General features: G+C 40.7%; 6 protein-coding genes and 1 pseudogene across 6 annotated transcripts in view; 4 read left to right on the plus strand and 3 right to left on the minus strand.

Annotated features, from left to right (window-relative positions):
• Positions 1-34,904: 34,904 nt before the first annotated feature.
• Positions 34,905-92,003, minus strand: LOC115670978 (ankyrin repeat-containing protein BDA1-like; annotated as a pseudogene).
• Positions 41,252-42,666, plus strand: LOC130140697 (uncharacterized). Its single transcript, XM_056320774.1, has 2 exons — positions 41,252-41,482; positions 42,095-42,666. The coding sequence occupies exons 1-2, from the start codon at positions 41,278-41,280 to the stop codon at positions 42,619-42,621; spliced, it is 732 nt and encodes a 243-aa protein (XP_056176749.1). The 5' UTR covers positions 41,252-41,277; the 3' UTR covers positions 42,622-42,666.
• A 25,516-nt stretch (positions 92,004-117,519) lies between the features above and the next one.
• On the minus strand, positions 117,520-118,511 carry LOC115671332 (uncharacterized). Its single transcript, XM_056321060.1, has 2 exons — positions 118,254-118,511; positions 117,520-118,122 (listed from the first exon to the last, which is right to left on the minus strand). Exons 1-2 carry the CDS (start codon positions 118,509-118,511, stop codon positions 117,520-117,522), a joined length of 861 nt encoding a protein of 286 aa, XP_056177035.1.
• Positions 118,512-119,951: 1,440 nt separating this feature from the next.
• LOC115671330 (uncharacterized) lies at positions 119,952-121,313 on the minus strand. Its single transcript, XM_056320796.1, has 5 exons — positions 121,173-121,313; positions 120,861-121,051; positions 120,634-120,710; positions 120,164-120,318; positions 119,952-120,074 (listed from the first exon to the last, which is right to left on the minus strand). Exons 1-4 carry the CDS (start codon positions 121,253-121,255, stop codon positions 120,292-120,294), a joined length of 378 nt encoding a protein of 125 aa, XP_056176771.1. The 5' UTR covers positions 121,256-121,313; the 3' UTR covers positions 119,952-120,074; positions 120,164-120,291.
• Positions 121,314-123,479: 2,166 nt separating this feature from the next.
• On the plus strand, positions 123,480-128,809 carry LOC115671278 (omega-amidase, chloroplastic). The gene is made up of 10 exons (XM_030592801.2): positions 123,480-123,787; positions 123,868-123,984; positions 124,408-124,626; positions 125,113-125,206; positions 125,877-125,951; positions 126,619-126,697; positions 127,165-127,180; positions 128,146-128,226; positions 128,326-128,408; positions 128,537-128,809. The coding sequence occupies exons 1-10, from the start codon at positions 123,518-123,520 to the stop codon at positions 128,610-128,612; spliced, it is 1,110 nt and encodes a 369-aa protein (XP_030448661.1). The 5' UTR covers positions 123,480-123,517; the 3' UTR covers positions 128,613-128,809.
• A 7,610-nt stretch (positions 128,810-136,419) lies between these two features.
• Positions 136,420-137,896, plus strand: LOC115670964 (protein BIG GRAIN 1-like B). Its single transcript, XM_030592389.2, has one exon. It carries the CDS (start codon positions 136,499-136,501, stop codon positions 137,840-137,842), a length of 1,344 nt encoding a protein of 447 aa, XP_030448249.1. The 5' UTR covers positions 136,420-136,498; the 3' UTR covers positions 137,843-137,896.
• Positions 137,897-143,661: 5,765 nt separating this feature from the next.
• Positions 143,662-144,179, plus strand: part of LOC115671114 (serine/threonine-protein kinase VIK-like) — a 2,081-nt gene continuing 1,563 nt past the window's right edge. Inside the window, exons 1-2 of the mRNA XM_056321061.1 lie at positions 143,662-143,880; positions 144,123-144,179. The exon at positions 144,123-144,179 is cut by the window's right edge and continues 324 nt beyond it. Coding sequence (XP_056177036.1) covers positions 143,662-143,880; positions 144,123-144,179 — 276 coding nt within the window. The remainder of the gene's footprint in view (positions 143,881-144,122) is intronic.

The following is a 144,179-nucleotide window of genomic DNA, read 5'->3' on the forward strand; positions in this document are numbered from 1 at the left end:
ACGGTGACGACTTCTTTGATGTCACTCTGCGCACAGCGGTACATTTAAAGGCATTAGGCTTTTCCCTGTTGGGGAAATAAAGTTAAATTTTGAGGCATGATAACACTTTATTTAAGGAATTATTTGCTCCCACGACGTTGCTAATGGTTAATGGTAAAAATCCTTCATGATATAATAAAGTCTCAATGAGAATAATAGATAGCAATTCCGGTATTTCTCTAGGATCTCTCAAAAGAAAACAATTTAAAACTATGACTGTATATCTTTAGAAAGAAAACGAAATTGGAAGAACATGATCATTGTTGAACAGACACGTTGAGTAATTAATAGAAAAAAACAAGAAGTTATATCCGAACAGACACAATTCGGAAATTTTTTGAGGAGCCCTATTTATACCGCGGCTAGGTTTTTTCATTGAAGAAGGGAGATTTTCGTTTTGGAAGAGATTTGTGAGCGGTGAGGTTTTGTCAAGTCGTTTTTCGACTTCGAAAATTATACTTCTCTTTGATTATGGTGGAATCTTGTTTTGCATCGCCCGTGGACGTAGATCACGTTGCGATCGAACCACGTAAATCCTTGTTTTTTATATTTGCTTTGCCGCGTTGATTTCCAACAAGAAGAAACCCGCGGTCTCTTCTTCGACTTCGTTTGTGCGAAAACGAATTTTGATATGTTTGAAAGTCCTTGCCGTAAATTGCACTGAAGGAAGCTCCCTTTCACTTGATCGTCACTTCTCTCGCAATACTCCATTGCGACATGTTCTTCCCTCAAGCCACGACAAGACATTTGTCACACAATCCTTGGACGTGATTGGCTAAGATAAAAGACCCCAATTCTCTACGGTACTTTCGCGGAACAATCAGAGACATGTCGACACCATTCCACTCCGTTTCGCCGAACAATCAGAGCTCATGTTATGGTCTTATATGGGCCTGCACATCAATTCTTCAGCAAGATTATTCAACTTTCTGGATTGTTGTTGGAATTTGTGATTCGATTTCTAGAATAGTGTAGCATGCAGAAATATCTGTAGAATACTAGAGAACTCTGGATGTATACTACGAAAAATCTAATCTTTGGAGGAAGGTGAAGTTTGTGGTTCTAGCTTAGTTTGTGGCGTTTAGGAATTGTGGTGAAAATCTTCCAAGGCATGCAGTGGATGTGCTCTATAAATAGAGCTTGGATTGATCGTGGCGGTGAGCTGGGGAATAGAGCTTGCAAAGCTTTTCATCCCTTAATCTACTCCTCCCCCAACACCATTTGGAAGACCGTTTCCATACACCACTGAAATTATATTTCCTCCTCCCATAGCATTGAGCACACGACTATCCCCTTGTCATCTTGTCCTCCTCTGCCAAATATATCCGCGCACATATACACTTGCACATTCAAATCACAAACTATCGGTGGTATCGAAAGCACGCTCCCAAAATCAACAATTGTGTTGGGGCGAAGCTTGATACGAGCAATAGGGTCGCAAGTTCATTTACGGCTAGTCTTTCCACCAAAATAGTCGCAAATGATTTGGAGCTAGCAAAATAATTTAAGCACAATCAGCAAGCAGCATTTGATTGCCCGTTTCTGTTCAAACACCAACGTGTTTTTATGCATCTCGTGGGTCTGTGCAGAGATTCATTTACTTGGAGGCATGATCAGCAAAAGGAAATGATCATAAATTGGAGAAGGGAAAGCCAAAATAGTCTGAATCAATTTGCCCTACTAAGTTTCTTCCCAGATAGAAAGAGCAAGAAAACCGAGTCATGTGACGAAATTAAGCATGTTACCCGCATCACTTGCTCCACTGCATTCAGAAGGCATTGCAAAGAATTCTTGAGAAAGTTCCGATTCTTCCTCTCATGACCGATGTAAAAATTTAGTTGGCACGTAATCTTTTATTTTGACATTCAATTTTTTAACAACAAAGGTGGCGAGCAATGTACATTAGGAGGACGGAGATCCTCCGCGCCCATTGCTGGGGACGTCGCGGGGCACGTTTGGTTGGGCCACGCCACGATGTGGATTTTGATCCTGTCCATAGTGTCGATGACTACGGTGACGACTTCTTTGATGTCACTCTGCGCACAGCGGTACATTTAAAGGCATTAGGCTTTTCCCTGTTGGGGAAATAAAGTTAAATTTTGAGGCATGATAACACTTTATTTAAGGAATTATTTGCTCCCACGACGTTGCTAATGGTTAATGGTAAAAATCCTTCATGATATAATAAAGTCTCAATGAGAATAATAGATAGCAATTCCGGTATTTTCTAGGATCTCTCAAAAGAAAACAATTTAAAACTATGACTGTATATCTTTAGAAAGAAAACGAAATTGGAAGAACATGATCATTGTTGAACAGACACGTTGAGTAATTAATAGAAAAAAACAAGAAGTTATATCCGAACAGACACAATTCGGAAATTTTTGGGGAGCCCTATTTATACCGCGTAGGTTTTTCATTGAAGAAGGGAGATTTTCGTTTTGGAAGAGATTTGTGAGCGGTGAGGTTTTGTCAAGTCGTTTTTCGACTTCGAAAATTATCTTCTCTTTGATTATGGTGGAATCTTGTTTTGCATCGCCCGTGGACGTAGATCACGTTGCGATCGAACCACGTAAATCCTTGTTTTTATATTTGCTTTGCCGCGTTGATTTCCAACAAGAAGAAACCCGCGGTCTCTTCTTCGACTTCGTTTGTGCGAAAACGAATTTTGATATGTTTGAAAGTCCTTGCCGTAAATTGCACTGAAGGAAGCTCCCTTTCACTTGATCGTCACTTCTCTCGCAATACTCCATTGCGACATGTTCTTCCCTCAAGCCACGACAAGACATTTGTCACACAATCCTTGGACGTGATTGGCTAAGATAAAAGACCCCAATTCTCTACGGTACTTTCGCGGAACAATCAGAGACATGTCGACACCATTCCACTCCGTTTCGCCGAACAATCAGAGCTCATGTTATGGTCTTATATGGGCCTGCACATCAATTCTTCAGCAAGATTATTCAACTTTCTGGATTGTTGTTGGAATTTGTGATTCGATTTCTAGAATAGTGTAGCATGCAGAAATATCTGTAGAATACTAGAGAACTCTGGATGTATACTACGAAAAATCTAATCTTTGGAGGAAGGTGAAGTTTGTGGTTCTAGCTTAGTTTGTGGCGTTTAGGAATTGTGGTGAAAATCTTCCAAGGCATGCAGTGGATGTGCTCTATAAATAGAGCTTGGATTGATCGTGGCGGTGAGCTGGGGAATAGAGCTTGCAAAGCTTTTCATCCCTTAATCTACTCCTCCCCCAACACCATTTGGAAGACCGTTTCCATACACCACTGAAATTATATTTCCTCCTCCCATAGCATTGAGCACACGACTATCCCCTTGTCATCTTGTCCTCCTCTGCCAAATATATCCCGCGCACATATACACTTGCACATTCAAATCACAAACTATCGGTGGTATCGAAAGCACGCTCCCAAAATCAACAATTGTGTTGGGGCGAAGCTTGATACGAGCAATAGGGTCGCAAGTTCATTTACGGCTAGTCTTTCCACCAAAATAGTCGCAAATGATTTGGAGCTAGCAAAATAATTTAAGCACAATCAGCAAGCAGCATTTGATTGCCCGTTTCTGTTCAAACACCAACGTGTTTTTATGCATCTCGTGGGTCTGTGCAGAGATTCATTTACTTGGAGGCATGATCAGCAAAAGGAAATGATCATAAATTGGAGAAGGGAAAGCCAAAATAGTCTGAATCAATTTGCCCTACTAAGTTTCTTCCCAGATAGAAAGAGCAAGAAAACCGAGTCATGTGACGAAATTAAGCATGTTACCCGCATCACTTGCTCCACTGCATTCAGAAGGCATTGCAAAGAATTCTTGAGAAAGTTCCGATTCTTCCTCTCATGACCGATGTAAAAATTTAGTTGGCACGTAATCTTTTATTTTGACATTCAATTTTTTAACAACAAAGGTGGCGAGCAATGTACATTAGGAGGACGGAGATCCTCCGCGCCCATTGCTGGGGACGTCGCGGGGCACGTTTGGTTGGGCCACGCCACGATGTGGATTTTGATCCTGTCCATAGTGTCGATGACTACGGTGACGACTTCTTTGATGTCACTCTGCGCACAGCGGTACATTTAAAGGCATTAGGCTTTTCCCTGTTGGGGAAATAAAGTTAAATTTTGAGGCATGATAACACTTTATTTAAGGAATTATTTGCTCCCACGACGTTGCTAATGGTTAATGGTAAAAATCCTTCATGATATAATAAAGTCTCAATGAGAATAATAGATAGCAATTCCGGTATTTCTCTAGGATCTCTCAAAAGAAAACAATTTAAAACTATGACTGTATATCTTTAGAAAGAAAACGAAATTGGAAGAACATGATCATTGTTGAACAGACACGTTGAGTAATTAATAGAAAAAAACAAGAAGTTATATCCGAACAGACACAATTCGGAAATTTTTTGGGGAGCCCTATTTATACCGCGGCTAGGTTTTTTCATTGAAGAAGGGAGATTTTCGTTTTGGAAGAGATTTGTGAGCGGTGAGGTTTTGTCAAGTCGTTTTTTCGACTTCTGAAAATTATACTCTCTTTGATTATGGTGGAATCTTGTTTTGCATCGCCCGTGGACGTAGATCACGTTGCGATCGAACCACGTAAATCCTTGTTTTTTATATTTGCTTTGCCGCGTTGATTTCCAACAAGAAGAAACCCGCGGTCTCTTCTTCGACTTCGTTTGTGCGAAAACGAATTTTGATATGTTTGAAAGTCCTTGCCGTAAATTGCACTGAAGGAAGCTCCCTTTCACTTGATCGTCACTTCTCTCGCAATACTCCATTGCGACATGTTCTTCCCTCAAGCCACGACAAGACATTTGTCACACAATCCTTGGACGTGATTGGCTAAGATAAAAGACCCCAATTCTCTACGGTACTTTCGCGGAACAATCAGAGACATGTCGACACCATTCCACTCCGTTTCGCCGAACAATCAGAGCTCATGTTATGGTCTTATATGGGCCTGCACATCAATTCTTCAGCAAGATTATTCAACTTTCTGGATTGTTGTTGGAATTTGTGATTCGATTTCTAGAATAGTGTAGCATGCAGAAATATCTGTAGAATACTAGAGAACTCTGGATGTATACTACGAAAAATCTAATCTTTGGAGGAAGGTGAAGTTTGTGGTTCTAGCTTAGTTTGTGGCGTTTAGGAATTGTGGTGAAAATCTTCCAAGGCATGCAGTGGATGTGCTCTATAAATAGAGCTTGGATTGATCGTGGCGGTGAGCTGGGGAATAGAGCTTGCAAAGCTTTTCATCCCTTAATCTACTCCTCCCCCAACACCATTTGGAAGACCGTTTCCATACACCACTGAAATTATATTTCCTCCTCCCATAGCATTGAGCACACGACTATCCCCTTGTCATCTTGTCCTCCTCTGCCAAATATATCCCGCGCACATATACACTTGCACATTCAAATCACAAACTATCGGTGGTATCGAAAGCACGCTCCCAAAATCAACAATTGTGTTGGGGCGAAGCTTGATACGAGCAATAGGGTCGCAAGTTCATTTACGGCTAGTCTTTCCACCAAAATAGTCGCAAATGATTTGGAGCTAGCAAAATAATTTAAGCACAATCAGCAAGCAGCATTTGATTGCCCGTTTCTGTTCAAACACCAACGTGTTTTTATGCATCTCGTGGGTCTGTGCAGAGATTCATTTACTTGGAGGCATGATCAGCAAAAGGAAATGATCATAAATTGGAGAAGGGAAAGCCAAAATAGTCTGAATCAATTTGCCCTACTAAGTTTCTTCCCAGATAGAAAGAGCAAGAAAACCGAGTCATGTGACGAAATTAAGCATGTTACCCGCATCACTTGCTCCACTGCATTCAGAAGGCATTGCAAAGAATTCTTGAGAAAGTTCCGATTCTTCCTCTCATGACCGATGTAAAAATTTAGTTGGCACGTAATCTTTTATTTTGACATTCAATTTTTTAACAACAAAGGTGGCGAGCAATGTACATTAGGAGGACGGAGATCCTCCGCGCCCATTGCTGGGGACGTCGCGGGGCACGTTTGGTTGGGCCACGCCACGATGTGGATTTTGATCCTGTCCATAGTGTCGATGACTACGGTGACGACTTCTTTGATGTCACTCTGCGCACAGCGGTACATTTAAAGGCATTAGGCTTTTCCCTGTTGGGGAAATGAAGTTAAATTTTGAGAAATGATAACACTTTATTTAAGGAATTATTTGCGCTCACGACGTTGCTAATGGTTAATGGCAAAAATCCTTTAGGATACGACAAAGTCTCAATGAAAATAATATATAGCAATTCCGGTATTTCTCTACGATCTCTCAAAAGAAAATAATTTAAAACTATGATTGTATATCTTTAGAAAGAAAACGAAATTGGAAGAATAAGATCATTGTCGAACAGACACGTTCAGTAATTAATAGAAAAAAACAAGAAGTTATATCCGAACAAACACAATCTTCCAAAGATTAAGATGTTATGTGTGAACAGATACAAGCTGTGAGATAACAGCTGGTCGAAGTAATAAAATTCGGAATTAAATAAATAAAAAATAACTATAACTCCTTCATAAATAGTGGTACTGTTTCAATAGGACACTATGGTTAATTTTTTTTAATTATAAATCCGAATTTTAATAAATAAAAAGTAATGATCGTTGATTAGTGCCAAATCTTGTCCATGTGCACACTCACATCCTTTCGATGTGGGACCAAGCACCTCTTAGTTTTTTTTACAATCAAACTATCAATAATCCCCCACTTTTTTTTTTTTTTTTTGGTAACCGAGGTGTTTGGGCTAGCTTGCGTGCACCTCGACTATTCCTCGGGAGAGACGAGCACAGCAACCCACCGCCATGGCCTCCCACTTAAATCACAAGTGCTTAGCTGGGGAATCAAACCTGGCACCAGTGCGCCTAACCACACAATCCCAAGTACACCCTAACCAACTGAGCTACCCATGGGTGGGTCAATCCCCCACTTTATTTGTAAAACAAAAATACAAAAATAATTTTTTTTTAAAATACAGCCAAAATTTCCATGATATTAATTCATGCATAAAGGTCTCTTTTGAGTTAAACCTTTATTTAGTGCAAGTATCTCAAAATTCTATAAAAGTTTCAAGTAGCTATGCTTTAAACTTGCCACTTTAATAATAGAATCGGATATACTGCTATCGCGACCTCCCCGAATCGGTCTCGCCACCTAGGGAGTTTTGGCTAATGGATTACTAAGTTAAGCCTACCTCGGGCTCTCTCAAGCCCATACCAATTTGCGACTTAAGTTCAAGTTATTAACATGCAAATTTATTTTATCTAGTAGTCGTCACTAATTAGTTTTTGGTGGATCGATTAGATACCCAAGTCAAGCATAGGAGAATTGCTTTACTTCTACGAACCAGAGATTCATTGGATTCGAGGACTTGATTACACTAACTAACCAACTAGTGCCCTTTCGACACCTATAATTATCCAATCACCACCTAATGTGTTCATGCAGCAATCTTACCAATAGTGAGCCCCAAAATTCTATCTCTAACCAGGCTAAGGAAACAATAAACAAGGCATCGGGAGTGCACAAACAATAGTCTAACATGCCTATAATTGACTACATACAAGGTTGATTTGAATAACGCAATTCAAACATGCGAACCAATCAACGTGCAATGGAATAATAATCCAAATGAAAATGCACAAACAACGGCCTAGCATTGTCTCTAAGAACAAACATCACCTTATTGTAAAGCCCTAAAAGGCTTGTCCAATTTGAGCACAATTTTTATAAAAGCTTTTCAAATTTTTTTTGTAAGAAAAGCTACCCGAAATCTAATTTCCAAACTTTTTACTAATTTTAGAAAAAAAAATTCCATTTTTAAATTTATTTTTAAAAAATAAAAAAAAATTTAATCAGAAAATAAGGACTCGGGCCGTGCTCTGGGGCCCAGTCCGAAAATGGGCTGCAACTGGTCACACAAAACTGGGCTCATGGACAGAAGCAAAGGTTGGGCCAATAAACAGGGCTTCACTCAATCCAGACCAAAATAAGCCCAAACTCAAACAACCTGAGCAAAGCCCCAACTCTTGTAATAGCTAGGTTTAGCCCAAACCAGCTAAATTAAATCAAGCCCAAATTCACTAACAAGAGTCAAACAAGAGCCCACACCAATTTTCTTTCTCTCTTACACACGCCCAGATGGTCGTCTTCTCCCAACAACCGCCACCACCCAGAAACTTCAACTTCCCTCATTATCAATCTCAGAATAAAACGGATTTAACAATAACGCCCCTCATTATCTTATGTTAAACCAAAGAAAACACATTGCATCACTAAGCACTTTTTAAACACCGAACCTCCACCATTGACTAACCTAGCACACGGCCGTTCGTTGGACACCACCAGTGGATTTTCATTGGTGGTCTCAAAGCATGAAACACAAAACAAAGTAAACAACGGTGTAGAAGAGCATCTGATCATGAAAATGACTCGAGGATTGATTAACGTGATGTAGTCCGCAGTAATTGCACTCGGATGACGACAGGAAACGAAACCACTTACACAGAGTTTTCATGAGCATTTTGTCAAACAAGTTACGTGCGACTGATTGGGAACAAACCCACGACCGCAATCAACATAAGGCAGCACACAACAATGGCCAGGGAAGGCTCGCCGATGCTCGGAAACGATGGCAAGCGAGCGTCGGCGAGTCTCGGCCCTGGTTGGCCGAGACCAAAAAAAAAAAAAAAACAGAGCAAAAAAGACAAGAAAAATAGGGGGGTCGGCGGTGGCGTCCCTACCTGGCTCGGTGGCGGCGAATGGGGGGTGAGCTCGATAGATAGGAGTACGTCTGGCCGCCTCGCACTCCTCCGAGCTGGGATGCTCGGGGAATCGACCTAAAACCGAAAAAAAAAAAAGAAGAAGAAGAAGGAATGAACAAACCGAAACCTACCGTGACTTTGGCTCGAGGAAGGGGAAACGTCGGACGACCGTCTCGTCGACTAAAGCTCCGGCGCGGTGGTCACCGGAGGAACATTCTCAATGTCGGATTCTCACTCTCGGCTCTCTCCTCTAAAAACTCACCGATCTCACTCTCTCCCTCTCTCTCGGCCCCTGTTTCTCCGAAAAACCCCCCTCAGTCTCTCCCTCTCGATCTCTTTTGGTGCATGGCTCCCTCACACTGCCAGCTGCCGTGGCCGGCCTGATCCCGACCCGCGGATCGCGCCGGTCTTTGCCCCCGTGCTCTGTCCCTGTACATCGTTGTTCTCTGCAGCGATGGTGAAGGACAGGGAAGAAGGGGGAGAAAAGAAAAGGGCTAGGCCCGGGGATAAGAAGGAAGAGGCTGGGCCGGACCCAGGCGCAAAGAGAGGAGGGAAAGAAAGAAGGAAAAAAGAAAAAAGAAAAGGGCCCCGGCCCTCCATTTTTTAAATAATTTTTTTCTTTCCCTTTTTTTGTTTTAATGATTTAATAAATTCTATTACTATTAATGCAAATGCTTCTAGCGTCTATATGCTATGCAATTTAATGAAAATTATTTTTGTTTAAGGGTTAAAAATTAATCCATAATTTTCTATGCAATTAAACCTTCAATGACTAGGTAAAATTTAGGTATCAACAACTGCACATATACTAACATCTTGTTTCAATGAGAAGTTCATAATTTACTTAGCACTATTATAGCCTTGTGCTTGTACCTATTTCATGAGCTCTCTAAAAAGGAACCCTAACTTTCGTAAGAAGCGGCAACGCTTCTAAGCTCATATAGGTGAAATATCTATCATGTGTTTCTGTTTTGTATTATACTTCATTAAGACTATAATTCAGCCTACAAAACTTAACAGATGATGCTGACTTTTCATATCTAGGCTAATGTCAGTATTAAACAATCACTTTCCGTGACTTGTTTTTACTTATTAAACCTTATAACTAGTGATTTACCAGTATTAGGTCGAGTAACCATTACTGGTGATTTTAGTCAAAGGGTTTTAGCCCCATTTCTTTTGACGTCATCTTTACCATGTCTCTTGGTAAAGCTTTTGTAAAGGGATCGGCCAAATTCTTACTTGACCTTGTGTGGACAATTGTTATGGTACCATGTTGAATTAATTGTCTTATGTACTCTCGTCTTAGACTAATATATCTAGACTTACTGTTATAAGTGCTACTATAAACTCTTGCCAAAATAGCCTGACTATCACAATGGATAGAAATAAGAGGCATAGGATTAGGCCATAATTTGATATCCAACAACAAATTTTTAATCCATTAAGCCTCATTCTCGGTTGCTACTAAAGCAATGAATTCAAATTTCATCGTTGAGTGGGTTATGCATGTTTATTTCTTGGTCGCCTAAGATACATCAGATCCACCTAATGTGAAAATCCATCCAGAAGTGAAATGTTTATCACCCACACTTATAATCCAACCAGCATCGGTGTATCCTTCTAATAAACCTGTATAATTATTATAGAACAATCTTAAATTTTTAGTTTTCTTAAGATAACCAAAAATTTTGGTAATCGCAGTTCAATGTTCTATACTTGGATTACTATAATATATACTCAACTTACACACCAAAAAAGAGGGGGAAGAACAGCATTGGTGCCAAAAGTTGTGTACAGAGGCCACTTTAGTGCCAAAAGTTCTATTTGGATCACTTTAGTCTTAAATCGGAGGAAAAATGATTATTTTGGTGCCAACGGCGAGAGATTCCAGCCAAAAAAATACGTGGCATTTATATTAAAGAAAATAAGTTGACGTGGCAAATATTTTAAATCGTAGTCCACGTGGAATGGCATGAACGACGTCGTTTTCCATCCTCCGCAAGAAACGACGTCACTTCATTTTCCTACGTGGAATGCGTTTGAAAAACGACGTCGCTGAAGAAGGGGGACTAAAATTAGGGCTCAGATCTTGAGTTCTCACTCGCTCGACATAGCTCCTTCAATCGCGTTCCGTCGCTCGTCCACTGTTGCTCACCCACCGTCGCTCGGCCGTCGTCCACCGCCGTCGGTCTGCCGTCGTCGTATCTGCGCCATTGTTTGCCGGCCCACCGTCGCTTAGCCGCTTCACTCAGGTTTGTCATGTTCTCGCCGTGGGTCAATTGGATGGAGAATTTAGAGTTCCGACAGGAAAATTGGGGCACAGAGGGCAAAATGAGAGCTCGGCTTAGACTGCTTTTATAGGGAGGGAAAAATGGTGGAGACCTCACTTTTGTTTAATCACTTTTGTGGGGAGGGCAAAATTGTGGGGACCGAATGTGACTGAATTGAAAAATAGGGCGTGGAGGGGAAAATGAGGGCTCAGCGCAGAGGGAAACTGGTTGGAGTGCTGGGGACAGTGGTGGGGACCCGACTTTATTTAGTTAGTTAGTGTTTCTGTGGGGACCGAATGGGGTCAAATTGAAAAATGGGTGTTGGGGACATTACGTTATTTAATCAATTGAATAAATCGGCTTCCTTTGTTTCTTTCGATAATTGTTTAATCAATTAAATGTAAAGTTGTTAATTCTGCTATGTGGTCCCAATGAATGACTTTTTATTTTTATTCTTTGGGTGCAGCATTGAAATGGAGGGGAATCATGTAGGCGTCATTGATTGCTATGGTGGAGAGTTTGTTATTGGCGCTGACGACTGGGAATATTGTGGTGGGAACGAAGGTACTATTTACGTCAATGTTGTGAAGCCATCATATATTGATTTTGTGAGGGATTTGTTGTATTTTTTTCGATGCAAAGTGCAAAAATTGCACTATTGTGTTCCTGGGAAGGAATTGAAGGATGGTTTGAGATTTTTTAGTGACGATAATGGTATTAAGGATATCATTTACCATTATCTTCACGGCGATGAAGCTAAGGTCCATGTTGAATATTATAGTGATGATGAGGCTGATGAGGATGATGGAAATGATAGTAATCAGGTTGGGGATGAGTCTACGTTAGATGGAGGGCAACATGAGAGTCAAGTGAAGGAGGAGAGGGAGACAGATTTTGATAGAAATGTGGTTGAAGTCTCAGTTGAAGAATTAGTTGGATTAGAATGGGAAGTCGCTCAATATAGTGTGTCAGAAGATGAAGCTTTGCCAATTGTCAATTTCCTAAGTGATGAAGACGATGATGAACTCCAACAATCAAGACAAAAACAATGGGAATTTTTCAGAAAAAAAACTCCCAGCTTTAGGAGAAAGGCTTGAGTTGGATGGAGTTCCAGCTGGAGATAATGGAAGTGAAGATACAGCAAGTTGTGGCAATGAAACTGCTGGTTCGGAGAATGATAATGAAGAACCTGTTCGTCGAAGGAAAAGTAAGTACAATTGTTATGATCCAAATGTCGATAAACCTATTTTGTGTGTCGGCATGAAATTTGATAATGCAAAACAATTAAAAGAAGCTATTGTGGAGAGTTTTATTGTTGAACAGAGGAGCGTAGAATTCATTAGAAATACGAAAAAATTTGTGAGAGCTAAGTGCTCACAACCCAATTGTCATTGGAAACTGTACGGCGCTGTAAGTAGGAAGGGATCATTTCAGATTGGGTCCTTCCAGGAGGAACATACTTGTTTAATTCATTTTGATAACAAAAGGGTAACAAGTGTGTGGTTGGCGAAACATTTTTTTAATACAATCAAAGCAATGCCCAAGATCAAATGCCCTCAGTTTAAGCAGTTAGTGAAGGAGGAGGTAGGAGTTAATGTGTCGAGGAATCAATGCAAGAGAGCTAAGCTGAGGGTGATAGGTTGGTAAAAGGAAGAATATGCGCAGGTATGGGATTATGCCCGCGAATGCGTGGTTCAAAACCCATTTAGGAGGGTATATGCTGAGGTTGTAGAGAGGCCACTGCCTGATTGTGGGTCTAGGTTTGATAGATTTTATGTTTGTTTTGATGCATGAAAACGGGGCTTTTTGGCTGGTTATAGAAGAGTTATATGTTTGGATGGATGTTTCCTTAAGGGTATATGCAAGGGGGAGTTGTTGGCTGCTATGGGGAGAGATGCCAACAATCAAATGTTTCCGATAGCTTGGGCGGTTATCAAGATTGAGAACAAGGATATTTGGTCCTGGTTCCTCAAGAATTTAATGGTTGACCTTGACATAAACGATGGGGGAGGATGGGCATTCATGAGTGACCAACAGAAGGTAATACCATTGTCAATTAATTCCCTTTTAATATTAATTACTTGAGTATTTTCTGACTTGTATTTGTTGATTTGAATTTTTGGAGGGACTTGTTCCTGCATTGGCTGAGTTGATGCCATATGCTGAGCATAGAATGTACGCGAGGCACATATATGCAAATTGGGCAAAGATCTACAAAGAAGATATGCTGCAGAAGCAGTTTTGGCAGATAGCGAAGAGTACCAACATGGCTGACTTCAGATTAGCCAAACAGGGGTTGTTGCAGTTGACAAAGGAAGGCTTTGATGCACTATTCCAGACAGAAGCTAAGCACTGGTGTCGGGTCTTCTTCGGCGAAGAATTTAAATGTGATATAATTGACAACAACCTCAGTGAAGCTTTAAATGGAAGAATTTTAGAGGCCAGGTGCAAGCCAGTCATCAGCATGCTTGATGATATTCGTGTTATGGTCATGACTAGACTGCACATGCAAAGAGATGAGGCTACCAAGTGGAGCAGAGAATGCGGTCCTAGAATTGTAAAGAAATTGGATGCGAACGTTGCTGCTAGTAGGTTCTGCCATCCAGTTTGGAATGGAGAAAATGGATATGAGATCATTCACAATAATGATAAGTATGTGATCAACCTAGATAGAAGAAAGTGTTCATGCCGAGCCTGAGAACTAAGTGGAATTCCTTGTCCCCATGCTATTTGTGCCATTTTGATGAAACAAGAAAGGCCAGAGGATTACCTACATGATTGGTACAAAAAAAGCTCATACCTTAATTCGTACCAATTCATGATGCAGCCTATCCGAAATAGCAAATTTTGGGAGCCAACAAATCATGAAGGCCCTCTACCTTTGCTACTAAAGAAGCAAATAGGAAGGCTAAAGAAAAAACGAAGAATACAGGAGGGAGAGGCATCAAGTCAGAGGATGAGTAGGACCGGGGTGAAGATGAAATGCTCCTATTGCCACAAGGAAGGGCACAATAAGAAAGGTTGTCAGTTGGAAAGGCAACGTGAACAAGAAGTTGTTGCAAGAGCTAATCGTGGGCCAAGAACAACACCTACTGAAGGGGTTGCTCTTGCGCCTACTGAATGGCCAATAAAAGGCCCTATTGTAGGCTCAAGTGCAGGGACAAGTACAGGCAGGATAGCAACAACAACAACTGAGTCCACTGTCGAACAAACGAGGAAAAAATATCCAGTAAGCTATACATTGTTGTGTTTGTCTTTTATGGGCTGAGTTTAATTTTGTTATGTGTTTCTCAGGTGAGAAGACGACCAACTGCACAAGTTGCATAAGGACAGGGAGCCCCACAGGTTGCTCCCCCAAAAGTTGCATAAATTGCTTCCCCACAAGTTGCTCAAAGTGATGCACCACAGTGAACAAGAGGGGTTCTTGGAAAAAGAATAAGGCAATATGGTTATGGGATTTACACAGATGAACGTACTGGAATGACTATTTTCAATGTAAGATTTGTAGGACTCATGTATTTAATTTATGGTATTTCAATTCATTTGGTTAACAATATAATTATGTTCTTGTAGCCTGGAAGAAGTTCGGAGGTGCTTATCTCTCAAGGTGGGCCAACTCAAGAGTCAAGGGCGCAGCCAAAGAAGAAGAAGAAGACAGCGAGTACAGCTTTAAAACAGCCACCAACAAATAAAGTTGCGCCAGTTCCATCTCAACCAACAGAACCAGTACTAGTTCCTTCTCAACCGACGGATCATGGGACCAATGTTCCTACGAAGAGGTCCCCACACATGACACATGCTACAAAAAAATTATTGATGCTAAGAAGAATGTGACAGAAATGCCAGTTAATGAACCTACATGTCCAGTTCGAAAGAGTGCCCGAATTATGAATCAATTCAAAAGTGCAAAAGGAAAAGGAGCCGGGGGTGTTGTGCATATTGACTAATGGGAGGGTGCTAGACATGGTATCTTCACTGATGGGGATTGCTGCCATTGTTGTTATGTGTTCGCTTTGACATATTAGGTGGGAGGGGATCGTTGACTGATTGGGGGCTGATGTTTTTTATGGACATGTTTATTTTTGTAAAGAACCAAGCAATGTCAATGGCAATAATGTTTTTGTTATTTTCTTGTCTTGCACCTTGTTATGAGGCTAATGTTGTTTTTGGCAGTTGTTGGTTGATTATTGTTGCTGGTTGAAGTTGTGGGTGCTGGATGTATGTGCTGGTTGAAGTTGTGGGTGCTGTATCTTCCTGCACTAGCAATATATAAGTACTGATGTAAGAACAAGATGCACTAGCACAGTACTAGTGCAATTGTGGCTGTTGGTGCATCCTGTTGCACCAATACAGCTCTTGGTGCAACTTTGGGTGTTGGTGTGTCTTCTTCCACCAACACTTGTATGAGCTGGTGCAAGAACAAGATGCACCAGCAACTCAACTGGTGCAACAACATGCACCACGACTGGTGCAAGCCAATGGAAACATAGTTGAAACTGACTTGTTCTTTTTTTTAAACTTGTGCAACACGAGTGATCACTTTTTCATCGCGATTGACACTAAAATGATCACTTTCAGAAAAACTTGACAATGAAACGATCACTATTTACAACTTATGGCACTAAAATAGTTACTCGTGAATTGTCACCACCCCTTAATTTCTTCATGGTTTGCAGTAATGGTTGCAGCAAACCATTACATCTGATGCAAAAACCAAGCAAACCAATATTTACAATACAGAACCAAGCAAAAAAAATTTGAAGTGCTCACAACCAATGAATTCCAACTCCAACCTTCCATTTCCACCATAGATTGGAACAAAACCTTTTGTTCCATACAATTTGTAGCAAACCAGTAATACACTTTACTTACAAATGACCCAATACAAGTAAATATTCCACATCTTCGATTATGGTAGACATACAAACTTCTTCTCATTACTCACTTCAAATTTGAATATACTACACAAGAGAACAACAACACAATCAATGCTCGATAAAAATTTCTTTCAATTTTCAGCCTTGAAACTTCCCTCTTCAAATGGTCGATTAAAGATGTTAAACCCTTCATTTGAGCTTGCATTGAGTCGACATCATCTAACTCGTCCATTAATGTAGGTGGAGGTTGATGTTGTCCTTCCAGTAGCTGCAAGATCACTTCCGTGACTCGACCGAAGAATTTGGCATTAACCCATTTGAAATATTTGCACTTTGAGCCTTCGCCTTCTCTATACCTGCCGCATCCATGGAATCTTCTCCTGGGATTTAACTGAGTCCAAGATGTTCTTCTCGGACTCGGTAACCCACAAAAACAGTAACACTCACCATCTAATTCGCTTGTTTTAATCGAATGTGAGCCGCTGCTGAAGCTTTCGCCCTCCATCTGCAAGCGCGAGCTGATAATTGAAGATTTAAGGTTCTGCTTTTCACGGGTTAGGTATCCTAAATGTGAGCCGCTGCTGAGCTTCCGCCCTCCATTATTCAATTTGGGGATTAGGGTTCTTATTTTGGGAAGAAGAAGCTAAATAAAACGGCGCCGTGTAGGCATGGTGAATAAAATGGTGTCGTTTTATTGTTTGCACGCTGACTGTACTCTCCGGCGAGCCACGTCGGCTTCAAATACTAATAAAAAATTGCCACGTCAGATTTCCGACCAATCAGATCGGAGTTGGCACTTAAAAGATCGTTTTTCAAATTTTTTGGCACTAAAGTGATCCAAATGGAACTTTTGGCACCAAAGTGGCCTCCGTACACAACCTTTGGTACCAATGCTGTTCTTACCCCCCAAAAAAGCAATATTAGATCTAGTACAATTGCATTGCATAAAAGACCCCATAACACTCGCATATTCAAGTTGTGCCGCTGTTCTACTAGTATTATAATTTAATTTAATATTGAAATCTAATGGAGTACTCATTTCTTTGAAACTAAGATGTTTAAATTTATTCAACATTTTTTCAATGTAATCACATTGGTTCAAAGAATAACCCCCACTATGTTTTTTAACTTTAATACCTAAGATAGTATCTGCTTCACCCAATCTTTCATTTTAAACATGGAAGTTAGATACTTCTTAGTCTCAATGATTCCAGTCATATTAGTTCTAAAGATAAGCATATCATCAACTTATAAGCACACTAAAATACCATAGTCTTTAGTGAATTTAGAATATATACATTTATTAGCACTATTGTGTTTGAAACCATTAGACAATATGACTGAATCAAATTTTTCATACCACTGCATAGATGCTTGCTTAAGCCCATAAAGAGATTTAATCAATTTACATACTTACTTTCATTTTCAGGAATAACAAAACCGTTTGGTTGTTCCATGTAAATTTCCTCATTTAAATCTCCATTCAAGAAAGTAGTTTTGACGTCCATTTGATGAACGCAAATATTACAAATGGAAGCTAGAGCAAAAGAATTTGAATATAAGTTATATGTGCTACAGGAGCATACGTATCAAAATAATCTATTCCTTCTTTTTGTCTATACCCCTTGGCCACTAGTCTATCCTTAAAAGCTTGGATAGAACCATCGGAATTATATTTTCTCTTGAAAACCCATTTGCACCCAATAGGTTTAGATCCTTTTGGTAAATCCGTTAATACCCAAGTATTATTGGACATAATTGAGTCCATTTCATTATTTATCGCTTTTTTCCAAAAGGAAGCATCTTTAGAAAACATAGCATCACTAAAACTTTTTGGATATCTTCTAGATTTAATACTAAAGGGTATTTATTTACCACATTATTATCGCTATCTCCTTCAACAAGGAAAACATGAGTAATAAAGTCTGGACCTAAATCTTTCACTTTTCTTGCTCTAGTGCTTCTTCTAGGTTCAGTCATGTCATTAGAATCGTTTGTTTCATTTTCGTGAGAATTTTCTTGAGTTTCTATAGGTTTTGAATTATTATTTTCAATAATTTCAAAACCCATCGAACATTTATTCTCAAAGAATTCTACATCTCTTTATTCTACAATGGCATTGGACTCTAAATCAAGAAGCCTATAAGCTATACTACTTTTAGTATATCTAAGAAAAACACTTTCGATAACTCTAGGACCAAGTTTTGTTCTCTTGGGGTCTAGTACTCGGTAATATGCCAAACACCCCCACACTTTAAGACTATTTCGAGAGGCATCCAATCGAAACTTTGCATCCTTAGGATACTAGGCCAGTTGGGTCACTAGGTGCAAGAAAAGCTTTGCATCTGGTGAGACCCCATGGAATGTCTAGAAAAGGTTCAAGTGATGCCCCTGTGCAAGAGGTGCCGAGAAGTTGGATTTATCTGTAGCATCCAGAGGACCAGACGTTACCCCCCTCTCGATCGGCCCAGACATAATACCACCTCCTCTATAATACCACCTCCTCCATCCAAAGGCCCTGATGCAAAATTGAATGGCCTAATCCCTCATCCATGGGCTGCGAGAACTCCAAGTCGACTCTGCCTCTCCAAATCGACTCTGCCTTTCCCATTGGGAATGAAACACCCCACGACGCGAGTAATACTGTTGCCCATCACTATACTCGCAATGAACCTCACATTTGAGACCTCTGATGTGGAGGGTTCCTATGACTTTGTACCATGAGCAAGTACAGGGAAAAAGAACTCAAGCAAGGTCGAGAAAACTCAACAAACCCAACCACCACACGGTTGTCCAGGTCACTATGCATCATCAAATTTTTTTTTTTTTTTGGTAACCCGGGAACCCCCCGCACGGCCGACAGCTGAGGAGATAAACCCGGGGTGACGCTAGCGCAGGACCCACCACCACGATGTCACGCTTAAGAATCCCTAACGCCAGTGCTGGGATTCGAACTCCTACCCTTCGTGGGGGGAGGGGAGCCCGAAGCCAACGCAGCCGCTGAGGGCGGTGGTTGCATCATCAAATTTTCATGCTCAGAGAAATACATATACCAAAGTTCTGCATTTTTAAAGTTTCGATTTTTCTTTCCTGATAAAGGTCAAGAACTGTTATATGCAGAAATTAAAATCCTATGGTGCAAATGATATATCAGAGACACACCCTTCAATTTACTCTAACCAATTGATTCATCCTCTGTACATACATAAAATCCATCCACAACAAAGATCCTGCCGTAGAGAAGCAAGAACAAAAATACATGCAGACGAATGTCTCAAGAAAAGAAACGTACCCAGGATGTCACCACCAACTAATCATGCATGAAATACTCAATAACTTCAATTCGGTTAGAAACAAGAACCTGCAGAGGAGGGAGCCTTGATGGCCATTTGCTTGCTTGCCACACGACCAATCCGAATTTTATTTAATTCACCTCATCAAACTTGACGATATGGATGAGATTAGCAACATTCAACAACGACGAGCGACTCGGTCCAACTCAACTTGGCAAAGGTCCAACTCCAGGCCAACGATTAAAATCTCGGGCGGTAGGCTTCCGTAGTAACCGAGCCGAGAATCGTAACGAGGCAGTACAGACCACAAGATGCTCGTGAGTGCCATGAATTTCATCTTTCTCCTGTCTTTTTTTTTTTTTGTGTCTCGGCCTCTGTTCAACCGAGAGTTCTCCCACCGCTTGCTGGATATTCTTCTTGGTTTGTGCCTTACTTCTCTAAACCAATGCTCCTGCTAGTACGTGTGTTCTCTCAAATTCAGAATTCTCTTCTTGTTGATCCTTTCAATGGCTTCTGCACTCGGTTCATGATTTTGTTCGACTCTGACTCCATCGTTGCAAAATAATTCCTTAAAATTGTTGGGGAAATTTCAATCAGTGTCGGGAAGAAGAATGGAGTCAGACTTTGAGGCGTAATAACTATCTCTTTAAGGAAATATTTGCCCCGCAACGTTGCCAATGGTTACTGGCAAAAATCCTCCAAGATATAACAAAATCTCAATGAGAATACCAGATAGCAATTCAGGCTTCACGATCTCTCAAAAAGAAACAATTGGAAAAAACAAGAAGTTATATCCGAACAGACACAACATTCCAAAAATTAAGATGTTATGTCTGAACAGATACAAACTATAAGATAACCGCTGGCCGAAGTAATAAAATTCAGAATTAAATAAATAAAAAATGACCGTAACTCTTACGTGAACAATCGCTCCGTTTCAATAGGACACTATGGTTAATTTTTTATAATTATAAATCCGAATTTTTATAAATAAAAAATAATGATCGCTAATTAATGCCAAATCTCGTCCACGTGCGCACTCACATCATTTCGATACGGGACAAGGCACCTCTTACAAACAAACTACCGACATTCCCTTCTAATCTCGAGACCACAAGCAGGCGCCCAGCTACATTGGCCTCTTCGCGGATGCATCCAAGCCCAGCGCAATCGGCTACTGATCTTTTGGTCACGCAGAAGATGCGGATGAAGCCGTGCGCAGGGGAACAAAGTGAGATCTATTTCTGCAAGAATATCAACTAATAAAATGTTGTTCCATGATTGTGAGGAATACCTCCTTCCGTTCGTTTGATGTCCATTCCGAACCGTGTTTCTCCGGGTTCGGGGACTAGTTCTACTGGAAACGACCATTGAGCATGTGTGTTAGTGATCATTTCTCAACCATGCTTTTGTTGATCATGATATTAATTTACCAATAGGATGGTCCTTTGTAGGATAGGTATGAGTTGTGACGTAATATTTGTAAAAAAAATTTGAAGTTGAAAGTGAACTTACAGTCTGCTTCATAAGTCTTATAAATCTAAGAACAATACAAGCTCCTCTCTGTGAGGGCAAACGTATAATACAAGCTTCTTAGCAATGGAAGTGCGATGGGGTTGTATCATTAATCACGAGTCTAGGGTTCTGTATGATAATAAAGGAGACTTCACCCCGTGTGTAAAATTGACTGGCTATAGCCAGTTATTTGTAGTTTACTTTGGTTGTTGGCAATATACGCATCCAAAGGGTAATTTATGAACCGTAAGATAACTTTAACATTGACAAATACTTACGAACGTAAAATAATTTAGCGGCATTGAAATTAGTTTTACGAACACAAGAATATGACTTACCGAACATCATGTTGCATTTCTGATAAAATAAGGTTTGTTACTACGATTAGACTTTGTTAGCGATTTACTAAGAATGAGTATAATTAAGATTGTCAAGGATTAGCACTCACTCAATGTACTAATTACAAGGGAAGTTACTGCTTTAGAGGTGCATTACATCTTGTGGGGGAAATTACTACTTTGAATTACTTCCTATAAGACGTATTATTTGTCTTCAGAGATGCTAATACTTTGAAGGTAAATTACTCATTTTGTCACATGAGAATGCTTACGCTTAGTAATTTCCTTCTTACACAGTATATTACTTCAAACCATCGTTGGTGATATAATACTTGGTAATTGACCTAAAGCTATGGTAAATTGGCTAACTCTAATAATCTGATTGCACTTATTGTTTGTAAAGTTTCATTAAAAATAATGACATTCCTTTACACTTGGCAAGGTGGGGATGTAGTCACTAGTAATTATCTATTGATAATCTAATTTTCTTCAATTAGTTGACTAATTGGCAGTTCATTATCGTTAATTTATTTCAATTGTTAATAGTAACTTCCCTTTATACTTCATAACTCGATGGTGATAGTACTAAGTAATTGTCCTACCATAGTGTAATTTCCCTCAATAGGTCATAAGTTGTCATTCCTGGCCTTAGTAATTACACCTCCAACAATTGTAATTTGCCTTAAATCGTTGTGTTCTCAATTGCACCTATAGTGAGTACTTCCCCTTTTCGCGTAATAACTTAGCTATATAGTTCGTAACAAGAAATTCCTATGGCATTATCTCAAGTTATCGTAAGCTCGAAGGTCTTACTGATTGCAACTTCTCTTGAGAAATAGTAAGTGGCCTAAAACTGTTGTACTTTTTTTCTTTCTCTGTCACGCTCCGAACCCCATCGAGCTCGTGACATCCCTCTTTGGTCGAATTAGTGCGACGTCCCAGGAAACGCCGCTGACCCAAACTTGCACATCAGAGATAAATCACTAGCGAAAACCACAAACACCCAGACAATATTTGACTAGGGGTACAGGAGAGAATATACATCCATTACCGATTCAAACTTATACAATATCCACCATTTACAAACCACATAATATACATACACACCAATCTACTAGAGTTCACACCACCGACAAAAAAAAAGGTTCAGTAGCCTAGGCAAACCCTAACTCCAAAAATGGGATACTTCAAAACCTTCATTTTACCCCTAAACTAGCCCCTACGCCCTCTGGATGGCGTCCACTCCGAGTCCGACTCCCCAGAACCCGAGTCTGAATTCCCTTGAGCCACCTGCTCATCTGAGGACTCAGAGTCCGCCTCGATCTCAATCGGGTTGTTCTCATCACCCAACTCTAGTGGAACCTCAATCCGTTCTTCCTCTTCAGACTCCTCATCTGGCTCTTCCTCAGGCTCATCCTCAGGTTCCTCTTCTAGTTCTAACTCCGGCTCTTCTTCTGGTTTATCTTCGGGTTCTTCTTCCGGTGCTTCTTCAGGCTCTTCTTCGGGGTCTTCTTCTCTGGGTTCCTCCTCTGGTATTACACCTAGATCCACTTCCATAGGATCATACCCTGCTTGTGATTCCTCCGGCTCCGGATTAGGCTCAGTCACTGAAGGTTCGGGTGCTACGGGTACGTGCTGATGTCCTGACTAGGCGAGACTAATATCCAGGCTAGTCATCTCACCATCGAGAGGGGGTATGGCCGACGGATTGCAATCTCCTACTCCGTCAAATGGGACATCAAAACCACGGATGGGGCCAAACTCATCCATCCCATCCTGAAAACACCAGGCGGTATAGGTGTAAGCCTGCCAGAGGGGTTGCCCTATGTCTACCCAAACTACGGTAGTATGCTTGATCCAGGTCATATTCTCGTCTATCGAGTACTCTACCACGTTATGGTTGGTGTGCATCGGGATGCCAAAACGTTAAGGCGGCGGCGGTGGGAGATTCATGGATCGGGCCGGGGTTCTGAAATGGTTTGGTTGAAACAACCATGACACATATCTCAGCAAGTAAACACCCTAAACCCCACCTAGGCTAATACGTACCTCCAGACAAGTCCAAACACAATCACATTCAACGACCACATAACAGGCACACAATTTGCACTTACCTGGGCTTTTGATACGCGCAATCTGCAGGTTATTCTTAAATACACAATTTCGAACTACATGCACATTGCAAATTAATTTCCATGCACGAAACACAAGTCGAACGTATGGCATTTCCAATTCCACATTTCATACACTCGTTCATGCCTCATTACACTATTTTCATTCGACTTGCCAGCGACCCACGTTACAATACACGCCCCAGGTTCACTGTCAATTCACGGTCCACACATGACCGTCTCAATTTCACAATATTTCTTAGCCCGCATTACAGTACACTCCTCAGGCTCAACATCCACCACCTACGGCACAACCCGCGTTAAAGTACACGCCTCAGGTTGGCAGTCTTCCGGTAATACCGGGCATCGTCCCTCGTTAAAGTACAAGCCTCAGGATGGCACAATTCCCCGCGTTACAGTACATGCCTTAGGGACTTTCGTGACCACATGCACGACATATCACATAAATTTCTCACCCATTCACTCGCTCAAACACCATACAAATATGCTCGAATAACACGCTAACATGCCAAATTATCAACCGGTCTAATTCAGCCCGTGCTCGCATCGAATCCCACACATTTCACATGCTCATTTAACACATACACATGGCCAATTTCCAGCCAATTCAATTCAGCCCATACACGCTACATTTCAATCAATCATTTCACAATCCAACGAGCAAACAAGGTTGCCATTAGACCCACAATCACAGCCACAATTATGGCCATAAATTCAATATTTCCATGTCTATTTCCAGCCACGACAATCACCACAAACCATCCAATCCAATTCAATTCGCACGTGTGCAATTAACTCGAGTTTTTGGATTTTAAGCCAAATTTCACCATTCACGGGCGTCGTACTCCTACCGACAACCCCCAAATCAACACGTACTATATCCTACTAACCAATATGCACTAATTCGGCCACAGAATGAACAGTAACTCTGCCACCATAGAAAATCACCATAACGGCACATTTAGGCCCGTTTTTCACGCAATAAGCCACAATAATCACCCGGGATCATTCTGATTACCTAATCAATCAATTCTAACCTCAAAAACTATCACAATTCCATCCAAACCACTCAGCCAAATCAGTTCAACCATTAATCCACGATTAACCCCTAAAACTCGCTAAAATGGCCCCGAACTAACCCGAAAATACCCGTTATCCTAGGCGAGGGTTAGGATATCACTTACTTGTGATTCCTACGAGAAATTGAGGCCTCAACGGTGGCTGGACAGAGAGCGAACAGCAGCGGCAGCGGCGACAAACGGTAAGGGTTATCGGTGACTCGCCGGCGGTCAAGAGCGGCGGCGATTGGCTGCTGGCTTTCTTGGCTGAGCTGGGCTAAGATGGGGCTGGTGAGGGTGTTTCGGTGAGGGGGAAAAACAGAGGAGAGAGAGACGGCGAGGCGGTGGTGCGGCGAGGATGCGGCTTCACGGGTGGACGGTGGTGCTCCGGCTCGGCGGGTGGACGGCAGCGGTGGCTGGCTTGGATGGCTGGCCACACTCACGGTGGGGTGGAGAGGAGTCGGCCAAGAGGGAGAGTGAGCGAGAGAGATGCCGAGAGAGTGAGAGAGAGTGAGGGGAGAGAGAGAAAATGGGAAGAAATAGTCTAAGGGCCAATAATTGGTGTCTAATACCTTGCCAAATGACCATCCTACCCCCCTCTCTATCATCCAATCAACGGCTACGATTTGATCTTATCCTAAGATCGACGGCCAAGATTAATCCTTGCCAAAAATATCCGGGGACAAAATTGAAATTTCATAAAATTTTCAAGGCCAAAATTGTCCAAAAATTTCTATTTCTAAAGTTGATATGAAATGACCAAAATGCCCCTCTCACATTATACTTGGCCTTAACAAAGTCCCAGGGGTAAAATGGTCATTTTTCATTTTTCGCCAGAATTCAAATTTTCTAAAGAATTCGGACAAATCTGAGGCTGACTAAGCCAATAACAACGTCGTCCAATTATCCTGTCGTGACCTTTATAATTTCAAATGTCCAAACTTGGTCTCTAATTAATGATTAAATTTACTTAACGTAACCTGAGCGTATCTCGAATTAACGGGTGGCTTTTGGGGAATTTCGCACATTAGACCCGTGGTCGATACTGAATCAAGTCACGTTTAAGTTCACTCGGGTCGTGACGACCTCGGTTGTCACTTAATCGCGAGGATCGATCGCTAGTTCCAACGGGCACGATCGTTTGGTGTAGGTTTAGGATCATTCGTCAACACATCTCGTGGTCAAGCGGAATCACCCGCGGTCCACTCGTGTGACAGCGGCAAATTGATCCCTAACTATCCTTGGATCAGCCTACATTGGCTCAAAATATCACCTCGATAATTTTTATGGTCGAAAGTCGATTCACGATCGAGTTTCTTTGGTCGTGCGAATTTAAATCCCTAATTGTTAGTATCCCAAGATTGATCAGTTCCGGGCGAGATCTAACTACAAGCACGTCCATAAAATCATCAATTTCATAAATCCCAAGTGGGTCAGATTTTAGAATGTCACAACTCTTCCCCCCTTATAAAAATTTCGTCCTCGAAATTTACAATTCAACCTACTATTCAAACAAGTGGGGGTATTGACGTTGAATTAGCTCTTCGCTTTCCCAAGTCGCGCCTTCTGTCCCATGGTGTTCCCAAACAACTTTGACCATCGGGATCATCTTGTTCCCTAAAACTCGTTCCTTCCGATCTTCGATCCTTATTGGCCTTTCGACATACGACACCCTATCGTCCACCTCTATCTCTTCGTAGTTCAACACATGAGTTGGGTCCGGTTCATATTTTCTCAGCATCGATACGTGGAATACGTTATGCACTTACGACAAATTTGGCGGTAATGCAAGGCGATAAGCTAAATCTCCAATCCTTTCCAAAACCTCAAATGGTCCCACGTACCTCGGACTCAACTTCCCTTTCTTACCAAATCGGGATAATCCTCTCATGGGCGATACCTTAAGGAATACGTGATCCCCTACTTGAAATTCCAAAGGTCTTCGCCTTCTGTCTGCATAACTCTTTTGACGGCTTTGAGCTGTTTTCAGCCTTTCACGAATTATATTAACCGCCTCAACTGACTGTTGAACTAACTCTGGCCTGATTATACTCCTTTCTCTAACTTCATCCCAACACACGGGCGTTCTACATGCTTTGCCATATAGCGCTTCAAATGGCGCCATTACGATGCTCTGCTGGAAACTATTATTGTACACAAATTCTGCTAAGGGCAATTGCTCTTCCCATTTGCCTTGAAAATCCAATACACATGCCCGAAGCATATCCTCTAAAGTCTGAATCGTCCTCTCAAACTAGCCATCCGTTTGTGGATGGTAAGCTGTACTAAACTGCAACTTTGATCCTAATGCCATCTGCAAACTTTTCCAAAAGTTGGCGATAAACCTGGGATCACGATCTGAAGTAATCGTCACTGGCACCCCATGCAAATGAACTATTTGTTGTACGTACAATTCGGCATACCGATCCAATGCAAAATCCTTGCGCACGGCCAAGAAGTGCGCTGACTTCGTTAATCTATCGACAATCACCCAAATGGAATCATGGCTTCTTTGGCTCCTTGGTAATCTCGTTACAAAATCCATAGTAATATGTTCCTATTTCCATTCTAGGATTTCTAAAGGTCGCAACAATCCTCCAGGCTTACAGTGTTACGCTTTTACTTGCTGGCACATCAGACACTTAGCCACATGCTTAGCTATATCTACTTTCATACCATTCCACCAATAGTACTGTCTCAAATTCTGATACATTTTCGTACTACTGGGATGGATACTATAATTACTACGATGCGCTTCCGACAAAATTTCTTCCTTAAGTTCCGCATCGTTATGTACACACAATCGTCCACGGAACTTCAATATCCCGTCTTCGGATATTCGAAAGTTCGGTTTCCTCTTGGTAGCATCCATTTCCAGAATCTTTTGAATTTCTTGATCCGTAGACTGTAAGGACTTAATCTTAGTCTAGATTTCTGGTTCGATTCTCAAAGTGGCAAACAAGCTCGAGACTTGACTTACTTCAAACTTAAACTCCGAGTCTCGCACTCCTTCCAACAAAGTCCATTCCTTGACCATCAAGTGTGCGATGCTTAACTTCCGACTCAATGCATCGGCTACCCGGTTGGCCTTTCCGGGGTGATATAAAATATCACAATCATAATCTTTCAGCAATTCCATCCAACGACGTTGCCTCATATTTAGATTCTTTTGAGAAAACAGATATTTTAAACTTTGATGGTCTGTATATATCTAGAATTTCTCTCCGCATAAATAATGTCGCCAAATCTTAAGGGCGAATATGATCGCGGTTAATTCCAAATCATGCATCGGATAATTCAATTCATGCGGCCTCAACTGCCTTGATGCATAGGCTGCTACTCGCCCATGTTGCATCAGCACACATCCTAATCCTTTCAACGACGAATCACTATATATTTCAAAACCTCCTGATCTTGACGGAATAGTCAATACCGGTGCCGTCGTCAATCTATGCTTTAATTCCTGGAAACTCCTTTCACGCTTGTCAGTCCACTCAAACTTCGTTTCTTTCTTTAACAGACGTGTCAACGACATTGCTATAGCCGAAAATCCTTCCACAAAACGTCTATAGTATCTTGCCAAACCCAAGAAGCTTTGAACCTCAGTTATCGTCATCGGTCTCGGCCACTTTATCACGGCTTCAATCTTTGTCGAATCTACCGAAATTCCATCCCCCGAGATCACATGTCTAAGAAATGCTACTCGACTGAGCCAGAACTCGCACTTACTAAACTTGGCGTATAGTGCGTGTTCCCTTAAGGTCTACAGAACTTTACTCAAATGGAACTCGTGCTCTTCCGAGCTCTTCGAGTACACCAATATATCGTCTATAAAGACTATGACGAATTGATCTAATAACTCCTTAAACACCCGATTCATTAAGTCCATAAAGGCAGCAGGGGCGTTAGTCAGTCCGAACGGCATCACCGAAAATTCATAGTGTCTATATCTCGTCCTGAATGCCGTCTTCGGTATGTCCTTCTTCTTAATCCTCAATTGATGATATCCCGTTCTCAAATCAATTTTGGAAAATACCGAAGCCCCTTGTAACTGATCAAACAAATAATCAATCCTTGGCAGGGGGTATTTATTCTTAATCGTCACTTGATTTAACTGCTGGTAATCGATACATAACCTTACTGACCCATCCTTCTTCCTCACAAATAAGACTGGCGCTCCCCATGGAGACGCACTTGGACGAATAAATCCTTTGTCCAATAACTCTTGCATTTGCACCTTTAACTCTTTTAACTCTGACAACGACATTCTATAAGGTGCCTTCAAGATTGGCTCAGTCCCAGGGGCCAACTCAATTACAAACTGTACTTCTCTTTTAGGTGGCAATCCTGACAATTCCTGAGGAAAAACATCGAGAAAATCACACACCACGGCTATGTCCTCTAGCCTCGGCTCCTTAGCCGTTGAATCAATCACAGTCGTTAGAAATCCTTGACACCCTTCGTTCAACAACTTAGTCATTTCTAGCGACGAAATCCAAGGGATCGAGATTCCTCCTAGGTTTCCCGCAAATTCGAATTTCGGGTGTCCAACCGGATTAAATTGGATCACCCTGCTACTATAATCCATAACAGCCATCTGCTTAACTAACCAATCCATACCCACTATCACATCGAAGTCATACATCGCTAAAACCGCTAGATCAATTCTTTCTTCCCTATCACCAATTACAATCTTATAAGTCGGGCACCCTAATGAAACTAGCACCTTATCATTCAATGGAGTGGTAACACACAACACAACATCAAGCAATTGCGGCTCCATATCAGTCAATTTGACAAATTGTTTTGATTTAAACGAATGTGACGCCCCAGGGTCAAACAAAACATATGCAGTATGATCGCATAGAGAAACTGTACCTGTGACTACCCCTGGCACGTTCTCAATCTCTCTCCTAGCCATGGCATACACCTGTCCTTGGGCCAGTGGCCTATTCTGATTAGCCGACGGGGCAGCTCCAATTTGGTTCCCGTTCCGGGGTGGCGGCAACGCAGGCAACCTATTCTGCCTAATGTTGGGGCAAGACCTTATCTGATGACCAAACCCGCCACATCCGAAACATGCTCCGCCCCCTGTTTGGACAAGGTCCATTTCCATGTCTTTCTCCACATATCCAACATGGACCATTTTGAAAATGATTCGGTTTCCCGATATTCCTTCTAGCAGGAGGGACGAAACATCAATTACTCGCCATCGGCCTCTTCCCGAGGTGGCGATTGTCCCTACCCAGGGCAAATCTTGACCCAGAAGCGGTAGCCCTATCTGCTAAGTCACGTTCGATCGCTTTGGCCCGATCATAAATCTCGTTATAATCCCTCAAATTCAACGAAATCATTTGGCTGCGAAGGGTCGACTTCAAACCGTCTCGGAACCTCCGAGCCCTATCCAACGGATCCTCCACCATCCTTGGGGCGAACTTAGATAATCGAGCAAATTCAGCCTCATACTGATCCACTGTCCTCTGCTCCTGACGAAGCCTCATAAACTCAGCTAATTTCTGTTCCCGGACTCTCTCAGAAAAATATTTATCATTAAAGACTTCCACAAACATCGCCCAAGTCTGGGCAGTACCGGCCGGGAACACGCTTCCTCTGGTGGCTTTCCACCAATCATTTGCATTTTCTTGGAATTGGTACACTGCCAAGGTCGCTTTCTCTTCTTTGGTGCACCTTAGTACATCAAAAGGTTTTTCTAACTCCTCTACCCACAGTGATGCAACCTCAAGGTCCCCCTACCATCAAACTTAGGGGGCTTTAACTTCAAAAATTGCTCAACTAGCTGATGCATATGCCTATTCATATTCACTTGCCTTTGCCCTTGATTCCCATTATTATTATTAGCGGCGGCAACCACAGCGGCCTTAGCAGCTTGGGCAATAGTGGCAACTCATTCCTGAGTCTACTGTCCTATCAGATTACCAATCTCCTCTAGGTTCCTCATGGCCGCATCCATTCTCGGATCTCTTGCAGGTCGGGCTCGTGAACTAGATGGACCCCCTGTTCCTCTACCACTCGAACTCATCCTCACGGTTTCGATCGCTCACCTACCTGTTATAATTCCACTCAGGAATTAGAAACCTAGGTCAACTATACCAGTCTAGTCCTAGGCAGCGAATTAGCACAATAAAACACTCAGCAGGTAAGTAATCATAACAGCACAAGGCCACAATCAATAAGGTCTGTGCACTTACCTCAGATCCAGATGCACCTGCATTCCAATCATTATAACACTCAATTCACTCAGCAATCACAACAAACAATCTGGAAGCACGCGTAGCTCATTCCACACCTATGCCTCGCTAAGGTCTCCCTAGATGACTACCCCAGGGCCTTCGCTCCTTATCACTCCAGACTTCGACCAACTTAGATCGAGCTGTCCTTGCTCTGATACCAATTCAACGCGGGATGTCACGCCTCAAACCCGATTGAGCTCGTGGCATCCCTCTTTGGTCGAATTAGTGCGACGTCCCAGGAAACGCCGCCGACCCACACTTGCACATCAGAGATAAAGCACTAGCGAAAGCCACAAATACCCAAACAATATTTGACTAGGGGTAGAAGGGAGATTATACATCCATTACCGATTCAAACTTATACAATATCCACCACTTACAAACCACATAATATACATGCACACCGATCTACTAGAGTTCACACCACCGACATAAAAAAGGATCAGTAGCCTGGGCAAATCCTAACTCCAAAAATGGGATACTTCAAAACCATCATTCTACCCCTAAACTAGCCCCTATGCCCCCTGGATGGTGTCCACTCCGAGTCCGACTCCCCAGAACCCGAGTCTGAATTCCCTTGAGCCACCTACTTATCTAAGGACTCAGAGTCCGCCTCGATCTCAATCGGATTGTCCTCATCACTCGACTCTAGTGGAACCTCAATCCGTTCTTCCTCTTCGGACTCCTCATCTGGCTCTTCCTCAGGCTCATCCTTAGGTTCCTCTTCTGGTTCTAACTCCGGCTCTTCTTCTGGTTCATCTTCGGGTTCTTCTTCCGGTGCTTCTTCAGGCTCTTCGTCGGGGTCTTCTTCTCCGGGTTTCTCCTCTGGTATTACACCTAGATCCACTTCCATAGGATCATACCCTGCCTGTGATTCCTTCGGCTCCGGATCAGGCTCAGCCACTGAAGGTTCGGGTGCTGCGGGTATGTGTTGATGTCTTGACTGGGCGAGACTAGTATCCAGGCTAGTCATCTCACCATCGGGAGGGGGTATGGCCGACGGATCCCAATCTCCTACTCCGTCAAATGGGACATCAAAACCACGGATGGGGCCAAACTCATCCATCCCATCCCGAAAACACCAGGCGGTATAGGTGTGGGCCTGCTAGAGGGGTTGCCCTATGTCTACCAAGACTACGGTTGTATACTTGATCCAGGTCATATTCTCGTCTATCGGGTACTCTACCACGTTATGGTCAGTGTGCATCGGGATGCCAAAATGTTGAGGCGGTAGCGGTGGGAGATTCATGGTTCGGGCTGGGGTTCTGAAGGGTTTGGTTGAAACAACCATGAGACACATCTCAGCAAGTAAATACCCTAAACCTCACCTAAGCTAACACGTACTTCCAGACAAGTCCAAACACAATCACATTCAATAACCACATAACAGACACACAATTTGCACTTACCTGGGCTTTTGATACGTGCAATCTGCAGATTAGTCTCAAATACACAATTTCCAACCACATGCTTAATTTCCATGCACGAAACACAAGTCGAACGTATGACATTTCCAATTCCACATTTCACATACTCGTTCATGCCTCGTCACACTATTTTCATTCAACTTACCAGCGACCCGCGTTACAGTACACGCCTCAGGTCCACTGTCAATTCACGGTCCACACACGACCGTCTCAATTTCACAACACTTCTTAGCGCGTTACAGTACATGCCTCAGACTCAACATCCACCACCTACGGCACAACCCGCGTTAAAGTGCATGCCTTAGGTTGGCAGTCTTCCGGTAATATCGGGCATCGTCTCGCGTTAAAGTACACGCCTTAGGACGGCACAATTCCCTGCATTACCGTACACGCCTCAGGGACTTTCGTGACCACACGCACGACATATCACATAAATTCTCACCAATTCACTCGCTCGAACATCATACAAACATGCTCGAATAACACGCTAACATGCCAAATTATCAACCGTTCTAATTCAGCCCGTGCTCGCATCGAATCCCACACATTTCACATGCTCATTTAACACATAAACATGGCCAATTTTCGGCCAATTTTCAGCCAATTCAATTCAGCCCATACACGCATATAACGGCGCCACATTTCAATCAATCATTTCACAATCCAGCGAGCAAACAAGGTCGCCATTGGACCCACAATCACAGCCACAATTATGGCCATAAATTCAATATTTCCATGTCTATTTCCAGCCACAACAATCACCACAAATCAGCCAATCCAATTCAATTCGCACGTGTGCAATTAACTCGAGTTTTTGGATTTTAAGCCGAATTTCACCATTCATAGGCATCGCACTCCTACCAACAGCCCCCAAATCAACACGTACTATATTCTACTCACCAATATGCACTAATTCGGCCACAGAATGAACAGTAACTCGGCCACCATAGAAAATCACCATAACGGCACATTTAGGCCCGTTTTTCACGCAATAAGCCACAATAATCACCCGAGATCATTCCGATTACCTAATCAATCAATTCTAACCTCAATTCCACCCCAAAAACTATCACAATACCATCCAAACCACTAAGCCAAATCAGTCCAACCATTAATCCACGATTAACCCCAAAAACTCGCTAAAACGGCCCCGAACTAATCCGAAAATACCCGTTATCCTAGGTGAGGGTTAGGATATCACTTACTTGTGATTCCTATGCGAAATTGAGGCCTCAATGGTGGCTGGACAGAGAGCGAACAGCAGCGGCAGCGGCGACAAACGGTAAGGGTTACCGGCGACTCGCCGGCGGTCACGAGCGGCGGCAAATGGCGGCGATTGGCTGCTGGCTTTCTTGGCTGTGCTGGGCTGAGATGGGGCTGGTGAGGGCATTTCGGTGAGGGGGAAAAATAGAGGAGAGAGAGACGGCGAGGCGGTGGTGCGGCGAGGACGCGGCTTCACGGGCGGACGGCGGTGCTCCGGTTCGGCAGATGGACAGTGGCGGTGGCTGGCTTGGACGGCTGGCCACACTCACAGTGGGGTGGGGAGGAGTCGGCCAAGAGAGAGAGTGAGGGAGAGAGATGCCGAGAGAGTGAGAGAGAGTGAGGGGAGAGAGAGAAAATGGGAAGAAATAGTCTAAGGGCCAATAATTGGTGTCTAATACCTTGCCAAATGACCATCCTACTCCCTCTCTATCATCCAATCAACGGCTACGATTTGATCTTATTCTAAGATCGACGACCAAGATTAATCATTGCCAAAAATATCTAGGGGCAAAATTGGAATTTCACAAAATTTCCAAGCGCAAAATTGTCCAAATATTTCTATTTCTAAAGTTGATGTGAAATGACCAAAATGCCCCTCTCACATTATACTTGGCCTTAACAAAGTCCGAGGGGTAAAACGGTCATTTTTCATTTCTCGCCAGAATTCAAATTTTCTGAAAAATACGAACAAATATGAGGCTGACTAAGCCAATAACAATGTCGTCCAATTATCCTGTCGTGACCTTTATAATTTCAAATGCCCAAACTTGGTCTCTAATTAATGATTAAATTTACTTAACGTAACTTAAGCGTATCTCGAACTAACGGGTGGCTTTTGGGGAATTTCGCACATTGGACCCCGTGGCCGATACTAAATCAAGCCACGTTTAAGTTCACTCGGGTCGTGACGACCTCGGTTGTCACTTAATCGCGAGGATCGATCGCTAGTTCCGACGGGCACGATCTTTTGGTATAGGTTTAGGATCATTCGTTAACACATCTCATGGTCAAGCGAAATCACCCGCGGTCCACTCGTGTGACAGCGGCAAATTGATCCCTAACTATCCTTAGATCGGCCTACATTGGCTCAAAATGTCACCTCGCCAATTTTTATGGTCGAAAGTCGATTCACGATCGAGTTTCTTTGGTCGCGCGAATTTAAATCTCTAATTAACCATTCCCTAATGGTTAGTATCCCAAGATTGATTAGTTCCGGGCGAGATCTAACTACAAGCACGTCCATAAAATCATCAATTTCATAAATCCCAAGTGGGTCAGATTTCAGAATGTCACATTCCCTATTCTTAGTTACTTTACTTAAATGATCACAAAGTTTCTTTCAAGTTCGTAATCAATGGAGCCTATCCATAAGTAATAATCCTTGATTGTCATAATTTCCCTCAATTAATAATAGAACTTGCAATTTTACTGGAATAAACTTCCTCAATGTCAATAAATTACCGCTTCAACAGGCTCGGTTACCCAGAATTGATTCCGTTGGCTGAGTTTATTTGACTATACAGCCGATGTCATATTCTGTACGGACCAGTTGAGCACATCCCACTGCCATGGAATTTTCCTTTGTGGTAACCGCCACAAATCAAATCAAGTAAAACATCCATTTATCACATATCACATATGTAATGCTAACTCCATCTTTTACATATATTCAACACGCCTAAGACACTTACTCTTTAAACCAATACATACACACATGCATGCATTCTCAAATGTACATAAGTGGCTAATCGGCACACTGAATAGCACATACTATACAGCATTCTAATCTTGCGTGGCCTCATGGGTCAGTGCCCTTCTTCTGAGACAAACACACCTATAGAGATATATAGCCACTAAACTATAAGATCCTCCCTCTTCCCTTTTGTGAAGGCTTTGCAGACGAATTTCAGGACTTTACGTGCCAATTTCAGGATTAGGCGAATTATGTGGCACAAGAAAATAAGAGACATCAATCTAGCCCATAACTGCACCGCAATTGCACATGCATTTTTAGCAGTCCATTTGTCCTTCTCCGGGGAGAATACTTCTATGACGATGCCATAAGTCGTTGCTGTGGAGGTTATCGCAACCCACATAGTCATCATTACAATCCACGTGGAGATCCGATGCCGCTTTAAAGGAAGACCACTTATGAGAAGCATAATGACACTAAGCGATGCGATGAAGCTTATTGTGTTAAATATTGTGAATTCCCCGTGCTCATCCAAATGCTCATCAAAATTTTCAGTCTGGGTCATACCGGCTTGGAATGCTATGGTAGCTACCAATGTCGCCACCACCATTAGTGTCTCATGCATACTCTTTTGCCACTTTCTCTTCATTTCCTTCTTGTTCTCTTCTCCTACAAGTGGATGGAAGGCGGTGACCGTGTTATTCACATAAACCATTCGTCTGATGGGTCGTGATTCTCCAAAGTTTGAGGAACATAATCCACAATCTCTGAGACTCTTTCCGTGCTTTGGCCTTGTGCTAATAGGCCTAGTGCTGTGAAGCCTCTGGAGTTCGTAATGTTCAGGTTTACTCCTTTATTAATCAGGAAGTCAATAGTCTGAAGAGGAGTAACAACAGATGGTACCAATTGGTGTCAGGTTTGATCATGACAAGCCCATGTTATATATATTTCAAGATTAACTTTGCTCCCAGCGTTTTTAAGTTCTCTAGTGCTTGTGACTATTATTTGATGCCTCCAAAAGGGGAACTCATCCCTTGTTGAATCTCTTCTGTTATCTCTGGTTTTATGTTGCTTCTACTCTGGACAAAATTAGTAAGAATATAGCGTGAAGTGTAAAGTTTTAGTTAATTATCTAGACCAATGAATTCCTTTCCAAATACCATAACATGTGTAATTTATAAATGGATATCTTTTAGCTTCCGAATATTTCTAGGACATTCATGTTTCCAAAAACCGCCTTTTTTTGTTGATAAGCTCACTAAACTAAAATAGTGCAGAGGCTTGGTTGTATGAACATGCCTCAGTTTGTCTATCTACAGCAGCCAAATGTAAAAATCGTGTTACCATCTTCGTCCCTCGAGTTGATGAACCGATCATCGCCCAAGATATCTATCAAAAACTTCAAAGCTTCCAGTTTGTTGTGCTTCACGCATAAATGGAGGATCGTCTGGCCATGTTCAACGATGTTACGGGCTGCATCAGGTCTCGCTCGAACCAAGCGTTCCAACACATCTACATGCCCTTTCCGTTGAAAATTAAACTTGATTCATGAATCTAGGTGCATTATTCTAAGGTTGGTATTATCCATGTACTTCTTCCTAGGTGCATTAATTTGGTTCATGTATGTGTCATGCATTTAATTAGTCCATTATATTTTCAAGATTCATGTACTACAAAGTTCTAGGAGTTTTATGAGGTCTTAATAAATGCATACAATGTACTAAGGGTCTTTATGTACCTATAAAAGGGCTTGCGTTTGAATCATTTGAAAAAAATAGCCAAGCCATAAAAATATCAAAGAGTATTCTAAGTATTCTCTTGTGTTCCTTTCTCTCAGCTTCCCATTTTCAACAAAGTGGTATCAGAGCTACGGTTGAAGATGAATAGCTCTTTTCCTTATGCTGTTCCCAAGCTTTCGAAACAAAATTATGGGCAATGGTGCATTCGCATGAAGGCGTTGCTTGGCTCACAAGACGTGTGGGAAGTTGTTCAAAAAAGCTATGATGAACCGGAGGATGAAGCGGCTTTGAATCAAAATCAAAAGAACGCGTTGAACAAGCTTCGTAAAGGTGATCAACATGCCCTCTCTATTATTCACTTGGGCTTGGATGAAGCCATGTTCGAGAAAGTTGCTTCCGCATCAAAGGCTAGAGAAGCCTGGGATATTTTAGAAAATAATTTCAAAGGAATTAAAAAGGTGAAGAGGGTACGTCTTCAATCTCTACGTGGTGAGTTCGAATCTCTACATATGATGGGGTCCGAATCCGTTTCTTATTTCTTCACCAGAGTATCCTCCGTAACCAATCAAATGAGGCAATATGGCGAAAATATTGATGATGTTCGTGTTATTGAAAAGATTCTTAGATCGCTTGACTCAAAGCTTGATCTTGTTGGTGTTGCCATTGAGGAATCCAATGACTTGAAGACTATGACCCTTGATCAGCTCATGGGGTCATTGCAAGCATATGAAGAAAGATTAAAGAAGAAGGGAGAGCCGGCGACCCAAGTACTCCAAACTAAGGTCTCTTTGGGAGATCAAGTGAAAAAGCAAGAATGGTCTCATGGGAGAGGTCAAAATCGTGGCCGTGATCGTGGTCGTGGTCATGGTCATGGCCGTGGAGGAAACTTTGGTCGTGGTCGTGGAAGGAGCGGAGACCAACGTTCCATCAATGAAAGGTCAAGCTTTCAAATAGGAGGACGTGGAAATTATGGCTACAATAGAGGTGAAAGGAGAAGGTATGATAAAACTAATATTCAATGTTATTCCTGTCACAAATTTGGGCACTATGCTAATGAATGTAGGAGTGCCACTACAAACAATGAAGTGAAGGTCAATTATATTGAACTTAAAGAAGAAGAAGACGAGACATTGTTGTTATTGGCAACGAATGAAGAAAGAGAGAAAGGAGAATGGTATCTTGACACCGGTGCCGCAAATCACATGAGTGGCAACATAGAGTCATTCTTAACTCTTAATGAGGCGGTGAATGGCAACATCATCTTTGGAGATAATACTAAAGCCCCAATCAAAGGAAAAGGTGATGTCTTAATCCGTGCAAAAAATGGAAGTCATCTTTTGATATCTCAAGTTTATTATGTTCCTACTTTGAAGTCTAATATTCTAAGTTTGGGACAATTACTTGAGATGGGATATGATATTCACTTGAAAGATCGTTGCCTTCTTTTGAGAGATGATTCTCATAAGTTGATAGCAAAGGTGCCTATGGAGAAAAAAAGAATGTTCTTGCTTGTTGACACCTAAATTTCGGCGCATCATTTAGTGGTTAATTGCATAGAAAATTAGGGATTAAATTTTAACCCCTAAACAAAAATATTAAAATTGCATAGCATATAGTTTAGGTTCATATAGATTAATTGCATTCCGCATTGGATTGGCGGTGGTAAGCGAGCTTAAAATTCATCACGTAAATCGAGCTCGGGCACCGAACGAGACTCGGCTCACTCGAAAAGCATGGGCCGAAAATCACAAGCAAAAGGGCTTGGTTGTCTTAATTTGAGCTTAAATTAGCCCATTATGCTTAATTAAAGAAAAGCACAAATTAATTCAGCCCACTTACAATTAAATTAAAGCCTAAGTCTAAGCCCATTAGGACTAGGAAGCCCGGCTAATTAACCTAGGGTTGCGATATAAATATGTCGTTATGCATCATAATCAAAGAAGGGCTCTCATAATTTTGAGAACACAATTCTTGAGAGCACGAGAGACACACGTGAGCGAGAGCAAGAGTAAGAGAGAAAAAGTTTCTGTTCTTCCCGCAGGTTCTGAAGGTCGGCACTGATTGAAGCACAAATTTTTCTTGGTCAAAGGCAATACACGAGACAGAAGAGAAAAGTCAGGAAAAAACGTGAGAAAGAAAGAAAGTGGGAGGGAGAGGACGGCTACCACTTTACTGTAGATGGCCATTATACACACATGAGAAGAGAGATCATGAGTGGGAACCGAGGGAGACATTGAGGTGTCCTTGAAGATTGAAGATCCCACTGGTAATCCTTCCGACGAGCGTCAACCACTCAAGCGAATCCCCAAGGCGGCCACGAGTGCACCAGTGGGTCTCTGCACCTAGCATAGGCGAGCTTCTGACGATCTCTCCAGTCTCCGTCGTTGCTCCTGGTGTTCAGTCCAACAGATCTAGCAACTCAGTCTCCTCTCAACGAGCACCTCTCCTCACTGCCGTCCGCACTGCTCCCACTGTGCCAACCATCGCCGCGCCGCTGCCTCTACCGCGCCGTTGCCCCGGAGACGCCGACGCCGCTCGTTGCACCGCCGCTGTCCCCGCAGCGCTGCACCGCTGCCCGGAGACGCCCGCCGCGCCGCTGTCCCCGCCGTGTCACCGCCGCGAGTCGCCGCCACTCCCGACATCGCGCCACCGCTGCCGACGCACCGCCGCCGGTCACCATCCCGATCCGCAATCCCGATCTGCTGCAAATTCAAATTAGGAAAGAAATCTGCAAATCAGGTAATTATCTTATCCCGATTTGATTTGAATATTTTGTTGCCTAATTTGTGCTTATTGATATCTAATTTTGCATATTCAAGTAATAAGCATATTTCAATTAAGATTTATTTCTTTTTTTGGAAATCTTGGATATCTGATCTTATCAAATTTGGATAGAATTTAGAATTTTCAAAATCCTTTGAATATATCCAAGATATTTGAGATATTTAAATTTTTTCAAGATGTGATCGATTAGGAAAATTTCCTAATCCGCAACCGCACACGTGGAAATAAATCTATCTATCAGGCTTTAGATAGAGTTATTTCCATAGCGGGTATTTCGAATTTTAGGATCGATCTGTTAGGCTTCAGATCGAAACTTAATTCGAAAGATTTAGCGGTTATATGTTTTTACTGGATTTTAATTTCGAATTTCGATAAAAATAAATACCAAAAAGATTACTCTAGAATAGGTTAATTTCTTTAGTTTAAAATTGCCTGTTTAGATAATTGACATTTTAATTCCGAATTTCATTAAAGAAAAATACAAAAAAATTAATATGCCCGTCGTTAGAAATAGGTCACGTCGTCGCATGACATATAGTTTGCATGTTAGGTTGCATTAACGCATGTCAATTTTTTGCACGTCATTACATATAGGTTAGCTTCCATTTAAATAAAAGAAAATCAAAAAGAAATTTCTGCACCTTTGAACTTTAAGTCAGAATCTTTTCAAAATTGTTAAATTGAATATTTTTCCTGAAATTGGTACCGAAAGGGTGTTAAGGAATTTAGCGCAACCAAGTCCCCGAATCTATAATTTCTGGTTCGTAGAAATAAAATAGTACTCCCGCTATTTTATTTAGGATTCTAATGAACCTGCCCTAAATGATTAGTGGCGATTCCCATTGAAAATATTTGCTTTCTCACAATTGGACTTAAGTTGCGATTTGGTAGAGTTTGGGAGAACTCGAGCTAGGTTAGTTAATTTAATTGACCTAGTAATCCATTAGCCTAAGATCGAAACCCGATTGATTTTTGTTAGGTCGCAACAGCTTGGCGACTCCGCTCGGGAAAACTTGAATTTTTTTAAAAAAAATTTTAAGGAGGACTTAGGCCAAAAATTTTTATGGAAAAATCACTCGATTTGACAAAATTTGATTGAATTCTCATTTTTAGGTGTTAAATGGTTTTGCAGGATGGGAGTTATAAGGGGAATAGTGATTGGCTAACCCATTGTTTTGCAGGTTTGGTGGAATTGTGATTTAATTTTTGCACTATTGAAGCGTTGTTTGCTTATAATTGTTGTGCATGATTTACAGTATTTGCACTACACCACACACAACTTGTGACCGGACTTGGGTCACACCCATAGTTTTAAGATGGTATTTAAATGGTTCTTTAACCTTAGCGGTAAGACTTCGCTAAAGGTTATCCCATTTGGATCCCAAAATTTTTTCAAAAAATGGCTCAAGGGTCGCCCTCATGCACTTGAGGCTACAATGCATGGAGGTTAACCTTGTCGACCGAACCGAGCCGAAGTGATTGGACCCGACTAGTCATGACTATTGTATGCGAGGCTGCGACTAGTCATGATGATTATGCGCGAGGCTGCGACATGTCGTTCCGTTCATCATTTCATTTTGCCAAAGCCTTTAGGATAGATAGATTAAGGTTTAAACTCACGATCCATGTGCATGTCTCTGTGATTGACATTTTCTCCCCAAAGACGGTAATTTCTCGAGCTTTATCTTTGATTATCTTTGATTTTCTTCATCTTATTTTGAGTCGGTCCATGAATTTAGGTTGATTCATTTGGCACGTGGTCTATATAAGAATGGGTCGCCTTAATATCCGTTTCGTGCCTACTCCGAAGCTAGAGCTCAAGAAGTTATGGAGCCAGTTGAAGCCAGATGGTCAGCAGTACGTTCTCAAACGCATTGGATTCATGCTGCCAATCCTGGACATAGATGTTCAGAGCGGGATCATGCAGGCACTCGCTCATTTTTGGTGCCCCGAGACGACCACATTTGTGTTGGGAGGTAAGTTTGAGCTCACACCGACTCTGGAAGAATACAGTTTTGCCATTGGGAAATCGATTGAGTTGGATATAATCGAACCACCCATTAAGGTAGATCTTGTGGTAGTGCTTGTTGAATTTTTGAATTTGACTAAAAAGGAAATTGAAAAAGTGTTAAAGGGTAATTGTCAAGCATGCCCGCTATCTTTTCTTATTGAATGTTTTGAAAATAACTCCGTCCTCATAAGGTCTAAAATTTTTATCTTAGCTTTTTTCGGACTCATCATTTTTCCATTCCGTCAAAACGCTATTGATCCGGTGATAGCCTGGACGGTAAAACTAATATGTGGTGGAGTTAGTTTTATAAACACAATTCTGGCAGAGACCTTCATATCTCTGACACGATTTAAGAAAGGAAAAGATAGAACTTTTCGAGCCCCGATTGAGCTTTTACAAATCTGGCTTTTCTCACACCTCTCTCAATTTGGAGAAAATATGACTATATTTGAAATGAACATGACTGATAACCCTATTTTAAGGTTCAAACAAATACAAGATCAAACTAAGAGCTTGCACTATACACAATGGGTCCATCTGTTCAAGGATCCAAGCTCTAAGATTTTCCTTTAGCAAGCTGTGTGGTTTCGGGAGGTTGAGGCTCGACTATACCATGGCGATCAGAAGCCCGTACCTTTGATGGGCATTTATGGGGCAACCAGCTATCAGCCTCTTCGGGTTACACGTCAATTCCGAGTTCTGCAGGATGTCCCACCTCAACTCAAGCCCAATGAATTTCAAGTCCAATTCGAGAAGGACGAGTCCTACAGAGTCGAGCTTAGGCGTCATTCTGAGGCTTGGCAGAATTGTTCCACTCAGAAGTTGATTTGGCCCGCGGATGAGCCCACCGGAAGGATGAGAAGTCACTTTACCATGGCCCGGTATATTCAACATCATACCATCCTTGCTGAGATATTCCCGAAGATCCCGGTCGTGACAGTACGGCATACCCTTCAGACTCAAATCAAAATCAGTGAAGAAAAGGCGATGAAGGCCAAGGATAAGGCAGATGCTCTGGCTGAAGAGAATGCACGATTACTGCGTGCATTGAAGGCCCATTCGTCTATAGATCACGTGGCCTCTAAAAAGAGGAAGACTATCTGATTTCTAGTTTGGTTTAGGGAGTTTTTCTTTCTTTTTAGGATGGAATGTTAGCTTATATTTGTACTTCATGCTATTGATGTTTTTTGGTAATAAATGTTACTGGACGATCTTTCTAAGAATTCTTTTGAGTCATCTTCCTTTTTGGGCAATTCAATGAGAAACATTAAGCTAAATTTTGGAATCAGTCCAGGTTTTTATTGAATAAAGCAATTCGAAATTTCGGAATTTACTGGATGAATCGGTCTTTCGAAAGAAATTTCGTCTTGAGGGTCTAGAGGATGTCATGAACCGACTCGTTATTCTTACTTGCCGTATTTATTCCACTGTTGCTTTTTGCAGGTAATTTGCCACGGATCCCCTTCATCCTCATAATACCCAATGACAATAACCAACGATTGGAAAAATTTGTCATCTACGGACTAATCTCGAGGCATGCGAAGGGACGGGAATCATGGATCCTCATATATGTGATGCAACCCAATCCGATGACTCAGATGATTCTAATCCGAATGATGAAGAGATACGACGGAACTTGGAAATCCATGAGAAATCTAAGCCTCTGACCGCCGAAGAATCCGTGGTGATCAACCTTGGCGGCACGGAGAATCCTAGAGGGGTGAAGATTGGGGCATGTCTTCCTGAAGATGTGGCCAAACGCTTGACCCAGTTGTTGAAGGATTATCAAGACATCTTTGCCTGGTCTTATGCTGATATGCCGGGTCTCGATCGATCGATTGTCGAACATTGTTTATCGACTGATCCTTCAGTTGAGCCTGTGAAGCAAAGGCCGCGAAGAGTTAAGCTAGAACTGGCAAAGAAGATCAAGGAAGAGATCATGAAGCTTCTTGACGTGGGATTTATTGAGACTACCCAATACTCAGAGTGGGTCGCTAATATAGTCCCAGTGATGAAGAAAGATGGTCGGGTTCGAGTATGTGTTGACTACCGAGATCTGAACAAAGCTAGTCCTAAAGATGATTTTCCACTCCCACACATTGATGTGCTTGTGGACAATACAGTTGGATTCGAACTATTCTCCTTCATGGATGGTTTCTCAGGTTATAATCAGATCTTGATGAATGAGGATGATAAGTTGAAAACAGTATTTACCACTCCTTGGGAGACATTTCATTACAATGTGATGCCCTTCGATCTCAAAAATGCTGGGGCAACTTACCAGCGGGCAATGGTCACGTTGTTCCACGACATGATGCATAATGAGATCAAGGTCTATGTTGACGATATGATTGCAAAAACTCGACATGGAGAAGATCACATAGAAACCTTGACGAAATTATTTGACAGGCTTTGTAAGTTCAAATTGCGCCTCAATCAGGCAAAATGCGTGTTCGGGGCAGCCTCTGACAAACTACTTGGCTTCATTATTAGTAAGAAAGGGATTGAGATTGACCCGTCAAAAGTGAAGGCCATTTGTGAAATAAAATCTCCCTCTTCGGTGAAGGAAGTTCGTAGCTTAATGGGCAGACTAAACTATATTGCCAGATTTATTTCTCAGCTATCTGAGACAGCGAAGCCTTTCTTTAAACTTCTCAAGAAGAATGCGCTGGTTAGATGGGATGAAGAGTGTGAACTGGCGTTCGACAAGATTAAGCACTACTTGATGAATCCGCCAGTGCTTGTTCCACCAATGCCGAGGCAACCTCTAATCCTGTACCTTACAATCCACAGTGAATCCTTAGGTGCCATGCTTGCTCAGAAAAGTGAAGAGGATGGAAAGGAGCGTGCGATTTATTATTTGAGTAAGAAATTCACCGCCTCTGAGATGAATTATTCCGAAGCAGAAAGAACGTGCGCAGCATTGGTTTGGGTACTACACAGATTGAGGCAATACACTTTGCACTATCAGATATTGCTTGTGATAGAGTGTGATCCCATCAAATACTTGCTCAATCAACCCGCTTTGGTTGGAAAACTGGCAAAATGGCAGATTCTCATCTCAGAATTTAATGTTCAATTCGTGTCTCAGAAATCAGTCAAAGGACGAGTAATTGCTGATGTCTTGGCTGAAAATCCTGGGAAAAATGAGGATCTGGATCCGTTAGAAGATAGAGTCATGCCAATTGATGAGTATGTATGGACCATGTATTTTGATGGAGCCGTAAACTTGTCAGGATCAAGTATCGGGGCAGTTTTAATATCTCAAGGCGGACAGCATTATCCGGTCGCAGCGAAATTGATATTTCCTTGTACGAACAATATCGCCGAATATGAAGCATGCATCCTCGGGTTACAAGCTGCAATTGAAATGGGAGTAGCTCGACTTAAGGTGTTCGGGGATTCAACCCTCATTATTCTTCAGACCGTTGGTAAATGGCAAACTAGAGATGCCAAGTTACAGCCTTATCACGTCTATCTGGAGGAGTTGGTGGAAGAGTTTGAAGACATTTCGTTTGAATACTTGCCAAGGACTCAAAACAGTTTTGCCGATGCTCTGGCTACGTTATCGGCAATGCTACGAGTGACAAGTGGTTTAGAAGTTGAACCTTTGAAGATAGAGGACTTACAGAAATCGGCTTATTGTATGGCCTTGACAGAGGTGCCCGACGGCAAGCCGTGGTATCATGATATCAAGGCATATCTTCAAACACAGGAATTTCCTGAGAGAAGTACCGCATCTGACCAAAAATATATCAAGAAAATGGCGTCGAAGTTCTTCTTGAGCGGAGAATGCTTATACAAGCGGTCTTATGATTCGGTTTTATTAAGGTGTGTTGATTCAACCGAGGCTGTTCATTTGATGCTAGAAGTACATGAGGGAGTATGTGGTCCACACATGAATGGTCATATGCTAGTAAGGAAGATAATGAGGATGGGTTATTACTGGCTCACTTTAGAGAGTGATTGCATTCAGCATGTCCGGAGTTGTCACAAATGCCAGATCCATGGTGACAAGATTAAAACTCCTCCGAATGAATTGCATTAAATGTTTGAACCATGGCCATTTTCTATGTGGGGCATTGATGTGATTGGCCCAATTAATCCTAAAGCGTCAAATGGACATCGGTTTATCCTGGTCGCTATCGATTATTTTTCGAAGTGGATCGAAGCTATGTCCTATACAACAGTGACGGCCCGGAATATGGTGAAGTTCATTCGTCGAGACATCATTGTTCGATATGGTGCACCTGAGACCATAATTACTGACAATGGATCGAATCTAAATAATAAATTGGTGGATGATCTGTTCAAGGAGTTCAAGATCAATCATCTGAATTCCTCTCCATATCGTCTGCAGATGAACGGAGCGGTCGAAGCAGCCAACAAGAATATCAAGAAAATCTTGGCTAAAACAGCTAAGAACTATCGTGATTGGCATGAGAGATTACCTTTTGCACTTATGGCATATCGGACTTCTATCCGGACATCTACAGGGGCAACACCATATTCTCTTGTGTACGGTATGGAAGCAGTTCTACCTGTTGAGGTTCAAATTCCTTCGTTACGTATTTTTTCACAGGTACAATTGTCAGAAGCAGATTGGATCCAGCAGAGGTTGGACCAGTTGAACATGATTGATGAAATAAGGTTTAGAGCTCTATGTCATGGCCAGTGCTACCAACAACGAGTTGCTAAATCTTTCAACAAGAAAGTCAAGCCTCGAAATTTTCAGATAGGTGACCTTGTCCTGCGGAAGTTATTGCCGATAGTTCCTCTTGCAGGAGGAAAATTCGCCCCAAATTATGGCGGCCCGTACATTGTGAAGAAAGTCCTTCCAGGAGGTGCTTTGATTTTGGCCGAGATGAATGGTCGTGTTTTTTCTAGTCCAGTTAATTCTAATTCTGTAAAGAAGTATTACACTTGATTTGTACTCATTCTGACTTTGTTTCTATCAAGTTTCAAGTTGAATTTCATGAATCAATTTATGTTATCAAGTTTTGTTTGAGGAAGGCTTTTGATTTGGTAATCTGTTTCTGTCCTAATGAAGCGATCATATTGCATGAGAGACTTCAAGATGACGAAAAGTAAGACATTTCCATACATGTTCTGAATAATAATCCCTAGTGCGAGTTGAGTGAAAATTCCGTGCTGACAAGGTAAAGGATTATCTGACGAAAAGTAGGACGATCAAAATGATGAGAGGCATTCATTTCCTCTATCTAAATACTACAGGTTATCATTTGCTTAACCCCTTTGAACGAAGTTTCATTTCTTACCCTGTCAGAAACAACCCCATACCGGGGCAATTTATTACAAAGTTCAAAATGGTTAGAATTTTCTTGCTTTCACTTGCATCAATCTTCAAGTATATTTATTGCATGCAAGTTTTGTGTTAGCTCGAGTGCCTTAGATATGACGAAGAGCATTTCTTTCTATATCCCTACACATTATACCCTTTGCATACCCAATTTGAGCGGTGAATTCATTTCAATCCGATTGGTGATCATTCTGGTGATAAACAAATGAAATCATCTCAAAGCAAGTTCAAGGTGACTTGAGGCAAATGGGAGTTAGAAAGAAAATTCATCAGAAATGACGCAAAAGGACTCCATTAAATTGAAGTTCTCTCTCTTGGAAAAATCTCTCGAAAAGAAAATCTCTCTAAAAAAAAAGAGAGAGAGAGAAAAAGGAAGGAAAGAAAAGCTTCAGCAAGAACTGAGTCGACATACAAGATCAGTCTTCAAGGAAAAGACCATTTGAAGATTCATTTGTGGAGCAATTGCTAGAGATAGGTCAATGGTACCAGTAGCATAATTGGATGATCACCAATCTCCTTGTTCATAATACCCCCCCTTTGATGAAATAAGCCATTCATTTCAAGCCTACCCGAACCTACGTTACAACCCTTACCGAAGTCTCTTCAGAATAGGGCACTTGAGTTAACGTAGAGTTTCAAATGCTTATAAATGTTGCTCGAAGAAGTGCGAGCAAGATTTTTCTATCTTATTTTTGCAGCATTCCTGACTTGTAAACCCGGAGCAGCTGGTGATATCAATTCTTTCAATAGCCTCGACTCGAAGAGTCCCTTTTGCTAAGCCATTGACCAAACCCACGTTTTAGTCCTTATAAAGACCTCTCAGATTGGTCAAGTCATACTGATTTTGAGAATATCCGAACCCTTGTCAAGCACGATGAAGAGAGTGATTCTTATACCCACATCAAAGGTCGGGTCAAAAGCCTTTCATTGAGAGTGAGTAGAAAGTCCTTTCTGATTAAAGGTCTCTCATTTAATGTGATCAAATTGTCAAAAGGACGAAATGGTTGTTCTTATTGATAAATTCCCCAGTGAAGCTTGGCAATGCAAGCAGATTCATGAATTATGTTTTCTCTGCCCCTGCGCATGTGTTGTTTTAACCTTTTCTCAGGTAAAAACAGGTGCAATGCAATTGGCTTTGCCATTTTTATAACACAAGAAAAAATCAGGTACGTCTACTAATTATTCTTCATTGTTTTTCTTTTCCCAGAATGTGAAATTATCTCTCTCATATGTTTACCAAGTGGAACAGGTGACATATATCTTGGTGTTGCTAAGTGGAGTACGAAGCACACCCCATCCCATTTTATGTTGCCAAGTGGAGTATGCGGTAGCATAATTTCTCATTTGAAGTTGCCAAGTGGAGTACGTGGCAGCATAATTTCTCATTTGGTGTTGCCAAGTGGAGTACGCGGCACACCCCATTTTATGTTGCCAAGTGGAGTACGCGGTAGCATAATTTCTCATTTGATGTTGTCAAGTGGAGTACGTGACATCATAATTTCTCATTTTATATTGTCAAGTGGAGTACGCGACAGCATAATTTCTCATTTGGTGTTACCAAGTGGAATACGCGGCGGCATAATTTCTCATTTGATGTTGCCAAGTGGAGTACGCGGCGGCACGGTTTCTCATTTGGTGTTGCTAAGTGGAGTATGCGGCACACCCCATTTCATGTTCATCCAATGGAAGAGGTGACATGATCCTTTTCGTGATTGCCCAGTGGTATAGGCAACACATCCCATTCTTTCTTCATATCATGCGGTATTTCGCATCTGTAGGAAACTACAGGTAACAGATAGGCAATCCAGTACCTCAAAAACCTTACTTCCAGTTGACTAGAAGTTTGGAGATCAAGGGAATTGAAAGCATTATAAAGCATTCCGTCACTCGGACGCTTTTTGTGCGATCCGTATCTAAGGCTCTCTCACCGCTTCGCACGAAGTGAGAAGCCTTAGCATACGTTCCTTATTGTTTGCATATCATGCATCATTACATTTAAAAAAAAATCATTCATTATTTTGCATAGTTTAAATTTAGGTCTCAGTCTTTGAGCGAAACCTCTACGAGCTTCCACTCAAAGAGGGGCAGCTGTTGACACCTAAATTTCGGCGCATCATTTAGTGGTTAATTGCATAGAAAATTAGGGATTAAATTTTAACCCCTAAACAAAAATATTAAAATTGCATAGCATATAGTTTAGGTTCATATAGATTAATTGCATTCCGCATCGGATTGGCGGTGGTAAGCGAGCTTAAAATTCATCACGTAAATCGAGCTCGGGCACCGAACGAGACTCGGCTCACTCGAAAAGCATAGGCCGAAAATCACACGCAAAAGGGCTTGGTTGTCTTAATTTGAGCTTAAATTAGCCCATTATGCTTAATTAAAGAAAAGCCCAAATTAATTCAGCCCACTTACAATTAAATTAAAGCCTAAGTCTAAGCCCATTAGGACTAGGAAGCCCGGTTAATTAACCTAGGGTTGCGATATAAATATGTCATTATGCATCATAATCAAAGAGGGGCTCTCATAATTTTAAGAACACAATTCTTGAGAGCACGAGAGACACACGTGAGCGAGAGCAAGAGTAAGAGAGAAAAAGTTTCTGTTCTTCCCGCAGCTTCTGAAGGTCGGCATTGATTGAAGCACAAATTTTTCTTGGTCAAAGGCAATACACGAGACAGAAGAGAAAAGTCAGGAAAAAACGTGAGAAAGAAAGAAAGTGGGAGGGAGAGGACGGCTACCACTTTACTGTAGATGGCCATTATACACACATGAGAAGAGAGATCATGAGTGGGAACCGAGGGAGACATTGAGGTGTCCTTGAAGATTGAAGATCCCACTGGTAATCCTTCCGACGAGCGTCAACCACTCAAGCGAATCCCTAAGGCGGCCACGAGTGCACCAGTGGGTCTCTGCACCTAGCATAGGCGAGCTTCTGACGATCTCTCCAGTCTCCGTTGCTGCTCCTGGTGTTCAGTCCAACAGATCTAGCAACTCAGTCTCCTCTCAACGAGCACCTCTCCTCACTGCCGTCCGAGCTGCTCCCATCGTGCCAACCATCGCCGCGCCGCTGCCTCTACCGCGCCGTTGCCCCGGAGACGCCGACGCCGCTCGTTGCACCGCCGCTGTCCACGCAGCGCTGCACCGCTGCCTGGAGACACCCGCCACGCCGCTGTCCCCGCCGTGTCACCACCGCGAGTCGCCGCCGCTGCCGACATCGCGCCGCCGCTGCCGACGCACCGCCGGTCACCATCCCGATCCGCAATCTCGATCTGCTGCAAATTCAAATTAGGAAAGAAATCTGCAAATCAGGTAATTATCTTATCCCGATTTGATTTGAATATTTTGTTGCCTAATTTGTGCTTATTGATATCTAATTTTGCATATTCAAGTAATAAGCATATTTCAATTAGGATTTATTTCTTTTTTTTGAAATCTTGGATATCTGATCTTATCAAATTTGGATAGAATTTAGAATTTTCAAGATCCTTTGAATATATCCAAGATATTTGAGATATTTAAATTTTTTCAAGATGTGATCGATTAGGAAAATTTCCTAATCCGCAACCGCACACGTGAAAATAAATCTATCTATCATGCTTTAGATAGAGTTATTTCCATAGCGGGTATTTCAAATTTTAGGATTGATCTGTCAGGCTTCGGATCGAAACTTAATTCGAAAGATTTAGCGGTTATATGTTTTTACTAGATTTTAATGTCGAATTTCGATAAAAATAAATACCAAAAAGATTACTCTAGAATAGGTTAATTTCTTTAGTTTAAAATTGCCTGTTTAGATAATTGACATTTTAATTCCGAATTTCATTAAAGAAAAATACAAAAAAATTAATATGCCCGTCGTTAGAAATAGGTCACGTCGTCGCATGACATATAGTTTGCATGTTAGGTTGCATTAACGCATGTCAATTTTTTGCACGTCATTACATATAGGTTAGCTTCCATTTAAATAAAAGAAAATCAAAAAGAAATTTCTGCACCTTTGAACTTTAAGTCAGAATCTTTTCAAAATTGTTAAATTGAATATTTTTCCTGAAATTGGTATCGAAAGGGCGTTAAGGAATTTAGCGTAACCAAGTCCCCGAATCTATAATTTCTGGTTCGTAGAAATAAAATAGTACTCCCGCTATTTTATTTAGTTTTCTAATCAACCTACCCTAAATGATTAGTGGCGACTCCCATTGAAAATATTTGCATGCTCACAATTGGACTTAAGTTGCGATTTGGTAGAGTTTGTGAGAACTCGAGCTAGGTTAGTTAATTTAATTGACCTAGTAATCCATTAGCCTAAGATCGAAACCCGATTGATTTTTGTTAGGTCGCGACATTGCTCAATGTTCAAGTTGATCATCCAAGGTGCTTGAAGAGTTGTGTTGAAGATACTCCTTGGCTTTGGCACTTGAGATTTGGCCATTTGAATTTTGGTAGCTTAAAAACTTTGGCGAATGAAGATATGGTGTATGGGTTGCCCAAAATCAATCATCCCAACCAACTGTGTGAAGGATGTCTTTTTGGCAAACAAGCTAGAAAAAGTTTTCCTAGGGAGGCCACTTCAAGAGCATCGAAACCACTCCAACTTGTTCACGCCGATGTGTGCGGACCCATCAAACCATCCTCACATGGTAAAGCCAATTATTTCCTACTCTTTATTGATGATTATTCTCGCAAAACTTGGGTCTATTTTTTGAAAGCTAAAAATGAAGTTTTTGGAGCATTCCAAAAATTCAAGACCCTTGTTGAGAAAGAAAGTGGCTATTATATTAAAGCATTAAGGACTGATCGAGGTGGAGAATTCACTTCCGGGGAATTTGAAATTTTTTGTGACACCAATGAGATTTGTCATTTCTTGACTGTTCCAAGGTCTCCACAGCAAAATGGTGTCGTAGAGCAGAAGAACAGAACCATTCTCAACATGGTCTGAAGCATGCTTAGAAGCAAAAAGATGCCAAAGGAATTTTGGGCCGAGGCCGTTGCATGTGCGGTATATTTGTCCAACCTATCTTCTTCAAGAAGTGTTCATGCCATGACACCTCAAGAAACATGGAGTGGTAAGAAACCTAGTGTTTCTCACTTACGTGTTTTTGGAAGTATTGTTTATATTCATATTCCAGATGAGAAGAGATCTAAACTTGATGAAAAAAGTGAGAAGTTTGTCTTCATCGGCTATGATCCTAAATCTAAAGGCTACAAGTTCTACAATCCTTCCAATGGGAAGATCGTGATTAGTAGAGATGCAGAGTTTGATGAAAATGCCTCATGGGTTTGGAATGTTGCTGAAAATGATGAATATGTCATTTGTCCTTTACAAGAGGGAGAATCAAGCCAAAGAACACATCAAGATGTTATTACTCCACCTCCATCTCCTACTTCTCAAGGTTCCCATGATAGCTCATCTGAAGAGCCGGTGCGCAAAAGGAATCTTATCAACATATATGAAGAAATGGAAGTTGTTGATACTCCAAGTTTATTTTGTTTCTTTGTTGACATTGAACCATTAAACTTTGAAGAAGCGGTGCAGGATGCAAAATGGAGAGATGCAATGGAGCAAGAGATTCAAGCAATTCAGAAGAATGGCACATGGGAAGTAGCGACCCTTCCTAAAGGACAAAAGGCAATTGGCGTAAAATGGGTGTATAAAGTGAAGAAAAATGCCGATGGAAAAGTGGAAAGAAACAAAGCAAGACTCGTTGCGAAAGGCTACAGTCAGAAGCATGGCATTGACTATGATGAGGTATTTTTGCCCCTCTAGCTCGTTTGGAAACTATTCGTTTGATTATTTCCTTGGCAGCTCAAAATAAATGGAAAATTTATCAAATGGATGTTAAGTCCGCTTTCTTGAATGGCTATCTTGAGGAAGAAGTGTATGTTCAGCAACCTTTGGGCTATGTTGTCAAAGGACATGAAGATAAGGTTTTGAAGTTGAAGAAGGCTTTGTATGGATTAAAGCAAGCACCAAGGGCTTGGTATAGTCGCATTGACAAATATTTTCAAGATCATGGATTCATCAAGTGTCCACATGAGTATGCTCTATATGTCAAAGAAGATCAAGCTGGAGGTTTTATGCTCGTATGTTTGTATGCCGACGATTTGATCTTCACCGGCAACAATGTAAAAATGTTTGAAGAATTTAAGAAGGTGATGGCTCAAGAGTTCAAGATGACCAATATTGGGCTTATGTCGTATTATCTTGGAATTGAGGTGAAGCACGTTGATGGTGGTATCTACATTTCTCAAGAAGCTTATGCAAAGAAAATTCTTGAGAAATTCAAAATGGAGAAATGTAAGCCGATGAGCACTCCCATCGAATGTGGAGCAAAGATGTCAAGGTTTGATGAAAGTAAGAAGGTGGATGCGTCTCTTTATAGAAGTCTTATTAGAAGTTTGAGGTATTTAACTTGCATAAGACCCGATATCCTCTATAGTGTTGGTCTTGTTAGTCAATACATGGAAGCACCTACCGAGAATCACATGAAGATGGCCAAGAGGGTACTTCGATACATAAAAGATACTCTTGATTACGGTTTAATTTATTCTCCTGCTAGAAACTTCAAGCTTCATGGATATTGTGATAGTGATTGGGGTGGTGATGTTGATGATGGAAAAAGCACCACCGGTTTCTTATTTTTTTTGGGTGATACTGCATTTACTTGGAGTTCAAAAAAGCAGCCAATTGTGACTCTTTCAACTTGTGAAGCCGAGTATGTATCTGCTGCATCATGTGTATGTCATGCAATATGGTGAAGAAAGTTGTTGAAGATGCTTCACATGCCAGAAGAGGTTGCTACCACAATTTATGTTGAGTCTGCTATTGCTTTGGGAAAGAATCCCATTTTTCATGATCGAACCAAGCACATAGATAGAAAATTTCACTTCATAAGAGAGTGCATTGAGAAGAAAGAAGTGAAGCTTGCATATGTGAAGACCAATGATCAAATTGCCGACATCTTCACTAAGGCATTGAAGTTTGAAGATTTTGCAAGATTGCGTGCTTCGATTGGAGTCACTAGATATAATCAAGTTTAAGGGGGAGTGTTGAAAATTAAACTTGATTCATGAATCTAGGTGCATTATTCTAAGGTTGGTATTATCCATGTACTTCTTCCTAGGTGCATTAATGTACTTCATGTATGTGTTATGCATTTAATTAGTCCATTAGATTTTCAAGATTCATGTACTACAAAGTTCTAGGAGTTTTATGAGGTCTTAATAACTGCATACAATGTACTAAGGGTCTTTATGTACCTATAAAAGGGCTTGCGATTGAGTCATTTGAAAAAAAAAGCCAAGCTACAAAAATATCAAAGAGTATTCTAAGTATTCTCTTGTGTTCCTTTCTCTCAACTTCCCATTTTCAACACTTTCATGGCTGCGACGTGAAGAGGGTTTCTTTTGTATTTGTCACGGACGAAACATATCTCGGGGCTGACTCTTAACAAGCTCGTCACTACGTTAAGGTAACCTTTTGCTGCCGCGAGATGAAGAGGGGCCGAACTCTGAGAATCTTGCTCTCTTGCCAGCTCGGCCTTTTGAGCTAGGACCTCTTCCACGAAATCCAAGTGTCCAAGCATGGCTGCAATGTGCAGAGGAGTCTCGGAGTGATTCCCAGTCATGATTCTGTCGAGCAGCGGCTTATCTTTTGCGAGTAACTCAAGCAAAGAAGGCACATTTCCTTTCACGGCGGCTTCGTAGATGTCGGACTCCATGTTTGGCTCTCTAAAAAGGGAGTTTCGAAATATTCGCTCCTCCATTTGGGGACTTGAATATGTATACTCACAACCAAGTCAACCTTCACGGTGGGCTGGACGAAGATCGAAAAAAGATTGGTAGATTATCTCTTAACTGCAAGTATGCGGGTCAAGTGTCGCAAATGTCGGAGGATGTTAGATAAGATGATGATTCTTGGAGCTTCATCGTGGGTATGTGGGGATGCAGCTGGCGGCCATTTTCTGGCGATTCTCGTCTCCGTGTGGTCCTTATTGCTCCATGTGCGACTGTATAGTGTATAAAGCAACGTAGAGAGAGAACAGAGAAGAGTGCTTTATTGAGTGGTCTTTTCAATTGAGCGTCCACTTGATTCTTAAAGATATCCCAGCTTTCTACCCTTGTCCAACATGAAATGTCTCCGAAACTAATCATCGCTGTGCAACTTGCTTTGGCTCATCGGAAGAGGCGGCTAGAAAGGGAAAAAGCTGGAGAGAAGGAAAACTATGGAAGAAGGACGAGCGAGAGAGAGAGAGAGAAATCTGGAAAATGGAAAAGAGAGAGGCAGTTCTTCTCAACATGTCCCCTTGAAGCCTTGAACATCCTGTGATCGCCGCTTCTCTGGCAATGCTTCATTGCGACCATGTTCCTCTCTCAAACCACGACCAGACACTCTACGCACAATCTTAGACATGATTGGCTAAGATCAAAGACCACAATCTATCTACACCAGTCCTTTCCTTTTCTTAAGAATATGGATATATATGCACGCGTGAACTTGACTTCCATAGACCAAATGCAAACAGTGTCACCACTAAATGGTCCCCAGGCGCATCACCAATTCCCTAAACATATCATGTCGACTTCGAAAGCTCCTGTTATAGTCTTATTTAAGCCTGCATATTACCTTATTCTTTAGCTAAGATCATTCAACTTTATGGATTATGTTAGGCAAATGCTTGAAATGAGCAATAGTGTTGTACATGCCGGGGAAAATTACCAAAAAAGTCCTAAACCTTTTGCAATTGTGTCAATTCAGTCCTAAACCTTTTGCAATTGTGCTAATTCAGTCTATCCGGCCATTTTTGGCCGGCCGGCGCTGACGTGGACGCCGACCGTTGCCGGCCGGCCGTCGTGGCATTATTTTAATATTTTTTTCCTTTCTCTTTTTTTTTTCTTTCCTTCTTCCCCTTGGCCGGACCGGCCAGGGGGCTCGCCGGCGAGGTGACCTCGCCCAGCGACGGCGAGGTGACCTCGCCCAGCGACGGCGAGGTCGGCCTCGCCATGGCCGGCGAGGTCACCTCGCCGGCGAGCCTCCCCCTGGCCGGTACCTCACCCAGCGACGACGAGGCCTCGCTCGGCCATGGGCAAGGTCGACCTCATCGGCCATGGGCGAGGTCGAGCTCGCCCGGTGACGGCGAGGCCTCGCCTAGATTTGGCGAGACCTCACCGTTGCTAGGCGAGGTCGAGCTCGCCCAGCGACGGCGAGGTCGAGCTCGCCCGGCGACTGCGAGGTCTCGCTAGATCTGGGCAAGGCCTTGCCGTCCCCTGGCGAGCTCGACCTTGTCCATGACCGAGCGAGCTCGACCTCGCCCATGGCGGGCGAGGTCGGCCTCGCCATGGCCAGCGAGGTCACCTCACTGGCGAGCCTCCCCCTGGCCGGATCGGCTAGGGAAGAAAAAGGAAAGAAAAAAAAGGAAAAAAATATTAAATAATGCCACGTCAGCTACGCGAGCGCCGGTAGGCGCCAGCTAGGGTCCACTTCAGCGCCGGCCAGCCAAAAGTGGCCGGATGAACTGAATTGGCACAATTGAAAAAGGCTTAGGACTGAAATAGCAAAAAAAAAGTTTATGACTGAATTGGCACAATTGCAAAAGGTTTAGGATTTTTTTGGTAATTTTCCAGTACATGCTATTACGATTAGTCTCGCCGCCAAAATAGTCGCAAATGATTTCGAACTAGCAAATAATTTAAAGCAAGCAGCAATCTTGCTACACATTTGATTGCCCATTTTTGTTCAAACACCAATGTGCTTTTATGCAAAGATTAATTTACTTTGAAGGTACGATCAGCAAAAACAAACTGATTAAATAACTTCCCAGAAAGAAAGAGAAAGAAAACCAAGTCACGCGACAAAATTAAGTATGTTACCTACTCAGATCACTTGCTCCACTGCATCCAGAAAACATGGTAATGAATTCTTGAGAAAGTTTCGATTCTCCTTCGCATGACTGATGTAAAAAATTGTTGGCAGTGATCTTTTTATTTGGACATTAAATCTTTAACATTGTTTTTTGTGAAAGCGATAATAGTTGTTTGAAAGTCCTTGCCTTAAATTACTCTCATGAGCACAAAACATCTGCTTCGGTCTTAAAGCTTGTTTCTAAATTAGAAAGGGTGATTTTTGGGTCCCATATGAGAAAAGGGACCTCTATCCCGTGTGCAAAATTGACCAGCTATAGCTAGTTATTTGTAGTTTACTTTGGTTGTACACAATTTAGGAATTAAAAAGATAATTTATGAACTGTAAGATAATTTTTGCTTTCGCAAATATCTACGAACATTAAGGTAATCTAACGATGTTGAAACTAATTTTATGAAACAATATAAAACTAACAAACAACATCTGGCATTAATTATGATACAAGAAGGCATGTTACTACGATTAGGCTTTGTTAACAATTTACTAATAATAAGTATAATTAAGATCATCAAGGATTAGCACTCACTCAGTTTACTAATTACAAGGGAAATTACTACTTGAAAGGCAAATCATTTCTTACAGGGTAACTTTCTATTTTGGTATAGTAGAATACTATCTTGAGAGATGTTATTACTGAGAAGGTAAATTAAACATTTTGTAACATGAGAATACTTACCCTTAGTAATTTCCTTATAACATAGTAAATTACCTCAAACCATCCGTGTGATATATTATTTGTAGTTGACCTATATCTATGGTGAATCATAAAATTTTATAAAAAATAGAAATATTCCTGTAGACTTCGTAAGCTGGGGATGTTTCAATAGTAATTATCCAGCAATATTATAATTTTCTTTAATCAGTCATAATTGGCAGCTCATTATTGTTAGTATATTTCCGGTATTAATAGTAAATTCCCGTTATATTTCATAACTCGACAATGGAATTACTAAGTCATTGTCCTACCATGGTGTAAATTTCCTTGACATGTCATAACTTGTAGTTCCTGTCCTTAATAATTATATCTCCAACAATTGTAATTTGCTTGAAATCATCGTGATCTCGGTTGTACCAGTAGATATTATATCTCCAACAATTCTCGGTTCCTGTCCTTACTAAGAATCCTTTTTTGCGTAGTAATTTAGTTATACAGTTCAAAACAAGAATTCTTTGATGGTAAATTACCGTCTTAAAAGATGTTACTACTTTGATGGCAAGTTATTTATTTTGTAACATGAGAATGCTTACACCTAGTAATTTCCTTATAACATTACCTCAAGCCATGGCGTGAGATATAATACTTGGTGAGTGATCTAAAGCTATGGTAAATTGGTTAAACTCCTCATAATCCGATTGCACTTGTTGTTCATAAAATTGTATAAAAATAGTGACATTCATATACACCACTTAAATTAGGGATGTTGTCGCTAGTTATCCAGTAATATTATAATTTTCTTCAATTAATCAAAATTGGTAGTTCATTTTTCAGTATTTTTCCGTAATTAACAGTAACTTCCTTTTATACTTTGTAACTCGCCAGGTCATAACTTGTGGTTCCTGTCCCGTGTCATTATACATACGGCGATTATAATTTGCCTAAAATCGTCAAGATCTCAATTGCACGTCTAATTAGTAATTTTCCTTTTTGTGTGGTAATTGAGTGATACAATTCGAAAGAAGAAATTCCTATCACTTAGCAATTAACTAATGGGATAATAAGGTACTTGAAATTGTCATAAGAGACAACTTATAATCAATAATTGACCGCTATAATCGTAAATCATTCGTAAGTCCGTGTAAATGGTAGTTAGTATTCTACCTATAGAGATAGCAAATTACCACTACAAAAAAACAAGAGTTTTCCAACGAAATTTCCAACGAAAAATTGGTCAAAATTCGTTGGAAAACGAATTTCCAACGAATTTTGCGACGAAAAAAAATTCGTTGGTAATTAGTCGTCGCAAAATTTTCCGACAAAAAATTTAAATTTTCATTGGTAATTTGCAACGAAATTTTTTCGTTGGAAAAATTTCGTTGGAAAAATTCGTTGGAAAAATTCGTGGGAAAAATTCGTTGGAAAATTCGTTGGTAATACTTCGTTGGAAAAAACGTGGCAAAATTCGTTGGTAATTTCCAACCAAATTAGTGACGAAAAAAATTTTGAATTTTCGTTGGTAATTTCCGACGAAAATTAATTCGTGGCAAATTTCGTCGCTAAAAATCGTTGGAAAAATTCGTTGCAAAATATTCGTTGCAAAAATCGTCGGAAATCTGCTAAATTTTCCGACAAAAAAATACAATTCTCGTTGGTAATTTCCGACGAAAAACAAGTTCGTTGGAAATCCCGAATTTTTCGGAAAACCAATATTTTTTTTTACTTTCCAACGAAAAAAAGATTCGTTGGAAATCGCGAATTTTTGCGAAAAATAATTTTCGGTGATAATTTCCAACGAAAAAAAAATTCGTTGGAAATCCCGCATTTTTCCGACAAAAAAATTTCGTTGGTAATTTCCGACGAAAAAAAATTCGTTGGAAATCCCTTATATTTCGGCCAAGAAATTACAATTTTCGTTTTTAATTTCCAACGAAAAAAAAAATTCGTTGGAAAACCCGAATTTTTCCGACAAAAAAAATTGTCGTTGGTAATTTCCGACGAAAAAAAATTCGTTGGAAATCCCGAATATTTCCGACAAAAAATTTTCGTTGTTAATTTCCGACGAATAAAAAAATTCGTTGGAAATCTCTCATTTTTCTGACAAAAACTTTTCGTTGGTAATTTCCGACGAAAAAAAATTCGTTGGAAATCCCTCATATTTTGGACAAGAAATTACAATTTTCGTTTTTAATTTCCAACGAAAAAAAGATTCGTTGGAAATCGCGAATTTTTGCGAAAAATAATTTTCGGTGATAATTTCCAACGAAACAAAAAATTCGTTGGAAATCCCGCATTTTTCCGACAAAAAAATTTCGTTGTTAATTTCCGACGAATAAAAAAATTCGTTGGACATCTCCCATTTTTCCGACAAAAACTTTTCGTTGGTAATTTCCGACGAAAAAAAATTCGTTGGAAATCCCGAATATTTCGGACAAGAAATTACAATTTTCGTTTTTAATTTCCAACGAAAAAAAAAATTCGTTGGAAAACTTGAATTTTTCCAACCAAAAAAATTTTCGTTGGTAATTTCCGACGAAAAATAATTCGTTGGAAATCCCTCATATTTCGGACAAGAAATTACAATTTTCGTTTTTAATTTCCAACGAAAAAAAGATTCGTTGGAAATCGCGAATTTTTGCGAAAAATAATTTTCAGTGATAATTTCCAACGAAAAAAAAAATTCGTTGGAAATCCCGCATTTTTCCGACAAAAAAATTTCGTTGTTAATTTCCGACGAATAAAAAAATTCGTTGGAAATCTCCCATTTTTCCGACAAAAACTTTTCGTTGGTAATTTCCGACAAAAAAAAAATCGTTGGAAATCCCGCATTTTTCGGACAAGAAATTACAATTTTCGTTTTTAATTTCCAACGAAAAAAAAATTCGTTGGAAAACTTGAATTTTTCCGACAAAAAAAATTTTCGTTGGTAATTTCCGACGGAAAGAAATTCGTTGGAAATCCCTCATATTTCGGACAAGGAATTACAATTTTCGTTTTTAATTTCCAACGAAAAAAAGATTCGTTGGAAATCACGAATTTTTGCGAAAAATAATTTTCGGTGATAATTTCCAACGAAAAAAAAAATTCGTTGGAAATCCCGCATTTTTCCGACAAAAAAATTTCGTTGGTAATTTCCGACGAAAAAAAATTCGTTGGAAATCCCTTATATTTCGGCCAAGAAATTACAATTTTTCGTTTTCAATTTCGAACGAAAAAAAAAAAATTCGTTGGAAAACCCGAATTTTTCCGACAAAAAAAATTTTCGTTGGTAATTTCCGACGAAAAAATATTCGTTGGAAATCCCGAATATTTCCGAAAAGAAATTACAATTTTCGATTTTAATTTCCAACGAAAAAAAAATTCGTTGGAAATTCCGCATTTTTCCGACAAACAATTTTCGTTGGTAATTTCCGACGAAAAAAAAATTCGTTGGAAATTTCGAATATTTCCCACACGAAATTACAATTTTCGTTTTTAATTTCCAACGAAAAAAAAATTCGTTGGAAATTGCGAACTTTTCCGACAAACAATTTTCGTTGGTAATTTCCGACGAAAAAAAAATTCGTTGGAAATTGGGAATTTTTCTCACAAACAATTTTCGTGTTAATTTCCAACGAAAATAAAATTCGTTGGAAATCTCGAATTTTTCCGACAAACTAATTTTCGTTGGTAATTTCCGACAAAAATAAAATTCGTTGGAAATCCCGAATATTTCCCACAATAAATTACAATTTTCGTCGTTAATTTCCGACGAAAAAAACAAATTTGTTGGAAATGTGGGATTTTTCCGACAAAAATTTTTCGTTGTTAATTTCCAACGAAAAAAAAATTCGTTGGAAATCGCAATTTTTTCCGACAAAAAATAGCAAGTTTCGTTGGTAATTTCCGACGAAAATTTAATTCGTTGGAAAAATAATATATAAATTTTTTCTTTTTTTTTCCAACGAAAAATAATATATAAATCCATCCTTATTTGTTGCAAAAAATCGTGGGAAATCCGCGAAATTTTCATCCAAAAAGTTAAAATTTTCGTTGGTAATTTCCAACGAAAACAACATTTGTGGGAAATTACGTTGCAAAATTTGACGCTAATTATTCGATGCAAAAATCGTTGGAAATTCGAATTTTTTCCATCAAAAAAATTCAATTTTCGTTGGTAATTTGCAACGAAAGCTATTCGTGACAAAATTCGTCGCTAAGTTTGCGACGAATTTTATTTAGCGATAATTTCGATTTTAAATCTAATTATTATCAATATTAATTTTTTTTTTGTAAGAAAGCAGTATTAATTTCTACAATGCATAAGTTGCAAAGTCTCATATGATGATATTCGATTTTCAATCTCATAATACGAAGAGGCAGCTAAGCACTAATGAACATCAGGTAATACATTCAAAACATTGAAAGAACGCGGGACAACCATAAAAACGTTGGCAGTTTTGGTACTCGAGAATGAACTAGGAAGGACTGACAATAAAAATCATCAGCATCATCATCATCATCATCACCATCACCATTCGCCGCATCATTTTGTGGCTCAGCATTATGCCCATCATCAATTGGATTAATATGAGGTAGAGGAGGAACCTCATTGCGATCGATGTCGAGATGTCGCATGACAATTTGCAGTTGTTGTTGCATCACCCTTATTTGTTCGTCCTTCTGTCCAAGTAAATACTTCGTTTCTTCGTCCTTCTGTACAAGCAACTGCTTTAGTTGGCTCAATTCTTGGGTTATATGCTCCTCACGTTGTGTCCTCCTTGAAACAGCTGCATTGGAGGATGAAGTTGCACCAACCTTCGATTTATACATCCTTGACAAGGATCCCATCCCAAATATTTTTCCTCCTTTCATCCCACCCGCTGCCTCCACCCATAATGCCATACTGTCAACCGATGGCTCAGACACAGCACGACCATCACCACCATCACCACCACCATCACCACCACCACCACCATCACCACCATCACCACTAGCAGTGCTCATTAAAAGTTCATCATATTTTTCCTATATTAACATTATAGATGGAAATAAAATAAATTCATATATATTACCATAAATATTAAAACATTCATGATTTTCATTCTAGTTTCCTATAAGTCCGAACTATAACCTTACATACCTTAATAGCTTTTGCTCGAGCGCCAATCCATGTCTTATCTTTTTTTTGGAATGTGCGTTCAAATGTAGTTGTAAAAGTGGGTTCCGTCCCCAATTCATCTGCCTACAAAATATAAACATAAATGACTAATCATTACATTAAATGCACTGACATGTATAAACAGACTTACCATTCTTCTTTTATGCTCGCCGATGCTGATAGAGCCCCCAGCATATGTGGCAGACGCAGACCCGTCACTAGAACTAGAAGCTCGATTCTTCTTGTTCTGTTCACACCTTAGCTTATACTTCTCAGTTTCCCAAGTTCTTGTAATTTCCGTCCAATTGTCAGTTGTAAAAAAGGTCGGCTTTTCATTTTTTCTCTTTGCTCTATTTATCACATATCGCATGTGATCACCGATTTTCTTCTTGAAAATTCTTTTAACCTCATCCTCTTCCATTTCATCCCACGTGAACTTACGCTACAATTAATAGAAAAACAACTGAAAATTATCCACTAGGATCACATGTCACATATCCATTACAATGTACCAGACAATTCGTGACAAAATTCATTATTGACCATCAATATGCTACACCGAACTTAGTTTGTGAAGGAAGACAACACTAACCTTAAACTCATTCCACCACAAAGTCTTTAGTTCTGCGGGAGCGCTGCTAAAAGTAATAAACTGGCCCATCTAACAGTTATTGACTATTTTATTCAGTTCCCTCACAACATGCGTAGAATCCGTGAATCTGAAAACATGTTATAACAATACGGACAATGAGACAATGAAGCATATGGATAATTCGCAACACGAACAATTTTATTTACATCGATAATTTATATATACGTAAAAAAATGAAGTACTTATGAATCTCCACATGGGCATATAATGAATCGGGTATCTTCTTCATCATTCGACTGTTGCACTGAAGAAGAAAGTGGAACCGAAGGAGATCGAATCGGAGATGGAACTGAAGTAAATTCAGTTCGCATGTCCCGAGGTTCTACCCTAATATGTTGTTGAGGGTCGAAGGATGGGCCAATGTGTTCGTGTTGTCCATGAACATGTTGTGGTTGAGGGTTACATAAATGGGCAGGGGAAGAGGACAGGGTCGGGGACGAGGACGAGCCAGCGGAAGGGGCTAATCTTCTTTGCGAACCCGAACCACGCAGGAGACCTCCACGTTTAAACTGACAAGTAGGAAGGTTAGACAAATATATTTAAAAATATGAACATATATTAGGGACTGAAAATGACATTAGCCATTTTGCTTACCAATTTGTTTAATAGAGCAATAAATAAACTCGACAAAATGAAACAAACCGACTATCGCCTCTGATAAATAGCAATCTTTGGTCCACGTTGAAACAACCTATTAAAATTTGGACCACATCAGATTCCACGAAAAATAAAATAAAGCATATTAAATGTGCAGAACGAATTACAACAAGTATCAACTCTGATGCCACATTTATGCAAATTTATGCCCCAAATATGTTATTTCGCACAGTTTTAGTACAGACCTAAATAAAAGATCACAAATTACGTTCAATAAGTAAATTTGCCACAAATGTCACACATTAATTTGTTCCCTCTATAAGCATCGTTTTACCAAATTTTATATGTTAACACAAAAATCATTAAAAAAAACGACAACCGTGTCGAAATCATAGCCGCGAGTCCCCCCCTCCGGCGAGGTCGCCCGACACCACCCTCCGGCGACCCCCCCCTCCGGCGAGCTGGCCGGCGACCCCCCCCCCCCTCCGGCGAGCTCACCGGCGACCGGCCCCCCGCACGGTCGGCGGCCCCACGGCCCGGTGGCCGGCGACCCCCCGCACGGCCAGGTGGACGGCGAACCCCCTCACGGCCGGCGAACCCCCCACGGCCGGTGGCCGGCGAAACCCCCTCACGGCCCGGCCGGGCGACCCCCACGGCCGGTGGCCGGCGAGCCCCCTCATGGTCGGCTCGCCGGCTACCCCCACGGCCGAGGTGGGCGGCGAACCCCCCTCACGGTCGGCTGGTCGGCGACCCCCGCCCGCGGCCGGCTTGCCGGCGACCCCCCACCCATGGCCGGTCGCCCGCGCCCCCCCACACGGCCGGCTCGCCCGCCACCCCCCCCACCCACGGCCACTCGCCCGCAACCCCCCACACGGCCAGCTCGCCGGCGACAACCCCCTCCGGCCCCCCTCGGCTACGACCTACGGCCTCCGGCCATCTAGGCGGCCCCCCCCCCCCCGCCCAAGTCCGCCGCGACCCCCTCCCCCGGCCAAGTCCGCCGCGACACCCGCCACCCCCTCACGGCCGCATCACCATTTTATTCACACAATATATAGTTTAGAGTTACCTACCGGGCTGGGCGAAGTCGACGGCGACGTGGACAACGAAGGCGGCGACGACGAGGAGGACGGCGACGAGGACGGCTCTTAGGAGATTCGTGGCGATATTGTTCTTGCAACAAAAATGGGGTGTCGGCGAAAATAGACTAAGTGCAAAATTTCCAACAAATTTAAAATTCGTTGGAAATTTCCAACGAATGTGAAATTCGTGGGAAATTTCCAACGAATGTGAAATTCGTGGGAAATTTCCAACGAATGTGAAATTCGTGGGAAATTTCCCACGAATTTTTTCAATTCGTTGGAAATTTTCATTTTGGAAATTTCCCACCAATTTGAATTTCGTGGGAAATTTTGGTGGGAAATTTCCAACGAAATTCAAATTAGTGGGAAATTTCCTAAAATTGGTGGAAAATTTCCAACGAATTTGTAATTCGTTGGAAATTCGTACGATTTTAAAATATTTCGATATAATTCAAGGCAAATTTCCAACGAATTTTAATTCGTTGGAAATGTCCCACGAAATTTCCAATGAAATTTAAGTTAGTGGGAAATTTCCAACGACTTTGGACGTCGTTGGAAATTTCCTACGGTTTCTCCCACAAATTTCATATTCGTGGCAAAATATTTGCTTATATATTTTTTTGCGGGAAAATTATTTTGAGATTTCCAACGAATTTATAGTTCGTTGGAAATTTTTCCAACAAAATGGAAATTGGTTGGAAATTTTTCCAACAAAATGCAAATTCGTTGGAAATTTTTCCAACGAATTGGGATGTCGTTGGAAACTTTTCCAACGAAAATATAATTCGTTGGAAATTATTCCAACGAATTTCAATTTCGTTGGAAACGGTTCCAACGAATGAAAATTCGTTGGAAATTTTTCCAATGAAATACAAAGTCGTTGGCAATTTTTCCAACGAAATACTATGTCGTTGGAAATTTTTTCCAACGAATTTGGATTTCGTTGGAAATTTTTTCCAACGAATGAAAATTCGTTGGAAATTTTTTCCAACGAATGAAAATTCGTTGGAATTTTTTCCAACGAATGAAAATTCATTGGAAATGTTTCCAACGAATTATATTTTCATTGGAAAATTTTCCAACGAATTTGCATTTTGTTGGAAAGATTTCCAACCAATTTCCATTTTGTTGGAAAAATTTCCAACGAACTATAAATTCGTTGGAAATTTTTCCAACGAATGACAATTCGTTGGAAAATTTTCCAACGAAATGAAAATTCGTTGGAAACATTTCCAACGAATTTGCATTCGTCGGAAACCATTTCCAACGAAATCCAAATTCGTTGGAAACATTTTCCAACGAAATGAAAATTCGTTGGAAACATTTCCAACGAATTTACATTTTGTTGGAAACATTTCCAACGAATTTACATTTCGTTGGAATGTTTTCCAACGAAATGTAAATTCGTTGGAAAAAATTTCCAACGAAATGTAAATTCGTTGGAAATGTTTCCAACGAATTTTCATTTCGTTGGAAAATGTTTCCAACGAATTTGGATTTCGTTGGAAATGGTTTCCGACGAATGCAAATTCGTTGGAAAAATTTCCAACAAATGAAAATTCGTTGGAAATGTTTCCAACGAAATGCATATTCGTTGGAATTTTTTCCAACAAATGAAAATTCATTGGAAATGTTTCCAACGAATTTGGATTTCGTTGGAAATGGTTTCCAACGAATGTAAATTCGTTGGAATTTTTTCCAACGAAATGCAATGTCGTTGGAAATTTTTCCAATGAAATGCAATGTCGTTGGAAAACATTTCCAACGAATTTTTACATTTCGTTGGAAATTTCTAACGACATTTCATTTTCGTTGGAAATTTTTCCAACGAAATGCAAATTTGTTGCAAAATTCTAATATTTTTCCCTACTATTTTAATTCTGTGGCGAAATCTAAGGCTAATTAGTCATGATTCTAATTATAACAACAACGACGACAACAACAATAACAAAAATTTATGAGAAAAAAAAATACATGTCGCAATAATAATAATAATTGCACATAAATAGTGAAAAGTATCAAAAATCATATTCTTCATCTTCATCTTCATCTTCATCTTCATCTGCAGCTTCGTCTTCGTCTTCATCTTCGTCTTCATCTACTTCATGCGCATCATCTTCATCATCTGTCTCATAATCAAGTTCTATACCAACTTCAAAATTTGATTCTCGAATTTCAGTTGGATCCACATCGATCATCGCTCCACATGGATCTCGTAAAGTTGGAATGGTATATTCATCAGTTTCAATCGTGTGACAAACTTTCTCTTGTTGATATGCTGTGTCCTTCCAGTGTTCCTCGATTTTTTTCCGTGCTTTGGTTTTACATACAGCCCACCAATCGGCTTTGTCACGTTTCAAACTAGGATATGATGCATAATATACTTGAATTGCTTGTTGTGCTAAGACAAATGGTTCATATTTCATATATCTTTTCTTGTGATTTACTTCAACCAAATTAAACTTTGTATGCACATTCATTCCTTTGACGGGGTCGAACCATATGCACTTAAATAACACAACCCGCAAAATTAATGGTCCATGGTACTCTATCTCTACGATTTCATCCAACAACCCATAAAAATCATCTTTCAAACTGCCACCATTGGATGACTGAACACACACACCACTATTCATTGTGGCTTTTCCCATTCCATATGTTCGAGTGTGAAAATTGTACCCGTTTATGAAATATGCTGGCCAAGTTCGTACTCTGGACTTTGGACCCCACGCCAGATGATATAGCAATCCTTGCTCCGTCGCATGATCATGATTACTATGAATCTAAGGTCACATACGTAATGTCAATAATATATATTTTAATATATGATGTATAAAAAATTCGAATAACTTGCATTTCTTCCACATACAACTTACATATGTTGTGAACCATGTTGCAAATTGTTCCTGGCACAAACGATCGAACTCATTCGGTGGTAGTCCAAACATTGAATTTTGGAAAATCCTATTAACAAATACCATTTATATATTAGCAAATGTTTGACACACAATACATATACTTACAAATGTACACTTACTTGAAGTATGGCTCAACTTACGGACAGGTTCGAGTAAAATATATGTATGGGCTGCCTGCTTTTCTTCACCTGTTAAGTGCCGAAACTTACTTGCGCCGCTTGGTCGACCCAAATAATTGAAAATAGAGAATGATTTGCAATTGGGATCAATGGGGCCCTCATCATTTCTTCCTGCTCTCCGCCTCTTGCACTGCACGTGCGGCTCAAAATAGTATGATGCAAATGTTGTCACTTCTTCCACAATATATGCATTACAAATTGAAGCTTCGACACATGCCTTATTCTTCACTTTTTTCTTCAAATGATATAAGAACCTAGTTGCAATACAAAAAAAATTTATCGGAACATAATATATAATGAAGTACTTTAAAATTTATTTAACAAAAAACTTACCTCTCAAATGGATACATCCATCGAAATTGGACGGGACCTGCAACTTTGGCCTCATAAGGCAAGTGAACTAAGAGATGCTCCATTGAATCAAAGAACGATGGAGGAAATATCCTTTCTAAGTTGCAAAGAATAATTGGAATATCTCTCTCTAGTTTCTCCATATGTGATGCTTTCAACGATGTTGAGCAAATATCGTGCAGGAAATTACTTAACTCTGTAATGGCGCCCCAAACAAAGTTTGGTAAAAGTTCCTTGAAGGCTATTGGAATTAGTCTTTCCATAAATACGTGACAATCATGACTCTTCAGACCTATCAACTTGCATTCATTCAAATCAACGCATCTCCCTAGATTCGAAGCATATCCATCAGGAAATCGCACCGATTTCAACCATTGACAAACGACCCGTCTCTGCTCCTTGTCCAATGTATAAACTGCTTTTGGTTTTGGTCCCTGCTGCTTGCATCCACATCTAGTGTTGGCCGATCACAAATATCCCTCATATCTTTTCTTGCGTTCAAGTTATCTTTTGTTTTTCCAGTGACATCCATCACAGTATTTATGATATTATCGAAAACGTTCTTCTCTATGTGCATGACGTCAAGATTATGATGAATAAGATGGGCCTTCCAATATGGTAGATCCCAAAATATACTGCGCTTAGTCCATTTATGTGTACTTCCGTACCCAATAGTTGTGCCGTGAGGGTTTTCAACAACCGTTGGAAACTCCTGCACTCGCTCCCAAATTTGATCACCGGTCAACCTCAATGGTGGATGTGTTCTTTCGATCCTATTCTTGATAAACTCTTTTTTATTCCTTCTGAATGTATGCTTTAGCGGCAAAAATTGCCTATGACAGTCAAAATAGCTGGCCTTCTTACCGTACTTTAATCTGAATGACTTCGATATCTCCATACATATCGGACATCCTAAGATCCCAGCTGTACTCCATCCAGATAACATTCCATAAGCTGGAAATTCATTTATCGTCCAAAGAAGAGCAGCCTTCATTACAAATGTTTGATCGGTAGAAACGTCATACGTAGGGACACCTTCATCCCATAGCCGTTGTAACTCTTCAATCAATGGTTGCATATAAACATCTATCAACTTTTTCGGATTTTGCGGGCCAGTCACGATCAATGTCAAAAACATATAAGGTGTCTTCATGCACATACCGGGTGGAAGATTGTACGGAATTAAGATAACTGGCCAACATGAATAACTTTTTCCTGATTTCCCAAATGGGGCAAAACCATCAGCACACAGACCTAACCTGATGTTTCGAGGCTCTATCGCAAACTCGGGATATGTTCTATCAAAATGTTTCCATGCCTCTGCATCTGAAGGATGACACATTAGATCCTCTTCTGTTTCATGATTTGCATGCCAAGTCATGTGTTCAGCAGTAGCTTGAGACGCATAAAGCCTTTGCAACCTAGGGATTAAGGGCAAGTAGAACATTTGTTTACATGGTCTACGCTTCTGATTACGACCTTGCCGCCTGTTAATCTTGTACCTAGGTTGGCTGCAGAATTTGCAAGATTTTGCATTTTCATCATCTCTCCAATATAACATACAACCCATACTACATACATCAATCCTTACAACTGGAAAACCTAAATTATCCACTAGCTTTTTCATATCGTAAAATTCACTTGGCATGATGTTATCACGAGGCATTGTTTCCCGCATTACTTCAACAAAAGAGTTGAAGCAATCCACGTGACACATTATGCTCGCCTTGATATTTAACAGTCTTGTGTCACGATACCTTCGTGTGGTTGTCACAACCTGCCCATAAAGGTTCATCTGCTGTTTTCAACTCTTCCCATAACCGATTAGATTGAAAAGTTCCATCACACACATTCTCATCAAAACCTGTAACTCCTGCCTCTTCCAATTGTGATGCATGACTAGTTCCCACTTGTTCAAGTGGAGGAGTTAAACTAGTACTTGCATGATTCGATTCTGGAAAAAAATTATGGCCTGCTTCATCAAACACCATCCCCTGATATGGATTCAATTGGTCATAATAGCTACATTCTTCCCTAACAAACATTTGGTCGCTTCTTCGATATCCGTCATCAGATATAAATGGTTCACCGTGGTAAGTCCAATTATAATAGTTCGGAGTAAACCCAAATCTACAAAGATGTTCTCTAACTATGTCAATGTCTTGAAATTTTCCATTACTGCACTTTCTACATGGACACCTTAACTTATTTCCATCCATGAACTCATATTTATTACTAGCAAAGTCCAAAAATAGTTCCACCCCGATTCGAAACTCATCGGTCAATCCTTGACGTCCAGGTAGGTTCTTATTATACATCCAACCCATGTCTCTTTGCATTGTGTCTGTATAAAAATAAAAAAATTTCTCGTACAATATTAAAAATATCATATCTATTGTTTAATATTGTTAATTAAAACCATAAAATTCTAACAATTACAATTTTCTTTTTTACGAAATAATTACTTTCAACTTGAAAAAAAATGAAAAAATTAACATGTCAAGAAAACTTACCAAGTATTTGACTGAAACTTTTGTAGTAGAAAGTGGTCTATTTGATGAGAATTGCAACGTTCACTTGGATTGCGAGACCTTCAAATAGACACGTACCTGAAATAAAAACAAATGACTTAAAATTAATTTTTTAATTATCTTTTATATTTTTCTCTTTTTTTTTTCTTTTTCTTTTTTTTTTGTCCTTTCTTCTTGGCCGATCGCCGGTCCAGCGACCGGCGAGCTCGCCTGGGCAAGTTCTGGGCGACATAGAGCTCGCCGGCGGCGAGGCCCGAGCTCGCCATGGCCGACGAGCTCGCCCAGAACTCGCCCAGATCTGGGCGAGCTCGGCCCTCGTCAGTGCCGGCGAGGGCCAGCCAAGCCGCGGGCGAGCTCGGCCCTCGCCAGTGCCGGCGAGGGCCAGCCAAGCCGCCGACGAGCTCGAGGTCGCCCAGATCTCGCCGAGGTCTGGGCGAGCTGGAGCTCGCCGGCCATGGCGAGCTCGGCCCTCGCCAGTGCCGGCGATGGCCAGCCAAGCCGCCGGCGAGCTCGAGGTCGCCCAGATCTCGCCGAGGTCTGGGCGAGCTGGAGCTCGCCGGCCATGGCGAGCTCAGCCCTCGCCAGTGCCGGCGATGGCCAGCCAAGCCGCCGGCGAGCTCGAGGTTGCCCGGATCTCGCCGAGGTGCAGGCGGCTGGGCTCGCAAGCCATGGCGAGCTCCGCCCTCGCCGCCGGCGAGCTCGCCCGGATCTCGCCCGGATCCGGGCAACCTCGAGCTCGCCGGCCATGGTGAGCTCGGCCCTCGCCGGTGCGGCGGCGAGGCCAGCCCGCCGCCGCTAGCTCGGCCCTCGCCGGTCCGGCGAGGGCTAGCGCGCCGGCGAGCTCGAGCTCGCCATGGCCGGCGAGGCCCAGATCTCGCCCACATGCGGGCGAGCTCGAGCTCGTCGGTGCCGGCGAGGGCCAGCCTCGCCGCTGGCCGGGGTCGAGCTCGCCATGGCCGGCGAGCTTGGCCGGCGAGGCTAGCCCGCCTGTGCGTCGGCGAGGTTGACCGACGGCCATGGCCAGGCCATCGGACCTCGCCCCATGGCCGGCGATCGGCCAAACCAGTGAGGAAAGGAAAAAAAAAATTTTAATAACACCAACAAATACAAATCCAGCGAAGAATAATTTTGTGACGAACCGTTTTCGTCGCCAATTATTCATGAAATTAGCCACAACACTTACCGGCGAAAAAGCTTTACCGAGATTGATTTGCGCGTGCACCGATAAGTAATTCGAGAGAAATTAAAGAGAGAGACGGAGAGAGAACAGCGAGGGGATAAGAGGAATCAGTTGACAGAGAGAAATTAGGGGTCGGGACAAATATCAAATACATCATTTTTCGTATTGCAAATTTGCCACGAATAAAATTCGTCGGAAATTTCCGACGAAAATTTTTTCGTCACAAAAATTCGTTGGAAATTTGCGACGAAATTTTTTTCGTCGCAAAAATTCGTTGGAAATTTGCGACGAAAAAAATTTCGTTGGAAATTTGCAACGATAAGTTCCACGAAAAATAAAATCGTCGGAAATTTCTGACGAAAATTTTTTCGTCGGAAATTTCGTCTATTTTTCGTTGGAATTTTCGTTGCAAATTTCCAACGAAAATTTTTTCGTCGGAAATTTTCGTCGGAAAAACCCGATTTTTTTGTAGTGTACCTCAAGTTATCCTAAACTCGAAGGTCTTAATGATCGTAACGTTTATTGAGAATTCTAAGCAACCTAAAGTTTACTTTCTATTTCCCTATTCTTAGTAAATCTACATAAAATAGTCCTTGTGTTCTTTTTTTTTTGTTGCTATAAATATTTGAATATCATTAATCAGATGAATTACAAAAGCCTAGGAGAAACCCCTAGCATTTCAACGAGACTAATTATGCGAGAAGATGGAGGAAGGAAGCCTCCTCACAGTAGCCAATAAAACATTTGCCTGGGAAGGCCTACACTGTTGGTAGAGTGATGCCCTACCTCTCACAACCTTTCGTATCCTAGCTAACAGAAGATGAGTCTCAATCGACTTGTTTTGAAACCATTTGCAATTGCGTTCCATCCATATGCAGTAGATAGTCACTAAGAAAGACAGCTTGAGGAGTCTCGCCTCAAATTTTTTGCCCCTGGTGGCCCTGATCATCCATATCCTTCTGTTCATTCCAAACTTGTAATCAGTGGATCCTATCAATAAGTAATAATCCTTTTGAGTCATATTCTAACCGTTGCAAATCAAATCTAATCAAACAAAACAACCATCCATTATACATCTAAACTCCATTTTTTACATAGATTCAACACGCATAAAACATTTATTGTTTTCACTAGCACATACACACATGCATACATACTCGAATGCATCGTAGCTAAGTCGTCTAATCGGCACGCTGAACAGCACATACTGTATAACAGCTCCTCTCGCATTGCCTTGGGGCTCAGGACACTTCTTTTGGGACAAACACATTTGCAGCGATATACAACCACTAAGCTATAAGATCCTCCGGCTTCCGTTTTGTTGAGGCTTTGTGGACGAATTTCAGGACTTTGTGTCCACACTTCACGATTGAGCGAACAACATGGCACAGGAAAAGAAGAGCCATCAATGCAACCCATGCCAGCACCGCATATCCAACTGTATTACTTTTACTATACAGTTCGCTTTCCGGTGTGAAGACAAATATGGAGATGGCATAAGTGGCTGCCGTGAATGTTATCACAACCCACATGTCACGGCCGACCTTCGATTTTTGTAAACATTAAAAAGGAGTCTCACTTGGTACGCGCTAAGTCTAAGTTCGGGACTTAACTCGGGCTCTCCTAAGCCCATACCATATCGCGACGTAGGGTTTAGGTTTTTAACCTACAAGTGATTTTTATCTAGGAGTCGCTACTAATCGGTTTAAGGTGGGTCGATTAGACACCCAAACAAGACAATAGGAGAATTGCTTACTTCTGCAAACCAAAAATTAAATGAGTTCGGGGACTTAGTTACACTAGTTGAATAACTAATGCCCTTTCGGTACATTTTTACCCTTTTCATTTCAGAAAATATTTGTCAGGCAATTTGGATTGATTTTAGGAATTTTCTCCTAACAAGTGAGGTGATCAAGTGAGTGCACAATCATTAGTGATTAGCAGTCAAGATAGATATGCAGTCTAGGATTATAAACCTACCTAAGGCGACAATATTCAAAACATAATAATTGATGCGATTGTATTCTAATTTAAAACATAACATGCATAATAATACAACAACGGCGAATATAACATGCAAAGTCCTACTGCATAGTTTTATAGGTCTATTCGATTTTAAAACATGACAATTTATGCAATTATATTTTAAAAAAATAACATGTATTATAATAATACAACAATAATTTAAAACAATCAGATATGTCACATAATTTAGAAAAATATTTGACAATAATCATATCTGAATTAAATCCTAATTTTAAAAAGAAAATAAAAAAATTCGAAAAATTATTTTTTTAATAAAATAATAATATAATATTAAAATCGGATCGGGTTGGTCAAAACCGACCCAGGTCAATGGATCTAACCCAAGACGTTTGTCGCGACCTAAAATTTCTCTCAGGCTAATGGATTATTAAGACTAAGCTTAACTCAGGCCCTCTCAAGCCCTACAATTCGCAACTTAGGGTTTAAATTTTTAACATGCAAAAGTTTTCATGTTTGGAGTCGCCACTAATCTATTTATGGTAAGTCGATTAGAAACATAAATAAAACATAGGGAGATATGTTTTATTCCTACGAACTAGAGATTCTAAGCTCGGGGACTTGATTACGCTAGATCTAGTCTAAGACCCTTTCGGTACCTTTTCTTTTAAACAAAATGTTTATGCAAGCAGTTTGGATCCATTTTATTATCTAATTACTAACATGTGTGGTGTTCATGCGGGTGCACAAACCACCAATTTAACACCCAAGAAAGCATTAAATAAATAGCAGGATAATATACCTTAAAGCCACGCAAGCATCTGCATTGTTAGTAGAAAATCATACAGATAACCTTAATATGATTTCTAATTAACAAAACAAGGCACTCGAGATGTTCTTTAGGGTTTGCATTTTATTAAAATGCAAACTAACCTATATGCAATGACGTGCAAAAAATGACATGCAATTAATGCAACCTAGCATGCGAATTATATGACATGCGACGACGTGACCTAATTCTAATGACAGAAAATGATGTGTTTTTTCCAATGAAATTCGGAATTAAAAAAATACCTAAATTAACATGCAATCTATTCTATAAAAAAAAGATAATTTAATCTATCCTAAAGTGACTTCTTTTTGGTATTTTTATGAAAATTCGAAATCAAGAATTACCCTAAAATGAGCCATCGAGATCAGGATAATATCTAAATTAAACTAGGAAATAAATTACTCTAATTCCTAATTTAAATTAAAAATTTGTCCTATCAACTTATTCAAAGAAAGTTATTCTAAACCTATCCTAAACATATCATCATCATCTTCTAATAAGATCAATTCAAATCCTAACTAATCTTTTTTTGGAATTTTCTTTTTTAAAAGGAAAACAATCAAACAAAGATAACAATTAGCATTCAAACAATTCACGCAATCCGCAAGATTCTTCAAATTCAGATAAGGCAAAAAAAATCAAACTAACGATCATATCTATAGGGTTATAGATACCGACGGAAAGTTGATTGTTCGAATTTGGAAAGCGAATAAAATCTATTATCGTATCCAAGTGATTAAGGATAAAATAACGATTTTCCGTATCACCGCGTATCGTACCTTAGGGATAAGGTCGGATAGTCATCCAGATACGTTGCCAAATTAGGAACGATTCCTAATTTTGGGTGTTTTCGAATATTGCGGATATCACAAAATTATCCTAAGATATATAGCTATCCACCACTATTCACGAAATATTCAAACACCCGAAAGATTAGGAAATTGAATATTCAAAAAATATATATGAGAATCTTACCTAATTTGTGGATATTTCCAATTCGAACTCGGATCGAACTCAAGCTTGCGAATCGGGACGGTGACCAACGGCGGATGGCCGATGGCGGTCAGGAGTGGCTCAGCTGGATCGCGAAGGCCGATTGGACAACGGCTGACGGGGAGTATCTTGGCTGAGGGGGTTGCTCGGTGAAGCTTGCTGGTTCGGTGGTTCTCGGCCAAGGAAGGAGAAACTCACGGTGTGGACTTTTCACGGTGGTAAGTCGGGTGGAACCGTGATGAGTGCTGCTCACGGGGCTGCAAGGAAATTTATTGGACTCCTAGCAAGACCCAAACAAACCTGCAATAAAAGAAAACTCCAAGGTCGTGAAAAGACCGTCAGGCCGCCGTGGTGACTTGCTAGGCTTGCTGCTTCGTAGCAATGCAAAGCTATGTTGTGGCCTGAAAGTGCAGAGGGGGATCTCCACGACCTAGACGACTCACTAACAGCAACAACAGCAAAGGGAATCGTCAGATTGGAGCAGCTGGTCGTCAGCAGGGCTTCGGGGCGAGGGGGGTTGCGACTCACGGCCACAGGTCTGGCCGTGAGAGAAGCAGCGACGGGCGGTGGCTCGACAATCAGCAGTGGGATGGCAACGTCACGGAATAGTGCGGCAGCAGTCCGTGCGGTGCGGATGACGGCGTCGGTGCGGATGCTGGACGGCACGGGCGCAAGGTGGCGTGGGCGCGAGCCAGCGCAGCGTTGGGGCAGGCGCGTGCAACCAATTCTCCCCTGTTTTCGCTCTGGCTCTCACCTTTTCACTCGTGTCTCCGGGGCGGCAGTGACGCATGGCCACAGGTCTGGCCGTGAGCGGGTGCGGCGTCGATGGAGGCGCGGTGGGACAAGTCCACCCGTGATCCCCTCTCTCCCCCCGTTCCTTTCTCTTGCTCTCGCTATTTCTTTTCTTGAAAATTGTCCGAGCCCCCCTTGTCTCTGATAAGTCTTCTTTTATAAGCAGGGACGGCTTAGCCCTTCAGAATAAAGGGAGTCAATATTCTTTCCTCTTAAAAATATATTATAATTTTGTTCTTTCCCATTCTTCCTCCACCTATGGACGCGTGAAGCTCCTTGACAATATACTCTTTCTTGTTTTGAGAAAGATATATTGCTCAAATAACATATGCCCGCACGTGAATATTTCTTTCCCAGTTGCTCTTCCTTTTATTCCCTTGGTCTACACAGCACCAGCTCAGCCAAATATTTTCTTTGCATCATTCATCCACTTGTGCCCGTAAATCAAAGATATGTGTGAAGACGATACGTGCCCTGCATGCTATTCTTTCCTTTCAATTATCTGACCATACCGTGGGGAAGAATGTTCTAAGTCCATCAAACTTTCGGTCATAGCATGGGCTTTTTGCCAACCTTTCTAGTTCTCGCGGGCTTAGTTCAATTAGCTTGATTTAAGCTCGGAACCATTCGCTCGGGTCCATTTGCCATCGGTCCGATAAATATGCAAACTATATGGGCCTAATTAACTATTAATGGAATGCTCCTAATATCTATATGCAATGCCATATGATTATATTTTTTGTTTAGGGGTTAAAAAATCAATCCCTAATTTTCTATGCAATTGTTCCTAAATGACTAGTTAAAATTTAGGTGTCAACAACGTTAACCCAGGTTCGGGATCGGATCAGGCCCGGTCCGGTGGCAAAGGACAAAACAAGGCCGGCAGATTGGTCTGCCGGCCGGTTCAGGCCTTTTCCAGCCTTTTTAGGCTCGAGAGGCCATCCGTCGGGCAAAAATCCGGTGATTTGCCAGTTATTTTGCTCGGCTTTTGGCCTCAGTCCCCTCAGCACTTTAAGCCGAGGGGATTGAGGGAAGGGTGGTCCACCGGCGGCTGATAGGAGCGGTCGCTGGCCAAGTCCTGACCAAGGCCCCTTAAGCTCAAATACCGGTTGGAGCTTGGCCGGACGACCCAGGTCATATTTTGACCTTTTTCGGCATCCACCAGCCATCACGAAGACAATCGAAAGGGTGGAGACTGGTCGGTCAGCCCACAGGTCGCCGGCCGAGGACCCAAACAAGGCAACTTCACCGGAGCATTTCGTCGAACACTTGGCTTGCGTGATGAAAACAAGGGGAATTCGACTTGTTTCAGGACCCCGGCCAACTCCGATGACCACCACTCACCTTTGACGCGATGTATGGACTGAGGGAAAGGATGGTATAGGCCGGAATTCGCGCGAATCGGCCAGCGCGAGTCTTGGCCAAACCGCACACAAAAACAGGGGCAGGCAGGGAAGCTCGGAACTGGGGAGATCTCACCGGTCAGGGCTGCTTCCGGGGGGGTCGTTGGTCGATCCTCGAGCAACGGGGAGGCTGGCTGGTGTCCTTCTCAGTCCCTGTAAACTCTCAAACCTCTCATTTTCTCTCTATTTCTCTCTAACTCTCTCTAGATGCTCTATTTCGGACCGGAACCGCTGACCCATTTCTCTCCTCTCTCTCTCCGCCCTTTATAGTGGCCGACGGTCACATGCTCCGCCCTGAAAGTCCTCTTCATTAAGAGCTCTCACCTGCTCTCTGCTCTATTGACTTCGGTGGCCAGACTTGCGCAGTCGAGCAGATTATTCGCATTGTTCTAGGCGGCGGTTGTCGAGGCAGGGGAGAACAGAGAAGAGAGGGGCAGAGGCTAGGCCATGAGGGAAAGGGGAAGCGGGCTAGGCCGGGCCTAGCTCGTGCGGAAGGGAGAGAAGAAAAGGAATGGGCTGGGCCTGCGCGGGGGGGAAAAGGAAAGGGGATCAGGTCGGGCCGGCTTTGGCCAGGCCCGATCTGATTTATTATTATTATTATTTTAAAATTTTAATTTTTTTAATGAAATTTTTTAATTAATTTTTTTAAAAAAAGAAAAAGACATTCTAATAGTGCAAAATGCATCTATGTCTATATGCAATGCAATTGAAATTAAAAACATTTTTTGGGTTTAGGAATTAAGGACATTAACCCCTAAATTTTGTGTAATGAATTTTTGGGCAATTAAAAATAGATGTCAACACCACATAGTCAGCATTGCAATCCACATAGTGATCCGACGTTGCTTTAGAGGAAGACCACTTATGAGAAGCATAATGATGCTAAGTGATGCGACGAAGCTTATCGTGTTACATGTTATGAACTTCTTGTACGCATATGAGTACTTAACTGCCATTATAGATTCGCCCGCAGTATGTGCTGCGATCTTTTCATCACCTGAGACATCGTCTTGCCAAAGGTCACCAGGCAGGGTAATACTGAGTTGGAATGCCATGGTAGCTAGCAATGTTGCTACCACCATTAGCGTCTCATGCATACTGTCTTGCCACTTTCTCTTACTTTCCCTTTTGTCCTCTTCTCCTAAAGGTGGATGGAAGGCGGTGATTGTGCTATTTGCGTAGACTGTTGGTCCGAATGGGTCGTGATTCTCTAAAGTTTGAGGAACATAATCCTTAATCTCTTAGTCTCTTCCCGCGCTTTCGCCTTGTGCTAATAGGCCGAGTGCTGTTAAACCTCTGAAGTTTGTAATGCTCGGGTTTATTCCTTTATTAACCAAGAAGACTATAGTCTGTAGAGGAGTAACAACAGAATGTACCAATTATGCTCAAGTTTGAACTAGATAAGCCTATGCTATATATTTTTTAGGATTAACTTTGATACCAGTGTTTTCTATCCTGTAGCGTTTGTGACTATTATGTGATGCTCTCAAAAGGGAAACTCATCCCCTTTGGAATCTCTTTTGCCATCTCTGGTTTTATGTTCCTTCTAATCTAGATAAAATTAGTATGAAAATAGCGTGTACCATAAAGTTGGCGTTAATTATCTGGACCAATGACTTCTTTTCTAAGTATCATAACATGCAATGATTTTTAAATGGATATCTTTTAGCTTACGAATATTTTTATAACAGTCATGCCTTTTTGGTTGATAAGCTCACTGAATCTAACTAGCACAGAGGCTTGGTTGTATGAACAAACCTTAGTTTGTCCATCTGCAGCAGCCAAATGCAAAATTGTGTTGCCATCTTCGTCCCTCAAGTTGATGAACTGCTCATCACCCAAGATATCTATCAAAAACTCCAAAGCTTCAAGTCTGTTGTGCTTCACACATAAATGCAGGATTGTCTGGCCATGTTCAATGACACTATGGGCTGCATCAGGTCTCGCTCGAACCAAGAGTTCCAACACATCCACATTCCCTTTCAGGGCCGCGACATGAAGACGGTTTCTTTTGTATTTATCATGGATGAAACATATTTCAGGGCCGACTCTTAACAAGCTTGCCACTATGTTAAGGTACCCTTTTGCTGCCGCGAGATGAAGAGGCGTCGAACTCTGAGAATCTTGCTCTCTTGCCAGCTTGGGCTTCCGAGCTAGGACCTCTTCCACCAATTCCAAGTGTCCGAGCATGGCTGCAATGTGCAGAGGAATCTCGGTGTGATTCCCTGTCATGATTCTGTCGAGAAGCAGCTTATCTTTTGCGAGCAACTCAAGCAAAGGAGGCACATTTCCTTTCACGGCGGCTTGGTAGAGCTTGGACTCCTTGTTTGGCTCTCTAACAAGAGAGTTCCGGATACGCACCACTCCATTTGGGGACTTGAATATATATACTCACAACCAAGTCAACCTTCGCGGTAGGCTCGACGAAGGCCGAAAATTGACCTGTAGATAGTTCCTATCTGCAAGTATGTGGCTCCGTTCACACGCGTGTCCTAGTATGTCACTCACGTAAGGTGATGACTCTTTTACTGGGGGTACGTTGGGATACACCTGGCGGCCATTTTCTGTAGAGTCTCGTCTCCATTTGGTCCCTATATGGGTTAAGTGCCCACATGTAACATGTGTTAAAGAATCGAGTGGATGCTCTATTGAAATTAACACTCAATAGAACACTCTTCTCTGTTCTCTCTCTACGTCGCTTTATACACTACACACTCGCACATGGAGCACCTTCTCCATTTATAGGATGCAAAATGGGTGCATCCCAGGGTGCATCCCACCTTTCTACACTTGTCCAACATAAAATATCTCCGAAACTAATCATCACATTGCAACTAGCTTTGGCTTATCGGAAGAGGCGGCAAGAAAGGGAAAAAGCTAGCGAGGGGGAAAGCTATGGAAGAAGGTAGAGCGAGAGAGAAATCTGGAAAATGGAAGAGAGAGAGAGAGAGAGAGGCTGTGCTTATCAACATGTCCCCTTGAAGCCTTGAACATCCTTCGATCGTGGCTTCTCTCGTAATGCTTCATTGCAACGATGTTCTTCCCTCAAACCACGACCAGACATTATACACACGATCTTAGACATGATTGGCTAAGATCAAAGACCATAATCCTCTGTCGTAATTTCGCCGAACAATCAGGGATATATCAATACCAGTCCTTTCCGATTCTTAAGAATATGGACATATATGCAATCGTGAACTTGAATTCCATAGACCAAATGCAAACAGTGGCACCACCAAATGGTCCCCAGGTGCATCCTCCAATTCCCTAAACACGGCGCATTCCAACTTCAAAAGCTCATGTTACAGTCTTATTTGAGCTTGCACATTACCTAATCTTCAAGAAGATGATTCAACTTTATGGATTGTGTTAGGAAGATGCTTGAAACGAGCAACAGTGTAGTAAGTGCATTTACGATTAGTCTTTCCGCCAAAAAAGTCACAAATGATTTTGAGCTAGAAAATAACTTAAGCACAATGAGCAAGCAGCAGTCTTGCTACACATTTGATTGCCCATTTTTGTTCAAACACCAATTTGCCTTTATGCAAAGATTAATTTACTTTGAAGGTATGATCGGCAAAATCAAATTGATCTTAAATTGGAGAAGGGAAAGCCAAGACAGTCCGAATCAATTTGACCTGTTAAGTTTCTTCGCAGAGAGAAAGAGAAAGAAAGAGCAAGAAAACCAAGTCATGCGACAAAATTAAGTATGTTACATACTGAGATCACTTGCTCCGCTGCATTCGGAAAACATGGTAACGAATTCTCAAGAAAGTTTCGATTCTTCGTCGCATGACTGATGTAAAAATATTGTTGGTAGTAATCTTTTTATTTGGACATTCAATCTTTAACTTTTTTTTTTGTGAAAAATCTTAATTTGTTCGAAAGTCCATGCCCTAAATTGCCCTCATGAACACAAAACATCTGCTTCGGTGATTCTACGTTCTAGGATCCTCTACTTTGGTCTTAAGCTTGTCTCTAACTTAGTAAGGGCGATTCTAGGGTCCCATATTAAAAAAGGGGGACCTCCGTAAATTGACTGGCCCAGTTATTTGTAGTTTACTTTGGTCGTGGACAATTTGCGAATACAAAAGGTAATTTATGAACTGTAAGATAATTTTTGCATTTACAAATATGTACGAACAAAAAGGTAATTTAACGACGCTGAAACTAATTTACGAACACAACATATAACTTACAAACATCATTTGGCATTTATGATACAATGTGGAATGTTACTATGATTAAGCTTTGTTAAAAAATTTCTAAGAATGAGTATAATTAAGATCATCAAGGGTTAGCACTCGCTCAATTTACTATTACAAGGGAAATTACTACTTAAAGGTACATTATATCTTATAGGGTAAATTACTATTTTGAAATACTTCTGTCACTACCTCACCTCCCGCCGGTAGCACCACCTAGGGGTTCGGCTAATGGATTATTAATTCTAAGCCTAACTCAAGCCCTACCAATTTGTGACTCATGGTTTAAGTTGTTAACAAGCAAATGATTTTTATTTCGGAGTCACCACTAATCTATTTACGGTGGGTTAATTAGAAACTCAAATAAAGTGTATGGAGATATACTTTATTCCTACGAACCATATATTATGAATACGGGGACTTGATTAAGCTAGATTTACTATAACGCCCTTTCGGTACCTTTTCTTTTCATGAAAATGTTTGAGCAGGCAATCTGGATTGATTTTAATTCTTCCTAACATGTGAGGTGTTCATACGGGTGCGCAAATCACCAAATTAACACCCAATAATCAAAGCATTAAATAAATTGCAAGATAGGGAGAATTACTTACCTCGAAGCAACGTAAGCATCTACATTGTTAGCTAGAAAATCACATGAATAATCCTAATATGATTTCTAATTAACAAGCAATTCCACTCAATGTATTTTTTTTATTTTCTCTTAATTAAATGAGAACTAACTTATATGCAAAGACGTGTAAAGTATGACATGCGATTAAATAATCCTAACATGCACACTATATGACATGCAATTAAATGACATAATTCTAATGACAGGCAAATGATGTATTTTTGTATTTTTTTATTAAAATTCGGAATAATAAAATTGCCTAAATTAACATGCAATCTATTTTAGAAAAGACAATTTAATTTACTCTAAAAGGACTTCTTTTTGGTATTTTTTTTATGAAAATTCGGAATTCAAATTACCCTAAATAAACTATCAAGATTGGGATAATATCTAAACTAAACTAGGAAGTAAATTACTTTACATCCTAATTTAAATTGAAAAATTATCCTATCTTTCTAGCAATCTAGGTGCTATACCCTAAACATGCAGTATTATCTTCTATGAAAACAATTCAAACTTTAACTAATCTTTTTGGATTTTTTTTTAAAGGAAACAAAATCAAACGAAGGATAACCGCCACCATCAAATCAATCCACGCAATTCACAAGATTTGTTTTATCATCTTTGAATTAGACTAACGATATAAATCAGCGATCATATTCATGTAGTCATGGATATTAATGGAAGACTACACGTTAAAATTTGGAAAAAAAACAAAATCTATCATTGTGTCCAAATAGTTATGGATAGAATGAAAGATCTTTCGTGCCACAGAGTAGGTAGAGATCGGATTGTCGTCCAGACATATTGTTAAGTTAGGAATTCCTAACTTAGAATAATTTTTGAAATCTTGCGAATAACATGTAACATTCCGAAATTCCACCAATTGGAATTTATTAAATAAATGAGTTTTATGATATGTGCTCGCAGTAAATTCTCGCCCGGAACTGATCATTCCTGGGAATGCTAACCATTAGGGAAAGGCTAATAGGGGAATTAAATTCGCGCGACTAAAGGAAATTCGATCGTGAATGGATTTCGATCATTAAATCGCGGAAGTGATATTTTGAGCCATTGTTGGTCGATCCAATGATAGTTAGGGGTCAGTTCGCCACTGTCCTAGTAGTAGATTGCGGGTGATTCCGTTGGACCACGAAACGACTTGACGAATGATTCTGAAATTATACCGAACGATCGTACCCCTCGGATCAAGTGATGGATCTTCGCGATTTTAATGACAACCGAGGTCGTCACGCACCGAACGGACTTGCACGTGACTCGATTTAGTATCAGTCATGAGTCGATTTCGCGAATTTCCGCAGCAAGCCGCCCGTTAGCTTGAGAAACGCTCGAGTTGCGTTTAATAGAATTTAATTATGGAATTTTGCCCAAATTGGACACCGGAAAATTAGGAAGTCACGCCGGAATATTAGGACAACGTTGCACTTGACAAGTATGAATTTTTGGTGCGCTCAATTCCTTCGGAAAAATTCGATTTGGACAAGAAGCGGAGAAAGTGACCAAAATACCCCTAGGATTTATTAAATGACAAGCTTTAAGGGTAAAGGACATTTTGGTAATTTTTTCCTAAAATTTTGATTGGACAATTTTACCCTTGGATATTTTGGAAATTACAAGTATGCCCTTGGATATTTTTGTGCAAGAATCGATCTCGGCTGTCGGATCAAGATAAGATCAAATCGGGACCGTCGGACTAAAATTGTGAGTAAAGGGTATTATGGTCATTTCCACCATTGGTCCAAGCTTACTATTTAGGTCAAGAACACTCATTTCTCTCTCCCCATTCTCCTTTCTTCTTCACGTTCAGCCCCCCCTTTTGCCGAGACCACCTTCCCCCTTTGCCGTGAGCTTCCACCGGCCATTCTTCCTCCACCGCCGGCACCGCCGCTCGTCGCCGCAAGCCGGACCGCCCTCAAGCCGCCGCCTAGCCACTGTATCAGCCCCAAGCCACCACCACCAGCCACCATTTCTCTCTCCCTCCCTCTCTTTCTCACCGTGGAGGCAAGACCCACGGCCAAGCAAGCCCCACGCCGCCGCCGCTCAAGCCGGACGCCGTCGTGAGCCGTACGCCGTCGCCGTAGAGTCCCGCCGCTTCCCGTTCTAGCCGATTAAGTCTAGAACTTAGTAAGTCACACTCTAATCCCGATTTAGGATATTGGGTATCGACGGATAATTTGATTTGGGGTGAAATTGACAATATGCGGGTGCGAAATATTGGGGTTTATGATTGGAATGTTGTGGCGGGCCTTGAGGATTATTTTTGAAATTTTTGGAGGACAATTTGAGGTGAATTACAAGCTGCGAATTACTGTTCACAAGCTGCGAATTACTGTTTACGGGGCTGTGATGACTTATTCGGGACGCAAGTTGGATTTTTAGAACCGTTATTTAATGGCGAGAAAGTGTCGTGAAGGATCGGAATTGATCCGACACCATTTGGGTGGAGAAAGTTGGCAATTTACGTGTTTTAGGCGTGTTTGAATTATTCTGGATGGGGTTGATTTAATTGGGTGCATATTTGTGTGTTTATATAGTGGACATATGTCCGTTTGGTGCACGCGTGGGCCAGATTGAATTAATTGTTGATATTGGCCATGTGAATTGTTGAGTGAACTCTATCTACGTGTGACTCGACGCGTACACGGATCACGTGTGTTGGGCCAGTTGTGTGTGGTAAATGCATATTGAGTATGTGCATGAGTAAGATAAAGTTGTGGTGTGACTAGTGATTGTGGGAAAGTATGTGAAGGTGTGATAGTGCGAGAATGGGATCGGGCCGGGTATCGTGAACTCGGGCAGCGATCACGTAGGTCTGATGCATTTGGCACAGGCTGAGGCTTGAAAAAGCAAGTATGAGAATCGGTCCGAGGCACAATCAGCTCGGGTGAGACCGGGATTGGACCGAGGCATCTTAAGCTCGGGTTTCAATCATGTAGGCCTGTCGCGTTTGGCTCGAGCTGAGTTGGGATTGGGCCTGGGGCGTGTGATGCTCGGGTCGCGATTGGGGCCTGAGGCGTGAACGGGTACGCGGGCCGGATGTGGTGAATGATCGCAGTGTTCCTGAGGCGTGTACTTCAACGCAGGTCACTGGCGAGGAATATGAAAGAGAAATGAGGATGGAAGGAATAGTGGGATGAGAATGGTACATGCGCGTGTTTGCATATGATGTAATTGTGATTGAGTGCAGGTGTGCGCATGGTTGAGCCTGACCATATTAATTAATGTGCCTGCTTTGTGATTACTTGATGTACGTGAATGTGTGTGATTGCGTAATTGTCTGGAGGTACGTGATAGCCTAGGTTGGGTTTAGGGGTGTACTTGCTAAGATATAATCTCATGGTTGTGTAAACCAACAATTTTCACAACCCCGACATGAGTGATGAACCCTCCACCACCGCCACCAGTACGTTTTGGAGTACCAGTGCATACGGAGTATGAGGTAGCTGAGTTTCCGATGGGTGACGGGATGACCTGGATAAGACACACGACGGCCGTGTTTGTAGAAGTGGGAAAGCTTGCCTTGGATGAGAACCATTTTTTAGGTTGAACATTAGGTCATCGGCTCCTTTTTGATTTTGGTAGTTTCAGTAAAGTGTGCACTGGTAGTCAGAGGTTTGTTTTATTGTATATATGGTGGAACAAGTTGAACAAGAAATGGAAATGTATATTCTTCCAATTCTCCCCAGTTTAAGTTTGTCCGGGTGTTTTATGGTTTCCGTTTGCGCGATTAAATCTCTGATGTTTAGTTGAGGTCGGCGATAACCTGGGACGTCGCAACTGTTCGACCGGAGGCGGGATGTCGCGGGCTCGATGGGAGTTCGGGGCGTGACATAACATATGTTTATCCAAAAATAGCAACCAATCCACAAAATATGACTAAATCACTCAAATTAGGAATCTAAATATTTGAAACGATATCGGATAAAGTTTCTCACTTAATTTATGGATAACTTCCAAATTCGAGCTTGACTCCGGATTAGGATTGCGGATCGCGGGATGGCCGACCGTGGCGGACCGGCGGCGATGGCTGTTCTCAATGATGGGACTACTCACAATGTGGGGTGCTCGACCGTGGATCACAAGCAGCTCGTCGGCGTCGCGGCTTAGGATGCTCCCGGTGGATGACTTACGGCCGACGGAGGCGTGATGGTTCACGAACGGTAGCGCGATATTCTATTGTCTATTCTTCTCCCCAATGTCGATAGTTGCCACACGTCCAAACTCTTCACGATCTCCTTGCCAACTGTTCTTATGCTTGCATGAAATAAAATCACAAAGCCCACGATGTTCTTATCAAATCTGGACAACACTCAAAAGAAGACAAATCCACCAGTTAAAATTATTTAACCGAGATTCTGGCGACTCTTTTTGACCGTGGACTTCAGGCTTGCAAGCGGTGGCCACGAAAAAACATGACATGATATCGACATTGGTCGGGAGATATTGGCCTTGCTGGACCTTGGCAAAACTGTTAAACTAGATGGAACTCGCAGGAGTCTTCGATGATTCTGAATTATGGCAACGGTGGTTCAAGTGACCCTCTGATGTGCTTGTTCGCGATACAGCAGAAGCAGCAGATCGTGGATCGTTGGTGATGCAGGAGCTGCTCGCGTGATTGATGCAAGAGGAAACCATGGTCTGTCGGGGCAGCAGCGAGTCGAGCAGCAGTCGAGTGCGAGGAAGGCAGCAGCTCCGTCAGCATCTCGGTTGAGTGGGAGGCTCGTCGGGGCTTGGTCACACGGCAGTAAGCCTCAATTGGGAGGAACAGCGTGTGTCGTGGGGGTCAGCACAGCAAAGCAGCGTCGGCGTCGAGGCTAGGCGAGGCAAAGCTAAGAGGAGCTCGGCTGCGGGCACTCCTCTTCTCTCTTCTCTCTTTTGTTCTCACCTCTCACGACTTTTTCTGTTTCTTTGAATGGCCGTCTATGTAAGTTGTGTTGTGGCCCTTTTTTTCTAATTGTGAAGAGTTAAGGTCTAGTTATAGTGCAAATTAGGTTTTTCATTCCCTAATCTTGATTATGGTTTATTTTCAATAAAAGGCTTAATCTTCATGGACACTTTCTTAATCACAAAGCCTTTTTTTTTAATTCTGACAAGCTAAACCCAACTCAATTGAAGCTTAATTATTTTAATTTTGGGCTTTATTTAGCTATATAGTTCGTAACAAGAATGTTTTGATGGTAAATTACGGTCTTAAAAGATGTTAAGTTATTTATTTTGTAACATGAGAATGCTTACACCTAGTAATTTCCTTATAACATTACCTCAAACCATGGCGTGTGATATTTTACTTGGTAATTGATCTAAAGCCATGGTAAATGGCTGAACTCCTCATAATCTGATTGCACTTATTGTTCATAAAATTGTATTAAGATAGTGACATTCATATACACCACTCAAACTGGCTTGTACAATAGAAATAGGATCGAACTAGACCGAAAAAAATATTGGTAGTTCATTTTTTTTAGTATTTTTCATGATTAACAATAACTTCATTTTACCTATCTGCGCATGGCTGAGTTGGTGGGCCATTTCCTTCCCTCCTCAGAGGTTTTGGGTTCGAATCCCCGCTCGGTTCCGTAATTTAAGTGGGGGGCCCTAGCGATGGGTTGCTGGGCTAGTCTCCCCCGAGGTATAGGCGTCCCGATTACCTATGTGGGCTCGTCCCCGGGAAATGGTGGCGGATCCTTGGTTACCAAAAAAAAAAGAAACAATAACTTCCTTTTATACTCCGTAACTCGATAGGTCATGACTTGTAGTTCCTGTCCCTTATAATTTTACCTCAAACATGTATAATTTACCTGAAATCTTCACGATCTTAATTGCACGTCTAGTTAATACTTTCCTTTTTTGTGTGATAATTGAGCTATACAATTCGAAACAAAGAAACTCCTATCACTTAGCAATTAACTAAGGGGATAGTAAGGTACTTGAAATTGTCATAAGAGACATAACTTATAATCAATAATTGACCACAATAATTGTAAATCATTCGTAAGTCCGTGTAAATGGTAGTTAGTACTCTACCTTTATAGATAGTAAATTACCTGAAGTTATCGTAAGCTCGATGGTCTTGATGATCGTAAATTTTTTCTAGATGTACTAAGAAACCTAAAGTTATTGTAAGTTTCTCTTTCCCTATCCTTAGTAAATTTACGTAAATGATGCTTGTATTCTTTTCAAATTCATAAAATGCAGCTTATCCATAAGTAATAATCCTTTTGATTGTCGTGATTTTCCTTAATTAATCGTAAAACTTACAATTCCACCTGAACAAACTTCCTTAGTTGACAATAAATTACCGCTTTAACATGTTCAGGTTACACTTATTAAAATTGATCCCATGGCTGAGATTTCTGGACTTTAAATCCAACAAGTCATATTCTTTTTTTTTTAACCGCCACAAATCAAATCAAACAAAACAACCATCCATTATACATCTAAACTCCATCTTTTACATAGATTAAAGACGCTTAAAACATTTATTGTTTTCACTAGCACATACACACGCACGCATACTCGAATGTATCGTAGCTAAGTTGTCTAATCGGCACACTGAACAACACATACTGTATAGCATCTCCTCTTGCATGGCCTTAGGGATCAGGGCACTTCTTCTGGGACAAACACATTTGCAGCGATATACAGCCATTAAGCTATAAGATCCTCCGGATTCCGTCTTGTCGAGGCTTTGCGGACAAATTTCATGACTCTGCGTACCAACTTCACAATTAAGCGAACAACGTGGCACAAGAACAAAAGAGCCATCAATCCAACCCATGCCAGCAGCACCGCCAAGTAAATTACTCTTCCCCTTTCGTTACTCGCTGGTGTCAAGACATATATGGAGATGACATAACTTGCCGCTGTGAAGGTTATCGCAACCCACATAATCAGCATTGCAATCCACGTGGTGATCCGATGCTGCTTTAGAGGAAGACCACTTATGAGAATCATAATAATGCTAAGCGATGCAACAAAGCTTATCGTGTTGCATGTTACGAAAAACGTGTACTCATATGAGTACCTCTCTGCCATGATGGACTCGCCCACAGCATGTTGTGTGTCAGTTTCATTGCTCAGGGAATCATCTTGCCAAAGGCCGCCTGGCGGGGTAGTACTAGCTTGGAATGCCATGGTAGCAAGCAATGTCGCTACCACCATTAGCGTCTTATGCATACTATTTTGCCACTTTCTCTTTCTTTCCCTTTCATCCTCTTCCCCTACACGTGGATGGAAGGTGGTGACCGTTTTATTCGGGTGGATTGGTCGTGCGGATGGATCGTGATTCTCTAAAGTTTGAGGAACATAATCCTCAATCTCTAAGGCTCTTCCCGTGCTTTCGCCTTGTGCTAATAGGCCGAGTGCTGTGAAACCTCTGGAGTTCGCAATGTTCAGGTTTACTCCTTTATCGATCAGATAGAATATAGTCTACAAAGGAGTAACAACAGAATGTAGCAATTGGGGTTAGGTTTGAACTGGATTAATTAGCCCATGTTATATACATTTCAGGATTAACTTTGGTACCTATGTTTTTTTCAGTCCTGTAGTGTTTGTGACTATTATTTGACGCCTTCGCAAGGGACACCCATCCCTTGTTGAATCTCTTTTGCTATCTCTAGTTTTATGTTCCTTCTAATCTAGATAAAATTAGCATGAAAATAGCGCAAAGTGTAAAGTTGTACTTAATTATCTAGACCAGTTACTTCTTTTTCAAATATCATAACCTTAGGTGATTTATAAATGGATACCTTTTAGCTTCTGAAAATTTCTAGGACACTAAAATATTCTTGAATGGGAAAATAACACAAAATTTCTCTTAACTTTGGGTCAATGTGCAATGTCATTCTTGAACTTCTACTTCGTTCAATATGGTCTTTGAAGTATTCCTAAATGTTCAATTTAGTCTTGAAAGTTTTAATTTGTTCAATCTAGTCTTTCAATTTCCCTAAAAAAGTCAAAAGTCTTCATAATTACACTATCGCTTGGATTTAAGAAATTTTTTTGTTTCAATCCATATCCTAAATCAACAAAAAATATGACTATCTTTTTATTATGTTTTCACCTTTTTGACATTTATAAAAATTACGTTAGTTTCATTTAAGCATATTTTAATTTATGATCTCTATAGTAGCAAAAGTAGAATTTCATTTAATGTTGTATCAAGTCGATATTCCCGCTATTTTAATTTCCTAATTTACAGATTTAACTAAATTTATTGAGAAAACAGGAAACACAAAAGGTTAATTTATAGATTTAACTAAATTTATTGTTCAAGGACTACGTCAAATAAATTAAAAGTCCAAAAGATGACATTGCATATGGGGCCAAAGTTTAAGCACCATTTTTGTCATTTTTCCATCCTAGAACCGCCTCTTTTGTTGATAAGCTCACTGAATTTGACTAATAAAGAGGCTTGGCTGTATGAACATACCTTAGTTTGTCTATCTGCAGCAGCCAAATGCAAAATCGAGTCGCCATAGTCGTCCCTCGTGTTGATGAACTGCTCATCGCCCAAGATATCCATCAAAAGCTTCAAAGTTTCTAGTCGGTTGTGCTTCACGCACAAATGCAAGATCGTCTGGCCATGTTCAACGACACTACAGGCTGCATCAGGTCTCGCTCGAACCAAGAGTTCCAACACATCCACATGCCCTTTCATGGCAGCGACATGAAGAGGGTTTCTTTCGTATTTGTCGCGAATGAAACATATTTCAGGACTGACTCTTAACAAGCTTGCCACTACGTTAAGGTACCCTTTTGCTGCCGCGAGATGAAGAGGCGTGGATCTCTGAGAATCCTGCTCTCTTGCCAGCTCGGGCTTCCGAGCTAGGACCTCTTCCACAAATTCCAAGTGGCCGAGCATGGCTGCGATGTGCAGAGGAGTCTCGGTGTGATTCCCAGTCATGATTCGGTCGAGAAGCAGCTTATCTTTTACGAGCAACTTGAGCAAAGAATGCACGTTTCCTTTCACAGCGGCTTCGTAGAGCTCGGACTCCATGGTTGGCTCTCTAGAATGGGAGTTTCGGAATACTCACTCCTCCATTTGGGGACTTGAATATATAGTGTCACCAAGTCAACCTTCCCGTCGGGCTTGACGAAGACCTAAATATGATTGGTAGATGTCTCTTATCTGCAAGTGTGTGGCACCTTTGATCATGTAAAGCAGCCACGCTCTAGTCATGCAAAATTTATTGGCAAATCATTTCATTCGCACGAACATCTAATTACAGCGAGAGGACATGAAGTGACAGAAATGATTCTTACACTAACGCAGGCTTAATCGGAATGAGCCATAAACCATATGCACTTTCAGAGAAATTATTCCTCCATATGGTTGTGTTAGGAAAATGGTCACAAATAAGTATAGTATCATTAGTACATTAAGAGTCGGTCTTCTCATCGTAATCCCAAGTGATTTCGAGCTTGCAAATGATTTAAGCTACCCTCCCACAAAGTGCTTTTCTTTGTGGTCGGCTCCTTCTAAAACACGAACAATAGCTTTGTCACATCAGCTGCTAATGTGATACTAGGACATGTGTCAATTCGTAAATGAATCTAAGCAGATAAATGCTTACTACATTAGCGACTGACGAGGTATTATGAAATACCGAATATTTCTCAAACCATAAAAATAGTTCCCCAGCCATCACAGGAATGGTTTTCTCGTTTTGATAAAATGCCTCGGATGTTTTGGAAAACAGACGCTTGGCAGATATCGTCGGCAGCTCTATAGAGGGATAATTACCAAAAAAGTCATAAATCTATTGTATGTATGCCAATTCAATTATAAATTTTTCCGTATTGCCAATTTAGTCATAAACTTTTTAATAATTTGACAATGTACTCCATCCGGCCAAAATTTGACATGGATGCTAGCCCTGACCGTCCTACGTAACATGGCTAGCGCTGACTTGAACAATTTTTTATTTTCTTTTTCTTTTTTTTATTTTCCTTTTTTTCTTCTTTTTCCTTTCACAGTGGCCAGCGAGGGCTGTGAAGCCCTCACCATCGTAGCCGTCGCCTCCCATCGCTCACGTCCGATGAGGGCTTTGCGGCCCTTGCCCAAGTGAGGCTCGCTGTTGCGGAAGCAAACGATCGAACAATAAAATAGACAATACAAGAAAATAAATCGAACACCAGATTTACGTGGTTCGGTTATAGTGACCTACATCCACGGGGAGAGAAGCAACGAATTCCACTATAGATCAAGCGATATAACGAAGATTACAATCACACTCGAGTCACTTAAACACTCTCAGTATTTGCCAGCCCTCAATTACACCCAATAACTCAAATAATGTTTAGCCCACAATTCCTCATGAAATAATCTCTTAATCTCACGAAGGAATTAACAAATCTTACCCAAAGAATTAATTTGCTTCAACAGTAAAAAGCCCTCAGAATACAATTCACAAGCAGAAACTCCTTTTTGATACTCTTCACAAAGAACATTCACTTCTTATATATAGGCAAGAATTGGAACCAAAAAAGAAAACCTCTTTTTAAGAAACCTTGTCCAACTAAGAAACATTTTCCAATTAGGAAATCATTCAATTAGGAAACCTATTTGAATTAATAAACTTTCCTATTCAGGCTCAAACTCGAGACATATCTTAACAATATCTACCTTGACTCGATGTTTGAACCAAGTCACAATCGTTTCGCTAAACATCTAAACTTCACTAAAAATTCAAACTTCACTATTACTCTCCTACAGCCCCAATGGGCTCAATCGCCACAGACATCTTCCAAGTCCAAACCTCGCTTGAACTTCGCCATAATTGTGAACCTCATCAGAACACCTACTCCACATGCACCTTTAACTATTCCACAAGAATTTTCCGACACAACCTTATCAATCGCAGATAAAGCAAAACCATTGTTGTATCTATACCTGTCAAGAGATCGAATATGCATATTGTCAATATCAGTAGTTATAGTAATTGCTGGTTCAATAGGCTCTACCTCGCTACAAGCACTATATGTATTGATTACTTCACTAGTACCCACTACCTCAGGAGTTTTTAATTGCAACTCTACCTCAAGCTGAACACCGTTCGGATCCGTATAAATATTGCCAATAATACTCAAAACTAGAAGTATTGGAGACTTGTCAAATATAACCTCTCTACTAATAACATGTGAATTTAACTTCGGGTACCACAATCGACAACCTCGCTCACCTTGCGCATAACCTAGGAACATGCACTTTCTTGCCCTTCCATCAAGCTTATCATCACTCACTTGAACATAACATAGGCAGTCAAATATTGTAAGAATAAAATAATTAGCAATGTTACTTAACCACATTTCTTCGAGAGTCTGACATCCAATCGCAGTCGATGAGTATCTATTCTTCATATAGCTCGTCGTACTGAGTGCATCTGCCAAGAATCTCCTAGCCATACCAGCACTAGACAGCAATTTATGAGCCATCTCTAGTAATATTTTGCTCATCAACTCTGCAACCTATGTGGTTCATTGGCACTAGCGCGGTGTCTCACTATGCCTTCCTTCATACATAATTCATTTAACAGCTTCGAGCAAAACTCCATGCTACTATCAGTCCGCACATGCTTAATCGTCTTACCAGTCTCCTTTTCGATCAAAGCTCTCAACTATCTGATATTGACAACAACATCAAAATAGTGCCTAAGCACAAACACCCAGGTCTTCTTCAAGCAGTCATCAACAATTGCTAACATAAATCTAGCACTTTTCCTCGAAGGAAACCGCGACAACCTGCGAACATTTAAGTAAATTAACTCTGCAATTTCTATGGTTTCTTTGACAGTCCTACTGAACTGCACTTTTCGTCATTGAATTAAATTACAGCAAGTACATACATTCAATTCGTTAACAACATAACCACGTATCAAATTTCTCGCGCTTAGAACTTTCAGGCTTCTCTCGCTAATGTGCCCCAAATGCATATGCCATAATTCAGACTCTTGAACTGATACCACCATTCGACCCAAAAAAAAAAATAGATACCTCCAACGTCTCCGCAGCGTATTCTGTCACTGTTTCACCTTGAAGCTCATACATGCCATTATGCTTGATTCCTTTCATTATCACCAAGGCACCTTGAATAATTTTCAGAATTTCACATTTTGAAGGATATCGACACCTAGCTGAATCTAAGGTACTTAAGGAAATCAGATTTTTCTTTAACTCTAGAACATGCCTCACTCCAATCAATATCCTCACGATACCATCATGCATTCTTATTCTAACATCACCAACACCTATAACATCGCACTCAGAATTGATCCCTAATTGCACTTTACTACTATCCATATATTGATAAGTAGTAAACTAGTTTTTATTTGGTGTAGCATGAAATGAACAATCATAATTCATAATCCATCCGCCAAACGACGAATCATCAGTGACATACAAGACATGATTAGCACTATCTGAATTACTGCCAGCTATAGCTGCAACATTATCCGCAAACTCAATTCTAATTCCTTTACCCTTCTAATTCTTCAGCTTAAGTAATCCTTTCTAAGATGCCCCCTCTTGCCACAGTTCCAACAGACATTACCACCAATCCTAGACTGACTACATCTATTCAGGTTTATACTATTTCTGCTAACACGTGTACTAGTTCTTCCTTTATTTTCACCTAAAAGCAGCCGATACAGGTTCTCCAAATTTTCTTCTACGGATGTCCTCACTCAGAATTAAATCCCAAACCCCATCAAACGTCAAACTTGTTAATCCAAAGGAATTTCTAATAGTAGTAACAGTAGTATTCCAACTATCAGGTAATGAGGATAATAGAATCAAAGCATGTACCTCATCTTCAAAGTCAATCTCAATCGAACTTAATTGACTAACAATCACATTGAATTCGTTGATATGATCAACAACTGACGCACATTCGCTCATCTTTAAGTTAAACATACGTCGCATCAAAAAGACTTTACTAATCACAGAGAGCTTCTCGTATATGTTCGACAGGGCTTTCATCAAACCCGCAATGGTCTTCTCTTTCACCATGTTAAACGCGACGTTACGAGCCAACGTCAACTGAATAACACCCAAAGCTCGTTTATCCAGCAATTCCCAGTCAACTTGCTTCATCGTCTCTGGCTTCTCCCAAAATAGGGGCAAGTGCAATTTCATCTTATATAGATAATCCTTAATTTGCATCTTCCAGAAATCAAAATCCTTCCAATCAAATCTTTCGATTTTCACTTTTCCTTCTTTTATCGCCATTGATTCGCTTCAACTCAATCAAGCTTGGCTCTAACACCAATTGTTGTAGAAGCAAATGATCAAACAACAAAATAGACAGTACAAGGAAATAAATCTAATATCATATTTACGTGATTCGGTCGTAGTGACTTACATCCACGGGGAAAACAACAACGAATTCCTATATAGATTAAGCGATACAACGGAGATTACAATCACATTCGAGTCACTCAAACGCTCTCAGTATTTTCCAATCTCCAATTACACCAAATAATTCAAACAGTGTTTCGCCCATAATTTCTCACGAAATAATCTCTCAATCTCACGAACAAATTAACAAATCTAACTACAAGATTTAATTTGCTTCAACACTAAAAAGCTCTCCGAGTGTAATTCACAAGCAGAAGCTCCTATTTAATACTCTTCCTAAAGAACATCATTTTCTTATATATAGGCAAGAATTGAAACCAAAATAGGAAACCTCTTTTTAAGAAACCTTCTCCAACTAGGAAACATTTTTCAATTAGGAAACTTACTTGAAGTAAGAAACTTTCCTATTTGAGCTCAAACTCGAGACATATTTTAACCCTCATCAGCCGTAGTGAAAAAAAAAGAAGAAAAGAGAAGAAAAGAAAAAATAAATTAAAAATCGAAAATAAATTGTCCACATTAGCGCCGGCCGCGTCACGCAGAACGGTCAGTGTCCATATCATCAATTTCTAGCCAAAATTGATCGGATTGATTATATTAGCAAACGTCAAAAGGTTTAGGACTAAATTGGCCAAACTGAAATGTGTAGGACTAAATTGGCATAATTGCAATGGGTTTATGACTTTTTTGATAATTTTCCTCCTCTATAGACCTAGTCATACTTGGAGACGTGATTGGCTAAGATAAAAGACCATAATTTTCTCCGGTACGTTTGCCGAACAATTAGAGACACATCGATAACATTCCTTTCCTTTTTGACCAAACAATCAAGGCTCCTATTTTAGTCTTATTTGAGTCAGCACAGTACTTGTACTATTAAACATAAATTCATACATACAAGAAGGTATCTATTAAGATTGGAACCTTCAATTAGTGTAAATAATTTCATTAACGAAATCAGTGATAGATAAAATTTTGAACCATGATTCCATTTATTAATCGAATTATCACATATATGAATTTACACACATTCGGTTAGAAATTTCTTATGCCTTAACACTTTTATGGCCTTGTGCTTCCTCTTGCTTTCATGAACATCTACCAAAGTTCATCCAACTTTTATTAGAAGCGGGACTACTTCTTATGTTCATATAAGTGAAGTTCCAAACTTATTACCTTAGCTATGCCTTGCTAAAATCTTGAACTTCCTTAAGGGTGTTTGCTTACACTTATCCTCTTAACTTTCCATGTGTAATAAAATTGTGTCCCAGTACTCGATCACTGTCAAGGTACAATAACTTGTTGTTGCCCATTAAACTTTGAGAAATTTGTTAGAATTTGTAAAGTTGGGTTTCCACTGTACTTGACAATTATCAATTGGTCTAATACTCATTCCTTTGGCAATATTGCTAATTAAACCTCTCAAGAGTCCTTTAATGAATGGATCAACCAAGTTATTATTTGTCCAGATATAAATTACTGAAATAATTTCATCAGTAATTAATTGTCCAACATACTCATGTCGCAAGCCAGTGTCTAGATTTTCCATTGTTTTTTTTTTACCATATGCCTTAGACATTGTTGCCTCACTATTGCGATGTAAGGATATGGCTGCCATTGGTGTGGCCACAACTCTTTATCCAATAGTAAATTCCACAGCCATTCAGCCTCTGTACCAGCTGCCGATAGTGCTATAAATTCAGATCCATCATTGAATGAGCAATACATGTTTGCTTCTTTGATGCCCAAGAGACTGTACCATTTGCAAACTTGAAAATCCATTTAGATGTCGACTTGTAATCAATTGTGCTGGTTATTCAACTAGTATTTGAATATCTTTCTAGTTTTGCTAGTTGTCTTTTATAAAATAGACCATAATGATTCTGCCGAGAAGCAGCTTATCTTTTGCGAGCAACTCAAGCAAAGAAGGCACGCTTCCTTTCATGGCGGCTTCACAGAGCTCGGACTCCATGTTTGGATCTCTTAAAAGGGAAATTTCGAAATACTCACTCCTCCATTTGGAGACTTGAATATACATTGCCACAATGAATTCAGCCTCCACAGTAGGCTTGACGAAGACCGAAAAATGATTGGTAGATCTTTCTCATCTGCAAGTATTTGGCTCGGTTACATTTAGATAAGGTGGATGATTCCGGGAGCTTTATTGTGGGTACATGGGGATTCGCCTGTCGGCCATTTTCTGGCGAGTCTCGTCTCCATTTGGTCCTATATAGGTCAAGCTCGCACATGTAACATGTCCCGATTGAGCCATGGCGTCCTTTGATCATGAAAAGCAGCTACACTCTATTCATGCCTTTTGTTATGGAATCCACTTCACTCGCACAAACAGGTACATTACTTTAAAAAGGACACGCATTTTGTCAATATGTGTGCAATAATTTTTACACCAACGCTCGCTCAATCAGACGAGCTGTAACCTAAGCGCTTTGGGAGAAATTATTCTGCCATATGGCTGTGTTAGGAAGATAGTTACAGATAAGCAACAGCGTCATTAGCACATTAGGAGTCGGTCTTCTCAACGCGGTAATCCCAAGTGATTTTGAGCTTGCGAATAGTTTAGGCTCAGTGTGGAGGCACCAGCCTTGCTATGCCTCAAAAATTCCGCCAAAGAGAGTTGATCTTCATTTTCTTCCATTAAAATTTCAAACATTGAAGGATCATAAGTTTCTGATTGATTTGATCAGTCACGGAAGGCCTAAATAGTACTAGGCGGGGCAATGAATCGCATAGAAGGTAGATGTCTCTTATCTGTAAGTGTGTGGCTCAAGTCTCCGTTGAGCCTTGACATCCTTTGATCATGTAAAGCAGCCACACTCTAGTCATGGGAAATTTATTGGCAAATCATTTCATTCGCACGAACATCTAATTACTGCGATAGGACATGAAGTGACAGAAATGATTCTTACACTAACGCAGGCTTAATCGGAATGAGCCATAAACCCAGGCACTTTCAGAGAAATTATTTTTCCATATGGTTGTGTTGGGAAAATGGTCACAAATAAGTATAGTATCATTAGCACATTAAGAGTCGGTCTTCTCATCGTAATCCCAAGTGATTTCGAGCTTGCAAATGATTTAAGCTACCCTCCCACAAAGTGCTTTTCTTTGTGGTCGGCTCCTTCTGAAACACGAACAATAGCTTTGTCACATCAGCTGCTAATGTGATACTAGGACATGTGTCAATTCGTAAATGAATCTAAGCAGATAAATGCTTACTACATTAGCGACTGACGAGGTATTATGAAATACCGAATATTTCTCAAACCATAAAAATAATTCCCCAGCCATCACAGGAATGGTTTTCTCGTTTTGATAAAATGCCTCGGATGTTTTGGAAAACAGACGCTTGGCAGATATCGTCGGCAACTCTATGGAGGGATAATTACCAAAAAAGTCATAAATCTATTGGATGTGTGCCAATTCAATTATAAATGTTTCGGTATTGCCAATTTAGTCATAAACTTTTTAATAATTTGACAATGTACTCTATCCGGCCAAAATTTGATGTGGATGCTGGCCCTGGCCGTCCTACGTAACACGGCTAGCGCTGACGTGAATAATTTTTTAATTTCTTTTTCTTTTTCTTTTTCTTTTTCTTTTTCTTTTTCTTTTTCTTTTTCTTTTTTTATTTTCCTTTTTTTCTTCTTTTTCCTTTCACAGTGGCCAACGTGGGCCGTGAAGCCCTCGCCATCGTAGCCGTCGCCTCCCCTCGCTCACGTCCGATGAGGGCTTTGTGGCCCTTGCCCAAGTGAGGCTCGCTATTGCGGAAGCAAACGATCAAACAATAAAATAGACAATACAAGGAAATAAATCGAACACCAGATTTACGTGGTTCGGTCATAGTGACCTACATCAACGGGGAGAGAAGCAACGAATTTCACTATAGATCAAGCGATATAACAAAGATTACAATCACACTCGAGTCACTTAAACACTCTCAGTATTTGTGACGCAGAGAGAAAGCGTAAATTTGGAACAACTCCAAAGAACTCGAAATTTTTATTCAATAATACTGTGTTTTTTATTACAAGACGGACATCTTATATATAGAGATAGGACTCCTAATACTAATGGAAACCGAATAATTAAAGAAACTGCCTGAATGGTAATATAGAAAACTGTCTTACTGGTAATATAGGAAACTGCCTAAATGATAATATAGGAAACTGCTTGAATGGTTGTTTTCCCCAAAATCAGAAAAACTGCCGAGATTTCCGGTGATTACGGTGATCACATTGTTCAAGATAATCACAGGCTAACTGTTCTACATCATTCCCTCCCTCTTCGGAAAAACTGGCCCTCGAGTTATGATCAGGATAGAGGGGTGTATCAGAAGCATGATACTCAAATAAGTCTGCCACATTAAATATAGGGGAAATGTTGAGATCACCAGGAAGTTCAACTACATAGGCATTGTCGTTGATCTTCTTCAGGATGCGGCAAGGACCAATCTTCTTGTGCTTCAGTTTATTATAGGTACCTACAGGAAAACGCTCCTTTCGTAGGAAAACCATTACCTCATTGCCTACCTCAAAAATTTTCGAACGTCATCGTTTGTCAGCATCCTCCTTATACTTTGAATTAGAAGCAGCCAATTGACTAGCCACAGCAGCTTGGACTTCATTAATTATGGTTGCCAAATTCTCTGCCGCGACACTATGGCCTGGAATCTTGGGCAAGGGAACCAAATCCAAAGTATGCTGTGGTGTACGCCCATAAACGACCTGAAAGGGAGATGTACTGGTAGAGCAGTTAACCGAGTTGTTGAAGGCGAACTCAGCAAGAACAAGATACCGGTCCCACTGCTTAGGCATATCACTGCAGAGGCAGCGAATGATATCCGCCATAGTACGATTCACAACTTCTGTCTGACCATCCGTTTGGGGATGGAAAGAACTACTATACTGTAAATCAGTCCCAAACAAATGCCATAAAGTACGCCAAAAATGGCTTAGAAATTTCGTGTCACGATCGGAAGTGATTGTCTTCGGCACACCATGGAGACGGACTACTTCACGAAAGAATAAACTTGCCACATGCGAAGCATCCGAAGTTTTCTTACAAGGGATGAAGTGCGCCATCTTTGAAAATCGGTCAACCACCACGAAAACAGAATCTAAACCCCGTTGAGTGCGAAGAAGTCCCAACACGAAGTCCATCAATATGTCTACCCAAGGACCCGAAGGAATAGGCAATGGGGTATAAAGACCAGTGTTCTGAGAGTGGCCCTTAGCAGTCTGGCAAATGTAGCATTTACTGACAAATCGCCCCACGTCTCGCTTCAGTTGAGGCCAATAGTACCGCTCCTCCACCAAGGCTATAGTTTTATCTCGCCCCAAATGTCCACCGAGAGTACTACCATGAAGCTCTCGAATGAGTTGTTCACGTAAAGAACCACGTGGAATGCATAATCTATTGCCAAAGAACAAGAAATTTTCTTGAATTATCATATCGCCATGACAACTTGTTTCAGAACACTTCTCCCATATCTCACCAAAATCATCATCCTCAGGATAAAGAGAACATAGGTGATCAAAACCGACAACATCAGTGCGCATGGTCACGAGTGTCGCAGCACGTCGACTCAGCGCATCTGCCACTTTATTTAAATGGCCTGCTTTGTGACGAAGCACAAAATTAAATTGTTCCAGAAAAGAAATCCATTGTGCATGCATTCGATTTAAGTGCTTCTGACTCTTGATATATTTAAGAGCCTGATGATCGATGTTAAGAATAAATTCCTGCTGATAAAGATATGACTGCCAATGCTTTATAGCTCGCACGGCAGCATAATATTCCTGCTCATACGTTGACCAACGCTGGCGAATTTCATTAAGTTTTTCACTAAAGAAGGCTATAGGCTTACCTTCTTGGGAAAGGACAGCGCCAATCCCGACGCCGGAAGCATCACAGTCCAGCTCGAACACTTTCTCAAAATCAGGGAGCATCAATACCGGTGCCGTGGAGAGTTTTTCTTTTATAAGAGCAAAACTGGCCGAAGCTTCTTCTCTCCAATGGAATTTGCCCTTCTTTAAACAGTCAGTGATCAGGGCCATAATAGTACTAAAATCTCGAATGAAACGCCTATAGAATGTTGCAAGACCATGGAAACTTCGAGCCTCACCAACATTCTTTGGAACTGGCCAATTGCAAATCACAGCCACCTTATCTGCATCAACGTGAAGTCCATCCACGCCAAGAACAAAACCCAAAAACAAGAGGCATTTTGTCATGAACCTGCATTTTTTCAGATTAATGAACAATTTATTTTGCTGCAAGGTTAGTAGGACGTCCCTCAAGTGCTCCATGTGTTGACGCCCATCCGGACGATATATGAGTATATCATCAAAGAAAACTACCGCAAACTTGCTAAGAAAAGGTTTGAGAACCTGAGTCATCAAATGCATGAAAGTACTAGGCGCGTTAGTGAGTCCAAACGGCATGACAAGCCATTCATACAAACCCGCACTTGTCTTGAAGGCCGTTTTCCATTCATCGCCAGGGTGGATGCGAACTTGGTGGTATCCGCTTCGAAGGTTGATCTTCGTAAAAATCCATAATCCAGCAAGTCTGTCTAGCATATCATCAAGTCATGGAATCGAAAACCTATACTTGATAGTAATCCGGTTAATGGCACGACTGTCTATACACATACGCATGGTGTCGTCTTTCTTTGGCGTGAAAAGCGTAGGAACTGTACATGGACTTTTGCTTTCACGCAAGAAGCCCTTTCGAATGAGCTCTCCCACCTGCTCCTGTAAAATCTGATTCTCCTTTGGATTCATCCGATAATGCGGCAAATTAGGAAGACTAGCACCTGGAAGAAAATCAATCTCATGCTGGATATTCCTCAAAGGAGGTAATCCGTCATGTAAATCCTTAGGCATAACATCATTGAATACCTTTAATAAGGGCTTAAGAATGTTGGGAACACGAACCACAACTTGTTGGTCGCTCTTGTCCACAATCATATACATCCCTTCACACTTTCGGATATTCATCATAACCCCTGCATTTTGCTTCTTCACAATCTAAGGGGAATTACTTTTTGGTCTCAAAGTAATTTTAGTCCTTTTCCACACAAAAAAATACGTATTCTCCCTAGCTCGGTGTGTAGCATCAACATCATATTGCCATGGCCGACCCAGTAAAACATGACACGCATCCATCTCCATAACATCACAGACAATAGTATCTTGATATGATTTCCCGATCGAAATAGGTAAACGGCATAATTGGTTTACCTTAAGTTCTGCTCCCTTGCGTATCCACCCGATCGTGTAGGGTGCGGGATGCGGCTCCGTCTTTAGTTGCAAGTGATCCACCAAGGCCTTTGACACTATGTTCTCGCAACTTCCGCTGTCAATAATGATATCGCATACTTTGCCATTGACAAGACACATGGCGTGAAAAGGCGATTCATTGGGTATCTTATGTCTGCGGAGTAAGCAATAGACGACGCAGTAGACAATTAACTTGCTCGCCCACTTCATCTTCCACTCTCACTTCTTCTTCATTTTCCCAATCTTCCTCATGCACATCTTCGTCATGTTCAACGATATTGGCCATTCTATGACGAGGACAATCGCTGGAACGATGGCCCAACTCGTTACACTTGTAATACCTGATCGGTTGGGGCTTGGCATATGGATTCTGGGTATTTGGATTGGGAGTGCGATTGCTTGCTACGACTGCTTCTTTAGGCGTCCCACTAGTACCCCCTGGAACTCGGCTCGAATCAGGTGTTTGTTGACTAGAACTTGCAACATCAAGCTGTCTTCCTTTCCCGAATGACCCACGACCCGAATAATTGCTACCATGAGTACTAGGGCTAGTCCTCTCCAATTGCAACTCAATTTTTCGTGCCATATCCTGGGCGTCTTCGACAGAGAATAGTCGATGCAAAGAAACCCGATCCTGGATATTAAGTCGTAAACCATTAATGTACCTAGTAGTTTGTTGTGCCTCGGACTCATCCAGATTATTGCGAGCGGAGAGTCGAAGGAACTCTTCCGTATAAGCTTGGACCGATCTATTCGATTGTCGGCAATTCTGGAATTGCTGAAATAACAGTTGCTCATAGTCCATTGGGAGGAACCTCTTCTTCAACTTCTGTTTCATCTGACCCCAAGATCGAATAGGAGCTTTGCCTTGTTGACGTCGCGTCAATTGAGTCTGTTCCCACCAAGCTGAAGCGCCACCCTTCAACTTGTACGCCACAAGTTTCACTTGGCAATCCTCGTCAATATCCATAGTGTCGAAGAATTTTTCGACCTCCCAAAGCCAATCAAGGAAATCTTCAATATCCAAATTCCCATTGAAAGTAGGGAGATCTACTTTTAGTTGATACTGCTCAGGATCTCGTCGATATCCTCCCTGACGTCGATTCCCACGAACATGCTCCTCCTGGAATCCCCTGTATCAGTGACCACCACGAATCTGCATCTCCTGGAAATCATCGTCTTCATCTTCCGTATCCTCGACATAGTCTTGACGCCTTTGTCGGGGAATTCCTCCATGCCTCATAGCATCTTCGGGATCACGAACGACAGAAATTCGCTCGGCTGGAAGATTGCCAGGCACATGGTTTGTGGACAAATGCTGGATGGCATCAAGGATCTCTTGAAACCTCCGATTGGTTTGATCCACGAACTAATTGAACTCAGCCCGCGTAATAGGCTCGTTCTCACGGCCCTCAGTAGCGGGGAGATTGACATTCACATTATTCACCATCGTCACAGGAGAAACCTGCTCTGATACCAAATAACGCAGAGAGAAAGCGTAAATTTGGAATAACTCCAAAGAACTCGAAATTTTTATTCAATAATACTGTGTTTTTTATTACAAGACGGACATCTTATATATAGAGATAGGACTCCTAATACTAATGGAAACCGAATAATTAAAGAAACTGCCTGAATGATAATATAGGAAACTGCCTTACTGATAATATAGGAAACTGCCTAAATGATAATATAGGAAACTGCTTGAATGGTTGTTTTCCCCAAAATCAGAAAAACTGACGAGATTTCCGGTGATTATGGCGATCACATTGTTCAAGATAATCACAGGCTAACTGTTCTACATCATTTAATGACGCAGAGAGAAAGCGTAAATTTGGAACAACTCCAAAGAACTCGAAATTTTTATTCAATAATACTGTGTTTTTTATTACAAAACGGATATCTTATATATAAAGATAGGATTCCTAATACTAATGGAAATCGAATAATTAAAGAAACTGCCTGAATGGTAATATAGGAAACTGCCTTACTGGTAATATTGGAAATTGCCTAAATGATAATATAGGAAACTGCTTGAATGGTTGTTTTCCCCAAAATCAGAAAAACTGCCGAGATTTCCGGTGATTACGGCGATCACATTGTTCAAGATAATCACAGGCTAACTGTTCTACATCATTTAATGACGCAGAGAGAAAGCGTAAATTTGGAACAACTCCAAAGAACTCGAAATTTTTATTTAATAATACTGTGTTTTTTATTACAAGACGGACATCTTATATATAAAGATAGGACTCCTAATACTAATGAAAACCGAATAATTATAGAAACTGCCTGAATGGTAATATAGGAAACTGCCTAAATGATAATATAGGAAACTGCTTGAATGGTTGTTTTCCCCAAAATCAGAAAAACTGCCGAGATTTCCGGTGATTACGGCGATCACATTGTTCAAGATAATCACAGGCAAACTGTTCTACATCATTTAATGACGCAGAGAGAAAGCGTAAATTTGGAACAACTCCAAAGAACTCGAAATTTTTATTCAATAATACTGTGTTTTTTATTACAAGACGGACATTTTATATATAAAGATAAGACTCCTAATATTAATGGAAACCGAATAATTAAAGAAACTGCCTGAATGGTAATATAGGAAACTGCCTTACTGGTAATATAGGAAACTGCCTAAATGATAATATAGAAAACAGCTTGAATGGTTGTTTTCCCCAAAATCAGAAAAACTGCCGAGATTTCCGATGATTACGGCGATCACATTGTTCAAGATAATCACAGGCTAACTGTTCTACATCAATTTGCCAACCCCCAATTATACCCAATAACTCAAATAATGTTTAGCCCATAATTCCTCATAAAATAATCTCGCAATCTCACGAAGAAATTAACAAATCTTACCCAAAGAATTAATTTGCTTCAACAGTGAAAAGCTCTCAGAATATAATTCACAAGCAGAAACTCCTTTTTGATAGTCTTCACAAAGAACATTCACTTCTTACATATAGGCAAGAATTGGAACCAAAAAAGGAAACCTCTTTTTAAGAAACCTTGTCCAACTAAGAACATTTTCCAATTAGGAAACCTATTTGAATTAATAAACTTTCCTATTTAGGCTCAAACTCGAGACATATCTTAACAATATCTACCTTGACTCGATGTTTGAACCAAGTCACAATCGTTTCGCTAAACATCTAAACTTCACTAAAAATTCGAACTTCACTAACACTCTCCCACAGCCCCAATGGGCTCAATCGCCACAGACATCTTCCAAGTCCAAACCTCGCTTGAACTTCGCCATAATTGTGAACCTCATCAGAACACCAACTCCACATGTACCTTTAACTACTCCACAAGAATTTTCCGACACAACCTCATCAATCGTAGATAAAGCAAAACCATTGTTGTATCTATACCTGTCAAAAGATCGAATATGCACATTGTCAATATCAGCAGCTACAGTAATTGCTGGTTCAATAGGCTCTACCTTGCTACAAGCACTATCTATATTGATTACTTCGCTTGTACCCACTACCTCAGGAGTTTCTAATTGCAACTCTACCTCAAGCTAAACACCGTTTGGATCCGTATAAATATTGCCAATAACACTCCTCACCAGAAGTATTGGAGACTCGTCAAATATAACTTCTCTGCTAATAACATGTGCATTTAACTTCGGCTACCACAATCGACAACCCCACTCACCTTGTGCATAACCTAGGAACATGCACTTTCTTGCCCTTCCATCGAGCTTATCATCACTCACTTGAACATAACATTGGCAGTCAAATATTCTAAGAATAAAATAATTAGCAACGTTACTTAACCACACTTCTTCGAGAGTCTGACATCCAATCGCAGTCGATGAGTATCTATTCTTCATATAGCTCGTCGTACTGAGTGCATCTGCCAAGAATCTCCTAGCCATACCAGCACTAGATAGCAATTTATGAGCCATCTCTAGTAATATTTTGCTCATCAACTCTGCAACCTATGTAGTTCATTGGCACTAGCGCGGTGTCTCACTATGCCTTCCTTCATACATAATTCATTTAACAGCTTCGAGCAAAACTCCATGCTACTATCAGTCCGCACATGCTTAATCGTCTTACCAGTCTCCTTTTCGATCAAAGCTCTCAACTATCCGATATTGACAACAACATCAAAATAGTGCCTAAGCACAAACACCCAGGTTTTCTTCAAGTAGTCATCAACAATTGCTAACATAAATATAGCACTTTTCCTCGAAGGAAACCGCGACAACCTGCGAACATTTAAGTAAATTAACTCTGCAATTTCTATGGTTTCTTTGACAGTCCTACTGAACTGCACTTTTCGTCATTGAATTAAATTACAGCAAGTACATACATTCAATTCGTTAACAACATAACCACGTATCAAATTTCTCGCGCTTAGAACTTTCAGGCTTCTCTCGCTAATGTGCCCCAAATGCATATGCCATAATTCAGACTCTTGAACTGATACCACCATTCGACCCAAAAAAAAAACTGATACGTCCAACGTATCCGCGGCGTGTTCTATCACTGTTTCACCTTGAAGCTCATACATGCCATTATGCTTGATTCCTTTCATTATCACCAAGGCACCTTGAATAATTTTCAGAATTCCATATTTTGAAGAATACCGACACCTAGCTGAATCTAAGGTACTTAAGGAAATTAGATTTTTCTTTAACTCTAGAACATGCCTCACTCCAATCAATATCCTCACGATACCATCATGCATTCTGATTCTAACATCACCAACACCTATAACATTGCACTCAGAATTGATCCCTAATTGCACTTTACTACTATCCATGTATTGATAAGTAGTAAACTAGTTTTTATTTGGTGTAGCATGAAATGAACAATCATAATTCATAATCCATCCGCCAAACGACGAATCATCAGTGACACACAAGACATGATTAGCACTATTTGAATTACTGTCAGCTATAGCTGCAACATTATCCGCAGATTCAATTCTAATTCCTTTACCCTTCTAATTCTTCAGCGTAAGTAATCCTTTCTAAGATGCCCCCTCTTGCCACAGTTCCAACAAACATTACCACCAATCCTAGACTGACTACGTCTATTCGGGTTTATACTATTTCTGCTAACACGTGTACTAGTTCTTCCTTTATTTTCACCTAAAAGCAGCCGATACAGGTTCTCCAAATTTTCTTCTACGGATGTCCTCACTCAGAATTAAATCTCAAACCCCATCAAACGTCAAACTTGTTAATCCATAGGAATTACTAATAGTAATAACAGTAGTATTCCAACTATCAGGTAATGAGGATAATAGAATCAAAGCATGTACCTCATCTTCAAAATCAATCTCAATCGAACTTAATTGACTAACAATCACATTTAATTCGTTGATATGATCAACAACTGATGCACATTCGCTCATCCTTAAGTTAAACATATGTCGCATCAAAAAGACTTTATTAATAACAGAGAGCTTATCGTATATGTTCGACAGGGCTTTCATCAAACCCGCAATGGTCTTCTCTTTCACCATGTTAAACGCGACGTTACGAGCCAATGTCAGCTGAATAACACCCAAAACTCGTTTATCCAGCAATTCCCAGTCAACTTGCTTCATCGTCTCTGGCTTCTCCCCAAATAGGGGCAAGTGCAATTTCATCTTATATAGATAATCCTTAATTTGCATCTTCCAGAAATCAAAATCCTTCCAATCAAATCTTTCGATTTTCACTTTTCCTTCTTTTATCGCCATTGATTCGCTTCAACTCAATCAAGCTTGGCTCTAACACCAATTGTTGTAGAAGCAAATGATCAAACAACAAAATAGACAGTACAAGGAAATAAATCTAATATCATATTTACGTGATTCGGTCGTAGTGACCTACATCCACGGGAAAAACAACAACGAATTCCTCTATAGATTAAGCGATACAACAAAGTTTACAATCACATTCGAGTCACTCAAACGCTCTCAGTATTTTCCAATCTCCAATTACACCAAATAATTCAAACAGTGTTAAGCCCATAATTTCTCACGAAATAATCTCTCAATCTCACGAAGGAATTAACAAATCTAACTACAAGATTTAATTTGCTTCAACACTAAAAAGCTCTCCGAGTGTAATTCACAAGCAGAAGCTCCTCTTTAATACTCTTCCCAAAGAACATCATTTTCTTATGTATAGGCAAGAATTGAAACCAAAATAGGAAACCTCTTTTTAAGAAGCCTTCTCCAACTAGGAAACATTTTTCAATTAGGAAACTTACTTGAAGTAGGAAACTTTCCTATTTGAGCTCAAACTCGAGACATATTTTAACACTCGTCGGCCGTAGTGAAAAAAAAAAGAAGGAAAGAGAAGAAAAGAAAAAATATATTAAAAATTGAAAATAAATTGTCCACATTAGCGCCGGCCTCGTCACGTAAAACGGTCAATGTCCATATCATCGATTTCCAGCCAAAATTGGTCGAATTGATTATATTAGCAAACGTCAAAAGATTTAGGACTAAATTGGCCAAATTGAAATGTGTAGGACTAAATTGGCCAAATTGAAATGTGTAGGACTAAATTAGCACAACTGCAATGGGTTTATGACTTTTTTGATAATTTTCCTCCTCTATAGACCTAGTCATACTTGGAGACGTGATTGGCTAAGATAAAAGACCATAATTTTCTCCGGTACGTTTGCCGAACAATTAGAGACACATCGATAACATTCCTTTCCTTTTTGACCAAACAATCAAGGCTCCTATTTTAGTCTTATTTGAGTCAGCACAGTACTTGTACTATTAAACATAAATTCATACATACAAGAAGGTATCTATTAAGATTGGAACCTTCAATTAGTGTAAATAATTTCATTAACGAAATCAGTGATAGATAAAATTTTGAACCATGATTCCATTTATTAATCGAATTATCACATATATGAATTTACACACATTCGGTTAGAAATTTCTTATGCCTTAACACTTTTATGGCCTTGTGCTTCCTCTTGCTTTCATGAACATCTACCAAAGTTCATCCAACTTTTATTAGAAGCGGGACTACTTCTTATGTTCATATAAGTGAAGTTCCAAACTTATTACCTTAGCTATGCCTTGCTAAAATCTTGAACTTCCTTAAGGGTGTTTGCTTACACTTATCCTCTTAACTTTCCATGTGTAATAAAATTGTGTCCCAGTACTCGATCACTTGTCAAGGTACAATAACTTGTTGTTGCCCATTAAACTTTGAGAAATTTGTTAGAATTTGTAAAGTTGGGTTTCCACTGTACTTGACAATTATCAATTGGTCTAATACTCATTCCTTTGGCAATATTGCTAATTAAACCTCTCAAGAGTCCTTTAATGAATGGATCAACCAAGTTATTATTTGTCCAGATATAAATTACTGAAATAATTTCATCAGTAATTAATTGTCCAACATACTCATGTCGCAAGCCAGTGTCTAGATTTTCCATTGTTTTTTTTTACCATATGCCTTAGACATTGTTGCCTCACTATTGCGATGTAAGGATATGGCTGCCATTGGTGTGGCCACAACTCTTTATCCAATAGTAAATTCCACAGCCATTCAGCCTCTGTACCAGCTGCCGATAGTGCTATAAATTCAGATCCATCATTGAATGAGCAATACATGTTTGCTTCTTTGATGCCCAAGAGACTATACCATTTGCAAACTTGAAAATCCATTTAGATGTCGACTTGTAATCAATTGTGCTGGTTATTCAACTAGTATTTGAATATCTTTCTAGTTTTGCTAGTTGTCTTTTATAAAATAGACCATAATGATTCTGCCGAGAAGCAGCTTATCTTTTGCGAGCAACTCAAGCAAAGAAGGCACGCTTCCTTTCACGGCGGCTTCACAGAGCTCGGACTCCATGTTTGGATCTCTTAAAAGGGAAATTTCGAAATACTCACTCCTCCATTTGGAGACTTGAATATACATTGCCACAACCAAGTCAGCCTCCACAGTAGGCTTGACGAAGACCGAAAAATGATTGGTAGATCTTTCTCATCTGCAAGTATTTATCTCGGTTACATTTAGATAAGGTGGATGATTCCGGGAGCTTTATTGTGGGTACATGGGGATTCGCCTGTCGGCCATTTTCTGGGGAGTCTCGTCTCCATTTGGTCCTATATAGGTCAAGCTCGCACATGTAACATGTCCCGATTGAGCCATGGCGTCCTTTGATCATGAAAAGCAGCTACACTCTATTCATGCCTTTTGTTATGGAATCCACTTCACTCGCACAAACAGGTACATTACTTTAAAAAGGACACGCATTTTGTCAATATGTGTGCAATAATTTTTGCACCAACGCTCGCTCAATCAGACGAGCTGTAAACTAAGCGCTTTGGGAGAAATTATTCTGCCATATGGCTGTGTTAGGAAGATAGTTACAGATAAGCAACAGCGTCATTAGCACATTAGGAGTCGGTCTTCTCAACGCGGTAATCCCAAGTGATTTTGAGCTTGCGAATAGTTTAGGCTCAATGTGGAGGCACCAGCCTTGCTATGCCTCTAAAATTCCGCCGAAGAGAGTTGATCTTCATTTTCTTCCATTAAAATTTCAAAGATTGAAGGATCATAAGTTTCTGATTGAGTTGATCTGTCACGGAAGGCCTAAATAGTACTAGGCGGGGCAATGAATCGCGTAGAAGGTATACCCCTGCCACCACAGAAATGGTTTTCTTATTTAGATGAAGAAGCCTAGGATGATTCTGTACACAACCTTTTGGACAGATGTCGCTCGCGGCTTTATAGGCCTCATCAAACTCGGCAGCACCGATCAGTTATAGACATTTGGAATCAACTTACAACTATTTCTTGGGCGAATCAAGAAGAAACCCGCAATCTCTTCTTCAAATTTGTATTTTGCCAAATCGAATTTTAATTTGTTTGAAAGCCCTTGCTGTAGATTGCCCTTAAGGAAGCTACCATTCTCTCCTTGATCGTCGATTCTCTGGCAATGCTTCGTTGCGATGATGTTCTTCCCTTAAACCACGACCAGACAATTTTCTCAACTACTGCAGTGAAACAGCAGCCTTCCCCATAGAAAAGCAACTCTCTTTTAGAAAAGTTTTTGGCATGAAGTGGGCGACCACGAAACATCATATTCTGAGTTACTCGTTCCAGTGACCTGACATTACAAAGAACCAATCATCTGCGTTATGCATTACCCTTATTCTTATATGCAAATATGTGGCCTATGCTGAGAAAACATCATAATAGATTTTAAAGTTGACAAAACTATTCATATGTTTTATAAGTCTGATAAATGCCTTGAAGTATTTTGATTCAGGAAGTTATTTTTGGAAGAGAAGATATGACAATCTTAATCTTATTCAAGTTCAAATTGTAGAATTTACTTCAAGTAAAAGAGGTTCAAACTTTATACTGGAAATTAAGAACTTCAAATTCAAAGAGCTACTTATGTTCATATTCTGACACAAGTTCAGAACGTAAGTCCAAAACATAAGTTCAGAATGTAACTCGAGTCCATAACGTGATACAGTGCAGAACGTGACACAAGATCAGAACGTAAGTAACAGCTAGTGATCTAGTTTTGATTTTACATTTAGAAAGATTTATTGACTCGATCTTGAAAATTGTTTTGCAATGGTTTAATATGCAACACATGGTACCCGAGGCCTTCACACAATGTTAGACGTGATTGGCTAAGATCAATGACCATAATTTTCTATCGTACTTTCGCTGAGCAATTAGAGATATACCAACCCTACGTGAAAGTTACATTTGATAAGTCTGCCTACCAAAATAGTCGCAAATGGTTTCTAGCTAGCAAATAATTCAAGCACAATGAGCAAGCAGCAGTCTTGCTATACATTTGATTGCCCATTTCTGTTCGAAAACCAATGTGCCTTAACGATTCTCGTGTGCCTACGCAAAGAGAAATGATCATAAATCGGAGAAGGGAAAGCCAAAATTGTCCGAATCAATTTGACTTACTAAGTTTTTTTCCCGAAAGAAAGAGCAAGGAAACCAAGTAATGTGACAAAATTAGGCATGTTACATACTCGGATTACTTGCTCCACTGCATTCAGAAAACATGGAAAAGAATTCTTGAGAATGTTTTGATTCTTCCTCGCGTGACTTGTGTAAAAAATTTGTTGCCACGTAATCTTTATATTGACTTTCATGTTTTTGACAGCGGAGGAGGTGAACAATATACATTAGGAGGACGGAGAGCCGCCGCGCCCATCGCTGGGGATGTATTAAGGCGTGTTTGGTTGGGCCACCCCATGATGTGGATTTTGATCCTATCCATCATGTCGATGGCTGCGGTGAGGACTTCTCTGATGTCGCTGTGCTCACAGCAGTATATTAGCCCTTCAGAGCACACATTTGAAGGCAGCGGGCTTTTGCCTTCTAATCTCGAGAACACAAGCAGTTGCCCAGCTGCATTGGCCTCCTCGTGGATTCATCCTAGCCCGGTGCGATCGGCTGCTGATCCTTCGGTCATGGAGAAGATGCAGATGAAGCCCTGCGCGGGGGAACAAGTCAGATCAATTTCTGCAAGAACATCAGCTAATAAAACGTTGTTCTATGATTGTCATATTTACCTCTTCAGTTCGTATGATGTCCATTCCGAACAGTGTTTCTCCGGGTTCAGGGACTAGTTCTACTGAAACCTCCGCAATTCCTGGTAAAAACCATAATCTTATCCCATGAACCATTTGGACAGTCATTGTCTGGTTATGTTGCTTCCCCAAACTAATTTCTTTTCCTGTGGGGATATTCTTGCCCTTAGTGAAAAGAAGACGGCAACTAAATTACTCACCATACCAGGAATTAGAAGCTATATTGAAATGAAGGAGCTTCCACTAGATGCTGTGAAATGTGCATATTCTGATGATAACCTCTTTGGTTCGTATGATGTCCATTCCGAACCGTGTTTCTCCGGGTTCAGGGACTAGTTCTACTGAAAACGACCAATGAGTATGTGTGTTAGTGATCATTTCTAAACTATGCTTTTATTGATCGTGATATTAATTTACCAATATGACGGTCCTTTTTAGGTTAGGTATGAGTTGCGACGTAATACTCATAGAGGAATTTGAAGTTGATGGTTAACTTACAATTTGCTTCATAAGTCTTATAAATCAAAGAACAATGCAATCTCATCTCTGTGGAGGCAAACGTATAATAAAAGCTTCTTAGAAAAGGAAGCGCGATAGGGTCGTATCATTAATCACGGGTCTAGGGTCCCCTATGATAAAAATGCAGACTTCACTCCGTGTGCAAAATTGACTGGCTATAGCCAGTTATTTGCAGCTTACTTTGATTGTAGGCAATATACGCATCCAAAAGGTAATTTATGAATTGTAAGATAACTTTAACATTAACAATTACTTACGTACGTAAAATAATTTAACGGCATTGAAATTAGTTTTACAAACACAAAAATATGACTTACGAACATCATTTTGCATTTATGGTACAATAAGGTATATTACCACGATTAGACTTTGTTAGCGATTTACTAAGAATACGTATAATTAAGATATTCAAGGATTAGCACTCACTCGATTTACTAATTACAAGGGAAATTACTACTTTAGAACTGCATTACATCTCATGGCGTAAATTACTACTTTGAATTACTTCATATAAGACTTATTATTGTCTTAAGAGATGTTACAACTTTGAAGGTAAATTACTCATTGTCACATGAGAATGCTCGCACTTAGCAATTTCCATTTCACGCAATAAATTACCTCTAACCATCGGGAGTGATATATTACTTAGCAATTGTTGGCTAAACTCCCCATAATCTGATTGCATTTATTGTTCGAAAGTTGCATACAAAATAGTGACATTCCTTTATACATCGTAAGTTAGGGAAGTAGTCACCGGTAATTATCCAGTGATAATGTAATTTTCTCTAATTGGTCGTTATTGTTAGTTTCTTATGGTTAGTATTTTTCCACGGGAAAATTACCAAAAAAAGTCACAAACCTATTACACTTGGGGACTTGAATATATCTGCAAGTATGTGGCTCAGTTCTCACGCATGTACTCGTATGTCCCTCACGTAAGGTGATGATTCTTGTAGCTTTATCGTGGGTATGTGGGAATGCAGCTGGCGGCCATTTTCCGGCGAGTCTCGTCTCCATGTGGTCCTATGTAGGTCGAGCTCGCACATGCAACATGTCCCGATTGAGCCATTACATCCTTTGATAGTGTGAAGCAGCCACACTCTCCTCATGCTTTTGTTATGGAATCCACTTCATTCGCCCAAACAGGTCTATTACTTTGAAAGGACACGTATTTCATCGATATGTGTGAAGTGATTTTTGCACTAACGCTCGCTCAATCGGAGCGAGCCCTAGCCTAGGCACTTTCGGAGAAATTGTTCTTCCATATGGTTGTGTTAGGAAAGATAGTTACAAATGAGCAATAGTATCATTTGTGGAGGCATCAGCCTTGCTATGCCTCTAAAATTCTGCCGAAGAGAGTTGATCTTCATTTTCTTCCATTAAAATTTCAAAGATCGAAGGATCATAAGTTTCTGATTGATTTGATCCATCATGAAAGGCCCAAATGGTACTAGGCAGGGAAATTAATCGCATAGAACGTATGCCCCTGCCACCGCAGAAATGGTTTTCTAATTTAGATGAAGAAGCCTAGGATGATTCTGTACACAACCTTTTGGACAGATGTCGTTCGCGGCTCTATAGACCTAGTCAAACTCGGCAGCACCGATCGGTTATAGACATTTGGAATCAACTTACAACTGTTTCTTGGGGGAATCAAGAAGAAACCCGCAATCTCTTCTTCAAATTTGTACTTTGTCAAATCGGATTTTAATTTGTTTGAAAGTCCTTGCCGTAGATTGCCCTGAAGGAAGCTACCATACTGCTTCTTGATCGTCGCTTCTCTCTCAATGCTTCATTGTGATGATGTTCTTCCCTTAAACCACGACCAGACAATTTTCTCGACTACTGCAATGAAACAATAGCCTTCCCCATAGAAAAGCAACTTTCTCCTTTAGAAAAAGTTTTTGGCATGAAGTGGGCGACTATGAAACATCATATGCAAATATGTGTCATGGTTCATCCAAAGGTCCTAGGGATGTCAGGTAAGGGAACGATTCTTCGAGTTTGCGTGAGGAAACAGTCTATATATAAACAGAGGCGGTTTCTTCTTGTGCTCAGTGGATTCAGTCACAGATATGGCTTTTGCCTCATGTATGTCTTTCTGCATGTTTGCACACGTGTGTTCAGCAAGAATGATGAGCATATGAATCGACTATATCAGAATTGAAGATTTTTGAAGAATTATGTACTCATATTAGACTCTTAATAGATAGACGTAGTGTCATAGTCCCCGAGGCCTTCACACAATGTTAGACATGATTGACTAAGATCAATGACCATAATTTTCTATGGTACTTCGCCAAGCAATCAGAGATATATCAACATCATTCCTTTTATTTTCTTTCGAATATGGACATGTATGAATACGTGAACTTGACCTACATAGACCAATGCAAATCGAAATTGGTCCACAAGTGTATCCCCCAATTCCCTAAACACAGCATGCCAACTTCAAAAACTTCTGTTATAGTCTTATTTGAGCCTGCAACTTTATGGATTGTGTTAGGAAGATGCTTGAAATGAGCACTATTGTCATGAGCGCATTTACGATTAGCCTTCCTACCAAAATAGTAGCAAAGATTAATTTACATTTGAAGGTGTGATAAGCAAAAAGAAATGATCATAAATCGGTGAAGGGAAAGCCAAAATTGTCCGAACCAATTTGACCTGTTAAGTTCCTTCCCAGAAAGAAAGAGCAAGAAAACCAAGTCATGTGACAAAATTAAGCATGTTACATACTCGGATCACTGGCTCCACCGCATTCAGAAAACATGGCAAAGAATTCTTGAGAATGTTTCGATTCTTCCTTGCATAACATGTGTAAAAAATTTGTTGGCGCATAATCCTTATATTAACTTTCATTTTTTTAGCAGCAGAGGAGGTGAACAATGTACATTAGGAGGACGGAGAGCCGCCGCGCCCATCGCTGGGGATGTATTGAGGCGCGTTTGGTTGGGCCAACCCATGTTGTGGATTTTGATCCTATCCATCGTGTCGATGGCTGCGGTGAGGACTTCTCTGATGTCACTGTGCTCACAGCAGTATATTAGCCCTTCATAGCACACATTTGAAGGCAGCAGGCTTTTGCCTTCTAATCTCGAGACCACAAGCAGGTGCCCAGCTGCATGGGCCTCCTCGTGGATGCATCCAAGCCCGGCACGATCGGCTGCCGATCCTTTGGTCACGGCGAAGATGCAGATGAAGCCCTGTGCGGGGGAACAAGTCAGATCAATTTCTGCAAGAATATCAGCTAATAAAATGTTATTTCTGTGATTATGACGATTAGTTCGTTTGATGTCCATTCCGAACCGTGTTTCTCCGGGTTCGGGGACTAGTTCTACTGAAACCTCTGCAATTCCCGGTAAAAACCATAATCTTATCGCATGAACCATTTGGACAGTCATTGTCTGGTTATGTTGCTTCCACAAACTAATTTCTTTTCCTGTGGGGATATTCTTGCCCTTAGTGAGGAAAAGACAGGAATCAGTTACTCACCATGCCAAGAATTAAAAGCTATATTGACATGAAGGAGCTAAATTATGAACAGATCTCAAGAGCTTGGCGAAGAATCTTCATGGAAGAGAGAATTTACCGATGTGACGATCTGTTCGGTTTGGATGTTGACAAAGATGAGAGGAATTCCTGAGGAAACTGATGCAGAGAACCAGGCCATGGACCGAGTTGTGGTGGCCTCAATGGTGTGTGCACCTGGCAGAGGCATTAACAGAATGGAGCAAACTACCGAACACCGTTGATCAGGCAAATAGGTCCCGACTTTCGTCTTCCAGTCATATCGCATTCCTTTCTTCTTGAATCCTCCCGTGTCCACGTTCACCACCCGCCTGCTCATTTCTGCATCGTCAGATGGAAAGTCCTCATCTTATCACTTTGCACGATATAACACCCACGCTTGTTCAAATGAATGTTCTATGAGGTAATATCTACCAGCCATGATCCTAGCAGGACCATTGTCTGGATGAATGTTTGCAGCACATTGAAATTAATCTTGAACTACCATAATTGATGGACTTTCATCTTCCTGATTTTGTCTCCCGGACCTCTTGCCCAGCAAAAGCATTCCGTGATTTACTATCGTGAAGTTTCAGTCTGAAGGCTTATGTTTTATCATCTCTAGAGGGAAACTTTGAACAAGTAAAACCAATCGAGTACAACTAGAGATACTAAGACTTCAGTCCTCAACACGTTCAGTAAATGATGTGTCAAAATTCTATTGTTTGAAGAACAACTCAAAATCTCTTTCGTGAGATTACTTGGCAGTTGGCACTCACCACATCTTTCGTAATGTCTAAACCCATAACATCAAGTGAAGGTAGATTGAGGAAAGAAGGCACCAGCTACCTAGCAATTCAGTACATTGTTCCAGGTTTAAATCCCCTAAAACCACCACGTCTATCGTCCGTAGCAGCTTGGATTGTGAACCTCCTCTGGAGCATCGCGCCCTTAAGAGGCACGATGCGCACTTGGAGCTTAATCACACGGTCACCCCTCCTCACCTTCACCCACAAAGTCTCAGCCTGCTGGCTGATCTTGCCGAGCTGCGAGTTGAATTCTGACCGGGCCTTGGTCAGCACGAACACATCCGCGTCATCCTCCGCAAACCCTTCGATGATGTCCCCAGGCAGCGGCATGCTCTCATCCCAGTCCTCCGGCACCTCCTGCTTCACCCGTTTCACGCACAGCACCGTCATCTGAGTGCTGCCCATGTTGTCTCTCCTTCCAAAAACACGCCAGTACCTCTCCATGGAAACACTATTCACGCAGTTTATATCCTAGAAGAGGTTTCGCTGTCTGTCCTAGAGAAGTTTGTGAGGATGTACGAACACTCCAAGGTCTGTGTCTAGGATTTCACGTCCAGATCATATATTCTCTCAACAGCTTGGAGACTCTTCCTATGCCATATGGTAACAGAGTCATGTACTTAATTAATTAGAATAATGACAAGCGAGCCGGCTAAGTTAGGTTACAAATTATAATAGTAGACCTGACCAACTTGTGCTGCACCAACAGCCGAATAGAGACCGTACAGAATTTCACACAAAAAATGTTCTCTACTCTTTCGAGGCTTAACAAGAAATTCTGATCACAGATTGAGTAAAAAGCACGAAAGAGTAGCAGTCTCGTCCTCGCTTCGCTCACGGCGCCACTGTACACAAACAAAAATGTGCCGAAAGACCAAAGCATAAGACTCATCAAGGTCTCGAAGTCTCTGCAGCGTAAGAATATATCCGACTTAGTAAACGTCGTACTACTCTGTTCTAGCAACTCCGTAGCGGATCTTGTCCAATTTTCGTTGCCATTCCTCGATCTCTGCTTGGGTGCGACTCCTTTTCGGTTCGTCTTCTCTCTTTAGCTGCTCCTTTAATTCCAAGATCTTTCTCTCGATACATTGAACCTGCAGAAAACCGAGATTTGGCTGAAGTGGAAAATTTTTGGAAGGGCAAATATCAATTCGAGAACCAAGAGAAACAAAAGGGAGTTAACCTTTCTATAAGGCCACCGTCCCACTCCACCTTTTCGGCAAATTTTCTTGACAACGGTAGGACATAAACGCAATCTTTCAGAAGCCTTTTCGATCGGAAGATGAAAGTAACCTCCGACATCTCCCAGCGTCATCTTTCCCGCTCTCTCCCTCTGCACTAATCTCAGCACATAAATACAGCCGTTTTAGAATAATGGACGAAAAAGATGAGTTCAATGCAAGCGACAAGTTCGTTATTCTAAAGGCCAAGTCCTAGAGTGTAAAAGATTGATGGAGTAATATATATTTCAACAGAATCCACGCAAAAACTGTTTGCGAGAATAATTTGGCGAAGAACAGAACTCCGGATATCGGTTCCACTTATATACAACAGTCATAAGAGAGATTCATTAAGAAATATGATTGTTTGTCGTAGCATAAAAGGCTGTACAGAACACACATACACAGTATATAATTCTAGAAAAGCAATAACCTGTGCTGCAAGCCCGGTTTTCAGAGACTTCGCCTGTCGTTTCTTCGGTTTTGGCTTCTCCGTTTGCTGGGGATTCTCTGCTTCAAACAAAGAAAAATACGAATCAATAAACAAAACACGTTCTACGACTTCAAGTCATTCAAAAGATTGATGGGAACTTGAATCTAATTACATATGTGAGGCTTTTAATGTTGTAACTCGAAGAAGTGCGAATACATGTGCATCACCTGAAACAGTCGGAGGCGGAGGTAGTTGAAAATAATCGGCATTTACATTGCCATTGAAATCTATTCCCACGCACACAGCTTCGTAGAACATGGCAAGCGGATCCTGGTACATGATGTAGCCAGCCAGCCTCCTTCCCTCACAGTATTGCTGCAGAAAATCCTTCACATTCTGTATGCTTTTCTTGCAAAAACTGAAATGGAAGCAAGAAAGACAGGACTATATTGCTGCACGATACATATTCAGAACTCCGATTTCCAAAAAAAGAATTGTCATCTAATTTTTTAAGGGCAAAGATTAATTGAAGTTCTTACTCAAACATTTGATACCGATGGTTGCCGTTGGATGGTATCGCACCAGGATTGTGCTGAGTGTCCAGAATCGCGTGACTGACCATACCAACTCTTCCATGGAGTTCGAGTTTTGTGGTATGATGGGTTTCCACTAAAAATTTTCAAAGAACTTATGTTAGAAAGTGTCGCTGCAATAGAAATTAGCAAATAACACAACATTCGAACAACAAACACTAGAAGTGTCGCTGCAAAAAGTATTAGTAAATAGCAAAAACCATCAGCGCCTGATCAATCCCAGAACTTGTCGACTGTGTTCGACCGTACCTGAACTACTCACACAGACTAATCATCAAGAAAAGTTTCTACCCCATTGAAAGAGTAATCGAACGCACCATGAGTATGAATGATCTCTCTAAGCACATGACAACAACTGCAATTGTATGGAAGCGGCGGCGCTGGCCAATTCGCGAGCAGCCTCGGCACGAAATAGTTCCAATCCTCCGGTTGTGGATAGTAGCAATCCTCAGCGCCGCCACTGCTCGTCCCCGAGGGACCCGCATGGGACAAACCGGCCCCATCATTCCCGCTACCACGCTGTCCACTAAACATGTGCCAAACGGCGGGATCGTCAAATGGGTCCGGATCCCCAATCCCATCGTCGGGCAGAGGGGTGTTCTCATTGGACTTTGCAGCAAGTTGCGGATCAAACGGCGGCAGATCGTCCTCGAGACCGGGTTCGGGGTTCAGGAGGAGATACTTGAGATAGTCGTCACCGTACAGGTCATCGTCGGACTCACTGCCCGGCGCTGCCGCCTTCGGATCCGCCATGCATGACTGACCGTCCGGAGCAGCTTGTATCGTGCGAATGGCGAGTCGTTCTCGAGCACCGTTTTGCCGGTGCTTGAGAGGATCTCTACGAAGGGAGAGACGTTTTGTTCTGTGTTTATAATCAAATAGAGTGATCGAAGATTGGTGAGTGACTAGGAGTTTTTGTTCCAAGAGGTGCGAGTGGAATGGAAAAAGGGCGGGAAAGAGGCGGTTAACGACCGTTGAGACAGTAGCGGTTATTTTTTCATTTCGGTCCGAAAGTTTTGAGTTTCGATCAGGTGGTTCGAGTCCCACGGCAGCGAGTCTTTGGACATTTTCCGAGAATTTCCCCTTTTTTATGTTTTTCAACGTTATTAATTATTAATTATGAAGTGCAAATAAATATATAATTTTGTCAATTCTTCTAGGTGTCCAAATTGGTGCGCAATGTTCGGCTGATAATTTGTATTCACGTGTAATAATTGAGTTTCGTAATCGTGTGATTCAAAAATATTTCTTTTGAAAAGAACTTATAATATCTAAAAGTAAAAATGATAGCATATATCATCATGAGAATAGTGTATACGTTATTTTCGATTATTCATTGTAGTAGAACATTGAGAAAAAAGTTACGCACGAGATATATGTCATGATTAAGTAAGTAGTGAGTTTTTATTTGAAGTATGGTGTGTTTCATCACATGAATAAACTTCTTTTCATAAAGAAATTTGCTTCATTTAGATATTACCGTAAAATTGATCAGAGTGAAAATTAAAGAGATATATCTTATTTCGTTAAAATAAAATGGTAACATCAAACAGGAAAATATATCTTGTCACTAGATATTGTTTATAATTTAAACTTACTCATCTCATTAAGTAAATTTCAAACTTATTGAATAAAGTCAGTTAATTTGAACAACAACAAAAAGAAGAATAACAGTTTATACCAAAACTATACTCTTTATTTTAGCCATGACTCATTAATAACTAATGCAATCTGCTTGATGTAAATTTAAAAATTAAATTGAAAAATACAGTGTATCTCATAAATAACTTCTTCATATTGAATTTTATTTTCCAGGATGGAAAACTCATATGAAAGCAATAAAGGAAAGAAAGAATCATAGTCTGGATGGGCAGTTCTTACTTTGGAACCGAGAATCGTTCACTAAAAACCGGTTCAGGAAAATTTAAATCGAGAACCGCCCGGGAACCAGACCACCGATCCTGTCCGGTATGGTTCCTAGGTAGGTCCATAAAATCAATCATCAATCTCTATAAAATTACATTTATCAATTAATGTATATATACCAGTCCAATCCAGATGAGTAATACAACTATTGGAAGCGGGAACCAGATCAGTATTCATCAGTTAAAGTGAATTAAAATTGGGATCCAGTTCGGTCCGTTTCGGACGATTCCCGATTCCTTTGCATACCTCGAAAAGAAACGACATTCCGTTTCATCTCCCGAACGACGCCGTAGCGAAAGTCTTCTTCTTCCTCCAGCAATCAATGGACCAGAAAGCGAAAGTACAAAGGGAGACAGCGGAGAGAGATGAAATCGTCAGCGTCACTCTCGTCACTCCTCTGCTACAACAAAGCCTCGCTCTCTCGCTCCGCCTTCCTCCTCCCGAAGCCTCTCCACCGTTCCAGCTTCCTTGTCGGCGCCGGAGCCAGCGGCCCGGATCGCGCCGCGAACCGCCGTGTCGGCCTCCGAATCGGGACCTCCGGTTTCTCCACCGCCGCCGTCATGGCCGCTTCCTTCAAGCCCGAGCAGGCGAGGGCTCCGCCGGCGCTCCCTCTACCCAATCCTCCCCTCGCCAAGGCATGGGCTCGAACACCCTCGACTTTGATCATCACGTGACCTCGAAATTTGACGTCTTTTTTGGGGTGTTGTGATTTCAGTTTAAGATCGGGCTGTGCCAGCTTTCGGTGACGGCGGATAAGGAGAGGAACATTGCGCATGCTCGTGAGGCGATTCGCAAGGCCGTTGACAAGGGCGTTCAGCTTGTTCTCTTGCCCGTGAGTCTCTCTGCACTAGGTAGACTTAGTAGATGTTTAGGTAAATGTAGCCTGTGTTGGATGAAAAGGGTCGTTGAGCATTTTCGTGTAGCTGCGGAAAGTTTGGATGTGCCTCCTGATTGCAAAATGGTAATTTATGGCTTACAAAGACTTTGTATACCTTATCAAATGCCCTTTTGGTGGAGGCGTACGCTAGAAGAAAGAATAGATAGGAGCAACTTGAGCGGGCACATGTTTGTTTCATCAGTTTTGGGTGACTGTCTGTGGCCAAGTTCTTATTGATGCTTATGTAATGGCTATGTTTTCATACTGCAAACTTTGTCTTCCAATAAAATCAGCCATTATTTGCAGTCCGCAATGTTCTAAAAAAAAGGAGGGAAAAATCACGCAGCTTGCCTCATGATTTTGTGCACTCTGTACCAGGAAATATGGAACAGTCCCTATTCAAATGATAGCTTCCCTGTTTATGCTGAGGACATTGATGGAGGTTCATCTCCTTCAACTGCTATGTTATCTGAAGCTGCCAAGGCCCTGAAGGTTACCATAGTGGGTGGTTCAATCCCAGAAAGATGTGGTGATCGATTGTACAACACTTGTTGTGTTTTTGGCTCCGATGGAGTGCTGAAAGCCAAGCACCGCAAGGTGACTTTTCTTTCCTTAAGTAACTATGTATGGAACATTTATTTGCATGAGTCTTCTGGTCTGGGAGGAAGTTGGATATGATTGATTAAAAAGGTAGTCACCAGCTTAATTGGTCCTAAAGTCTTTGTATGGCTGTACTGTATAGAAATATAAAACGGTCACTTGCATGAATGTACAGTATTGGATCAGGACTGTGGACCTTTTGTCAGCTTAAATAGATCGTGCAACATAGACACCATTTAGGTAGAATAATTGAAGGGTCACACAAATAATCAAATTACGAATTCATTTTTTTGTCAATTTTTGGAGTTGACCGGACTGTGATGCTTTGATGTCCTATGATCAAATTCTGCCAAATCTTGTATATGTTGTGGGAAACCATCTTGTTGCTGCTAGTTCTTTTTCTCTTTTTTCTTTTCCTTTTCGCTTTACCACAGCATGCCACTAGTTCTTGAATCAAATTGTGGACATGGTTATTGGATGCAGATACATCTTTTTGATATTGATATACCTGGGAAGATCACATTTATGGAGTCAAAGACTCTCACGGCAGGAGAAACTCCAACAATAGTGGACACAGGTAAAGCACGTCTTGAAATTTAATATGATAAAACGTTCCTTTGCCTATGAGTTCTGTTATGAAATTCTAGATATCATGTTTGTACTCATTATGGTTGGTTATATTCACTTGTATTGCTGGAATTGTGAAGTTCTTCAAAGTTTCATCATGTAAATCAGTAAATGAGAATAACTTTTAAACTTGAAGTTTTTCAGATGCAAGGTCATTTCATAAGTTATTCGCTATATATAAATCTATGTTCGCATTATGAGTATCCTCAAAGTGCTGCATGTCATAAACTCTCTTGTGATTAGCGAAGGGTTATATTTTCCCCCAAATACAAGGTGAATCATTGTGCATGATTGACTGATTTAATAATACTAGACCTTACATGAGATTTATCTTGATAATGCTAGCATAATGTTACTGTGCTTTCATCTACACTAATATGTAATGTAAATGCCGAATTTGGAACTTGACTCTGAAGATCGGTAGTGTTGCGGAGAGTGTATTGATAAGTGGATTATCTTTGCTGAATTTTGCTCACCTGAATATGGAAATGAACCCTTTCTTGTTTTCCTTTCTTAAGTAGGCCCAAATGTTCACACAGATCTATGTTTAATGGTTTTTGATAGCTCTATCTGTTGTTTAAGTTGTTTTCTTTTCTTTTTTCTTTTTTGGCTCTATGCAGATGTTGGACGTATTGGTATAGGCATCTGTTATGATATTCGGTTTCAGGAATTGGCAATGATTTATGCTGCAAGAGGTAGGTTTCATTTCCTCTTTGTCTATTTTGCATTTCCTACAATGTTGACTGCATACTGGTGCTGGGCCTGCCACTGGCCCAGTCTATGCAGTTCGAAAGTAAGAAGATTTCTGGCAGTAAACATGTGTGTCTTAAGTGGTGGACCTTTGGATTGTTTTCCTTTGATTTATTTTCGTTTTATCCCTTCCGATGATTTTTAAGTTGAACATCAGCAAACTAAGCCTTGCACAAAGGGGGCTTAGCTGTATAAATGCTTTTACGATATTGCTATATGTCCTCCATTGCTTTTTGTATAGAAGGTATCTCTTTGCAATATAGAGGTCCTACTTAGCGAGTTTTGCCTCCTCCACTATTAAACTGTTTTGAGTTTCTTTCCTAGATTAATGAGGTTTGCTATCGGTGTTGCTAACTGGCCTTTTATCGACAATATCATTCTACTAAATATATTTGCACTGATACATTGATAATAAAGTTATATGATGCTGAACTCTTGGTGTTCTATTCTGCATAAATGGATCTAGGTTGTTAGATAATATCCCCATAGTGTGGGTATTCTAGTTTGTAGCGCATTCTGGAATTGTCTTTCCTTTTATTATCATGTAGATGGGGTTCAGAAGTGATTTGAACTTTCCATACACTTGAATTGCACTGTTACTTGTTTGCATAGGTGCTCATTTGCTTTGCTATCCTGGGGCCTTTAATATGACCACTGGACCATTGCATTGGGAGCTACTCCAGAGAGCTAGGTAATTATACATTTCACCCAAGAACCTCTTTTCACTATTATGCTATTTGAAGTTGTTATTGTGCCATTTTTATGAATTTTCTTTTTCTTTATCATGTTTTTTATGGCTTGTTACCCTGAATAGCAGGGAAATTTGTGTTGGAGATTGAAGAAAGATCGCATGCTCTGCAACATTTGGTTTTACATCTGTTTTGAGATTATGCCAATTTTTAGTTTTGCATCCTTTATCAGCAATGATCTATTCTTTGGCCATCATCTTTAGATGATACTTAGTTTTAATGATAGAAAAGGTGGCGCACTGACAAGTCTTCAACACATTATTAAATGCTTTCACTGTTGTAATATTTAGGATTATCTTATTGCATATGATTTCACATTTGACAATGTGGTCCATGTCATATTTAGCTTTATTATGACTATAGTGATCATTCTACTGATTTTCTTCTTCTGTTTTTTCATAATGTGCAGGGCTGTAGATAATCAGGTATAGTAATGGGACTTGATCCTAGGTTTCTTGGCAATGAGCTCGATGGCATGGTTGTATATATTACTAGTTCTTGCAATAAAAGCCCTATTGCTCATAAGTGACTACTTGCCTCCTGTTGGTGCATCAGATCAATTACGAGCTTAGTGGGAGTGATTCCTGGATGGGAATGATCTGCTTTTGCTAATGAGAAGCAATACAATAATGTCATGCTATTTCTATATTTCAAATTAAGGTCATTGCATTTCCCTGGACCTTGGCAACGTTATTTATTGCCAGAGTGGGGGAGGTCCTTTAACCTGATTTCTTTTTGTTGGTCTCTGAAAGATTACTTGTTTCATTTGAAAAGCATAAAATGTCCATACTTGTCCTGGATTCAATTGGCAGAGTTGATAGTATGATTTGTAAAATTCTCAGTATAATGGTGTGCAACCAAAAAAAAAAAAAAACTTTTCGTTATGTCTTACTTCCATAGTTGTCATGTCTGTCCCTTTTTTTTTTCAATGATAAATTTTGCTCATTTTTCATCTGGAAAGAATTCTCTTGCCATGGCATCACAAGTTCTTCCCTTTCTGTGTCTACATAAGATATCAACAAAATATACAGAGCATCAATGTCAATATGATGGGGAAAATGTGATATGCAGTCAGTATCATGATTTGGGATCCTCTAAAATAAAATATTGAATGTTTCTCATCTCTTTCTGAATTTTGACCCAATCGTACTTTTGTCTCAACTAAAAATGCTTAGTACTTTATTCAGGAGATTTCATCATGGTTGTGACTTCTCAAAGTGATGCTGTTTTTTTCGTGTCTCTGGCAACTTGTAATCTGCTTCTTGTTTGACCAAAACACTGACTTCAATGAGTGGCATGTTTCTCAGAACTCCTATATCTGAACGTCGGTATGTTTTTCTATTAAATTTAGGATGTTTTTTAGTTAACCAGTTATATCGATGAATGACAGTTGTATGTTGCAACTTGTTCACCTGCTCGGGATGCTGGGGCTGGTTATGTGGCTTGGGGGCACTCCACTTTGATTGGACCGGTAAGTGTATACTTCTCAGTAGGGTTCAAGTAAGGGGTTTTAGTTATGAACCATCAAAAGAAGCCACAAAAAGCTGACTGGGAAGATTTCATGTGATAGTTTGGACAAGTTTTGGCGACAACAGAGCACGAGGAGGCCATTATCATTGCGGATATCGATTATTCCGAGATGGAGATGAGAAGGTGATCTTCTTTTTAGCCTTATTTTCATATTGCTTTTTAGCCTTATTTTCATATTGCTAATTCTTGACATTTTCCATTTAGAAGGAAAGAGGAAACTGTCAAATGATTTTGCTGATTGAAATGCACAGGACTAATCTCCCGTTGGAGAAGCAACGGCGAGGGGATCTTTACCAGTTGGTTGATTTCCAGAGATTGAACTCCTAAGAAGCTTCTCCAGTACAGATGATCAAAAAATGGCCGTCCGTCCGGTGTTGTAATGGTTAAAGAAACACCGTACCAAACAGCAATTCCCAAGGGGGAATCTTCTTGTAATAAACTCTCTTATATACTCCCCCGGCAATGTCTAGCGCATTTGTATTGAACCGAGATCTTTCTTTTCCGATGCACTACGATTCGGTGGATGGACTTGGCGAGCCACAGGACCATCTTATGTTACATTCAACGGCTAAATACAATGTCCTGGCGTCGTTCCGCTTTCATCGGATGTCACCAAAGAGACCAAGCACAATGCTGTATAGGAATTCTAATTGAGAAAGAGCATTGAGGGAAGCAAGGAGCATGCAGTGCACGCGATGATGGTGAACCCCAACTGCAAGAAAGATCAGCCAAGTTGGGCCCGAAAATCGTAGTCCACGAAGTGCACGTGGCCTCACAGAAAACATGAGACTGCCCCCTTTGTCAGGGACTGCTTGCTTGCTAAGTCCTTGAAACAGGGCAAATAAGCTAGCGAATGTTAACCATTCTGTTCCAGAATGAGTTTCTAAAACAGAAATAGATTTTTCTATTTTTGGTTCAAGGATGAGTTTCTGAGAAAATAAACCCGTTTGATAACGATCAAAAATTTCTATTTTTAGAACAGAAATCCGTTTGATAACAACACAAAATTTCTATTTCCTGAAACAAAAACCTGTTTGATAAACAACACAAAATTCTATTTCCAGGAACAAAAATTCATTTTTTTAGAAATGGAATAAAAATAATTAGAAAATCCAAAAAATTCCTAAAAATCTCAAAAAAATTCAAAAAATCCAAAAAAAATTGAAAAATTCTAGAAAAATTCATCACAATTTCCAAAAAATAAAAAAATTCAGATTTCAGGAAAATAGGAAATTTGTTGAATTTTTTCAAAAAAAAATCAAAAATTTCAAAACTTCATACAATGACTTAAAATACCTGTGGCCACCCACTTTTAGTGAAATTTAAATTTTTTTAGGTGCCCAAAAAAAAATCAAAAAATCAAAAATTTCAAACTTCACAGAATAGTTTAGAATACATGTGGCCACCCACTTTGAGCAAAATTTAAATTTTTTAAGGTGCCCAAAAAAATTCAAAAACTCAAAAATTTCAAAACTTCACAGAATAGCTTAGAATACCTGTAGCCATCCACTTTGAGTGAAATTTTAATTTTTTCAGGTGAAAAAAAAGCAAAAAATCAAAAATTTCAAAACTTCATAGAATGACTTAGAATATCTGTGGCCACCCACTTTGATTGAAATTTAAATTTTTTTAGGTGCCGAAAAAAAAAATAAAAACATAAAAAAAATCAAAAATTTTAAAACTTCACAGAATGACTTAAAATGCCTCTAGCCACCCACTTTGAGTGAAATTTAATTTTTTTTAGGTGCCCAAATGGTATTTTTTATTTTTTTATTTTTTATTTTTTTTCGACACCTAAAGAAAATTAAATTTCACTCAAAGTGGATGGCCACATGTATTCTAAGCCATTCTGTGAAGTTTTGAAATTTTTGATTTTTTGCTTTTTTTTCTTTTTTTCGGCACCTAAAAAAATAAACTTTCATTCAAAGTTGGTGGCCACAGGTATTCTAAGCCATTCTGTGAAGTTTTGAAATTTTTTCTTTTTTGCTTATTTTTATTTTTTTTCGGCACCTAAAGAAAATTAAATTTCGCTCAAAGTAGGGTGGCCACAGGTATTCTACGCAATTCTGTGAAGTTTTGAAATTTTTTATTTTTTTTATTTTTTTCGGTACCTAAAAAAATTTAAATTTTGCTCAAAGTGGATGGCCACAGGTATTCTAAGCCATTCTGTGAAGTTTTGAAATTTTTGATTTTTTGCTTTTTTATATTTTTTTAGGCACCTAAAAAAAATAAAATTTCGCTCAAAGTGGGTGGCCACAGGTATTTTAAGCAATTCTGTGAAATTTTGAAATTTTTGCTTTTTTGCTTATTTTTATTTTTTTTTTGCATCTAAAAAAATGAAATTTCGCTCAAAGTGGGTGGCCACAGGTATTATAAGCCAATTTGTGAAGTTTTGAAATTTTTTATTTTTTTATATTTTTAGGCACCTAAAAAAATTAAAATTTCGCTCAAAGTGGATGGTCACAGGTATTCTAAGCCATTCTGTGAAGTTTTGAAATTTTTATTTTTTGCTTTTTTTAATTTTTTTCGGCACCTAAAAAAAATTAAATTTCACTCAAATTGGGTGGTTATAGGTATTCTAAGACATTCTGTGAAGTTTTTAAATTTTAGATTTTTTTATTATTTTTTTTTGTATCTAAAAAAAATTAAATTTCTCTTAAAGTGGGTGACCATAGGTATTCTAAGCCATTTTGTGAAATTTTGAAATTTTTGATTTTTTTTTATTTTTTTCGACACCTAAAAAAATTTAAATTTCTCTCAAAGTGGGTAGGCACAGATTCTAAACCATTCTGTGAAGTTTTGAAATTTTTGATTTTTTTCTTTTTTTTTCCACCTCAAAGATCGTGACTTCCAGATAAACATGTATTTTGAAGAAAGAGTTCTCTCAGAAATGATTCTCATTTTTTATCTAGAAATAGAAAACCTACTTTTTTTTTTGTTCTGATTTCTGGTTCAGAATCGGTTCTGGAACAAAAAGTTATTCCAGAAATAGAATAATGAAATTACGTTACCAAACGGGTTTCTGGTCCAAAACTATTTCTGGGAGCAAAAAATCAGTTCTGGACAGAACCAGAATGGTTATCATGCGCTACCTAATTCTACTAGCCCTAAGGAAGATATAGTTGCTTTATCATTCTCTGTCTCTTCTTCTATCTGCTCAGTTGCTGTTGCTGCTGCTGCTGCTTTTCTTGGGAAGAGAGCTCCATGCTTTTCTCGCTTCAAGACATTACCTCCTCGCCTCTACTCGACCCTTTTGCTTTGGGATCCCAATGCCACTCCCTCCACGTCTCTTTCAAAATATTCCCGTTCCATCTTCTCTTCTTTTATCCTTAATTTTTGAGTGAAATTACCACTCTCATCTTGGGTACACAACGTGTTTTCTTCCAATGAGGACGGTTAAATTGCCCTCGCGGGTCTCTGTAACTTCTCGCGAAGTCATTTCCTGAAAAATTATTAGCCGGCGCCAAATCGTAATGAATTTGTCTCGACCGTTCCGTTGAAGTGTTTTATTGTGCTTGCTATGGCAGGTTGTTGGACTTTGATCCCTTGAGGAGCCTTAATGTCTTCTTTGTTATGTTCCTTGGTAAAGGATGGTTCTCCAAGTGAAGTGAGTGATGGACCACATCATGCACGATCTTCCCCCACCCAATAGATCTGTACACGGGTCAAGTCGGGTCAATGCCTCGTCACGTGCTTATACATGTATGTTGGCATTGCGTTTGGGACACCCCCCCTCCCCCTCCTTAACCGCACGTGCCAGAGGTTTCCGTCTTGGGGCTACAGCAATTAATGGGTCACGTGCTGGTTTGTAGGGGTGGTCCAAGGGGAACCCCCCCAGGACACTGTTTGCATATACGGTGGATCTAGCTCCTCAATTATCTTCTAATTAATATAAGAGTCGGGTCAATGGAGACCACCTATTGTACATAGGTGCACCATCACTAAAGAGCCATCGCGCGCGATATTCAAGTATGTTCAAACCCCGATTCAAAACACCCTAAAAGAATTTCATATCTTTCTCGTATCAAATCGAAGTTAACCTTCCAAAATAGCATCGATTTGCAAGTGAGCAGTAACCCGATTTGAATTACAAAAATTGGTCATTTTGAATGCTTCACTAATCTGGAATTCTCTTCACGAGCTTCCTTCTTTCTTTCTTTTTCTTCTTCCAGCCACGGCTCCTCATGAGCATTTAAGTGACCCCTTTGCTTCTCCACCGTCAAGAGAGTTGGGGCGATGCATGGAATGATGAAGATGATTCATGATCCAGCAGTGTCCTAGCACTAATGGGATGAATGAAAATATCATGTGATTCTTCGACAAGGACAACGTATGTAGCAGGCAGAAACATGCCAGGACGTTTCCATCTCACAAGATATAGGAAGCATAAGCATTAATGGCGGTTGGTGCAAAAAAACATGAGTAAAAAAATCATAAAATCCCACCATCTGATGATAGCCAAAAGCAGTATCGAAGATATCGCGTGGTGTCTTTGCTCGAATTCAACCTATGGTACTATGCACAATGAGTAAAACCAATAGCAATGCGATAGATTTATCAGAATTTTATATTATCGGGATTGAATTCAGCGATCACATTAAAAAAGACGATGACTACTGAAAACATTTTCCTTTCTTTAAAGTATCTCATGGAACAATCGAATTTGGAAAAGAGTAGAAAGAAATGGTTTGATACTTTTATTTTTATTTTTTGAACCGAGAAATCCGTGCTTCGGGATCTAATTCATTTCGCTTCTAAGTAGAAGAGCCTGCGTAAATTCGTAATGCTATTTATCTTCCATATGTTGTTTCAGCATTAAAATTTGTATTCTACCCTATGCAGGTGCAACAACCTTCCTTAAGAGAATTACAAATCTTGAAAATATCTTTCTCTTTCTAACGAATTCTTTGCATAGTGTATTTATTATCAAATTACTAAAAAAAAGTCCTAAACATATTGCATTTATGCTAATTTAGTCATAAACCTTTCAATTAGGCCAACTTAGTTGTAAATCTTTTATCAATTTGTCAATATACTCCATCTAGCCAATTTTGGCTGGAAGTCACTAACGTAAATGCTGGTTGTCTAACATGGTATGACCGAGTTGACGTGGATAGTTTTTTTAATTTCTTATTATTAATTCTGATTTTCTTTCTTTCTCTCTTTTCTTTTTTTCTTTTTATTCTTTTAAATGAGGCTGGCAACCCACACCGGCGCTTGGCGAGGGCTCGTAAGCCCTCCCTCTGGCCAGCGAGGGCCACGACACCCTCACTAGATCTAGGCGAGCTCACTCTTGTCGGCCACCGCCAAGGCTGCGGACCGGTGGAGGGAAATAAGAGAAAATGGAAAAAGGAAAAGAAAAAAAAAAGAAATGAAATGAAAAAAAGTCAAAAAAATTATTTAAAAATTACAAAAATTGTCCACGTTAGTGTTGGCGTGCCATGTAAGACGGCTAGCATCTACGTCAACAGTTTCCGACCAAAATTGGCCATAAGGACCACATTGACAAATCGTCAAAAGATTTAAGACCGAATTGGCCAAATTAAAAAGTTTAGACTGAATTGGCACAAGCGTAATGGATTTAGGATTTTTTTGGTAATTATCCCTAGGTGCTTTATACGGCTTTTACCACTTAAGTCGTATAAGAGTTGATCATTCATTGCATCAATCTTTAAACAATAAATGCCGTAAAATTAGAGCTCTCCTCCTAAAAGCAACTCTCGCGAGTGTATACGTACACATTACATAATGAGAGTCTCAAATCCAAAAGAACGAGATAGAGAATTTATATTCCAAGATATTTTCTTGAAACATTTTCCCTAATTTGTTCCAAGATTTACTTACCAAAAAAAGAAAAATTTTATTTCGAGAAAGTTAGGATTTTCGTATAATATAGGATGTGAAATACTTTAGCCATTTTTCGATATCTATACAATTTCGTACATTTGCTCAACCAATCTGTCGGGAGATTGGGAGACCCGTTGGCTTGAATCGCTTTAATAGACCCTTTTATGAATAGTGATCTAGTTGGATGGTCTAGTTGGATGGTCCTAGGAAAAGTTTATGATGTAGATGCACTCATTTATCCAAAAGATAATGTGTAGTACCACCAAAATCCGGAAAATAGTGACCGCCAAAATGATCGCAAAACTTGGTGAAATCTCTGCCAACAGTCCGAAATAGCACTCGCCCTCATGCATATGCTAGACTCTGACCTAAGACTAAACACGGGTTTATATGATAAGGAATGCATAAGAAGGGCCTGAAAAAATTCAAATTCATCACCTCATGCTCGATACCTTATAAAATCTTGCGGGATCACTACCGATTATTGTAAAAGTTCATACGGCTAGATGAAGGCGTGATTTAACATTTAAATATTGATGTTAGTAAATAAGTTTAATTTTGATTATAGGTGCGCCATCAATTTTGCCACTCGCACCCCTTTTTTTTTTTTTGGTATGACATGCGTGGACCTCCCATAGAATAAAAGTCCGGTTCCAAAAGAATGAGCACACGTTTTATTTTAGTTAGGCACATTAGGTGAGACCGGATTCATGGTGAATATCTAGATGATCGTAGATCGATAGCATTACCAAAAAAGGGTTGTATCTTTCTCTGCTCATATATTTCATTTTCAATCACACCCATGATTACCGAAATACAAATTCAGGCATTATCCACCTTCAAAATTAACTACAAGCATGCGCACGTAAAAATACTCAGCGGAAATCGAACGACCGGTCGAGAAAAGCTAGAGATGAAATTGATGTTATTGTGACGGGAAAATTACCAAAAAAGTCCTAAATTTATTGCAATTGTGTCAATTCAGTCCTAAATCTTTTTTTTTTTGCCAATTCAGTCCTAAACCTTTCACAATTGTGCCAATTCAGTCCATCCATCCACTTTTAGCCTGTCGACGCTAACGCGGCAATATTTTAATATTTTTTTTTCAAAATTTTTTTTTTCTTTCTCTTTTTTTTTTCTTTCCTTCTTCCCCCTGGCCGGACCAGCCAAGGGGAGGCTCGCTGGCGAGGTGACCTCACCGGCCACTGGGGAGGCTCGCCCTCGTCAACACTGGCAAGGGCGAGCCTCACCGTCGCTGGGCGAGCCTCGCCCAGCGCTGGCGAGGGCGAAGCTCGCCAGCCTCGCCGGCCCTCGCCAGCGTTGGGCGAGCTCTGCTCTCACCGACGCTGGGCAAGCTCGACCTCACCCAGCCATGGCAAGCTCCACCCTTGCCTCGCCCAGCGACGGCGAGGCTCACCCTCGCCAATGCCGGCGAGGGCGAGCCTCCCAGGTCTCGCTGGCCCTAGCCCCTGGCTGGTCCGACCACCGGATCGGGGGAAGAAGGAAAGGTCAAAAAAATAAAAAAAATTTCAAGCTCCGCCCTCGCCAATGCCAGAGAGGGTGAGCCTCGCCGTTACACAACCATGGCGAGGCTCAACCTTGCCAGATTTGGGTGAGGTCGAGCTCGCCCAGCAACGGCGAGGGCAGAGCTCGCCAGTGCCGGCAAGGTCGAGCCTTGCCATCGCACAGCCATGGCGAGGCTTGACCTCGCCAGATCTGGGCGAGGTCGAGCTCGCATAGCCATGGTGAGCTCCGGCCTTGCCGGAGCTAGGCGAGGCTCGCCCTTGCCAGTCTCTGACCTCGTCGGCAAGCCTCCCCCCGGCTGGTCCGGCCAGGGGGAAGAAGAAAAGAAAAAAAAAAAGAGAAAGGAAAAAAATAAAATAAAATTCGAAAAAATAAAAATATTAAAATATTATCACGTCAGCGCCAGCCGGCCAAAAGTAACCAGATGGACTGAATTAGCACAATTGCAAAAGGTTTAGGACTGAATTGACAAAAAAAAAGATTTAGGACTGAATTGGTACAATTACAATAGATTTAGGATTTTTTTGGTAATTTTCCCTATCGTGACATATTACGCGAAGGAAGGTAGAGACACAAAACCAATAAGACATGATTCAATTTTTGTGAATGAACAGCGTAAATTGTTCCTAACTTTCCTAAGCATGGAGCGGTTTTGGTGCTAAACATAAAAGGCAATGACGCGCCACTCAGCACATGCCAAAACTGTCCATTACTATAGCACAAATTGGGCCATGCATGCACGCTTTATAAGTAAAGCCTCCCCTTCCCACTTCCCCTGTTCTTCCTTTCTTCATCTGCATCATCAGCATCCTCTCTCTCCCTCTCTCCTTCTCTCTCTAGAGATGTACAGGTTCGAGAGGTCGCTGAAAGACGAGAGGCATCTGCGGGAGATGAAGAGCAACAGCCCGTCTTTCTCGTCCACGCTCCTCGACGAGATCTACAGATCCATCGACGAATGCGAGCCGAAGCGCGAGCCAGAACGAAGGTTCCACAGGGAGGCGCCGTCCAAGAAGCAGAGCTCCCGCGGCAGTGCTCAGGTAACCCCGCAGCCCGCCTCCTTCGTCGAGAAGCGTGGCAGCGACAAGGCTGATCCCGCGGCTGCGGCGGGCGCGAAGAGGGGCCATTTCTCGCAGGAGCTGCTCCGGAAGCCGAAGCACGAGCCCGACCTCGACAGCGACGGGATGTATTTCAGCTCCACTTCCATTTCTTCCGATACGAGCTCGGGCGGGTTCTCGTTCTCGGACACCGAGTCCGTCAGGGGCGCGAAGACGACTCCTTCGTCCTCTTGCTTCGCACCGTTCAGGCTCAAGCCCGTGAGGACGCGAGTCGCCGCCAGAGGGGACGAGAGGCAGGGCGCTCCGTTTGGCGAACGGAGGGAGGGCCAGGAAGACCAGGGCAGCGCCCTCAGGTCCGCGGCGTCGCGGATCTACGCCAACCTGAAGAAGGTGAAGCAGCAGCCGGTCTCGCCCGGCGGGAGGCTGGTGAGCTTCATCAACTCCATCTTCAGCACGACGCCGAAGAGCGCGAAGAGGTCCGATCCCGCCGAGGCGAACCTCGAGAGGAAGTTGAAGTCGGGGCAGGCTTCCTCTTCCTCTTCCTCTTCCGCTTCCGCGTTTTCCACTGTTTCTTCGCTCTCGAGGCCGTGCCTGAGCAAGCGCTCGCCCTCGACGCGGGAGCGGTTCCGCAGCGGGGCCAAGAGGACGGTCCGTTTCTACCCGGTGAGCGTCATCGTCGATGAGGATTGTAGACCCTGCGGACACAAATCCCTACATCAAGAAGGAGGAGGAGGAGGAGGAGAAAAACAGAGCAGCTCTGTTTCTGTCACGGTGCCGAAAGCTTGGAGGATCGGGAAATCTCAGCCTAGAAAAATCGACCAAGATCGGAGCTTAAATCTGAAAGATCTGCTGATGGAGAAGAGCAGGCGATTCGAAGAGAATGCGAGAGAGTTGCTGAGAGACTATCGCGAGAATCAGAAGAAGGGTTTTGAGTTGAAGGGTCATTGTGAAAAAGAAGTAGAAGAAGAAGACGACGACGATGATGATGGTACGGCCAGTTGCTCGAGCTCAGATCTGTTCGAGCTCGATCATCTCGCAGCGATTAATGACAAGTATAGTTCAGAGCTTCCTGTGTATGAGACAACTTATTTTGATAAGTGTCGGGTCAGTGGTAAGGGGTACAGACTGTAATTCTTCAGTTCGATCTCACAGAATGGAGAATTGGTGGATTTTGTTTTGTCCTTAGCTTGTTTCTCTCTCTTTTATTCAATTATTGCTCTCATGATTCCTCTGCTCGCATTGCGATTTCATCATTCACAGATTACCACATCGCTTATAGGCTAAATGAAACGAGATTGGATGAAAACCCCGTCGACAAGCAACTTCACCAAGAGATTGTTTACACCTTATTTCATCTGCCTAAAGAAATTACTGAACTTTAGCGAGAAACAGTGAGATGGGTGCCCGAAAATCTTGGAGGAATGGAAGTGTCGGGGAGAGAAGGCGACAATGGGATTTCGCAGACGATGATTATGCAGCTGCTAATGTCCAAGATTTGTGGTCCCGGAACAGGGTCAAGTAAAATCCAAATTAGACACAAGTTTCAGTGTTTCCTTCCTCATCTGCTCTTGATTACGCTTTGTCTCGTTCTCTCTCTCTCTCTCTCTCTCTCTCTCTCTCTCTCTCTCTCTCTCTCTCTGTTCCTGCGCAAATCTGTCCCTTCTGCTTCAGCTCTCCAAACAAAGATGATGCGGGTTCCGAGACATCGAGAGCGAAGAAAGATAACAAATCTCATTAAACATTCTTGAATATCAGTCTTGGGGAGTACTCTAAAGATCCAAACGATGGTAAAGAAGGACAGAGAAGGGGTTGTTTTTTTCAGGGAAAGAGCATCTGGGGATGCGTTAATTCTTTGATCAAGATCTGGGAAATTTTTTTGGGCAGAGATGGTGACAGTTTGGATTGAACGAGGGCAAGAAAAGCAGAGGGAGAAAGAATTGAAAAGATTGGAAAAGGAAAAAAATTTAAAGAAAGAAAATTGGGGAGATTCCAGATTGCGATCACAAGCAAAAAATTTGGAGAGAAAGAGAGAGAGAGAGAGAATTGGGAATGGAGAAAGGGAGGGGCTTTTGCTTTTCTTTCCTAGACCCGTTGCTTCGCCATTTTGAGTTCGCATCGCATCTTCGTTTTCTCGGTACCCAAGAAAAGAAGAGAAGAAGCGTGTTTTTATTATTAGGGTTTCCTCATCCCTCCAAAAATTCGAAAAAAAAACAAAAAAAAATAATAAAAAATGGGAAGGAAAAAAAGAAAATATAAAAAGAAACTATTCATGCTCTTGTTTGATGTGATAGGACTTATGCCTATGTTCAAGCGTCGCCTCGCATGTCCAAGTATATACACTTAACGAGCTAATAGGATTACATTTTTTATTTTAACGTATTAGTATCTGAATAGTCATCAATTGGAGAGAAAGTTTTTCTTCCCTCTCTCTTGAGAATACCCTCGAGTTTAATATCCCAAAGTTCAAACGAAACCTTTTAAGATCTTATTGAGGATCGAATTTTCTTTTTTGTTAATAAATTGTAGGAAAATTTGGGGTGATTTTAGAAGTTGATGTTTATGTGAACTTTAAAGGTCTCATTATGAGAAAAACGTTTATGAAGATGTCATTCGAGTATGGACAATGACACGACAATATCCAAGTATGTTTCCTCGCCTATGGCCCCGCCTCCCCCAAAAAAAAATTATCTTTAATTAATTTAGCATAGGGTTAGCAACTATATGCTAATTATTAAAGTAGATATAATCATCATAAGATTAATCAATGCGCAATGAGCATACATGCCGAAGTACACTAAGATGGCCCACTAGAAAATGACAAACTCAATTAGTCAAAATGTGGCATGATTAGAACCACCAGTCTGCAAAGGGCCCAACAAAAGAAAACTGTTTCCAAGGTTGCCGGTTGTGAAATCTTAATTTACAAGAAATATCCACATAAAATTGATGCCGATTTTCGCTGAAAAGTACTGTTGGAACACTCGATAAAAGTATTAGCTATGCTTTAATTTTTTTTTATGGCATGCTACATTTTTGTATGCAACAAGTTGTAATGTGCATGGGATGCTGTAGTTTTTTTTTTAGTATGTTGTTGTCCAGGGTTTTAGGACACTTTTGTTAACAAATGCGTCTGCTGATTTTCCTCTATGTAGTTGTAGTTTTTAGCCCTCGAAGTACCTCATACTTTAGTTTAGTGATTATGAAACGGACATGCATGGAGACTTATCGCGGAATGTAGGTCCGATTCCCCCACGTTATCATATGTAAATAATTTCTTGGCCGATCTATCTATCTTGATGTCAGCTTGCATCTTGTCTTACATGATTTGTCATGTTAGTAGGAGATTCTATGGACTCGGAGTTTGTTTACTAGAAGCGGACTTTGCTCGTCCACCGGAACATGTAGTTTTTCATCACTTAAAACCGACACATCATTCGTGTATAAGACCAACCTAAATGAACCCGGAAAAAAAAACAGATCTTTATTAAGGAAAATTCGGTATGTAAATTCATTAAAAATAAAAACCCAACTTTTGCTAGTGAAAGCATCATCTCCCCACCAATAATGAACAAACCAAATCTCTAATTTCCTTTCAAAGACATATTCCATATACTTATGATATTGCATGACAAGTCCAATCACCAGTTAAGGTTATTGTAATTTCTTTTTTCATTTTCCAAGTAATTAACTTCCTCCATGTTATATTTTGAGATGGGAAAAGCACCAAAAAAGTCCTAAACCTTTTGCATTAGTGCCAATTTAGTCCTAAACCTTTTTTTGGTGCCAATTCAGTTTTAAACCTTTTGCATTGGTGCCAATTTAGTCCTAAACCTTTTTTTGATGCCAATTAAGTCCTAAACCTTTTAAATTGGTGCCAATTCAGTCATAAACCTTTTGTTTTTGTGCCAATTTAGTCCTTCCGGTCAATTTTGACAGGAATTTGGCGACGTGGACGCCTACCGGCCAGCGGCCAGTCACCGGCGCCAACGTGGACAACTTTAATAATATTTTAATTTTTTTAATTTTTAATTTTTTTCCTTTTTTTTCTTTTTTTTTCCACTTTTTTTTTTAGTCTCTCCCTCCTTCCTCTGGCCGGTCGCCGGTCCGGCGACCGGCCAGAGGCCAAAGGCCGGCGAGCTTAACCTCGCCGGCCACTGGCGAGGGCGAGCCTCGCCGGATCTGGCGAGGTAGCTGGGCGAGGCTCGACCTTGCCAGATCCGGCGAGGTCGGCCCTCGCCCTCGCTGCGGCCTCCGACGAGGGCTCAAGCCTCGCCCGACCAAGGCGAGGCTCGAGCCCTCGCCGGAGGCCGCGGTGAGAGCGAGCCTCGCCATGGTCGGGCGAGGCCCGACCTCGCCGGATCTAGCGAGGCTCGCCCTCACCGCGGCCTCCGGCAAGGCTCGCCAGAGGCCAGAGGCCGGCGAGGGCGAGCTCGAGCTCGCCGGCCTCTGGCCTCTGGCTGGTCGCCGGACCGGCGACCGGCCAGAGGAAGGAGGGAGAGACCAAAAAAAAAAAAGTGGAAAAAAATGAAAAAAAAACAAAAATTCAAAAAAATATTAAAATATTATTAAAGTTGTCCACGTCGGCGCTGGTGACCGACAGGCGTCCACGTCGGCAAATTCTGGTCAAAATTGACCGGAAGGACTAAATTGGTACAAAAACAAATGGCTTAGGATTGAATTGGCACCAATTTAAAAGGTTTAGGACTTAGTTGGCACCAAAAAAAGGTTTAGGACTAAATTGACACTAATGCAAAAGGTTTATGACTTTTTTGGCACTTTTCCCATTTTGAGATAATAACACAAATAGTCCTTGAACTTTAACCCAGTGTGCAATGAGGTCCCTAAACTTTAGTCCAATTTGCAATGTGATCCCTGAACTTTTAATTTGTTCAATGTGATCCCCAAACTTTTGGTACATGTCCAAGTTAGTCCTTGAACTAGATTGAATATGTATCAAAAGTTCAGGGATCACATTGAACAAATTGAAAGTTCAGAGATGACATTACATATTTGGCTAAAATTTAGGGATCACATTACACATTGGGCCGGAGTTCAATGATCATTTGTGTCATTTTCCCTTATATTTTCTGCCCAAACACACATGAATAAAATCAATGGCGTTTCTATTAAAATTTCCATCTCCATCCTAAGGTGAATAAGATGACAACTCGGTGAATATTCTCATACAGATACCAATAATTTATCCTCATATAACTAATTATTTTCCTAGGAATCTATTTCCTAGACATTCCAAACGATTCTCCAACGCAAGACTACACAGAGACTTTGGTCCGGTCAATTTAAATTGGAAAGACCGCAAGGAAGCCGGCAAGGAACATGTCGACCCTCTCCTTCCTATCATTCCCGAACAGCAGTGGTCCACTTCGAGTCTTACTTTACTTTTCACTTCTTCTTCTTCTTTTGCTTCTTTTCTAGTTGTTGCTTTTCCTTTGCGAGCATAAGACAGATCAAGGTATATATTCGATTCGGCGATCCCAAGATGCATTTTCGCAAGCATATGTCGTCAGCTTTTCCTTTGGATGATAAAGTAGAAGTCGATGTGATGAGCAATGTGAATGAAGCTGGTGTTTTTTGCTTGGCCTAAAAACATGCAGTATAATGCAACCCAAAAATGAAAAAAAAAAGGAGGAAAAATAATAAGGCGGGGGGCCCAAAAAAAAAAGAAAAGATGTGAAGATGAAACCACGCCACAAATTGTGGTTGCATTTCGATTCTTGTTGATGTTCGTGATCGTGTAACCTACTCTGCGGAAAGAGCAAAGCTAATACATAATTATTGATTAGATTCGTCGTGTGATCCTATTTGATATAAGTCCTCTTGAATCTATGTATGTGCATTGTTTATTGACATGACATGTTCGACTATTTTTTGTGTTCTTTCATTTTCTGCTGAAGATCCCATGGAATATGCACATCATCATCGACCGAGTATAATTTCAATTGTTTTGTTCCGAAACAAATGCTAAACAAGAAGATTAAGACATATCACATCACGAGAGAAATAAGAAGATCCACCTCTTTCTTTGTCTTGTCCTATTTGTCTAATTTTGAGAGGAACGAAAAAGGGGAGAAGATTCTGGTGTATATACTTGAAAAGAGTATCGTATGGTTCATAAACTTTATAACATTATCACGATGAAAATGGAGAAATTTCAAATCGCTGGATCAGATATATCATTATCAGTACATTAGTATCCACAAAGAAATTGACAAGTAGGGGCGATTTTTCCAAAGTTGAGATAATTGTTAAGGACGTAACCAGCTTATGAAACTATAATTGCCAAGGCAGGAGTTTCTACAGCAAAACAAAATTTCCTTGTCATCTTATTTCATGTTTCAAAGGATTTAAATGAGAATCTATTTATTTTGGTCCTACAAAATTTTTCCCACAAATTTACTGCAGCTTTTTTTTCTTTTTTGCTTTTTACGCTTTAATGAAGTCACCGCCTTATTCGTCATTTTCCTCAATCATATGAATAATCGCCATTCTTGAAAAGCATGGTGCTTCATGATACCTAGTTTGCAAGTTGGTATCTAGAATTTTGTCGTCTGTCATCTCATTGAATTCATCGAAACAGTAAGTAACAATGTCTTTTGAACTCTATAATCTCGTGGCCATAATCACTTCGTGAGATGCTGATATAGGAGATGACGTGATAAATGGATAAGGTAACATAAGTGCGTGGAAAATAAGAAGTCTTAGGGTGAAAAGACAAGCGTATGTGTATCAACAGGAAAAACAGTCAATGCATAAGTATGTCCGCCTCGTGTCGTAGTTCCCAAAGCTAAAAGAGATTGGATATACATAAAAAAAGATTGCTAAGCGATACAGTTTATAAGGCTCATGAAGCATAGCTTAACGTTTCTCTCTTCTTGATCCTACCCTGGCAATACTATAACCAGGCAATCAAGAGTGAGAATACACGTAAGATGAACGTTGGAGGCGACGATCGCCGGATGTCCGCCCAGCCGTTCGCGTCCCGACCGTCGTGCGTGCAGAGTTCTCCGGCGAAACAAGGTAGCTCGGCTCCTCATCGGCTGCGGCGTGGGTTTTGCTGCGGGCTTAATGACTGTATCAGCATGGGCTCTAAAGTCTCCACTGGCCATCACCAGCACCAGCAAACGTCTGTTTCTAGATTGCAGCAGCAGGTAAATTTGACGTGGTGTGATTTCTGTGGGACCATTATCAACGGTTTTTTCCGAAAGTCGATGAAAAAGAGTTTGAGCATTGATGAAAAGAACGAGCTCAAACATGATCACGTTTACGGTCTCAGCAAAGTAAAATAACCCATTCACTTTTACTATCGTTGTTTTCGAAATTTAAGATTACAAGGATGTTTTAATGATATTTCTGGCGAAATGACTTGCTCAATTTGATTTGTGAATCGAAGGTGGAGGAATTAGAGAAGGAAGTCCAAATGGAGAAGGAGCTTAGGACAATGTACAGG

Source organism: Syzygium oleosum, unplaced genomic scaffold (assembly GCF_021117445.2).
Source record: "Syzygium oleosum isolate NSW1041296 unplaced genomic scaffold, Sole_v2.1 Sole_v2.21, whole genome shotgun sequence".
NCBI lineage: Eukaryota > Viridiplantae > Streptophyta > Magnoliopsida > Myrtales > Myrtaceae > Syzygium > Syzygium oleosum.

Coding starts and splice junctions, on each gene's coding strand:
- LOC130140697 (XM_056320774.1), top strand. CDS start 41,278: ATGGGTCGCCTTAATATCCGTTTCGTGCCTACTCCGAAGCTAGAGCTC. Junction 41,483..42,094: donor GACCACATTTGTGTTGGGAG/GTAAGTTTGAGC, acceptor TCCTTTAGCAAG/CTGTGTGGTTTCGGGAGGTT.
- LOC115671332 (XM_056321060.1), bottom strand. CDS start 118,511: ATGAGCAGGCGGGTGGTGAACGTGGACACGGGAGGATTCAAGAAGAAA. Junction 118,123..118,253: donor CCGAACAGATCGTCACATCG/GTAAATTCTCTC, acceptor TTCCTCACTAAG/GGCAAGAATATCCCCACAGG.
- LOC115671330 (XM_056320796.1), bottom strand. CDS start 121,255: ATGGTCAGTCACGCGATTCTGGACACTCAGCACAATCCTGGTGCGATA. Junction 120,711..120,860: donor TCCGCCTCCGACTGTTTCAG/GTGATGCACATG, acceptor TGTTTGAAGCAG/AGAATCCCCAGCAAACGGAG. Junction 120,319..120,633: donor AAACCGGGCTTGCAGCACAG/GTTATTGCTTTT, acceptor TGCTGAGATTAG/TGCAGAGGGAGAGAGCGGGA.
- LOC115671278 (XM_030592801.2), top strand. CDS start 123,518: ATGAAATCGTCAGCGTCACTCTCGTCACTCCTCTGCTACAACAAAGCC. Junction 125,207..125,876: donor TCCAACAATAGTGGACACAG/GTAAAGCACGTC, acceptor GGCTCTATGCAG/ATGTTGGACGTATTGGTATA. Junction 125,952..126,618: donor AATGATTTATGCTGCAAGAG/GTAGGTTTCATT, acceptor TTGTTTGCATAG/GTGCTCATTTGCTTTGCTAT.
- LOC115670964 (XM_030592389.2), top strand. CDS start 136,499: ATGTACAGGTTCGAGAGGTCGCTGAAAGACGAGAGGCATCTGCGGGAG.